Source organism: Macaca fascicularis, chromosome Y (assembly GCF_037993035.2).
Source record: "Macaca fascicularis isolate 582-1 chromosome Y, T2T-MFA8v1.1".
NCBI lineage: Eukaryota > Metazoa > Chordata > Mammalia > Primates > Cercopithecidae > Macaca > Macaca fascicularis.
Window position 1 is genome coordinate 7,482,428 of NC_132903.1, and position 144,179 is coordinate 7,626,606.

Consider the following 144,179-nt stretch of genomic DNA (forward strand, 5'->3'; position numbering starts at 1 on the left):
CTTAAATATGTATGAGCTATGAATTTTTCCCATTGATATCCTTATCTCCTTCATTTCAGCAAGAGTGTTAACATGCACTCAAAATCTCTGCTGAGGGAAACAGAAAGTGCCACCACAGATCACACATCCCTTACTCCTCTGTTTCAGAAGGTTCACTTTCTCTGCCTAAGTAATGACTGACTTTTCCATAGTGTCCTCTTTATCCTCTCAGCATGGGTACATTCGGTGCAACTTGTCCTGTACACAGTTTAATTAGGCAATGTACCCAAAGGCAAAGTCAAAGACTCCTCCTCTCCGGTTGGGCAGTGAGGCCTAAGCCGAATGCAGGAGCCTGCAGCCAGCCTCCCACAGCTGGTTAAGTGCTGGGCTGCTAGCAGGTAGAGATGCCTATTCCTAGCTAATGACTGCCTGAAGCAGGAAGTAATAGAAAATACATGTGGGCTGAGGACCTGCAGGGCACAACCAGAGACAAATGTATGGACCAGTGTAATAACGTTGTGGGAGAAATGGCAGAAGGAATGATGTGTGTGTGCATGTGTGGGTGTACACATGTTCATTGGTCTCCTTCTCTTCCCTCTCCATTCTTTCCTTTTTTTTTTCCATTTTCTCTTGCTCTCTTCTGTTATTAGACCACCAAAGTTGAAATTAGTATTTTAATTAATTTATTTGTTTTAATGAATAAAGAATTTCAAAACAACATAATTACAAGAACTGAGTATTAAACTAAACACCAACCTAATTAAATGCATTAGGAATATATAATTCAGTTTATTAGATATATAATTAGCATACTTTTTAAGTCTGGAGTATGCTGGAGATAAGACAGAGGAATCATAACCAACTTTAATGAAAGAGGATGTAAAGGCAAAAGTGATAAAACTATTTGGTGAAGATACAAAGTTCAAAGAGAGTCTTCTTCTTCTAAAACTAATGTGACAAAATATATTCAATGTAAGATTTATTATGCTAGTCATTTTCCATTGTACGAGTTAAGTACATTCTTGTGCATAACAAGTCTCCAGAATTCTTTTCCTTCCAAAGTTGAAGCTGTGTATGCATTAAACAACATTAAACTCTGTATGCATTCCTATTGACAGGAAGGTGATGCTTGAGTTTTACAAATACATTTATTGTTAAAAACATACCATTTTCTACAATTTATTTCAGAAAATAGAAGCAGAGAGAATATTTCCTGACTCATTGTATGAAGTCAGCATCACTCTAATACCAAATTCAAATAGACATTATGAGAAAATAAAACAATAGACCAATGTACATGGATGCAAAAATCTTCAAAAAAATATTAGCAAATTGATTCCAACAGTGTATAAAAAGTATTGCACCATATCAAAGTGGGATGGATTCTAGGCATGCAAAGCCTATTCCACATTAAAAAATCAGTAATATATCACAGCAACATATTTTTTATAAAACCATATGATGATTTCTATAGAAATAGAAAAAGCATTTGATAAAATTTAACATCCATTCATAAAAATAAAATTAAAACTCTTAGCAAACTGAGAATAGAAGGGTAAAATCCTCAAGTTGAAAAATAACATCTAGAAAAACATACAGCTAATATCATACTTAACGGTATGAAACTAGAAGCTTCCCCTCTAAGATCAGGAGGAAGAAAATAACACTGTCTCACATCACTCCTACTAAACACCATAGTAGAATTCCTAGCTGATGTAGTAAGACAAGGAAGGAAAATAAAAGGCACACAGACTGGGAAGGAAGAAATAAAATTGTCTGTGTTCAAAAATAAAATGAAAATCTAAAAAAAAAAAAGTCAACAATGACACTAAACTACCTAAGTAATAATAGCAACAATTACAGGGTACAAAGATATAGAAAAGTTAATCATTTTGCTATATACAGGTGAAACATCACTAAGCTAAAAATATGAAATCCAAAATGCTCCAAAATCTGACTTTTTGAGTACCAATATAAAACACAAAGGAAATGCTCATTGGTGCATTTTGGATTCATATTTGAATTATGGGTACTCAGCTGGTTAAATATAAGCAAATATTCCAATAAAAAAAGCCATTGAAATCTGATACACTTTTGGTCCCAAACATTTTACATAAGGAATACTCAATTTTTATCAGCAGTGAATAATTAGAACTTATAACAAAAAACCATTTAATTAACAACTATCCTAGCTCATTTTCGTTTGCTATAACTTAATACCAGAGACAGGAAAATTTATTTTTAATAAATTTATTTCTTATATTTTTGGAGGCTGGGAAGTCCAAGATTGACAGTCTGCATCTGAAGAGGGTCCTCTTGCTGGTGCAGACTCTGCATAGTCCTAAGGCGTCACAGGACGTTACATGGCAAGGAAGCTAACTGTCCTGGGTTTTGTCTCTCCTTCTCTTATAAAGCCACTAAGACCTCATTGTCATAATTCATTTAATGCTAGGGAAATTAGACCTTTTTCACGCATGTTGGAAGAGAGAATTGTTCAAACCATCAAAACACATACAGAGAGCGAGAGAGGGAAAGACTTCTTGATTGAAATTCTAACAAAGTGTGTACAAGAATACTTGAGGAGGGAAGGGGCTTCAAAATGGCTAATTAGAGGCACTAAGAATTATCTTTCTCTACGAAGAAGGACCAAACAGCCAGCAGATACACACATAGAATAAAAGATTTAAGAAAGAACACTGGAATTCAGTAGGAAAGTGACAGGGAACCTCTGAAGCACAAAAGGATAAAGCAGTAAAGCAGCCAGACTGACCAGGATTGGGTTGCAGTTAGGAGAAACTGCAATGCGGATAAAAGGTAAGCAAGAGATTCCCAGGAGTCCACGTTTCCACTGGTGTACTCCTGCAATTCCAAACATACAAGATCCCCTCAGCCTTTGAGGGCCTCAGACTGGAATAGGGAGCTGCCTGGGAACTGAGAACAGCTCCAGAGAGGGAGTTCACACAAGATTATCCACACCCACTGAGACCCAGGGCAACATTTTGAGAGCCCATTCCCCACCACACTGCATTGTACCAAGGTTCCAACAGTCCTTGAACCTCCACATCCCTGGAACCCACTGACATTCCTTCCACACTCACCCACAGGGATAGACATTAGTAGGGTCCAGTGGTACAGAGAAGTCACCAGCGCTGTAGCGCACATGTGTCCTAAACTTAGAGAACAGGCAGTACAGTGTACCAGGGAGGTTTCCTCCAGAGACAAACTGAGCCAAATCACACATTCCAGGAAACTGAGTCATGTTCCTGAGGCTGCTAATTCTGACAGCAACCCCACTCATTCCAGCAAGTACTGCCATGCACCTGTACACATCATAAGACGGACTGGAGACTGCCCACTTGGGTGTCATCCTGGGGACACCTTCCTGGAGGCATGAAGTGACAGTAAGCCCACTGCCTCCAGCAAGAGTTACTATGCACCTTACATACCTTAAGAAGGACTGGGAACTGGCCCACCTAGGGACTGGGGATTGGCCCATCTTAGAGTCTCAGAATAGACACATCATAAAAACTGTTACTACCTGAATGTGCTGTCCCGTGACCTGATAATAACCTGCCCAGTCACTACAGCCAGCACTAATGTGCACCGCTGGGCAGGTTAGACTCACTGCCCACTGCTGTCACCAGTGCCCATGCATTGTTCGAGAGTCTGGAGATCAAACTATGCCACCTGCTGCAAGTAGCCCCATCGCTAACTGTAGGCACCAACAGTAGGTTGAAAAAGAGGATTAGCCTCCCACAATCACCAGTGCCTGTTTATGCTTTCTGAGGGCCTAACAATAAGTGCACTTAGCATGCTGGTACCAGCAAACAGCATGCTGGGTGTCTAGGGATTGAACCCTCTCATCTGCATTTTGAGGGCCTGAGGATAAGTCTGTCCAGACTGCCATCACTACCACCAACTATGTCCACTAACTTTTTCCACCCATATATGCTATATGGAGGCCTTAGAACTGACCTACCCTGACTACCAACACCATTGCAAGACACTTGAGAACCCAAGGGTTGGGCCACTGCCATTACTGCCATTGGTGATGTCATCTATGCTGCACTGAAAGCCTGATGTCAAGTTACCAGTCTAACCAACTGCTGCCACTGCTGGCATCCAAGTAAGTCCCCTGAAGACCTATGGATTGACTTTGTTGATCCCACTAAAATTGATGCCCATGTACAACCCCCAGAGGTTCCAGGACAGGCATGCCTATATCACTGCTGCCACAACTGAGGCCCAAGGATGAACTAACTTGGTGTTCCTTCTCCAGGAAAGTTTCACCACAGGCTTCACAAACAACCATAGCCTAAGCCAATGAGAAACTCACAGACACCACTGATACTGATTACAGATAAATCATATGGAGACTCTACTACTGTATGCACTTAGAATGAAAGCCAAAGCACCTGAATCAACAAACACCATACATATATCTACAGCAAAAGTTTTTTTCTATAAAAGACAGCCATAAATTTGGAAGATGTGATTGTTACACCAGGTATATAGATACCAATGTAAGGACACAAGAAAAAATTTTAAAAATCAAGGAAACTTGATACTCCAAAAGAACACAATGATTCTTCATGAACAGATTCTAATGAGAAAAAAATCTATAAAATGCTAAAAATGAATTGAGAATAATAATATCAAGAACATTCAGTGAGATACAGAAGAACACTCATAATAAAAAAAAAACAAGAAAATAATTAATGATCTGAATCAGAAATTCAACAAAGAGGTAGCTTTAAAAGAACTAAATAGAAATTCTACAACTGAAAATTTTGAATGAAAATTCAAAATACTATCAGGCGCTTCAAAAATAGACTAGATCAAGGAGAATCTTAAAAGTTGAACTTGAAGACACATCTTTTAAACTCATCTAGTCAGGAAAAAATAAAAATGAAAGAATAAACAAAAAATATGTGATCTGTGTGACACTATAAAATGAACACATTTCTGAATTTCAAGAGTTCTGATAAGAGAGGGACACAGATATACAACAACTATCTAACAAAATAATAGCTGTAAATTCAAAAGTATTGTAAGAGATAGGTATATACAGATACAGAAAACAAAAAATTTCCCCAAATAGGTTTAAGCCATAATGGTCTTTCTGATGACATATTAGAGCCAAACTGTTAAGCGTCAAAGACAAAGGGAAAATTCTAAAAACAACAAGAGAAAAGTGTCAAGTCACATATAAGGAGATCCCCATCAGACTCACAGCACATTATTCAACAGAATAATGCCATTACAGGCAAGGAGAGAATGGGGTGATATATACTAAGATGCTGAAAGAGAAAAAAACCTCCCACCCTAAAATACTACAATCAGAAAAACTATCTTTCAAAAATGAAAGAGAAATGAAGTTCTTACCACACAAGCGAAAACAACAAATGATACAGAATATCCTGTACAACACTAAAAAAGAATGAAGTCAGAAGACTGACAATGTCAGACTTCAAGGTTTACTATAAAGCTACAGTATTCAAGACCATGTGACATTGGTAAAATAATAAATAGATCAAAGAAACAAAACAGAATGTCAGAAATGGACATATATAAATAAAGTCAACTTGTCTTTGAGAAACAAGCAAAGGCAATAGAAGTAATAGAGAAAGAATAGTGTTTTTAACAAATGGTCCTAGAACCGTACAAGCACTTAAAAATAAATTTTTTTCACAAAATATTTTTTCACAAAAATTAACACAATGAATTATACGCCTAAATATAAAACAGAACCATAAAATTCTAGGATTTTTCAAAAATGTGTGTATATATGTAGAGTATATATATAGACAAAGTATATATATAGAATATATAGTATATATAGTATATATAAACACACATAGACTTTTAATGTAAGTTATTATGTATACAACTTAAAATTTTTTATATAAACATACCTATAATATATATTTTTACTTTATATATAAACATATAAGTTTTAAAAATAAACTTATACAGTACATAAAGTTTTAAGAAGATAACACAGGAGTAAATGTAGATGACCTGGGGTACCTTGGGTATGACAACGGACTTTTTTCTTTTTTTTTTTTTGGAGATGGAGCCTCACTTTGTTGCCAGGCTGGAGTGCAGTGGCGTGATCTCGACTCACTGAAACCTCTGCTTCCTGGGTTGAAGCGATTCTCCCGGCTCAGCTCCCCAGTATCTGGGACTGCCTGCCTCAGCATCCCGAGTAGCTGGGACTACAAGCGCAGACAACTGCACCCAGAGAATTTTTGTATTTTTAGTAGAGATGGGGTTTCACCATGTTAGCTATGAGATCTCAATCTCTTGACATCATGATCCACTCACTTTGGCCTTCCAAAGTGCTGGGATTACAGGAGTGACCCACCACACCCAGCCAACAATTGACTTTTTAGGTACAACACCTAAGACATTTTAGATATAACACCTAAGACACGCTACAATTAAAATTAGTAATAATAAGTTGGACTTAGTTATAATTTTAAAACTTCTGTTATGCACTGTTAACAGAATTTAAAGATAAACTACATTCTGCAAAAAATACTTGCAAACACATGAGTGATAAAGGATTAGTATTTAAAATATACAGAGAATCCTTAAAACTTAGCATAAGGAAACAAACAATCATATTAAAAATAGCTAAAATCCTCACATGGAGCACTAAACAACAGCAACAGCAAAGTAAAAGAACTGAAGAATTGAAGAGATACCTCACCAAAAAAGATATACCGATTACAAATGGGCATATAAAAAATACTTTATGTCACATGTCATCAGAAAATTACACATTTAAAAAATGAGATATAGCTACATGTATGTTGGAATGTAGATAAACAATGGCAATACCAAACGTCAGTAAGGATGCTCCAAATGGAGCAACAGAAACATTCATTCATTTCTGGTGGGAATGCTTTTATAAAGAGACTTTGGAAGAAAGTTTGACAGTTTCTTAGAAAACTAAATATAATATCACCATCTAATTCAACAAGCACATTTTTTGGTATATACCAAAGAAGCTGAAAACTCATGTTTATATAAAATCCTGCATTTGAATACCTACTGCAGCTATATTCATAATTGCCAAAACTTGGAAGCACCCAAGACATTTTTCAATAGGTGAATTATTAATAAACAGTGATCCACCCATACATTGAATATTTTTTAGCAATAAAAATAAATGAGCTACCAAGCCACGAAAAACACATTGCTAAATGAAAGAAGCCAATCTGAAAAGGCTGCATACTGTTTGATTACAACTATATAACATTTTGGAAAAGACAAAACTATAGAGAAAGTAAATATATCAGAAGTTGTCACGTGAGGGAAGAAGGAATGAATAGTCAGAGCACAGAATATTTTTAGGCCAGTGAAAGTATTCTGTATAATATAGTACTAATGAATACATATCATTACACATGTGTGAACAAATGTAGAACGTATGATGCAAAGAGTGAATCCTGGCCTGGCGCAGTGGCTCATGCCGGTAATCCCAGCACTTTGGGAGGCCAAGGTGGGCAGATCACAAGGTCAGGAGATCGAGAGCATCCTGGCCAACACAGTGAAACACTGTCTCTACTAAATATACAAAAAATTAGCTGGGCACGGTGGTGGGCACCTGTAGTCCCAGCTACTCGGGAGGCTGAGGCAGGAGAATGATGTGAACCTGGGAGGTGGAGCTAATGGTGTGAACCTGGGGGGCGGAGCTTGCAGTGAACTGAGATCACACCACTGCACTCCATCCTGGGTGACACAGTGAGACTCCATCTCCAAAAAAAAAATAAATGAAAAAAAAAAAATGAAACCTTACATACATATGGACTTGCATTTATAGTAATGTATCAATATTGGTTCATCAATTGGAACAAATGTACTATACTAAAGCAAGATGACAAATATGAAAACATAGGGAGAGAAGATACGTAGAACTTTCTATAATTTCAGACTAATTTTTTAGATGTAAAATGTCAAAAAATCTATTAACTTAAAAATAAATATTTTTGGCCAGGTGCAGTGGCTCATACTACATAATCCCAGCACTTTGGGAGGCCAAGGCAGGTGGATCACGAGGTCAGGAGATCGAGACTATCCTGGCTAACATGGTGAAACCCCATCTCTACTAAAAATACAAAAAAATTAGCCAGGTGTGGTGGTGGGCACCTGTAGTCCCAGCTACTAGGGAGGTTGAGGCAGGAGAATGGTGTGATCCTGGGAGGTGGATCTTGCAGTGAGCTGAGATTGGCCACTGCACTCCAGACTGGACGGCAGAGTGAGACTCCGTCTCAAAAAAAAAAAAAAAAAAAAAAATTAATTAATTAAAATAAAAATAAATATTTTCATTTCTTGTTCTTAATTTCCTACCAGTTATAAAGTGTCTAGAAATGTCCTGTTTGTATGATATCTGTTACCAAAAACTGGAGAAGAAAAGTGGTACAAAGAATCAGCAGAACTCCGCTGCAGTTGCACCAGTTTGATATATTCAAGCTAATGCACATTACTATTGCACAACACAAGAGCCTTCACTTGACCTGACTTCCAGTAAACAGTTTCCTTCCTCACACTTCAGAGAAAATGATGTAAGTTGTTAATATATTCAGTAATTTCATATGGTGATGATAAACAAAAACCCAGAGGAGATGGTCAATTTATATAAATTGTGTCTGCTTCACTGGGCAGCTGGAATCCAGCAGCTGTAAAGAACATCCCTTCTTTGATTTGTGAAGTTTCCTAAATTGGCTAACTACACTGCCTATACACATGGGGTGTTTTCAAAGGGAGAAGGTGCTCAAGAAAGGCCTGTGTTAGGCAATCACTGTAGGAACCTGAGCCCTTTTTTTTTTTTTTTTTTTTTTTTTTTTGAGACAGAGTCTTGCTCTGTCGCCCAGGCTAGAGTGTAGTGCTGAAACTCAGCTCACTGCAAGCTCCGCCTTCCGGGTGTAGGCCATTCTTCTGCCTCAGCCTCCCGAGTAGCTGGGACTACCGGTGCCCGCCACCTCGCCAGCTAGTTCCGGCTACTTTTTTTGTATTTTTTTAGTAGAGACGGGGTTTCACCATGTTCGCCAGGATGGTCTCGATCTCCTGACCTCATAATCCGCCTGTCTCCGCCTCCCAAAGTGCTGGGATTACAGGCTTGAGCCACGGCGCCTGGTCCTAAGCACTTTTTAAGCCAGTCTCCAACATCATTTAGTTTTTAACTGAAATCATAAAGATAAGGGAAAAAAAGATAATTTATTTTTGACTTGGCAATTTTAAGTTGAAATTATCATCTTTCTTATTTTGTCATGTATTTAGACAATTAAATTTGAATAGACCTTCTACTTTGTTCTTCATAGTTGCCTTGTAGGACTTGAGCCTCTTTTGACATTATGACCAGTCCTCACCCTCTAATCCAGCAGGTACAGGGCTCAGTTTCTGTGACTTCTTTGGCTAGGGATATCTTTTCTCTCTGCTACTCACCTCCTTTTGATCATAGCCAAGTATTCAGGTTGAAGATAAGACATTTTGACCATTTTGACTAGCTCTGTCCCTGAATCTGAAACTATCAACAAAGAAGAAACAACTTTGTGGCTGATTAGGGTCCATTGTTAAAATATGCTGAACTTAAGCCCATCCCTCTTCCCATCTTATGTTGTTATTTACAAATTAAGCATTTATTTGGGGTAATAAATGAATAGGTTTATGAGAAGGTTCACAGGAGACAACCAAAATGGAAGAAAATCCTTTTCCAGAAATTTTCATTAAAAAGTTGAGTGAAGCCAGGTGTGGTGACTCAGGCCTGTAATCCCAGCACTTTGGGAGGCCAACGTGGGTGGATGACGAGGTCAGGAGTTTGAGACCAGCCTGGCTAAAATAGTGAAACCCTATCTTTACTAAAAACACACACACAAAATTAGCTGGGCATGGTGGCACCAGTACTTGGGAGGCTGAGGAAGAAGAATCACTTGTATCCAGGAGATGGAAGTTGCAGTGAGTCAAGATCGCACCCCTGCACTCCAACCTGGGCAACAGAACCAGACTCCATCTGAAAAAACAAACAAACAAGCAGAAAAACAAAAACCTGAGTGAACAGAACTGGGGTGTCTCTGGAGTTCCATTGGCTGGAGCACCTCTGTCTCAGCCACACTTTGTTCAGTCCTGGAACAGGCAAGATCTTCTGGTGGTGGAAAGATGCACCCCTAACCTGGTTCCTACCGTCTTGCCAGCTCTCAACTGCCTGACCCGGCCCATCTCACATCATTTTGCCCACAACTGTGCTCCTGGGAAAGATCTTGGACAAAGACAGCAAGTTCATCCCGCCTACACCCAGTGCTGGCCCACAATTGGCTGAGCTCGCAGTAAGGACCCTAGCCAGAGAAGCAAAGGATATTTCCACTTAATGTGTGATTCCTGGATTCGTGAGCTACCCTAACTCTCTACATCCTCCCCTCAGTTTGCACTTGTCTACAATAGGCTTTCATATTCAACTAAGGGTTAAAAAGCACTTTGTTTTCAGGTAGATTAAAACTGGGGCCGGCAGTCTGGGCCAGTCCTATACCAGGACCTTGGAAGACCTCGAAGGAAAGGATAGCTTCGGAATCATCTCGTTTGGACCCTCTTCACCCTACCACTTGCCAAGTCTCTATCGACTGATGGTCTCCGTGTATGGTAAGGCCCAGCGGAGTACAGGAGAGCGAGAAATAGAAAAATCTTCACTCCTTGGGACACAGGGAAGACATAGGAACGTCTACCCTTTATCTTCAATACCGAACCCAAGCCACTCTTGCACTTTATTGACAGCACACATTCTGACTGTAAAAGCCTTTACTGCCGCCACGCGAGAGAGTTAGAAATATTTTTTAAATATTTCTGCATTTTAGACAAACCCATGTTATCAATACAGAAGCTGGACTCTATACCTCACTCTGCCGAGGCTTGCAACCTGGATCAACGACATCTACACCTTTTTTGGAGATCCCATCGTTTTCTGGGGGACGGAGTCTCGCTCTGTCGCCCAGGCTGGACTGCAGTGGCACGATCTCGGCTCTCTGAATATTCTTCCTCCCGAGTTCAAGCGATTCTCCTGCCTCAGCCTCCCGAGTAGCTGGAACTGCAGACACCCTCCACTAGGCCGGACTAATTTTTGTATTTTTAGTAGAGAAGGAGTTTCACCATATTGACCAGACTGGTGTGGAACTCCTGACCTTGTGATCCCCCCACCTCGGCCTTCTAAAGTGCTGGGATTACAGCTGTGAGCCGCTGCGCCCTGGAGTTCCCATCTTTTACCCCGCTAGCTCCTAAAAGGGTGCGAAGCTGCTCAATGTACACGCGTGGCAAGTCCGGAAATTAGCAGTAGGTGCACAGAATAGAGGAGGGAGGGAAGGCCACAATATTTATTTAAAGATGTTCAACGAGAAGGGAGAGAGACACAGACCTGAAACCTCTGAGCAGTGAAATCTCAGGAGTCCCATTTTAACTCGCGAACGAGTAGTTTCCGGCTCCTACCTAGCAGTGAGTCTCTCTAATAGCAGATCAGCAGCTCTGTAAGTCCTTCAGTGCCTAAATGGATTTCGAACCTTGCTTGCATTCTGCTCTGCTCCAAAGGCTCTCCTAATTCCCCACCTCTAACTTGTCCCCAGTCTGCATGCTGCCTCCCTGGGTAGGAGCCAGAGCCTTGCATCTGGGCCTTCGCTAGCGAAGCCTAGGGAGCGGTCGTTTACATCCATCTCGGCGATTGCAATTCCCAAAGCCTTTGCAATTTGGCAGTCTGTCACAGATGACTGAAACTTCACACTAGTCTTCCTCACCTTCATGATACTCTCCCAAACCCACTTACTTTGCTTTCCTTGCCACTTGCAGTGAGTTTTCTTTCAGAGTGGAACCCAGATTCCGCCTCAAAGTTTTGAAATTTGCAACATCATGAAGGAAACTACAGAACTTTATGTTAAGTAAAATACCTCAGACAGGGAAAGACAGACTTTTGAGTCAGCAGTCGAACTTTGTGCCTAAATTCTTCTCTGCCAAAGATGCCAAGATAAGCCCAAGCTATGGGACATCAGGCCGAGAAGTGCTCACAGGCAAGACAGACACAAAGTGGGAGAAGCAACGAAAAGCACGTCAGATCAACCAAAAAGATGAGGAAGCATAGTCGAAAGGCTGGAACCAATACTGGAGATCAGAAAGTGTGTGCACAAGTCGCTGACGCTATAGGAGTAGCCAAGCCTTGAATCTCATACCACATTTAGCCCACCCAGGCACCAGCACTGGGATCTGCAGCCTCTACTTGTCTATCTGTTTAAGCCCCACCGGTGACTAGCAGAGCCCACAGCATGGTCTTCACTGATCTATACCCGTTGGTGCCAGCCATTCCCTGCACCGAGGACACAAGGAGTGGCACTTTCTCAGGGCATGAGCACAGCAGTTGCTTAGCTTCTATCTCAGTCCTCGTGGCTAAAGTCAAAAATAATCTTTAACTCCATAATGCAATAGGGACTGCCGACTTCTCTGTATGCATTTTCCACTCCTAGTCATCAATAGAAAGAAACTTATAGTACAACCTACAGAACAAGAAACAAATGTAAGAACAAATCCCCAACCTGAGGTTCCCTGGTACTTTTCGGGCTCGATCACAGTCACTCCCTTTCTCACTATTTCTTTTTCAGCAGGCTGCCCAAACTTTACATTAAGCAAGCTGTTTTTCCTACAGGGTGCTCAGTGCCCATACTCTATCCACTCGCCTCCACTCACCCATTCCCTTCTGTGACCACCACCACCCCCACACATACTGTGTCACTCTAACTCTTCTTTTTTCCCTACCAGGCTTCTGGGAGAACAAGTACTCTGGCTTATTCTAGTTTACAGAGGTGAGGACAAGAGGATATTCAGGTGTCCAGACACTCTTGCAAGAACCAGAATTCAGAGGAAGAGGGAGTTCCCAAGGTAATGGTTGCTTTTTCACATAATGATATATCCAGGAAAAAAATACTTTCTTCTTTATCAAGACATAAAAACACAATTTGTACTATCCTTACAGTTTTCCTTTTCTTTCTTTCTTTTTTTTTTCCCCAGTACGAAAACATGAGAGAAAATGAGTTGAAGGATTTTGGATCCTAATCAAGTTAAATTAGGTTTAGTTGACATATTGAAGTGCCTTTTTACCCATTATGCTGAGTTATTATTATCTATTTTACATCATATTTTTATTATATCTTAAAATCAGTATGAACTAAGTTGGAGATCTTGCTGTCATTATGACCTATTGAGTAATCATTTCAGAAAAAACATCATATAATAGTGTTTCTAGTAAGAGATATACTGGAAAGGAAGAACTGTTGGAAGATGACAGTTAATAATATCTGGGCCTCAGTTCTTTGTAAACCTAACAGCTGTTAGAGAGCCATTAGAGAGAAAAAAAATATTCCACTCTTCTCAGAACTAACATATATAAATAAAGTTGATAACTAAGCCTGCTACAGATTCAACCCTGGCTTACTATTAGTCTTGCAGTCTGAAAGTGTGTAATGTAGGCTTTTTAAGACCAGCATTTACCTATTTTTATGAAGTTTAGCTCTAGGGTTCATAGGAAACTCTAAAAAAACAAAAAGGAGCCCTCAAAGGAAATGACATTCTACCAGCAGATATTGCTATACAGTGGCTGCACTTTTATCACTAGCACTCTTGAGCAGGTGTCACTACCAGATTCCTTGAACACTTCCTACAGGTTTTGTCCTCCCCCATACGCCACCATTTGCAGCAAAGGCAATAGTTGCACCAAGAGAGACGCACCCTCCAATATCTGCCCTAAAGTATTAGTTTGTCTAAAATATAAAGTACTTGATATAAAAAGAAAAAAACTCTAAAAAACAAATTGTTCGCCTGTAGTCCCAGCTACTCGGGAGGCTGAGGCAGGAGAATGGCGTGAACCCGGGAGGCGGAGCTTGCAGTGAGCCGAGATCGCGCCACTGCACTCCAGCCTGGGCTGGGCGACAGAGCGAGACTCCGTCTCAAAAAAAAAAAAAAAAAAAAAAAAAAAAAAATTGTTTTCACATTTGAGTCTGAAAAGCTATGAAATGTATTTTAAGATACTACATTGGCAAAATTTGATCAGTTTTGATGGACACATTTCCTTGGTTTCTTATTCGCCTTCCCCTGCAAGATGAAGGATTATTCTTTTTTTCTTATTGCCTAGATAAACAAGAGTCCGTGCCTTACTAGAATGATTTTCTCCTCATTATTTGTCTTCATTTTTTGAAGGAAAAAAATACAAACAAATTTTCCACTTATGAATGTAATATTCTTCAAAATCATGTATTAACTTCTTAACTTCTGTATTTATTTTTACATGTTTTATTGTCTGCTTTAAGTGGGTAACCAAATATTGTTTCTCAAACACCAATGATCCTGTCTTAATGAAATGTTCACATAGCCTTTGACCATTTTTTCCCCTTTCCAACTCAGATTAAATATAAAATGGAATAAAATAAAACTTTCAGGGTATATTTTTTACCTAAAATGATTTTTGAAATTTTGACTCTTAGAAAAATCACAAATATGTGTTATTTCATATTAAGAAGAAAACTGATGATAATAAAATTTATTTGATATGATACTATTAAAGTGTTTTATTTAAAAAAGCTATCAAATCAGAAGGCACACACAGACTACCCTGTGTTAAATTTGAATAAACAAAACCTTATTTACACACATAATTCAGAAATTGTATGCTATACCTGAAGTTCCTACAGATTTATCAATATACTTGCTCTCTAATTTTTTTTTTTTTTTTTTTTTTTTTGGTAAATCAGAATACTATGGTTACTTAGCCTGATATTAATCCAAAACAATATGGCATTATCAGTAATAATTTTTTAAGATATTAACTTTATCACAACTTTACTTCTATAGTTTAATACACCATCTTCTGGCCCACCGGTTTCTATTGGGAAACCTATTAAGTTTTATTAAAATATAGATGGTGTGTTAAATTACTGACTGACCATGGTTGGCTCATAACTGTAATCCCAGCACTTTAGGAGGCCAAGGCAGGAGCACTCCTTGAGCCCAGAAGTTGGAGACCAGCCTGGGCAACGTAGTGAGATCCTGTCTTTCCAACAACAAAAACAAAATACATACATGGTTAGGATATTCTCCAGATTCACTAAATTTCTTCACTTAATATTCTTGGTATATTCTTAGTATATTCTTTCTATGTTCTTAACACATTTCACTATATTCATTACAAGTATGCATATTCTCCTAAAACAGCAGAAAATTTCAAGATAGTTTCTCCTCTGGGAGAAATTTATCTATTTTTGTATCAGGTATATTATTCAGTACATTATTTGAAAATAGTCATTCTTATCTCTGTAGACATTGTTTTTAAACTTTTTTGAATTGCTTTGTTTTGCAAACCACAAATGCAATGAAATTTCCCTGTCAGTTCCAATATTTTTTATTAACTTATCAAATATGTGTAAAAGTGATTAGTAATAAGTTAACTATGGCCATTTTAAGCATTGTTTATCTAAAGATAGCTTCTTATTTGTTTCCATGAAAGCTCAAGCTCTTGCAGTCAGCTACAGGCCAGAGTACTTCATCTTCAACAAGGGAGTTCTGTTTCAGAGCCCCATAGTTCTTTACATTATTGACACTTCAAATAAAGCTTTGGGTACATTCTTCTGATGACATAGCTTAGACAATTTTGAGACAGAGTCATGATTTCCTGTCTCTTCTTTGGTTTTCATTCTTTAGAGATGGGGTCTCACAATATGGCACAGGCTGGTTCAAACCCCTATTTCAGGGCATCTGCTCTCCTCAGTCTCCTGAAACTGCAGGTATGTGTCTCACTGAACACCTGGCTCAAAACTATTTTTAGCAGAAAAGTAATTGGGTTCATGACACTATTAATTCAAGATATAGCAATATAAGAGTTAGTTACAAATACCTGAATGAACAAATAAGGAAACATTCTTTGAAATATTCTTGACATTATTTTAAGTCTTTATTTCCTGGACACATAGGAAGCCTTTACTCTTTCTTTTTAAGCTATCTGTAATTATAACAATCTAGTAGATTCATTCTGCCTTTTAAAATGGAAATTAAGCATTTATAAATAAAATCTTACCCTCCTTGCCTGATGGCTTCAGAAATTGAAAACTCTTTTTTTTCTTAATTATACTTTAGGTTCTAGGGTACATGTGCACAACAAGCAGGTTTGTTACATAGGTATACACGTGCCATGTTGGTTTGCTGCACCCGTCAACTCATCATTTATATTAGATATTTCTTCTAACGGTATCCCTCCCCCAGCCCGCCACTCCTCGACAGGCCCCAGTGTGTGATGTTCCCCACCCTGTGTCCAAGTGTTCTCATTGTTCAATTCCCACCTATGAGTGAGAACATATGGTGTTTGGTTTTCTGTCCTTGTGATAGTTTGCTGAGAATGATGGTTTCCAGCCTCATCCATATCTTTGCAAAGGACATGAATTCATCCTTTTTTATGACTGCATAGTATTGCATGGTATATATGTGCCACGTTTTCTTAATCCAGTCTATCATTGATGGACATTTGGGTTGGTTCAAGTCTTTGCTATTGTGAATAGTGCCGCAATAAATATATATGTGCATGTGTCTTTATAGTAGCATGATTTATAATACTTTGGGTATATATCCAGTAATGAGATCACTGGTCAAATGGTATTTCTAGTTCTAAATGCTTAAGGACTGCCACACTAACTTCCACAAAGGTTGAACTAATTTACACTCTTATTAAGAGTTTCTTGGCTGGGCATAGTGGCTTATGCCTGTAATTCCAGCATTTTGGGAGGCAGAGGCATGTGGATCACATCAGGTCAAGTTCAAGACCTGCCTGGCCAACCTGGCAAAACCCTGTCTCTACCAAAAATGCAAAAATTAGCCTGCATGGTCACACACGTTTGCAATTCCAGCTATTTGGGAGGCTGAGGCACGAGAATCACTTGAACCCAAGAGGCAGAGGTTGAAGTGAGCCAAGATCATGCCACTGCACTTCAGCCTGGGGACAGAGTGAGGCACTGTCTCAAAAAATTTTTTAAAAAAAGTATTATTTTACTCTTGTCTATACAGTGTTTCCTCAGGTTTAACAATAACCCATTATTCTTGTTAAGAGAACATAACTGGAAACATTGATAACACAACAATTTCTTTTTTTAATACTGTGGGATTTTTTCTTTGTTGTTGTTGTTGTTTTTTGAGATGATGTCTTTCTCTGTCACCCAAGATGAAGTGCAATGGTGCAATCTTGGCTCACCGTAACCTCCACCTCTGGAGTTCAAGCGATTCTCCTGCTTCAGCCTTTCAAGTGGCTGGGATTACGTGACCACACCTGGCTAATTTTTGTATTTTTAGTATAGATGGGGTTTCACCATGTTGGCCAGGGCTGTTGAATACTGTGTTTTAAAATCATGTTCATTTACTTAGATATGACCAGATACTTTCAAGGTGTGAAGGCTGACAGCAGGGATCCAATGATTACAGAACTCTCTTGGAAAAACTGATACGGTATCAGGCTTAAGGATCTAGCAACACAGTTAGTAAGAAGGGTCGCTTCCTGGGAGACATGGTATTTTAAGAACTTCAAAAATAGAAGGATTCCCCTGATACAGTTTGGAAGTTTGTCCCCTCCAAATCTCATGTTGAAATGTTATCCCAATGTTGAAGGTGGGACTCAGTGGCAGTGTTTTGCAAGGCAGGGCAGATCTCTTATCTATTAGTTACAGAAAGATCTAGTTATTAAAATAGTCTGGCACTTCCCCTCTCCTATTATTTCTCTTGTTCCCTCTCTCACCACATGTCATGCCTTCTGCCATGAGTGAAAGCTTCCCAAGTCTTCACCAGAAACAGATGTTGGCACTATGCTTCTGGTATAGTATGTAGAACTACAAGGCAAAATAAACCAATTTTGTGTATAAATTACCTAGCTTTATGTATTTCTTCATCGTCAAAATGAACTAATATATCACCCCAATATAGAGATGCTGCAAGTAAAATCTGATGCAGAGGTCTTGGCCTTGTCTTCCTAGGCTTAGAAGCTTTAAAAAGTCCAGTATGAGAGTCTTTATAAAACCTCCAGGAATATCAACTTTGACACATCTGTATCATAAATTGCCATTAATGTTAAACCTAGGAATATAGTCATATTGAAGCTAATGAAACTACCCTTGTTTTATGATCAGGAATTATTTTTCTCTGAAAAGTTAAAAAACTCAATAGGAAAGACTATATGAAAACTGCATGTTTACGTACAACATACACTTCTTATGATCTGCAGTTCTGAGCTTCTTTTCTTCCTTCCTTCCTTCCTTCCTTACTTCCTCCCTCCCTCCCTTCCTTCCTTCCTTCTTTCCTTCCTTCCTTCCTTCCTCCCTTCCTTCCTTCTGTCCTTTCTCTCTTCCTTCCTTCCTCCCTTCCTCCCTTCCTCCCTTCCTTTTTTCCTTCCTCTCTTCCTTCCTCCCTTCCTTCCCCTTCTTTCCTTCCTCCCTTCCTCCCTTCCTTCCTCCCTTCCTTCTTTCCTCTCTTCCTTCCTTCCTCTCTTTCTTCTTTCCTCCCTCTCTTCTTCCCTCCCTCCCTCCCTCCCTCCCTCCCTCCCTCCCTCCCTCCCTCCCTCCCTTCCTTCCTTCCTTCCTTCCTTCCTTCCTTCCTTCCTTCCTTCCTTCCTTCCTTCCTTCCTTCCTTCTTTCTCTATCTTTCCTTTTTCAGACAGGATCTCACTCTGTTATGTGATCATGGTTCAATGCAGCTTCAATCTCATGGACTAAAGTGATCCTCCCCCCTCAGCCTTCTGAGTAGCTAGGACTACAGTGCATGCCACCATGCCCACAAATTTTTTTGTATTTTTTATGCAGACATGGTTTTGCCATTTTGTCCATGCTGGTTTCAAACTCCTGGGCTGAAGCAATCTGCCCACCTCAGCTTCCCAAAATGCTCGGACTACAGTTGTGCACTACTGCACCCAGCTAGAAGGTATTTCACATTTGAGTTTGTATTATTTCATTGTCTTCCTCCACATAATTTATTATTCCAGGAAACTTGCCTGAAAAGATAAATCTGGCAAATTAACTTGATTATAGATAGTCACTGAAAGATGCTTCCATTGAAAGCATCAGATCAGTTTATTTGTGCATTTGCCTCTTACGCGACTATAACAAAACACATAGAGTGAATGATCTATAAACAATGGGCATTTATTTCTCAAAGTTCTGGAAGGTGAAAGTACAAGATGAAGGGTCCTGCTAATTTGGTTTCTGGTGAGGGTAGCTTTCTGGCTTGCAACTGGCCCCACAATCTTCTTCCTGTGTGTTCATTTGGCCTTTCTTTAGGGCTTCAGGTGGAGATAGATCTTCCTTCTCCTTCTTACATGAGACTAATACCATGAGGTCCCCTCTTCATGACCTAATCTAAACCTAACCACCTATCAAAAACCTCATCTCTAGTGGGTAGTGGGGTCAGGGGACTTCACCATATGAATTTGGAGAAAGAGGCTAGGCTGATCTAGCCTTGTGGCCGACAGCAGGGAAGCTAGTGAGCTGGAGCAAAATACCCTGTGGTCAGCCTTCCCTCCTCCAGCTGGTCTTCCAACTGCAGATGTACTCTTCCATCTTTCTTAATTTTCTAAACCAGAAAAGATCATGAACATTGAAGTCCACTGCACTGTTAGTGTTTTTGGGCCTTTCAAGCTTTCCTAGTACAGTCCCTGTGTCTGTGTCCGTCTGTGCATGAGGAGAAAAGTAGCTCAGGTATCAAGGAAAGGATCCAGGGCTCTGGCAGAACAGTCGGGAGTAGGGATCACCAGGCCCCACCCCACCCTCTGCCTCAAACCCCACTCCCTGCCCACCACCAACACACATCAGCCACCTTCAACCCCAGGGCAGCGTCATTGAAGTACTCTGGTCAAGCTGTCAGTTTACCTGTTAAGGAACGTTAACCCTTTTATTCCAGTTTTGAACCCTGCAGATTAAACCAGCAGCTTCAGGCCTTGAAATGGCTGATGGGTGTGTAAAGGGTTGACGTGCCTCAGGTATTACGTCACTCAAATCTCCAGACTGCATGTGGAGTAGTAGGTGGGGAAGGAGGTGGGCCAAGGGTAGGAGAAGTGGGAAGAAAAGGTAAAGCATCTCTGGTTTCTTTTCAGCTTTCTAGATTTTGCAGAGTTATAAAATATTTCAACCACAATGAGGGGTGGAAACTCAGATGATTAAAACTAGAGTGGGAACCCACTAATTTTACATGTTTTCCTTACAGACTTCAAGCTGTGGGGACAATGTCTTCAAACATATTAACAGCCCCTTGTTTTAATGGGTACAGAAATTATCTATTTGCCCAAGTCTTCACCTGAAAGTCACTGTTATAGCCTTTTAAAAACAATCTTTTCTCAATTTTGGAGGTTCCTAACAGAGATTTGATGGGTTCAAACCTGACAGAACAAGGTAAATTTCTACTTGGAAGGGTGAGACAGGAGGGTAGCTACAGCACATGAGTTCAAGGCTGCAGTGAGCTATGATTCAACTACTGCCCTCAGGCCTAGGTGACAGTAAAACAACAAAACAAAACAAAACAAAACAAAAGGTAGTCTGGTAGCGGTGGCTCACGCCTGTAATTGCAGCACTATGGGAGGCCCAGGTAGGCCTATCATGAGGTCAGGAGATGGAGACCATCCTGGCTAACACGGTGAAAACCCATCTCTACTAAAAATACAAAAAAAAAAAAAATTTCTGGGCATGCTGGCAGATGCCTGTAGTCCCAGCTATTCTGGAGGCTGAGGCAGGAGAATGGCGTGAACCCGGAAGCTGTGAGCTAAGATTGCGCCACTGCACTCCAGCCTGGTCGACAGAGAGAGACTCCATCTGAAAAAAATAAATAAATATATACATAGGTACATTTTGTTGCCAAGAATGGACAGCTTCACCCCTGGGGCCATTCTTGGTTTCCCCAGATGCATCTCCAGCCGCACAAGAGATTCAACTTTATTGTCCCAAAGTTTGTCTATTGTTCATTTTTCCTCCTTACTAATTTTATATTTTGTTTTAGATTAGTTTTTGTTTGTTTATGGCTCCTGGAATTATTTTCCATTAGCCATGGCAATGATGGGGAATCTAGTTTATAACCTCACTGTCTCATGACAATGATTTCTTACAAATTGAATTAAAGTTTTTTGGAGATCTTATCAGATGAAAAATAGTCTCATTTGTTAATCTGTGTTCTTTTGTCTATTTTGAGCTTAAATTAGTTGAGTTTTCTGCACAGTAAACAAAGAGAATAACTATCTGAAATGTCATATAGTCGGGGGTGGTGTGTTTCTGTATTTGACTGGTAGCTGCAATGCTTTAACTAAAGGTAAGAAATTTTGCTCTCTGTGTTTCTACCTGTGTCTGCAATTCAGAATTTACTTCTCATTTTGTGTGTCTGGTTTTTTTTTAATATTTCAGAAATATATAATAAATTTGATTTACTATAAAGCTGTACATTTAATATTTCTAAAATATCCAGAAAATAATAAAATTAAATTTTTACATTTATTTATTTACATAAAATTTAAATTAAATTTTAAATACAATTTAAAAACAATTTTTTCAGAAACTAACTCAATGTTGGAATTTTTGAAATAAAAGTTAATATTTGGGTTTAATGAAAATAACTTTATCTCTCATTAATTACTGCAAAGTATAATACAAACATACTTTTTATTCTACAAGTGTACATTTTCTCAGATTTACTCATAAGCTAAAATCACTTCTACCTAATGTATAAGATTATTTAAAAAGTCAATTTGTGTTTAACCAAATTGAATTATTATTATTATAGCAAATGTTTATTTCAATAATAATCACATTTTATCTTACTAATGCCTTTTCCTATCATTTAAAAGGTTATTCTTCACTTTCTATGTAATTTGCCTGAACAGGAAACATTTGTAATTTAAAAGAATAGTTTCTGTGCTGTAAATTGACCTTCATTATGTTTTTAAAATTATTGTAAACACACACACACACAAACAAAGAGACAGGCAGTGAGATTATAATATAAAATATGGACTCTGAATGCAGGATGGTGTAACTATCAGAGAGGTGCTTTTGAATATCTTCATCACCATTTTCCTTATATTTAGGCTATTTTCTTAGCCTCCTCTCTGGTTTATTTTTCAGTTTGCTATTCTTGTCTTTCCACAGGCACTGTATGCTGGCCTTCCTCCTGAGCTTGTATGTGTGTTTTTGGGGAGGGAGGGGTTGTTTTTGTGTTTGTTTGTTTGTAAGTCAGTCAGGACTAAGCCCACATACTTGACAAGAATCCTGGCATCCTACTTGCCTTGAAAAGTTGGCTTGACTGGATAAGCATGAACTCTGGAGTCTCAGGGAGGAGGTAGGCCCTGACTGTGGTCCAAGGAGCAGTTATCAAGCTTTTAAGCTTGTTATCATTATTTCCCAAAAAACGGACATTGTTAAGAACACTCCACATCAGTAGTACTAAAACTATGTTAAATAAGAATAAAATTAATATTAAAATAATGTGGCTGTCCCCAAAACATCATCAGCCAACCCAAGACTGCATTTATCTCTGCATAAGACTCCATGTCTCATGGAAACAAAATCTGGAAGAATCAGATGGGCAAAATACAATTCTGAATTTTAGAAATAATTGTATGTTACTTTAACTTAATCCTATTGCATATCTTCATCTATTTTTGTCAATACTGCTGTTTCTGAAACAAATGTAAGTTTGTGGAGTCTTCCTCTACTTACTGGCTTTTATTGTGTGTGTAACCTACACATTCTTCCAGTATTTCTGGAAGCTTTGGAAGGAAGTGTCTTGAGATGGGCATTTCAAGAGCTGGGTGCTTAGTCTCAGCAGGGTACTACAACTACCACTAATAATAATGATAATGATAACAAAGGATACAAAACTCAAGTCCTCTTTTCTAAGTCAAACCAAATTTCCTTCAAACCCTTTTCTAGAAATAATCTTTACAAAGGCCATTAAATATGGCAATGTGAGAGAAAAATAGCGCTTTATTGGAAAACCTTGGTTGGTTAGGGAATATATCTTTCCAGGTTATATGATTCTGATTGTGTGGGAGTTATTTTATAACAGTATCAGTTGTAGATAGTGATACAAGTGCAAAATAATTCATGTGTATAGATACACAAACAAATTATGTACCACATAGGACATATCCTATTAAGAGTCAGTTTTGCCATATTCCTTTAAATATTTCTTTGCAGCATATAAATTTCCCTTCTTTGGCTTCTCTTTGAATATATATATATAATATAATGATTCAAAAATAGAATATTATATATATATATTCAAAGATATATATGGTTTTTTTTAAAGCAGATGTTTGCTTCACAAAGCGCCAACTTGCCTTCCAAGAGGGATAGGCAGTCTTATGTATTTTGAACTTCGAGGAAACTGAGTTCCTTGATTTCCATTTCAAAGAAACTGAGTTTCTTGATTTCTTTTTATCACTCCTCCCTCTCTCTCTATGTGCAGGTAGCTGAGAAAGCTCTGGTGGCCCCAATGCTCTGCCATTGGAGCATAGCACACAGACACACACAGGTACAAAAGTACATGACTGTTTGAGACCCTGATGTAAAATGGTATAGTGTTTGTATATAACCTATGTACATCCTCCCATATATCACTATCCTTGATTATTTAAATCATTCCTAGATTATCTAAATAAATCATTCCTAGATTATTTATAACTCCTAAAACAGTGTAAATGCTATGTAAATAGTGTCATACTGTATTATTTAAGTAACAATGACAAGAAAATGTTGGAACATGTTCAGTACAGAGGCACCCTTCCATTTTTCCCAAAGTATTTTCAATCTAAACTTGGTTGAATACGTAAAGACAGAACTCCCAGATAGGCAGGGCTTATTGTGTCTTTTCCTCAGTGATCACAAGGTTCATGACTGACACAACTATGAATAAAGACAAATTAACAAGAGAAAAACATAAATTGATTCAACAAAGGTTCAGATGACATAACAGCCTTAAGAAATAAAGACCCGGCCAGGCGCAGTGGCTCATGCTAGTAATCGCAGCACTTTGGGAGGCTGAGGTGGGCGGATCACGAAGTCAGGAAACATTGAGACCATCGTGGCGAATACAGTGAAATCTCATCTCTACTAAAAATACAAAAAAATTAGCTGGGCGTGGTGGCGGGCACCTATAGTCCCAGCTACTAGAGAGGCTGAGGCAGGAGAATGGCATGGACCTGGAAGGCAGAGCTTGCAGTGAGCCAAAATTGCACCACTGCACTCCAGCCTGGGTAACAAAGCAAGACTGCGTCTCAAAAAAAATTAAAGACCCAGAGAACCAGTAAAAATTGTGTATTTTAGTGTTTCAGTGCTGTCAAACAAAAATCATGGGGCAATGGTTTTGTATTGAGCTCCAAAACTAGGCTGCAACAGACCAGGTCAAACTAAAATGGAGTCACTCATGCTAAGTTTCACATAATTTTACATTAACTAATCTGAAAGACGAGGGAAGCAGACAGATCCTGAAAACCATCAGTTCTTTTTTTCCCCCTGAAAACAACAGATTACCCAACTCAGTGTAATAAGGAACTATCCTCTGCTTTATCCCTTTCAATAAGTAACCTCATGTCAACTAGTCATTTTTATGTTGTTTCATATCTTTGCTCTCACCATGCAAAATCCACTGTTCTACGACTTGCCAGTGGGAGCTATCACTCCATTTTGTAGAATGGAGGCTGTTCCTTCATGAATTGCAAATAAAAACCAATTACATATAGAAGTAAGTGTGTTGTAATTTTGTCTTTTGACAGTTTTGGTGGTTCACACCTGTATCTTTGCCTCAATATGTAGGGGAAGGATGGGAGGCCGAGGCAGAAGGATTGCCTGAGGCCAGGAGTTTGAGATCATCTTGAGCAACATGGCAAAATCCTGTTTCTACAAAAAATTAAAAGTTAGCTTGGCACGGTGGCACATACCTGTAATCCCACATACCTGGGAGGCTGCAGTAGGATGATGACCAGAGCCAGCGTGGTCGAAGCTACAGTGAGCTGTGATTGCACCACTGCAGTCCATTGTGGGTGACAGCGTGAGACCTTATATCAAAAAAAAAAAAAGAAAGAAAGAAAAGACAGAAGAAAGAAAAAATTAGAATGTACAGCTATCGTAGAAGTATTATAGGACAAATTAATTTGTGATATAATGATAATAAATTGAGTAAACTTTAAGATCTGTGAGTTCAGATTCTTTTCAGCCTCTCTCTATTGTATTCTTTCCCTTTGCGTATAGTGCAGGATATATGCACTATGAGAGTCTTGTGAACTACTTTCAGGGAAGGTATGTTAGACAATAATTTTATGGACAGCTCTCACACAGAAAGGTTAGAAAAAGTCAGTGATGGCTCATGCCTGTACTCGCAGCACTTTGGGAGGCTGAGGCAGGGAGATCATCTGAGGTCAGGAGTTAAAGACCAGCCTGAACAATATGGTGAAATCCCATCTCTACTAAAAACACAAAATTAGTTGGGGGTTGTGGTGCCTGCCTGACTCTAATCTCAGGTACTCAGGAGGCTGAGGCAGGAGAATCGCTTGAACCCGGGAGGTGGAGGTTGCAGTGAGTCAAGATTGTGCCATTGTACTCCAGCCTGGACAACAAGAGCAAACTTCATCGAAAGGAGAAAGAAAGAGAAAGAAGGAAAAAAAGAAGAAAAGGAAGAAAGGAAGGAAGGAAGGGAAGGAGGGAGGGAGGGAGGGAGAGAAGGAAGGAAGGGAGAAAAAAAAATGTCCAATGTCAATGAGTGACCTCCATGATGCCATATTTTGGCATAGTATGTCCTAAGCCCCAACACCAGTGACAGCAGTGATTCTATCCCTGGGCAGAGAATTCCCAAGGTCAGGGATAGGAGACAAAGGCCAGTACCCAGTTCTAACATATGCTGGTCTCAAAATCTTGCACCCCTGTATCCCAGTTTTAACATCTGTCTATCTTCAGGGAGAGAAGCAAGCATAGATCTTTTTTCTAAAGTTCATTTAAGACAAAGTATTGGCCGGGTGCTGTGGCTCACACTTGTAATCCTAGCACTTTGAGAGGCCGACGTGGGTGGATCGCCTGAGGTCAGGTGTTTGAGACCAGCCTGGCCAACAAGATGAAACCCTGTCTCTACTAAAAATACAAAACGTAGCCGGGCGTGGTGGTGGGCACCTGTAATCCCAGCTATTTGGGAGACTGAGGCAGGAGAATTGCTTGAACCCAGGAGGTGGAGTTAGCAGTCAGCCAAGACCATGCCACTGCCCTCCAGATTGGGCAGCACAGTGAAACTCCGTCTCAAGAAAAAGAAGACAAAATATTACCCTTTTTCACCATCCTTGCCCTACATGCCAATGTTACTTCATACTTAGCTGATCAAGAATGAATCAGGGATACTTCAGGGATCCAGAGAAGGAAACAGTGGACACATATACACATACACACACACACTAGCATCTGATCTCCAGAATAACAGTACATAATCAGAAAGTTACATTGCATTAATATTCTTCATAAGGGTTTCTTTCAAAAATGAGTTTTGACAACATTGAGATGCCGTTTTTTCTTTCTTTTAACCTCCACCTCTTGATGTAGCCAACCAGGGGGTTCATCTTGCCCACAGCCCAGACAGAGCTGATTTATCAATACAGGTGAATTGCAATAGAGGAAGAGATTAAATACACATAGAGCTGGCTAAATAGGAGCCTGGAGTTTTATTATTACTCAGCCTTCCTAACAACATGGAGGCCAGGGTTTATCAAAGATAGTTTAGCAGGTGGGGGCTAGGGAATGGGTGCTTTCTGATAGGTTGGCTATGGAATCACAGGGATGTGGAAAGTGGTCCCCTTCTGCCATTTACGGGAGGCAGAAACAGGACTGGCTGAGCTTAGAGTCGCCTGTCTAGTTGGGCCATCTGGTAGTTAAAAATGACAAAACTTGAAAAAAAACATCAAAAGTCCAATCTTAAGTTCTACAAAAGTGATGTTAATTACAGGAGTAATTGGGGAATTTGCAACTCTAGAATAATGACTAGTAATCATTTAACTATGCCTACATCTTAGCAGGATCAGGCTCCTTTCATCATCCTAACCTGGTGGTCTGTTCTTTGTTTTACAAAGGAGATTTAGTTTTGGGGAGGGCTATTATCCTTTAAACTATAGACTCAATTTTTCTCAAAGTTAGGTTAGGTTAGGTTATGCCCAGCAATGAACAAGGGCAGCAGGTAGGTTAAAGGCAACATGTTTAGATCAGCTCTCTTTTACTGTTATAATTTTCTCATTGTTATATTTCCTGCAAATGTGGTTGGATAAAATCCTGGCTCATAAAAATATACAAAAAATACATATTAAAATTTTGTTTTACATAAAACACATATTAAACATTTATTTAATGAATTATAAAAGAAAAAAATCAGTTACATGTTATAAGCAGTTTAAAAAAGTTAATGAGGCTAATTTTAACATGAAGTACAGGAATGCTGAAATGATATGAATGAAATTTGTTAATGATGTCAATATGCTTTTATCTAGAGCTGCTATAGGAAATTACCATAAACTGGGTGGCTTAATATAATAAAACTCTCTTGTCTCATAGTCCTAGAGGTTAGAATTCTGAAGTCAAGGTGTTGCCAAGTTGTTTCCTCTGGGAGTTCTGAGAAAAATCTGCTTCATATCTCCCCAAATTTCTGATGTTTGCAGGTAGTCTTTAGTATTTTTGTTTAAACTTGAAGCTGCATCACTACAATGTCTGCTCTGATTTTTACATAACCTTCGTATTTAGAACAACAGTCTTTGGACTTAGGGACCTCCTTACTCCAGGATGACCTCATTTTCACTAATTACATTTGCCATCACTTTATTTCTAAATAAGAGCACATTCTGAGATTCTGGGTAGATATTAAGTTTTCAGAAACATGATTAAACAAAACGCAGTGGGGGAGGAGTCCCAGGAAATGCCACCACATATAATTCATTTGTATATCAATAAACAAGAATGATTTTGCATTGCTATAATTTACCTGCAATTTATAGAGTTGTGAAATAGTTCAAAACAATGAACAGAGAGACTCTGGTAACTTCGAAGAGTATGAGCTCATCATTGCTTAGTTTCTACCAGAGGCATCCCTGAAATTTTTTTATTCACAATGATCTTATAGCACTTGTAAAGTTTTTGCATTAGTTAAAAAATACAATTTGAAGTGAAACAGAAATAGAAAATATTAGTTTCTCTTTTAATCCTACGTTACTATATGGATTTGTAGAAAAGCTGAGCTTTACTTATAAAATAAATCAGCAAATGAGTGTTTTTTCCAGAATAAGGGTGACACAGTATTTATTAGAGTGAAGTGCAGAGATTAGGACACATATACACAGCACTTGAACATGTTCTATCTTCTGAAACTCATGTAAGGTACACAAGCTGGTGTTATTGTTCCCACATTTCAGATTAGGAGATTTCTCATATAAATTTCAGTTTGCTAATAAATATTTCTTACTGAATTGGGGATATCAGCCAGGTGAACCTGCCTCCTTTTGCTCCCACCTATGCTAGGTCAGTGTCATTTATCAAATGCTAAATGAGATCTTCTGAAATCTTCCTACTGAGGTTGAAGTAACACTACTACCTCAAGAAGATCACATTTTAGGCAGCTCCTTTGCACAGCACAATATTTCATCTGAAGGAATTGACTCTCAAAACCTTCTGTTCTCTCACTTTACATGATTAATTCATTTACAAACCTTAAGAACAATTTTAAAGCATTTCTGCAGGTGACCTCTGCTTAGGCTGGAAGAATTTTAGGAATCTGTGAGCCTAGTTAAACCTGGGAGGGTTAGTAAGAGTAGTCACCAAGCAGGAAGGGTCCTATGTTTAGATATTATTCCTGTGGAGAATAACATGAGGACCATTGGTCATTTAGGTGACAATACTTTTTACCTAAAAAAAAAAAAAAAAAATTGTTTCTCTACTATTTTATTTTGTATTTTTTTTTTCTCATTTTTTTGAGATTTTTGCTTGGACTGGGTAAACTCAGCTGTATGGTGCTCGATGTCAGTCTACCATCAGAGTGGAAGCACCATACTGCGAGACAGAGGACATCCCCACTGCACAGTCCTGAGATATCAAATTCTTAAGGATAACACAGTTTTTCTGCATTTGTGGAATGAAGAACTATAACTATGGATAGACATCATAAAAACAAAAACTTTATGTAGTCACTAGTTAAGATTATAGTGCCAGCCATGGGCTTTCAGGTTGTAGAAAACTGGTAGGTTGTATGTTATGGGAACCCAGAGCATCTCTCAACATAGGCAATCATGGCTCTGCTGTCCTTTCTCTTCAGCAGCTTTCCTCTATAGGTCCCAGTAGAAATCCATCCTTTCAAGTTCTGGGATTTTAGAAGTGAACTGCAGAGATGGTATGTGAGTCTATCTTCCCTGAAACCAATGCAAATTAGTAAGTATTTGGGAACCAATTTACTTTTGGAGAGTTTAAGGGTGAAAGGCCATCTCCTATACTGACTACGAAGCATCTAGAGGCTAAGGAAAGGATTAGGTAATGCTCACAGGGTCAGCTCAGGAACTGAAGAGCAAAGACTGCCATATTGTTAAAAAGAGGTTGAAGTGGTATTCTCAGAAGAAGAAATTTATGGTCATATCCATCCCCATCCATCTGCAGACTCCAATGCACACCTCTTTCATCTGTTCTCAGTAGTACGATGAAACACCAAGCACAGAGCATAAAACCTGAACAATTGCCATCACCTCTTTGGTGTACCCATAGGCCCGGTTTCTGATCTGGTTGCATGTCCAAAGGGTCTGCTGACCCACTGCACCTAGGGAGATAGGAATTATACCACTCTTTCTCTACTCTTCCCAGACTCAACACATTTGATTGTATATATGCATGGGATAGAAATACAAGGTGAAGCAGGGCCAGAGTCAACAAGTCAGAACCAGATGCTTCTACCTGGACAGAAGACCTAGAATTCTTTTTTGGATCCTGAATTCATCAGGAAATTTTAACCACATGCATTCAGAGATGCTGTGTAGGTATGGTCAACATCAAGTGGCAGTGTACCCAGTGTACCATTGTCCCCTTCCTTTTGGTTACTAGCAATTGGAATTCCTCAGTAATCTGGCTGGTAAACTGACCTTTGGAAGCCTTTCCCTTACTTCCCCTTCACCCAGCAAAGGGCTATGCAAATATCCTTTTACAAATTAAGGACTGAATATCCAGCCCTGAGGTTTCTTCAGTTAGTAGATTACTTTTATTTTGGAAAGTTGGGCCCAAGTTTTTTGACTCAAAACATCCTCCCAACACTGAGGACATAGCAGTTGAGAAACAGGACAACTGTTGGTATCCAGATTGCAAAGGAAGATGTAATAGTATTCATGTGTCACTTAACAAGAGAGATACATTCTGAGAATGTCATGTGTAGATGATTTTGTCACTGTGCAAATATCATAGACTGTACCTACAGAAACCTAGATAGTTTAGCTTACCACACACCTAGGCTATATGATATGGCCTATTGCTCTCAGGCTACAAACTTGTGCAGCTTGTTGCCAAACCAAATACTGTAGGCAATTAGGACACAATGATAAATATTTGTTTACTTAAACACACTTACACATAAAAAGGTGCAGTAAAATTATCACATTATAATATGATGAAGCCATCATTGTCTACGTAGTCCTGTTGTTTACTGAAGTGTTATGTGGAAGATGGCTGTATTTGCAAGACATGATCTTGCATATAGCAAATACTAGGAAACACATACACCACATATCTATCAAAGGTAATAAGTCAATTCTGAAATGTTGAGGTAAATAATATCAACATACAAAACCCAGCTGTATTTCCACACATTAGTAATGAATAATTCAAAAGTGAAAGGAAGACAACAATTTATATCATTAAAATAATAAAATACATATAACAAATCTAACAAAAGAAATACAGGATTTGTACAAGAAAACTACAAAATAATGTTAAAAGAAATTAAAGAACCTAAGGAAAAGTGGAAAGGTGTATGTATTTGTGGCCTGGAAAACTCAATAACATTAGAATGCCAATTCTCCCCAAACTAATCTAGAACTTCAGAGAGAGCTCTGTCAACATCGCAACCAGCTTTTTGTTTCTCTTATTTTCCTATAAATGAACAGATAACCTGAAAATTCGGGGTTTTTTGTTGTTTTTTGTTTGTTTGTTTGTTTGTTTTTTGAGATGGCATCTCATTCTGTCACCAAACTGGAGTGCAGTGGCACGATCTCAACTCACTGCAACCTCCGCCTTCTGGGTTCAAGTGATTCTCCTGCCTCAGACTTCTGAGTAGCTGGGATTACCACCATGCCCAGCTAATTTTTGTATTTTTAGTAGTGACGGGGTTTCACTATGTTGGTCCGACTGGTCTCAAACTCCTGACCTTGTGATCCCCCCTCCTCAGCCTCCCAATATAAGAAGTTTTAAAAAACCAGAAAGCAAAATCAACCTTGAAAATATAGTTGTACAGGGGGCAGGCCCAACATGGCCGAATAGGAACAGCTCCAGCCTCCAGATCCCAGGGTGAGTGACACAGAAGATGAGTGATTTCTGCATTTTCAACTGAGGTACCAGGTTCATCTCACTAGGGAGTGCAGGACAATTGGATCTGGTCAGCTGCCTCAGTCCGACCAGGGAGAGCTGAAGCAGGGTGAGGGGCATCGTCTCACCTGGGAAGCGCAAGGGGGAAGGGAATCCCTTTTCCTAGCCAAGGGAAACTGAGACCGATAACACCTGGAAAATCGGGTAACTCCCACCCCAATACTGCACTTTACCAAGGGTCTTAGCAAAGGGCACACCAGGATATTATATCCCACACCTGGCCCAGAGGGTCCCATGCCCATGGAGCCTCCCTCATTGCTAGCACAGCAGTCTGAGATCTATCTAATTGCAAGGCAGCAGAGAGGCTGGGGGAGGGGCGCCCGCCATTGCTGAGGCTTAAGTGGGTTAACAAACCCATCGGGAAGCTGGAATTGGGTGGAGCCCACCACAGCTCAAGGAGGCCGGCCTGCCTCTGTAGACTGCTCCTCTGGGTACAGATCAAAGCTAAAAAAAAAGCAGCAGAAATCTCGGCAGAGGTAAATGCCCCTGTCTGATAGCTTTGAAGAGAGCAGTGGATCTCACAGCATGGAGGTTGAGATCTGAGAACAGACAGACTGCTTGTTCAAATGGGTCCCTGACCCCTGAGTAGCCTAACTGGGAGACAACCCCCACTAGGTACAGACCGACACCTCACACCTCACTCAGCAGGTACACCCCTGAGATGAAGCTTCCAGAGGGAGAATCAGACAGCAACACTCGCTGTTCAGCAATATTCTATCTTCTGCAGCCTCCACTGCTGAAACCCAAGCAAACAGGGTCTGGAGTGGACCTCGAGCAAACTCAAACAGACCTACAGCTGAGGGTATTGACTATTAGAAGGAAAACTAACAAACAGAAAGGACACCTACACCAAAACCCCATGAGTACGTCACCATCACCAAGACCAAAGGCAGATAAAACCACAAAGATGGGGAAAAAGCAGTGCAGAAAACCTGGAAATTAAAAAAAAATCAGAACACATCTCCCCCTCCGAAGGAACACAGCTCATCATGAGCAACGGAACAAAGCTTCACAGAGAATGATTTTGACGAGTTGAGAGAAGGCTTCAGTCCATCAAACTTCTCAGAGCTAAAGGAGGAAATATGTAACCAGCGCAAAGAAACTAAAAACCTTGAAAAAAGAATGGAGGAATGAATAACTAGAATAATCAATGCAGAGAAGACCTTAAAAGAACGGATAGAGATGAAAACCATAACATGAGAAATATGTGACAAATGCACAAGCTTCAGTGACCGACTCGATCAACTGGAAGAAAGAGTATCAGCAATTGAAGATCAAATGAATGAAATGAAGCGAGAAGAGAAGTGTGGAGAAAAAAGAGTAAAAAGAAATGAACAAAGCCTCCAAGAAGTATGGGATTATGTGAAAAGACTGAATCTACGTCTGATTGATGTGCCTGAAAGTGATGAGGAAAATGGAACCAAGATGGAAAACACTCTGCAGGATATCATCCAGGAGAATTTCTGCAACCTGGTAAGGCAGGCCAACATTCAAATTCAGGAAATACAGATAATGCCACAAAGATACTCCTTGAGAAGAGCAACTCCAAGGCACGTAATTGTCAGATTCACCCAAGTTGAAATGAAGGAAAAAATGTTAAGGGCAGTCAGAGAGAAAGGTTGGGTTACACACAAAGGAAAGCCCATCAGACTAACAGCAGATCTCTCAGGAGAAACTCTCCAAGCTAGAAGACAGTGGGCGCCAATATTCAACATTCTTAAAGAAAATAATTTTCTACCTAGAATTTCATATCCAGCCAAACTACGTTTCATAAGTGAAGGAGACATAACATCCTTTACAGACAAACAAATGCTGAGAGATTTTGTCACCACCAGGCCTCCCTTACAAGAGATCCTGAAGGAAGCACTAAACAAGGAAAGGAACAACTGGTACCAGCCATTGCAAAAACATGCCAAAATGTAAAGTCCATCGATGCTAGGAAGAAACTGCATCAACTAGCAAGCAAAATAACCAGCTAATATCATAATGATAGGATCAAGTTCACACATGCAATATTAATCTTAAATTTAAAAGGACAAACTGGTCCAACTAAAAGACACAGACTGGTAAGTTGGATAAAGAGTCAAGACCCATCAGTTTGCTATATTCAAGAGATACATCTCACATGCAGTGACACACATAGGCTCAAAATAAAGGGATGGAGGAAGATCTACCAAGCAAATGGAAAACAAAAAAAGGCAGGGGTTACAATCCTAGTCTGATTGTAATAGGATAAAACAGACTTTAAAGATCAAAAGAGTCAAAGAAGGCCATTACATAATGGTAAAGGGCTCAATTCATCAGGAAGAGCTAACTATCCTAAATATATATGCACCCAATACAGGGGCACACTGATTCATAAAGCAAGTCCTAGTGACTTACAAGACACTTTGACTCCCATACAATAATAATGGGAGACTTTAATACCCCACTGTTAACATTAGACAGATCAATGAGACAGAAAGTTAACAAGGATATCCAGGAATTGAGCTCAACTCTGCACCAAGCAGACCTAATAGACATCTATAGAACTCTCCACCCCAAATCAACAGAATATGCATTCTTCTCAGCACCACATAGCACTTATTCCAAAAATGACTAGATAGTTGGAAGTAAAGCACTCCTCAGCAAATGGAAAAGAACAGAAATTATAACAAACTGTCTCTCAGACCACAGTGCAATTAAACTAGAACTCAGGACTAAGAAACTCAATCAAAATTGCTCAACCACATGGAAACTGAACAACCTGCTCCTAATGACTACTGGGTACACAACAAAATGAAGGCAGAAATAAAGAGGTTCTTTGAAACCAATGAGAATAAAGATACAACATACCAGAATCTTTGGGACACAATTAAACCAGTGTGTAGAAGGAAATTTATAGCACTAAATGCCCACAAGAGAAAGCAGGAAAGATCTAAAATTGACACCCTAACATCACAATTAAAAGAACTAGAGAAGCAAGAGCAAACACATTCAAAAGCTAGAAGAAGGCAAGAAATGACTAAGATCACAGCAGAACTGAAGAAGATAAAGACACAAAAAACTCTCCAAAAAATCAATGAATCCAGAAGCTGGTTTTTTGAAAAGATTGACAAAATCAATAGACCTCTAGCAAGACTAATAAAGAAGAAAAGAGAGAAGAATCAAATAGACGCAATAAAAAATGATAAAGGCGATATCACTACCAACCCCACAGAAATAAAAACTACCATCAGAGAATACTATAAATACCTCTATGCAAATAAACTAGAAAACCTAGAAGAAATGGATAATTTCCTGGACACTTACATTCTCCCAAGACTAAACCAGGAAGAAGTTGAATCTCTGAATAGACCAATAGCAGGCTCTGAAATTGAGTCAATAATTAATAGCCTACCAACCAAAAAAAGTCCAGGACCAGATGGATTCAAAGCCGAATTCTACCACAGCTACAAGGAGGAGTCGGTACCGTTCCTTCTGAAACTATTCCGATTAATAGAAAAAGAGGGAATCCTTCCTAACTCATTTTATGAGGCCAACATCATCCTGATACCAAAGCCTGACAGAGATACAACCAAAAAAGAATATTTTAGACCAATATCCCTGAAGAACATCAATGCAAAAATCCTCAAGAAAATACTGGCAAACTGAATCCAGCAGCACATCAAAAAGCTTATCCACCATGATCAAGTGGGCTTCATCCCTGGGATGCTAGGCGGGTTCAACATACACAAATCAATAAATATAATCCAGCATATAAACAGAACCAAAGACAAAAACCACGTGATTATCTCAATAGATGCAGAAAAGGCCTCTGAAAAAATTCATCAGCCGTTCATGTTAAAAACTCTCAATAAATTCGGTATTGATGGAACTTATATCAAAATAATAAGAGCTATTCATGACAAACCCACAGCCAATATCATACTGACTGGACAAAAACTGGAAGCATTCACTTTGAAAACTGGCACAAGACAGGGATGCCCTCTCTCACCACTCCTATTCAACATAGTGTTGGAAGTTCTGACGAGGAAAATCAGGCAAGAGAAAGAAATCAAGGGTATTCAGTTAGGAAAAGAAGAAGTCAAATTGTCCCTATTTGCAGATGACATGATTGTATATTTAGAAATCCCCATTGTCTCAGCCCAAAATATCCTTAAGCTGATAAGCAACTTCAGCAAAATCTCAGGATACAAAATCAATGTGCAAAAATCACAAGCATTCTTATACGTCAGTAACAGACAAACAGAGAGCCAAATCATGAATGAACTCCCATTCACAACACCTTCAAAGAGAATAAAATACCTAGGAATCCAACTTACAAGGGATGTGAAGGACCTCTTCGAGAACTAGAAACCACTGCTCAGTGAAATAAAAGAGGACACAAACAAATGGAAGAACATACAATGGATAGGAAGAATCAATATTGTGAAAATGGCCACACTGCCCAAGGTAATTTATAGACTCAATGTCATCCTCATTAAGCTAACAATGACATTCTTCACATAATTGGAAAAAACTGCTTTAAAGTTCATATGGAACCAAAAAAGAGCCCGCATTGCCAAGACAATCCTCAGCCAAAAGAACAAAGCTGGAGGCATCACGATACCTGACTTCAAACTATATACTACAAGGCTACAGTAACCAAAACAGCATGGTACTGGTACCAAAACAGAGATATAGACCAATGGAACCGAACAGAGCCCTCAGAAATAATACCACACATCTACAGCCATCGGATCTTTGACAAACCTGACACAAACAAGAAATGGGGAAAGGATTCCCTATTTAATAAATGGTGCTGGGAAAATTGGCTAGCCATAAGTAGAAAGCTGCAACTGGATCCTCCCCTTATTCCTTATATGAAAATTAATTCAAGATGGATTAGAGACTTAAATGTTAGACCTAAAACCATAAAAACCCTAGAAGAAAACCTAGGTAATATCATTCAGGACATAGGCATGGGCAAGGACTTCATGTCTAAAACACCATAAGCAATGGCAACAAAAGCCAAAATTGACAAATGGGATCTCATTAAACTAAAGAGCTTCTGCACAGCAAAAGAAACTACCATCAGCGTGAACAGGCAACCTACAGAATGGGAGAAAATTTTTGTAATCTACTCATCTGACAAAGGGCTAATATCCAGAGCCTATAAAGAACTCAATCAAATTTACAAGAAAAAAACAAACAACCCCATCAAAAAGTGGGAAAGGATATGAATAGACACTTCTCAAAAGAATACATTCATACAGCCAACAGACACATGAAAAAATGCTCATCATCACTCACCATCAGAGAAATGTAAATCAAAACCACAATGAGATACTATCTCACACCAGTTAGAATGGTGATCATTAAATAGTCAGGAAACAACAGGTGCTGGAAAGGCTGTAGAGAACTAGGAACATTTTTACACTGTTGGTGGGACTGTAAACAAGTTCAACCATTGTGGAAGTCAGTTTGGCGATTCCTCAAGGATCTAGAACTAGAAATACCATTTGACCCAGCCATCCCATTACTGGGCATATACTCAGAGGATTATAAACCATGCGGCTATAAAGACACATGCACACCTATGTTTATTGCAGAACTATTCACAATAGCAAAGATTTGGAATCAACCCAAATGTCCATCAGTGACAGACTGGATTAAGAAAATGTGGCACATATACACCATAGAATACTATGCAGCCATAAAAAAGGATGAGGTCGTGTCCTTTATAGGGACATGGACGCAGCTGGAAACCATCATTCTCAGCAAACTATCACAAGAACGGAAAACCAAATACCACATGTTCTCACTCATAGGTGGGAATTGAATAATGAGATCACCTGGACACAGGAAGGGAAGCATCACACACTGGGTCCTATTATGGGGAGCGGGTGTGGGTAGGGATAGCATTAGGAGATATACCTAATGTAAATGATGAGTTAATGGATGCAGCACACCAACATGGCACATGTATATATTTGTTACAAACCTGCACGTTGTGCACATGTACCCTAGAACTTAAAGTATAAATAAATAAATAAATAAATATATATATATATGAAAAGAAAAGAAAATATAGTTGTACGACTTACGCTTCCTAATTTCCAAACTGGCTACAAAATGACAATAATAAAAACAGTGTGATACTGGTGTAAGGACAGGGTTATAGGTGAATACAGTAAAAATCAGAGTCTAGAAATGAGCTCTGACATCTGTGATGAGCTGATTTTCACAAAGATGAGAAAACCATTTGATGCAGGAAAGAGTAGCCTTAAACAAAACAAAGCAAAGAGTATCCAGAAACAAACAAATATCAACAATCAAAGTATAAAGTTGGATCCTACCAAATTAATTTAAGATGGTTCAAAGTTATAAATGCAAGAACTAAAATTATGGAATTTTTAGAGAAATAAATCATCGTAAATCATCATGTACTAGGATTAGCCAGTGGCTTCTAACATATGACATCAAAACGTACAAATGCAAAATAAAAACTGGGTATGTTGAATTAAAAACTTTTACAGAGCAATGGATACCATGAAGAAAATAAAAATGAAAGTCAGAGAATAAGAGAAAGTATTTGCAAACTATGTCTACCAAGGGATTTATATCAGTATGTATAAGGAAACCTTAAGTGTCAATAGAAAAAGACCAACTCAAATATTAAAAAGGTAAAAGATTTGAATAGGCATTTTCCCAAAGAAGATATGTAAATGACCAATAATCACCTAAAATGATACTTGATGTCATTAACGTACAAGGAAATGTACATCAAAACTACAATATACATACAATTATGATTTTGTCAATTAAAATAACGATTATTAAATGTAAAGCTACAATAAGATACACTCAGTGAAATGGTTAATCCAACAGAGTGGTAAAAACAAGTATGGTGAAGATGTTGAGAAATTAGAATCGTTATATGTTGCTAGTAGGCATATAATGTTGTGCCGCTGCTGTGGAAAACGTCTGTCAGTGCTTCAAACAAATTAAACATCAAATTACTACATGATCCAGCAATTCCAAACAATTCAAAATAGATACTCAAATACTTGCACATGAATGTTCAAAGCACCACTATATAAAATAGCCAACAAGTGGAAACAACTCAATTGTTGATGGAAAAGTAAACAAAATGTAAATCCAATCAATGGAATATTAGAGCTGCAAAGTAAATGAAGTCCAGTTGTTCCGTGGTATGCAGGGAGATTGGTTCCAGGAACCCCTGTGCACGAGATACCAAAATATATGTTTGCTCATGTCCCTGATACAAATGTGTGGACTGGGTAACATGGCGAAAACCTGTGTCTACCAAAAAGGTACAAAAATTAGCCTGCCATTATCGTGAGCTTGTAGTCCAAGCCACACGGTGAGGCGGAAGGATTGCTTGAGCATCAGAAACAGAGGTGGCAGTGAGCCAAGAATGTATCATCGCACTCATCATAGGTGACAGGGTCAGGCCCTGTCCTTCCCATCCCCCGACAAAAACGTGTAGTATTTGCACATAACCTATGCGCCTCCTCCTGTGTGTGTGTGTATATATATAAATACAATTTTTTTTTCTTATGACGGAGTCTCGCTCTGTCGCCCAGGCTGGAGTGCAGTGACGGGATCTAGGTTCACCGCAAGCTCCGCCTCCCCTCACTGCAAGCTCCGCCTCGCCGGTTCACGCAGTTCTCCTGCCTCAGCCTCCCGAGTAGCTGGGACTACAGGTGCCTCCCGCCACGCCCGGCTAATTTTTTTTTTTTTTTTTTTTTTTTTTTTTTTTTTTTTTTGTATTTTTAGAAGAGACGGGGTTTCACCGTGTTAGCGAGGATGGTCTGGATCTCCTGACCTCGTGATCCGCCCGCCTCGGCCTCCGAAAGTGCTGGGATTACAGGCGTAAGCCACCGCGTCCGGCCCCTCCTGTACATTTTAAATCACTTATATATTACTTATAATATCTAATACAAAGCACATGCTATGTAAGTAGTTGCTATATTGCTTAGGGGATAAGGACAAGAAAAAAGTCTGTACATATTTGGCGCAGATACAACCATTCATTTATTTTTCCCGAATATTTTTGATCTGTGGTTGGTTGAATCTACAGATGTCTAGGGATTCAGAACCCACTAATAAGAAGGGCTAACTGTATTGATGTTATACTACGACCTTGGAAACAAAACTGTTATTTTAAGCAAAAGAAGCTAGCCACTAGCCACAAATACCACTCACATCAGGATTACATATATATATATATGAAAAATTAGTAAGTTGTACATTTAAAAACAAGGCAATGCATAGTATATGAATTACCTGATCTCCCAAGTTTTGGTGACTGGGAGTAATTGCATCTAAAAGAAGCAGGTGATATTTTTCAGGGAATTCCCCCTCGTCTCCACTGCCAACCGTTCATATCAAGGAAAATAAGTGGACTTAACAAACGTAAAAATGAAAGGAAGAAATGGATAGCGGAGAAAGTGGAGTCCATTTAACATGTACTAGGTGAAAACTGTTGCGGAGAGTTGTTCCAGGCCCGTGTGGGTCAGCGGGGAACAGTACCTGGTCCCCATTGCACTGGACAGGCTGGAGTCTGGGTGGGCATCGCAGCTTAAAAACTGATATTCTGAAAGCCAATGCACCCACACTTTAAAGTCATATACTTTTTATCCCTACATCATTGATGACTAGGAACAGCAGGTGACGTCCTTATAAGATTAAGCAATAAGAAAATAGACTTCATGTGTACTATCACTTGTCCTTAATTTCGTACATTCTGTAACAGAAGAATACGGTTGGAATAAAAATCGAAACCTTTCCAGCACGGTAATGAGTACCTTACCACACGGGAAACACCAGCCTGGGAACTACAAATCCCAGTTGGCCACACACAGAAGACATACTCTCTTTCCTAGAATGCTGCATTACACTCCAATCCCGAGCAGTTCCAGAGAGCCGCGCAGCCTGCTGGGACTTGTAGTTCTTTAACAGGCGTAGGTTCTCGCGGCCACTTTGCGCTCTTTCCGCCAGAAGCCGAGACCAGGATTTAATGTTCCCCACCCTCTGGCACTCCCCAAGATAGGTTGGTAGTGTTAGGATGAGTGGATGTCGGAGGTCAACCTCCTCCGGTCACGTGGGGTACTTGGCATGTAGAGATTGGTCACCAGAGTTATAGGGCCAGGCTTTAAGCCCAAGAGCTTCCGTGATGCTACTCTGCCAGTTTTGCCGCTGAAGTCACCTCGTGCGAAGTAGGGAAAGAGGTAATACCCAGAAGAGGCAACGGCGGCGGCGCCAAGACGATTGGTGCCAAACAGGGCTGAAAGCAACTCAGCTTTGGGGTGGGTTCCGGTCCAGAGGGGTGGAGAAGAATGGCTGAGGGCTCACCCTGGTCTCAGCGGGAAGGGATGCAACCCCGAGAGCGAGCTAGGTATGAAAGCCACGAGTGACCGGCACCACGGGGACCCACGCACCAGGTGTTCCCTTTCCTGTCCCTGCCGTCACCCTACTCCTGGTACCGGTCACCACCGTCTAGGGCTTACTTGGTTCACAGGCTAGTTCTCTTCTCAAGCTGGTGACAGAAAGTATTGAGGTGCGCTACGCCAGTTGAGGTGAAACTGTTACGCAGTATGAAAGCCAGGCTTTGTAGCTGGATCTGCGCTTTGCACCCCTAGCTACGCTGTCTCCTTTCCCTCTCAGCCACAGGACCGGATGGCAAGTGGTCGCAGCCAGTAGGTGAGACCGATTGGGCTCTGGGGCTTCAGTACTTGGCGCTACCTGCACAGCTACATCTCCAGCCAAGGATGAGAAGTGATGCCAGAGGACCTCGATCTAAATTGGGCACCATTATTGTATGACAACTTCTCTTGCAAAACCTCTCTCTCTCTCTCTCTCTCTCTCTCCCCCCCCCCCCTTTCCTCTCTCTCCGCTCTCTTTTCGTTTCTCCCTTCTTTGTTTCATTGCTGTTTCTCTGTGCTGTGCACGCCAGAGAAGAAACTTAAGTGCGGCGTCTTTGATCTCTCAATCCTGGAGACACAAGAACATTTTCCTTCCTTTACTCAAATCGTTTCCATTAAATACCGCAAAATTAAGACGGCGTTTAAAACAGTTGAAATCCCTTTTCTTCTGGGGTTTGGTGCCTAAAGATTAGGAAAGTTTGCACAAGGAGGGCGCTGTAGCATATACAGCTTTCAGGACCCTGAAATATAGAACTGCAAAGAAATGGACTAAAATGGTTCAACCCCCTTTATTTTTCTTTCATTTTAGACATGTTCAAATGTTCAACGTCCTACCTTACCACTTACTTCATTATGCATTTCAGTACTCAAAAAATCATTCCTTTGTGAAATGTTGAAATAATTTCTAATCTGTTTCATGAGCTTCAAAAAGGAGGAAAAAAGATTCAGTTTACATTTCGGCAAAATGTCTCTTTTTAAAGCGGATTTACAGTACATTTACACTTGAGCAAAGTTAGGTTTTGAAGACTTGCTTAGGGTCAGATGTATTTATTTATTTATTTTTGGTCTGCGCAGGAAGATGTTACTGCTCAATTATCTTTCTCTCTCTGTCTCTCCCCTCTTCTCTCCTTGTATTCTAACAGAAAGGTTCAGAACGTGCATAATTAAGAAAGAAACTGTTGCCTGAACTTACTGGGGGAGTCAACATTGTCACTTTGGACATGACACTTATTTTCAGTATTTGCTTCTCCCACGAGAGAACTGTAATAATAAAACATTGCAATTTAATACATAAGCTCAGTAAGTTCTTGTTTATGCTCCTTGGGATGAAACAAAAAGTCCTTCAATTAGAAACAAAGGTTTAATCAACTAGCATTTTTAATGACCATGTTAAAACTAAAGTTAATGTCCTTTGAAGAGCGGAGCTCTAGTTAACAGCTAGCTGTGAATATGCAGAATTTACTTCTATCTCTGTCTTACTTTTCTGTACTTACCTCATACTCTTTTCTTCTTTGCTCATGTTTTTGGCCATCTTTTTGCGTTGGGTTACTTTCTTTCGTTATTCAACTGAGATGGGATTGAAATACATAGCTAATTTTTTTTTATTATTTTTAAAAATTGTTGAATATTTTGTATATACAAATTCACTTTTTGGTTACTTGCTTATCACCTTTATTTTTTATTTCCTCTATGTCACTGACTGGGAAATAAAAATTACTTAATTTTAGCTAAACATCTGCCCCTCTTTTCCAGGATGCAGAAATAATATTTGTCTTGTTTTAAAAAAATCTTAAGTGAATTAAAAAGAAAAGTGACTCTGTCATTCTTTGGTAAGTTACAATACAAGTCAGAAACTAGAGAAGATGGGTTTTTTTTAAGTTTTGTTATTCTCGTGCTGCCTTTCTGTCCCTTAAGTTTTGTCTGTTTTTGCTTAATATGTTTTGGGCTTAAGTGAATATAAATTAATATTTGTTAAATCTACTTGGTGGATTACCCTTTTATTAATGGATAGCATCCTTTGTCTCTTTAAAAATATTATGTCTTAAGGTTTATTTTGTTTACGTAATATTAGCGTAATTGTCTTAGTTCTCTTTTGCTTATTATTTTGATGAAATATCTTTTTCTCTTACGACTTATGGTCAAGTGTATAATAAAGTAGTTTGAATTGGTTTATTGTTTATGATAAACTAGTTTGAATCTTAGATTCAGTGGTGTACAGAAACTTTGCTCCTTTATAGTTTTGCACTCTGCCTTCTGATTGTCACATGTTACATCTTTATACCGTGTGTGTCAATATCATTTTGTTTTATAAATTTCTTTTTTAAATCATATACAAAAAAACTTACAATCCCCAAGTTTAATAATGCTGACTTTTATATTTACCTACATATTTATCTCTACCACTGTTCTTTATTTCTCTATATATGTTTGAATTATTGCCTATTGTCCTTTTATTTCTGACTACAGGGCCCTCTTTTGCATTGTTTTTGTAGGGCAGATTTATTAGTAGTATATTCTTTCAGCTTTTGTGTATCTGGGAATATTTCAGTTTCTCTTTTATTTTGAAGGATAGTGTTTGAGTTTTTCCTACTTGACAGATCCTGGAGCTTCTTGGATGTGCAAATTAATGATTTTCATCAAATGTGAATTTGGTTTTGGCTATTCTGCAGATATCCTTTCCCACCCCTTTCTTTGCCTCCTCTTCCTGTTGTGTGTAGTAGGCATGTCTCTGTATGTTGGAGAGTATCAAAGGTCTTTTAAGCTCTGTTGATTTTTATTTATCCTTTGTTTTCTGTTCCTCAGACTGTATAATTTCAGTTGACTTAGCTTCCAGTTTGTTGATTCTTCTGCCTGCTCAAATCTGGTGTTGAGCCCATCTAGTAAAATGTTCATTTTGTTGTACTTTTCAGCTTGGGAATTTAATTTGGTTGCTTATGTATTATTTTGTTCACTTACTGTTTTCCTGATTTTCTTTAGCTCTTTGTTCATGGTTTCCCACTTAGCTCTTTGAATATATTTATGACCATTGGTTTATAAACCATTAATAAGTCTAAAACCTGGGCTGCCTCCAGTATGTTTTCTTTTAATTTTTTTTTTTTTTATTTCTGTACGTTGCCCATACTTTCCTGTTTTTTTTTTGTTGTTGTTGTTGTTGTTGTTGTTGTTGTTTTGTTTTTTTTGCATGACTTATAATTTTTTTTTGAAACCAAAGGCTTTGAGTATTACCATATGGTAACTGTCAAATAAATTCAGATTTAGACATTAAAGAAATTGTTCTACTAAAGAGAACACTGAATTCAGGAAGCTTAAACATCTTAAAATCAACCAAATATTTTTCTTTCATAGGGAGGGATAAGCAGGATTAGTAGAAATTTAAGGACAAATTCAACAAGCAAATAGGGAGAACAGAGAGCAGGAAATGTATCTCACATGATAAACCAGTTCTTCAGATGAACTGTTAAAGAGAGTCTGTGCTCTACTTTAGTGCATGACCAATGGTAAGACAAAATTTGAGGTCTGTAGATGAGAGAAAAGCCTGAATATTCTTAGGTCAAAAGAAAGCATAGATACCCTTTGGCCCTGTCTTGAAGTGGCATTGGAGAATACTTGGTCATAACACTGGAAATCAGATTCTGTCTACTCACCAGGGTTTGTGGTTCCTGGGTTTTTTTTTTTTTTTTTTTTTTTTTAGTGAATTTTGGGGTTTGTTTAGTGACCAGACTACTTTTGTGAAGACTGTTTGTTATGTGTGTGTTTCAGAAGTCTCTACATTAGTTTGTGGTCAGCTAGTGAGTTAAATTTTATGAAAAGCCTGGAACAAACAAAAACAGCAGTAAAAACTTCCAGTCTTTGTAGATTGGCTGCCTTCAGCCAGTTGATTGGCTGGGCAATTTAAAACTTATCTTAAGTACCACAGTTGGCCCTTTGTGTCTGTGAGTTTCACTTTTGTAGATTCAACCAACTGTGGATTGAAAATATTTGCAAAATTAAAAATAGATGGTTTCATTTGTACTGAACACGTACACTTTTACACTTTTTTCTTGTAATTTCTCTTAAACCATACAGCATAACAGCTCTTTACATAGCATTTACATGGTATTAGGTATTCTGAGTACTCGAGAGTTAAAGTATATGGGAGGCTGTGGGTAGTTAATCCTGAGTACTCGAGAGTTAAAGTATATGGGAGGCTGTGGGTAAAGTATATGGGAGGCTGTGGAAATACTATAACATTTTATATAAGGGAATTGAGTGTTCTTAGATTTTGATATTTGCAGGTGGTGTGGGATGGGGGTCTGCCTGGAACCAAGGAATTCCTCAAAGGAGGATGGTGCCTTGTGTGCATCCTGACGGTCAGCCAGAGGAGAAAACATAGGGTTTTCTAAGTGTGCATCCTGCTTTGGACATACATGTATCCTTGTAGGTCCCATGGTATTTTTCAATCCTTTATAAAACCTTAACTTTTTTTGTGTATTTATTTTCCAGCCTCTTAATTGAAGGGGTGGCCTGCCCCTCCACACCTGTGGGTGTTTCTTGTTAGGTGGAACGAGAGACTTGAGAAAAGAAATGAGACACAGAGACAAAGTATAGAGAAAGAAAAAGTGGGCCCAGGGGACTGGTGCTTAGCATACAGAGGACCCACGCCGGCACCGGTCTCTGAGTTCCCTTAGTATTTATTGATAATTATCTTTACCATCTTAGAAAAAGGGAAGTGACAGGATAATAGGATCATCGTAGGGAGAAGGTCAGCAGTAAGACATATGAATAAAGATCTCTGTGACATGAATAAGTTTAAGGAAAGGTGCTGTGCCCTGATATCAAACATCTTCATAAACCTTTTTAGTGCATAAAGAGCAGCATTGCGCTAGCAACTCCCACCTTTCGCCCTAAGGCGGTTTTCTCCTTTCTCAGTAAACAGAACATACAATTGGGTTTTATACCGAGATGTTCCATTGCCCAGGGACGAGCAGGAGACAGATGCTTTTCTCTATCTCAACTGCCAAGAGGCCTTCTTTCCTCTATACTAGACCTCCTTAGCACAGACCCTTCACGGGTGTCAGGCTGGGGGACGATCAGGTCTTTCTCTTCCCACGAGGCCATATTTCAGACCATCACATGGGGAGAAACCTTGGACAATACCTAGCTTTTCTAGGCAGAGGTCCCTGCAAACTTTGGCAGTGTACGTGTCCCTGGGTACTTGAAATTAAGAGAATGGTGATGACTTTTAACCAGCAAGCTGCCTTCAGGCACTTGTTTAACAAAGCACATCCTGCACAGCTCAAAATCCATTAAACCTTGAGTCACCACAGCACATGTCTCTTGCAAGGACAAGGTTGGGGATAGGGTCACAGATTAACAGCATCTCAAATACAGAACAAAATGGAGTCTCTTATGTCTACTTCTTTCTATATAGACACAGTAACAGTCTGATCTCTCTCTCTTTTCCCCACACTTACTTTCCCTTCAGGCTTTTTAGCCTACGTACTACTTTTTTCCTCTGTTTACTCCTTACTTCTAGTGACTGTCTTCAATAAATCTCACCAGCAGGCCACAACAGCCCTGAGAAGTTTCTGTGGCCTTCCCCTGGGGAACCACTAGACAAGTCAACCCCACCACCGTAGCTCGGTTTTTAAGAGCAATGTTTATATTCCCTACTGTGGCACCAGCAGTTCACACCAGGAATACTAGCTGCTTTCCTAATAGTTGCCCTCAAGGTAGAGATTAGGGATGGTAGGCAGGTAAATTAAAATGCTACAGATCTCTTTCTGAAATGTATCTTCTTTTTTTAAATCAAGTATTCCCCTGGTTATTGTAAGTTCTGATTAGATTCTGGAGTTTCAAAGTACTTTATTTAGACAATTTTTGCTTATATAAAGTTAAGTTTTAACCTGATGTCTAAATTAAATCCCTTTGTCTCTTTTCTCTGTCTCTTCCCAGTTCTTTTTTCCTTTATCTTAATGTGATGTACAAAGTAACTTTTAGATGCTATAGTATCTGTGACCGCATTTAGACATATAAAGTATTATATAAATTTAATATACTGTTCAAAGCAGTGCATGTGAACTGTGTTAAAATTTTACCAGGTAGTATATTCAAAAGAAAAAAAAGATGTTAGTTGACCTCAGTATCCACTCAGACCCTGAGATTATGTTTTTATGATTCAGCCCATTTCCTAGTTGAATTTATGTTGGTACTTAAAACTGTGAGTTTTATGAGTTGATGATGAGTTGATGGGACAGATTTATAAAATATCCCGTGTTGTCTCTCTGTGCCACCAAGATAATTTTGTTAATCTTCATTGCCTTGGATTTTTTTTAGAATGTAACAATTCCAAAATGGCCTTCAATGATCCTCACTCCAGTACACAACTCCCCCTTTAATATGTCATGATAATATTTGCTAGAGAAGATGATACATTTTGTGTTCTCACACAAGGCAGTATTGTTTGGTGGAGAGCTGATTCTAGAAGTTGTGCTATTAGTTTGGAAGAGAGTTTCTCTTTTAAGAATTGAAGTGTGAACCACATTAAAGGCAATAACATATATGTGGTGGATAGAATAATATGTCCCAACTGGTCAAATAATATTTATGTCCTGATCTCTGGTACCTGTGAATATGTTGCCCTGCTTGGCAAAGCTTGATTTGCACATGTCACAAAGTAGGATCCTGAGATAGGAAGATTATCTTGGATTATATTGGACGAGTGTAATCAATCACAGTTCTTTTACGAGGAGGGCAGGAAGATCAGTCAGAAAAAGAGGTGTCCCAGGAATATATGTTTTATTTGTTTTTAAAATATTTTAAAATAAGAAAGAAGATTAAAAGGAGAATTTATAGCTCCCACTGCCCCCACCAAAAAAAGTAAGGAGATGTCAGAGAGACACAGAAAAAGAGAGAAAAGAGAGAGAGTGAGAGAGAGGTCTGAGGATGTTTTGCTGTTGATTTTAAAGATGGAGGCAGGAATATAAACCAAATAATGGAGACAACCTCTGTAAACTGAAAAAGACAAAACAGATTATCCTCTGTGAAATAATAAATATATTTGGTCCTTGCCCCCTTTTCCTAACATACAGCTCCTAAAACCCTTGTTGTTGGGACGCTAAGATAATTTTTTCTTCTAATATGTAGTCTTTGACCTCCAGTTCCTGACACAAGCTCTTATGACCTTCCTAATTTCATGAGTAATAGGAGCATTTGACAAATAGCTCCTAAATCCCTTGGAATTTCCTGGTGATAGGAGAATCTTTTTCTAATGAAGTGACTGTTGGTGTGTTCTTAGCCCCAGAATGGGAGCCAGTTGCCAGAGAAACTAACCTTGTGATTAGAAGATTGGGACTTTCAGTCTTATCCCAAACTCTTCAGGGATGGCACCAGGGGCTGAAGGTTTAGTTGATCACCAGCCACCAGTAATGTAGTCAGTTATGCCTATGCACTGAAGCCTCGTAAAAACCTAGTGAATGAGGTAACTTCCAGATAGCTTGATGTGTGAAGGGTCCAAGAGGTTCCTGGAACAGGGAAGCCTCATGCTCCTTCCCACATACTTCACTATTTGCATCTCTTCTGTCTAGCTCTTCATTTGTATCCTTTGTAATATTCATTATAATAACCCTGTAAGTGTAAGCGTTTCTCTAACTTCTGTGAGCAACTCTAGCAAATTAATTGAACCTAAGGCGGAGGTTGAGGGCAGCATAGTTTACAAAATGAGCCCTGTGGCTGACATCTGAAATGGGGGCAGTCTAGTGGGACTGACGTCTTAAATTGTAGAGATTTTCATTCTTTCTAGGTTACTAGTGACCAGAATTAAATTGAATCCTAGGCTGCCCATTTGTTGTCTGCTGAAGAATTGCTAAGAATGGAGAGAAATCCTCACATATTGGTGACCAGAGATGAAATATTCTGTATTGAGAGTTTAGAAGAGCACACTTAGAAGAGATTTAGTGTTTTGTTTTTCCTATCAGTCTTGCAATAGTGTCAACATATGTTAAAATGATCTGTGTAAAAATAAAAGGCTTGATGTCTCTTAACTTATTATTATTGGTTTAATTGGAGCTGGGGAAGTGTAGCTTCATAAAATTGTGACCAAGTAGTTCCATTTAGGTGATCTATAAAAGTAGAGAACCATTGGAAATCTAGAAATGTATGACTTGACGATGCTAATTGAGTGACCCAGTTGTTGGCCTTTTCCAAAACAGGTAAAGCAAAAGCATATTTCACCATCTTTGGGCATTACAGTCTTTGGTTTTGGATTTCCTGATTCTTTTGCTGCCAAGGTTAGCATTTAGATTCATAGAGATATCTCCACTTGCAAATAATCACAGTGTTAGAGTTTTAGAACTAGTTGTAACCCCTTTCAGTTTTGTAGATAAAATAGTCATAAGTATTAAGTGTAAATACAATGCAGTTGTGCATGCTTTAAAAGACAAACAATATACGTGATCTAAGATAGAGGATTACTTTATGAGAACCTACTAGTATTATAGAAATTATGAAACTAAACATAACTATAATAATTTACCCTTTCTGAAACTCTTTTACGAATTCTAGACTTCTTTTGGTTTCCTCATTCCTAAATTTAGTAATGACTATTTCTCTTCTAATTTACCTGTGAGTAGTTCTGTGTATTCGTTTGTGTACCACAGCAATCACTGCAGGTACTTTCGCTGTTAGAGGTGGTACTTGTACTAACTCCTAGGATGTTACTTTGTTGGAGTTTTATATTCTCCATCAGAACTCCATGTTTACTCTGCTCTTGAAAGACCATACTCTTTGGAATGTTGTAGTTATTGATAATCATTTATTCTTATGTTTCCATGTCTTTGATTCATATCCCTGGACAAACTGTAATTGGCTCATCCTGAGATTATCTGTTTATCATACCTGCCTATAAGTTATTTCTCTAGATTAAATGAAAAAGTAGATTAAATGCTGTTACAACTGGCTTCATGACAGTGAGCCAAACAATGAAGGACAAGGGAAAATGCTTTATATGAATTCTCTGTCACCACTCATTTGCATTAATTGATATACCAAGCACTTAGCAATTTGAGACCTATATCTTACGTATAGTTGGCTAAGAAGAAAGTGAAACTTTTCACATTTCCCTGGATTTGCCTAACAATAGGTGCCAACATCTGGACTTCACTAGACGATGTCTTTCCTTTGATTCTTTATATATCCCTGCTGTACTTAGGTAGCACTTCTCAAACTTTTTGGCCTAGGATACTTTTAGTTAAAAATTACTGTCTGAGTGCAGTGGCTCATGCCTGTAATCTGGGCACTTTGGGAGACTGAGGCAGGTGGATCATTAGGTCAGGAGATTGAGACCATCCCATCTAACGTGGTGAAACCCCGTCTCTACTAAAAAATACAAAAAATTAGCCAGGAGTGGTGGCGGGCACCTGTAGTCCCAGCTACTTGGGAGGCTGAGACAGGAGAATGGCGTGAACCTGGGAAGTGGAGCTTGCAGTGAGCCAAGATTGCCCCACTGCACTGCAGCCTGGGTGACAAAGTGAGACTCCATCTCAGAAAAAAAAAAAAAAAAAAAAATTTAAGACCGTAATGTGGATTCAGTGAACTCTTTTCTGTGTTATATTAAACTTCAGTAATCTTTTTTTATGTTTTAAGTGAATTTTATGCCTTTCAGTAATTTTGTAATGTTTGTCATTTGGAAACACTGGTTCACTGAGTTGTATAGATCTTTCAGATGGTTTACAATACTAGAAAATGAGATTTGTCAATATTAGTTACTACCCTTATCGGAAAAGTCTTCAAAGAGTGGGAAACTGCCAGACTAATGCAGATTGGAACTTTCCAAAATTCTAATTTTCACTAGAAAGCTTGATTTTTATCATTGCAATGAATAACTATATTGTTTATCCTCCCATACTTATTTGGTTCATTTTCTGTAAAATGTCTGACCTTAGGATAACCATAGTAATAAGAACTATTACACTATCATATATTATGTACTATTATTATTATAAAAACCTGTATGTTTATTGAGACACTATTCACAATAGCAAAGACGTGGACCTAACCCACATGCCCATCAATGACAGACTGGATAAAGAAAACGTAACACATAGCCACTATGGAATACTATGCAGCCATAAAAAAGGGATGACTTCATGTCCTTTGCAGGGACATGGATGAAGTTGGAAAGCATCATTCTCAGCAAACTAACACAAGAACAGAAAACCGAACACTGCATGTTCTCACTCATAGGTGAAAGTTGAAGAATGAGAACACATGGATACAGAGAGGGAAACATCACACACCAGGGCCTGTCAGGGGTGTGATCCTAGGGGAGGGATAACATTAGGAGAAATACCTAATGTAGATGATGGGTTGATGGGTGCAGCAAACTACCATGGCATGTGTATACCTATGTGTACACATGTATAAACCTGCACGTTCTGCACAAGTACCCCAGAACATAAACTATAATAATAAAAAAAGAAGTATGAAGGATCAGAAATTGTATTTGCAAATTAATAAGATTGCCATAGTTTGTGGATATTGACAGAGCTATTGAAACAATACTTTCTTTTTTTTTTTTTTTTTCTTGTGATGGAGTCTCGCTCTGTCGCTGGCAAATACAGGTGCAGAATGGGGATGGGGACCCAGCTACCTGTTTTCCCCTGTGACTGACCTAGTTCTGGATCACAAGGATACTGACCAAAAAGTCTCCCTATGATGGGCCACCCTTTGATGGCCCACACAAGCAAGAGAGGAGAACATAATGGAACTCTGAAAGGTTTATAGATAATCTCATCCCATTAGCATCTCACATTTCTGAACAAACCATGTACTGTGAGTAGGGGATGACTGAATGGAAGTCAAAGTTATAGTTACTAGAAATCCAGACTGTGGCCGTAGAAAAACCTATGCACAAGGGAAGTACAATATTAACCCCTCCAGGCTGGAGGGCAGTGGCGCGATCTCGGCTCACTGCAAGCTCTGCGTCTGGGGTTCATGCTATTTTCCTGCCTCAGACTACTGAGTAGCTCGGAGTACAGGCACCCACCACCAGGCCTAGATAATATTTTTTGGTATTTTTTAATAGAATTGGAGTTTTACTCTGTTAGCCAGGATGGTCTCCATCTCCTGACCTCGTGATCCGCCCACCTCAGCCTCCTAAGTACTGAGATTACAGGTGTGAGCCACTTCGTCCAGCTGAAACAATAGTTTTTCACAATGGCATCTACCACTGTGTCCACATTTGCACCTCTGTCCTGAACCTCAATTTCCTATAAGTTGATGTGTTGCGAACCAAACAATATTTACAAAATAGAAGACAAATCATGAGCTTACAGAACCTGAAACTTTTTATACTGTGCAGTGTGGTAGACAGAATACTGACTGCCCAAAGACGACCATGTTTTAAGTCCTGAAAGCTGTGAATTATCATATTGGGAAAAGGTGCTATTGTAGACGTTGTTTAAAGTTAGGATTTTGAGAGAGGAAAATTATGTAGGGCTATCTGGCTGCGCCCAATGAAATCACAAGAATCTTTTTAAATGAAAAAAGAAGGCAGAAGAGTCAACCAGAGGGATGGCGTTATGCATAGCACTGGACTTGTCATTACTAGTTTTGAAGATAGAGGAATCAGAGATCTAAGAAATGCAGGCAGCCTCTAACTAATATTTAAAAATCTAATTTTCTAATATTGTTAGTCTGTGGGAGAGGCTAGGGCACATATGCTCCCGTAGAGTCTCCAGAAGAAATGTAAGGTAATGAGATAAGCTGCTAAACTTATTGTAATCTTTTTTTAAATTAATTTATTATTATGATTATACTTTAAGTTCTAGGGTACATGTGCATAACGTGCAGGTTTGTTACATATGTATACTTGTGCCATGTTGGTGTGCTGCACCCATCAAATCGTCAGCACCCATCAGCTCGTCATTTACATCAGGTATAACTCCCAATGCATCCCTCCCCCTTCCCCCCTCCCCATGATAGGCCCCGATGTGTGGTGTCCCCCTTCCCGAGTCCAAGTGATCTCATTGTTCAGTTCCCACCAATGAGTGAGATAATGCGGTGTTTGGTTTTCTGTACTTGTGATAGTTTGCTAAGAATGATGGTTTCCAGTTGCATCCATGTCCCTACAAAGGACACAAACTCATCCTTTTTGATGGCTGCATAGTATTCCATGGTGTATATGTGCCACATTTTCTTAATCCAGTCTGTCACTGATGGACATTTGGGTTGATTCCAAGTCTTTGCTATTGTGAATAGTGCCGCAATAAACATACGTGTGCATGTGTCTTTATAACAGCATGATTTATAATCCTTTGGGTATATACCCAGTAATGGGATGGCTGGGTCATATGGTACATCTAGTTCTAGATCCTTGAGGAATCGCCATACTGTTTTCCATAATGGTTGAACTAGTTTACAATCCCACCAACAGTGTAAAAGTGTTCCTATTTCTCCGCATCCTCTCCAGCCCCTGTTGTTTCCGGACTTTTTAATGATCGCCATTCTAACTGGTGTGAGATGGTATCTCATTGTGGTTTTGATTTACATTTCTCTGATGGCCAGTGATTATGAGCATTTTTTTCATGTGTCTGTTGGCTGTATGAATGTCTTCTTTTGAGAAATGTCCGTTCATATCCTTTGCCCACTTTTTGATGGGGTTGTTTTTTTCTTCTAAATTTGTTTGAGTTCTTTGTAGGTTCTGGATATTAGCCCTTTGTCAGATGAGTAGATTACAAAAATTTTCTCCCATTCTGTAGGTTGCCGGTTCACGCTGATGGTAGTTTCTTTTGCTGTGCAGAAGCTCTTTAGTTTAATGAGATCCCATTTGTCAATTTTGGCTTTTGCTGCCATTGCTATTGGTGTCTTAGACATGAAGTCTTTGCCCATGCCTATGTCCTGAATGGTACTACCTAGGTTTTCTTCTAGGGTTTTTATGGTATTAGGTCTAACATTTAAGTCTCTAATCCATCTTGAATTAATTTTCGTATAAGGAGTAAGGAAAGGATCCAGTTTCAGCTTTCTACTTATGGCTAGCCAATTTTCCCAGCACCATTTATTAAATAGGGAATCCTTTCCCTATTTCTTGTTTCTCTCAGGTTTGTCAAAGATCAGATGGCTGTAGATGTGTGGTATTATTTCTGAGGGCTCTGTTCGGTTCCATTGGTCTATATCTCTGTTTTGGTACCACTACCATGCTGTTTTGGTTACTGTAGCCTTATAGTATAGTTTGAAGTCAGGTAGCGTGATGCCTCCAGCTTTGTTCTTTTGACTTAGGATTGTCTTGGCAATGTGGTCTCTTTTTTGGTTCCATATGAACTTTAAAGCAGTTTTTTTCCAATTCTGTGAAGAAACTCATTGGTAGCTTGATGGGGATGGCATTGAATCTATAGATAACCTTGGGCAGTATGGCCATTTTCACGATACTGATTCTTCCTCTCCATGAGCATGGTATGTTCTTCCATTTGTTTGTGTCCTCTTTTATTTCACTGAGCAGTGGTTTGTAGTTCTCCTTGAAGAGGTCCTTTACATCCCTTGTCAGTTGGATTCCTAGGTATTTTATTCTCTTTGAAGCCATTGTGAATGAAAATTCATTCATGATTTGGCTCTCTGTTTGTCTGTTACTGGTGTATAAGAATGCTTGTGATTTTTGCACATTAATTTTGTATCCTGAGACTTTGCTGAAGTTGCTTATCAGCTTAAGGAGATTTTGGGCTGAGACAATGGGGTTTTCTAAATATACAATCATGTCATCTGCAAAGAGGGACAATTTGACTTCTTCTTTTCCTAACTGAATACCCTTGATTTCTTTCTCTTACCTGATTGTCCTAGCCAGAACTTCCAACACTATGTTGAATAGGAGTGGTGAGAGAGGGCATCCCTGTCTTGTGCCAGTTTTCAAAGGGAATTTTTCCAGTTTTTGCCCATTCAGTATGATATTGGCCGTGGGTTTGTCATAAATAGCTCTTATTATTTTGAGGTACGTTCCATCAATACTGAATTTATTGAGCGTTTTTAGCATGAAGAGCTGTTGAATTTTGTCAAAAGCCTTTTCTGCATCTATTGAGATAATCATGTGGTTCTTGTCTTTGGTTCTGTTTATATGCTGGATTATGTTTATTGATTTGCATACGTTGAACCAGCCTTGCATCCCAGCGATGAAGCCCAGTTGATCATGGTGGATAAGCTTTTTGATGTGCTGCTGAATCTGGTTTGCCAGTATTTTCTTGAGGATTTTTGCATCGATGTTCATCAGGGATATTGGTCTAAAATTCTCTTTTTTTGTTGTGTCTCTGCCAGGCTTTGGTATCAGGATGATGTTGGCCTCATAAAATGAGTTAGGGAGGATTCCCTCTTTTTCTATTGATTGAAATAGTTTCAGAAGGAATGGTACCAGCTCCTCCTCGTACCTCTGGTAGAATTCAGCTGTGAATCCGTCTGGTCCTGGACTTTTTTTCGTTGGTAGGCTATTAATTATTGCCTCAATTTCAGAGCCTGCTCTTGGTCTCTTCAGGGATTCAACTTCTTCCTGGTTTAGTCTTGGAAGAGTGTAAGTGTCCAGGAAATTATCCATTTCTTCTCGATTTTCTAGTTTATTTGCATAGAGGTATTTATAGTATTCTCTGATGGTAGTTTTTATTTCTGTGGGGTCGGTGGTGATATCCCCTTTATCATTTTTTATTGCGTCTATTTGATTCTTCTCTCTTTTCTTCTTTATTAGTCTTGCTAGCGGTCTGTCAATTTTGTTGATCTTTTCAAAAAACCAACTCCTGGATTCATTGATTTGTTGGAGGGTTTTTTGTGTCTCTATCTCCTTCAGTTCTGCTCTGATCTTAGTTATTTCTTGCCTTCTGCTAGCTTTCGAATGTGTTTGCTCTTGTTTCTCCAGTTCTTTTTAATTGTGATGTTGGAGTGTCAATTTTAGATCTTTCCTGCTTTCTCTTGTGGGCATTTAGTGCTATAAATTTCCCTCTACACACTGCTTTAAATGTGTCCCAGAGATTCTGGTTTGTTGTATCTTTGTTCTCATTAGTTTCAAAGAACATCTTTATTTCTGCCTTCATTTCGTTATGTACCCATAGTCATTCAGGAGCAGGTTGTTCAGTTTCCATGTAGTTGAGTGGTTTTGATTGAGTTTCTTAGTCCTGAGTTCTAGTTTGATTGCACTGTGGTCTGAGAGACATTTTGTTATAATTTCTGTTCTTGTACATTTGCTGAGGAGTGCTTTACTTCCAATTATGTGTCAATTTTGGAATAAGTGCGATGTGGTGCTGAGAAGAATGTATATTCTGTTGATTTGGGGTGGAGAGTTCTGTAGATGTCTATTAGGTCTGCTTGGTGCAGAGTTGAGTTCAATTCCTGGATATCCTTGTTAACTTTCTGTCTCGTTGATCTGTCTAATGTTGACAGTGGAGTGTTGAAGTCTCCCATTATTATTGTATGGGAGTCTAAGTCTCTTTGTAAGTCTCTAAGGACTTGCTTTATGAATCTGGGTGCTCCTGTATTGGGTGCATATATATTTAGGATAGTTAGCTCTTCCTGTTGAATTGATCCCTTTACCATCAGGTAATGGTCCTCTTTGTCTCTTTTGATCTTTGATGGTTTAAAGTCTGTTTTATCAGAGACTAGTATTGCAACCCCTGCTTTTTTTTGTTCTCCATTTGCTTGGTAGATCTTCCTCCATCCCTTTATTTTGAGCCTATGTATGTCTCTGCATGTGAGATGGGTCTCCTGAATACAGCAGACTGATGGATCTTGACTCTTTATCCAGTTTGCCAGTCTGTGTCTTTTAATTGGAGCATTTAGTCCATTTACATTTAAGGTTAATATTGTTATGTGTGAACTTGATCCTGCCGTCATGATATTAACTGGTAATTTTGCTCGTTAGTTGATGCAGTTTCTTCCTAGCCCCGATGGTCTTTACATTTTGACATGTTTTTGCAATGGCTGGTACTGGTTGTTCCTTTCCATGTTTAATGCTTCCTTGAGGGTCTCTTGTAAGGCAGGCCTGGTGGTGACAAAATCTCTAAGCATTTGCTTATCTGTAAAGCATTTTATTTCTCCTTCACTTATGAAGCTTATTTTGGCTGGATATGAAATTCTGGGTTGAAAATTCTTTTCTTAAAGAATGTTGAATATTGGCCCCCTCTCTCTTCTGGCTTGTAGAGTTTCTGCCGAGAGATCTTCTGTTAGTCTGATGGGCATCCCTTTGTGTGTAACCCGACCTTTCTCTCTGGCTGCCCTTAAGATTTTTTCCTTCATTTCAACTTTGGTGAATCTGGCAGTTATGTGTCTTGGAGTTGCTCTTCTCGAGGAGTATCTTTGTGGCGTTCTCTGTATTTCCTGGATTTGAATGTTGGCCTGCCGTACTAGGTTGGGGAAGTTCTCCTGGATGATATCCTGAAGAGTGTTTTCCAACTTGGTTCCATTTTCCCCCTCACTTTCAGGCACCCCAATCAGACGTAGATTTGGTCTTTTTACATAATCCCATACTTCTTGCAGGCTTTGTTCATTTCTTTTTCTTTTTTCTCTTGGTTTCTCTTCTCGCTTCATTTCGTTCATTTGATCCTCAATCGCTGATACTCTTTCTTCCAGTTGATCGCGTCAGTTACTGAAGCTTGTGTATTTGTCACGTATTTCTCGTGTCATGGTTTTCATCTCTGTCATTTCGTTTATGACCTTCTCTGCATTAAGTACTCTAGCTATCAATTCTTCCACTCTTTTTTCAAAATTTTTAGTTTCTTTGCGCTGGGTACGTAATTCCTCCTTTAGCTGTGAGAAGTTTGATGGACTGAAGCCTTCTTCTCTCATCTCGTCAAAGTCATTCTCCGTCAAGCTTTGATCCGTTGCTAGCGATGATCTGCACTCCTTTGCACTTTAGCTCTGAGAAGTTTGATGGACTGAAGCTTTCTTCTCTCATCTCGTCAAAGTCATTCTCCGTCAAGCTTTGATCCGTTGCTAGCGATGAGCTGCACTCCTTTGCCGAGGGAGATGCGCTCTTATTTTTTGAATTTCCAGCTTTTCTACCCTGCTTTTTTCCCATCTCTTTTGGTTTTATCTGCCTCTGGTCTTTGATGATGGTGACGTACTGATGGGGTTTTGGTGTAGGTGTCCTTCCTGTTTGATAGTTTTCCTTCTAACAGTCAGGACCCTCAGCTGTAGGTCTGTTGGAGATTGCTTGAGGTCCACTCCAGACCCTGTTTGCCTGGGTGTCAGCAGCAGAGGCTGCAGAAGATAGAATATTGCTGAACAGCAAGTGTACCTGTCTGATTCTTGCTTTGCAGGCTTCCTCTCAGGGGTGTACTCCACCCTGTGAGGTGTGGGGTGTCAGACTGCCCCTAGTGGGGGATGTCTCCCAGTTAGGCTACTCAGGGGTCAGGGACCCACTTGAGCAGGCAGTCTGTCCCTTCTCAGATCTCAACCTCCGTGTTGGGAGATCTACTGCTCTCTTCAAAGCTGTCAGACAGAGTCGTTTGCGTCTGCAGAGGTTTCTGCTGCTTTTTGTTGTTGTTGTTGTTTAGCTGTGCCCTATCTCCAGAGGTGGAGTCTATAGAGACAGGCAGGTTTCCCTGAGTTGCTGTGAGCTCCACCCAGTTCGAGCTTCCCAGAGGCTTTGTTTACCTACTTAAGCCTCAGCAATGGTGGGCGTCCCTCCCCCAGCCTTGCTGCTGCCTTGCGGTTAGATCGCAGACTGCTGTGCTAGCAATGAGGGAGGCCCCGTGGGCGTGGGACCCTCCCGGCCATGTGTGGCATATAATCTCCTGGTGTGCCCGTTTACTTAAAGCGAAGTATTGGGGTGGGAGTTACCCGATTTTCCAGGTGTTTTGTATCTCAGTCCCCTGGCTAAGAAAAGGGATTCCCTTCCCCCTTGGGCTTCTCAGGTGAGGCGATGCCTCGCCCTGCTTCAGCTCTTGCTGGTCGGGCTGCAGCAGCTGACCAGCAGCGGTTGTCCGGCACTCCCTAGTGAGATGAACCCAGTACCTCAGTTGAAACTGCAGAAATCACCGGTCTTCAATTTCGCTCGCGCTGGAAATTGGAGACTGGAGCTGTTTCTATTCGGCCATCTTGCTCCGCGGAGATTTATTCCTGAGGTTCGTTGTCTCACACCAAGGAAATCCAGGGCTCAGACACACCAGAAATGAGGTTAAGAGTGGAGGTTTGATGGGCAAAAAAAAGAGAAAATTTTCTCTTGAAGAGCGAGGAATCCCAGAGAAAATGGGTAACCAGTTCCCTGGTGAAATGCCACTTATTGTAATCTTACACAGGTAGTAAGCAAACCTACTCTTTGCTTATAGATGTAATAGCATTTTTATTTTTTTCTAAGGCTGCTTGGTATACAGGAATCCTTGAAAAAATAGTATGGAACAAAAGTGCTCTGTATCTCTGCGCCTAAAATAGCAGAAACACCATACTGACTTCTGTTCAATTTTCCTTTGATTATATAACTTCATTGGCAATGGTATTTAATCTGACCATCATAGGCTAAGACCAGATCTGTTCAGTTTATCTCATAAGTTTAGTAGTTAAATCTCAGACATATTATACTTTTGTGACTGAGTGACTCCCATTGTAGGGATAAGTACTTCAGTGTGCATGTAAATGAGTCAATTGTCCCTTTTGGGGGCTTCAACAAATAAGCAACGATAACCTCATTGTGGAGAGCACTTCACAGTTGTTTTTAGGGTTACATAATCTACTTTGTATCCTTAAACACTTGAAGATCTGTTATAACTACATATGACGTAGTAGTCATAGTGTTTTCTAATATTAATACCTGTCTTCCACCTGGGAGGCATGTGTGGTGTGTCTGCAAATAACATGTTTATGATTATTGAGGTCCCCTATGCTGGACCTATGTCTGTGTTCAAGTGACCACAGGGTTACTGTGCTTTAGCATGGCTCCTTGGCTGGCTAAGTGAATAATTATTAAGTGAATAATTAAAGTGAGTCTTTTTTGCAGGAGCTAACTTAGACCAATCAGTCACTTTCCCTTTCTCTATGTAACACAAGCTGGATGGCATTTGTCTCTCCGTAGAATGACTAAATAATGATTGCAGGAGTCGGGGAAGACATCCAGCGATAATTAATTGGGAAGGTTTGGGAGCTGGGACATCCATTGAATGGCAATCAAATCATCTGAGTTGACTAGCTAGGAAAGCAAATTTAGCAGGCTTACTGTCTTTGGGAGAGACACACAAGAGTGTTAGTTTTCCTTCTAACAGTCAGCACCCTCAGCTGCATGTCTGTTGGAGTTTGCCAGAGGTCCACTCCAGACCTTGTTTGCCTGGGTATCACCCGCGGAGGCTGCAGAACAGCAAATGTGTAAGGGCTGATGTTGCTGCCTGATCTTCCTTGGGAAGCTTTGTCTCAGGGACACATGGCTGTATGAGGTGTCAGTCAGCCCCTACTGGAGGTGTCTACCAGTTAGTCTGCTCTGGGGTCAGGGACCCACTTGAGGATGCAGTCTGTTTTTTCTCTGATCTCAAACTTGTGCTGGGAGAACCATTACTCTCTTCGAGGCTGTCAGACAGGGATGTTTAAATCTGCAGAAGTTTCTTCTGCCTTTTGTTTAGCTATGCCCTGCCCGCAGAAGTGGAGTCAATAGAGGCAGGCAGGCCTCCTTGAGCTATGGTGAGCTCCACCCAGTTTGAACTTCCCAGCCACTTTGTTTACCTACTCAAGCCTCAGCAATGGCAGACCCTCCTCCTGCCTCGCTGCTGCCTTGCAGTTCGAACTCAGACTGCTGTGCTAGCAGTGAGCGAAGTTTCATGGGTGTGGGACCCTCCGAGCCAGGCATGGGATATAATCTCCTGGTGTACAAGTTTGCTAAGGCCGTTGGAAAAGCACAGTATTAGGGTGAGAGTGTCCCAATTTTTTAGGTACCTTCTGTCACAGCTTCCCTTTGCTAGGAAAGGGAATTATCCGACCCCTTGCCCTTCCCGGATGAGGCGATGTCCCGCCCTGCCCGGTGGGCTGCACCCACTCTCTGACAAGCCCCAGTGAGATGAATCTGCTATCTCAGTTGGAAATGCGGAAATCACCTGTCTTTTGTGTCGCTCATGCTGGGCGTGTCAGACTGGATCTGTTCCTATTCGTCCATCTTCAACCTCCTAATTTTAATATCTTTATACTTTGCAGTTAGGTCACCTCTTTGTGAAATTAGAAACTACCATATTTACTTTAGATTGTTAGGAAGTAGTGTTACTTGGCTGGGCATGGTGGCTCACGCCTGTAATCCCAGCACTTTGGGAGGCTAGGCAGGCGGATCACGAGGTTAGGAGATTGAGAGCATCCTGGCTAATATGGTGAAACCCCGTCTCTACTAAAAATACAAAAAATTAGCCAGGCTTGATGGCAGGCACTTGTAGTCCCAGCTAGAGGGGAGGCTGAGGTAGGAGAATGGTGTGAACCTGGGAGGCAGAGCTTTCATTGAGCCAAGATCAGGCCACTGTACTCCAGCTTGGGTGACAGAGTGAGACTCCATCTCAAAAAAAAAAAAAAAAAAAAAAAAAAAGTAGTAGTGTTACTTTACAAACCTCTATGAAAAGCAAAAAAAAACCTGTTAATCTTTATGACCTGCTTGTTGATTGTCAGATATACAAAATGTACAAAAGCATAGAGGTATGGAAAATTGAACTTTTTAGCACTGTTTGGTTTTCTTTGCTTGATAACATTTAACTCTTTCTTCAACTTTTTTGCTTACTCTCCTTCCCTCTAGTTTGTGAATAGCATAATGGAAGAAGCTGGAATTTGTGGGCTAAGAGAGAAAGCAGATATGTTGTGTAACTCTGAATCAAATGATATTCTTCAACATCAAGACTCAAATTACAGTGCCACAAGTAATAAGCATTTGTTGGAAGACAGAGAAGGCAGTGACTTTATAACAAAGAACAGGAGTTGGGTGAGCCCAGTGCACTGCACTCAAGAGTCAAGAAAGGAGCTTCCTGAGCAAGAAGTAGCCCCTCCCCGTGGTCAACAAGATTTACAATGCAGCAGGAACAAAGAAAAAGTCTTAGGTAACGATCTCTGGTCTATGATTGGATGTTGTCACATACTAGTCTTTTTGTTTTACATTTTCTGCAGCATGAGTGATTATGAACTTGGCCTGTTTGGAGGTAAATGTTGCCTAGTAAACTTGTTTCTTCAGTTGGTTTAGTCCACCTATCATCTCCAGTTGTCCGTAGGGAACAAAAATAGCAAAATAAGCCCATTTATAAAAAACTTAGTTATTTCTCTGTATAACAGGAACTTATGTTTTAAGAAACTTTGAGGCCAATTTGATGTCAATGCAATTGATGTCATTGCAATTTTTATTCTTAATCCATTTTCTGTTACCCGGGAAAACTTTAATATATAAAGTAATTGTAATTACTTTATATATATATAAAATTACTTTAATATATAAAGTAATTGTAATTCCTTGAAAATAAGACAGATATCTTCAAAACTGATAGTCCCAAATATATGTGTAAAATATATAGCTTGATTTACCTTGCTTTTTGTATCTTTGAAAATGACCTAATAATTAGTGTGAAAACAATATGTATGCATATTTTGCTTAAAAGATTATTCACTGAAATTTAGAGAGGACATAATGCTATCTGTAGTTTAGAAACAGTTAAATAAGACTGATTTTTAGAATTTATTTTATATCTTTCACTCTGTTAGCTTGATGATTAGGATTAAGAATATGATATGTCAAATTTCATGACAGAAATCTGAAATACCTTAATAGTTGTCATCAGTATTTCATCCTTATTATACTAACATATACACTGATAAGTGTCTTATATATATGACTGAAACTTGCAATTTTTATTCTTAATCCATTTTCTGTTACCCGGGAAAACTAAAAAATGTATAGTAATATATAAAGTAATTGTAATTCCTTGAAAATAAGACAGATATCTTCAAAACTGATAGCCCCAAATATATGTGTAAAATATATAGCTTGAAGTTAAAATTGTTTAAAAAGCTTTAAATGAAAATCTTTATGAAAATGCCAGTTATGTTATAGTTGTTTTTTACGCATACACAATCAATAACAATGTTTATTTATTCTTTTTTCTAGAGAGACAGGGTCTTTCTCTATCACCCAGGCTGGAGTACAGCGGTACGATCATGGCTCATGGCAGCCTTAAACTCCTGGGCTCGTGATCCTCTCACTTCAGACTAGAGTAGCTGGAACAACAGGCATACAACACCACTCATGGCTAAATTTTTATTTTTATTTTGTTGTAGAGATGGGCTGTCATTCTGTTGCTCAGGCTGGTCTTGGTATACTGTCCTGTAGCAGTGTATGTTGGCTACGTATACTGGCCTTGGCTTGTTCAAGTGTCAGGATTACAAGTGTGAGCTACTATACCCTGCCCAGCATTTCTTTCTTAGTTGACTTTGCTGTGAATGAGAAAATAATTTAGTACTAAAATTTTATGTGCATACAAAAGTATTATTTGAAGTCAGCCTGTTTTCCCTCAACCTACAGTACTCTGTAAAGCATACTAAAAGTCAAGGTTTTCTGAAGATTATTTTTTTAAAGAACTGTGTTATATATGAGAGAGAACAAATCAAAAGGTACCTATCTCCATCTTTACCAGTAGAACCTTATTATGTATTTTGAAGCACCATTTGACTGAATTTCAGCTACTTGCTTGTCCCTTCCAAAATTATTATAGTACTCTTTTAAGACGTTTCCTCAAGGGAAGAGCCATTTTGACTTCCTTTTCTTTGATCTAAACCTAACACCCAGAATATGCTTAGTAGATCATCCCAAAACTATCATAACTTGTTTAAGTTGTTTATAGCAAAAGTTACATATTACAAAGAGTTATGAGCATCTTAGGCAGTGAATAGTAACTGAATATCCTTCTATAGTTGCCCTTCCCTAGCAGGAAGCCTTATTCCTTGCCCTTTTACATATCTTAACCTAAATACTGGTTAGGCAAGAGTAGTTCTTAAACTTGCAGTAATTACCTTTCACTACGTTTAAGGGCTAAATGGCTAGTAGTGGTACTTGGTAAATTAAGAAATTGTTAAGGCTAGAGGAAGTACCTGCTAAATTTTCAGAAGTTCCCTGAATTTAATAGGTCAGTCTGTTTTTAATTAGAACTATAACATTTTACTTTGAATGTCTTAACATAGAAGTTTACATAAAATTTACAGATTGGATTGATTTCAACCTTCTTCTGGTACTTTTTAAAATCTTATTAATCATCAGGAAAAGAAGTGTTATTACTGATGCAAGCCCTAAACACTCTTTCGACTCCAGAGGAGAAGTTGGCAGCTCTTTGTAAGAAATATGCTGATCTTGTGAGTATTTATTCAATGGAGAAAGGACCACAGAAAATAAAATATATGTGTGCTTGATAAGATTTTTAAATATTATTTTGATGTAACTTTAAATGTAAAATGATATTTTATCACAAAATTGAAGAAAACAATCTCCTTTCTTTAGTATTTATGATTGGCGTGTGTGACTTCATCTTATGAAACGATATATAGAACATTATAATACTTTTTAAAATGTGAAACAAATTTCCTAAAAGTCAGCCTTAGTATTCTAGATCAGCAGTTGTTTTTTTGTTGTTGTTGTTTTTTGTATGCTTAAGATTCCTGACAATTGGGAGGAAGTGGTTTCTGTATTTAACGTTTCCCAAGGGAATTCTGCAGATTCAAGCTCTAAACCATTCTTGATTAAAATTGTGAGTGAGATAAAATTGTTTAGTAAAATTGTACTGTGGCTCAGGAAATATTTATTTAATATCTACTATATGCCAAGCATTGTTCTGTTTTCCATTTTCCAGGAAAATTCACCTCTTCTATAGAAGAGTTATTTTGACCTATATGATTTGAAACAAAATTCTTTTTTCAAAGACTGTAGAAACATTCTCAACAGGGAAACCCTACCAGCCTTTGTAAAGCAAATAATGAAAAAGATACAGAACTTTTTGAAGAATCATGGGAAATTTTTTATAATTAATGTAAATGCTAAAATTCTGTTTTGTGAAACATTTATGGAAATTATCACTGTCAGTTTTTGTACATTTTCAAATGATGTTAAAGCAGCAACTCCATATCGTAAATGCACAAAACAAATATTTAGTTAATCAACTCCAAGAATAAAGCTGTAACAATAACAATAATAGTTACTATTCTCTCATGTGGTTCATAGTTACTTCCACTTAGCTGGCATCTTCAAGTGCCACCTACTTAGCAGCCTGGCACTTTCTGATATATAGAGAAGCAGGAATCCCTGAAAATAAACGTGAATAGCTTAGAACTGTCCAAAAGCAAAGAGAGTAGAAAATAAAATTGTTGATTGCTCTGTTCAGGAAGGGAATGCTTCCATTGGATATGGAAGCCAGTCTCAGTTGTTACATCAGCCTGAGGTAAATCATGTGAGAAATGCCAGAAAAAGAAGACAGCAACAAAGAAAATAAAAGAAAGACTGACAAAAGAATTGAATTTCTGGTAGAAAAAGCACTGCACTAGAAGGTTAGATTTCCTAGCAGTCAACCATGAAAGGGTTAGGGAAGAAAGAGCAAATTGACTGCATAGTGTAGCTTGGTCATCTAAGGTGGTTCTCAAACACATAGAAATCACACAAGGATTGTCAAATTGAAGATTCTGATTTAGTAGATCTGAAAATGCACTTTGTAAAATTGGCCACGGTAGGGGTGAAAGTGACTAAAATACTGCATTATTTATTTATTTATTTATTTATTTTATTTGTTTTATTTTAGTCAGAGTCTTGCACTGTCACTCAGGCTAGTATGCCATGGTTCAGTCACAGTTCCCTACAGCCTTGAACACCTAGGCTCAAGCAATTCTCCGGCATTAGCTTGCTGAGTACCTGGCACTACAGGCATGCACCAGCATGCATGGCTAATTTTGAGAAATTTTTTGTAGAGATGGAGTTTTGGTATTTTGCCCAGGCTGGTCGTGAACTCCTGGGCTCAAGTGATCCTCCCACCTCTACTTCCCAAAGTGTTGAGTGAGATTACAGTCTTGAGCCAGCATCCCTGGCCAAGAAAGATGTTTATAATAGCTATAAGAATATTGCCTGCAAGGATGTTTGATAGGTTTCTTGATATGTCATTCTCTTTTGAAATGTTTGCCTTGTCAATGTTTTATTTTTCATAAAAACTTTACTCAAGAATCAGGATGACCACTATGTTACCTAGTAATGTAATTTGGAATCATTTATTATAAATCTGAAACTGACTGGACTGATGAATCTTGAGCACTGCTTATTGTGTTTTAATTTTAGTAGCTGTTTCAATAAAATAGCTCTTGTAGAATAGGAAAACTATATCATTTTTCATCTGAAATAAGCTTTTGATTAAAAGATTAGTTTTTCCTATTAAAAAATGGAGATTAAGATTGCTTTTCTTGCTACACAAAATTATTTACATACTTTCCTGTCACTAGAAAAGAGGGGAGTATAAAGTGTTCCATGGCTGTAATTGCAGTGCATAGAACTAAAACTCAGATTACTATACTTCCTAAATGTAAAGTGGTTATTAATTTTAGCTGGAGGAAAGCAGGAATGTTCAGAGGCAAATGAAGATTCTGCAGAATAAGCAAGCTCAGATTGTGAAAGAGAAAGTTCACTTGCAGAGTGAACACAGCAAGACCATCTTGGCAAGAAGCAAGCTAGAGTCTCTTTGCAGGGAACTTCAGCGTCAAAATAAGACATTAAAGGTTAGTTGGTTTATTTTACTGTGTTTCAGGAAGTATATAGGCTGCTTATATAATCACCTTGTATCTACTTAAAATAAATTCTTGCTCTATATCTTTTAATGGGAATTAGTTGCTATAATGGCTACTCGTTAACTGGCTCAGGTACACTTGTGCTGGCAGATCAGATTCCTAAGCAGAGGACTTTGTAAACATCTTAACACAGAGATACCTTGCTTTTTGCTTTGCTTGAGCTGATGCTGCTTGTGAGATAACTCTAAATTTAAGACTCACTCTATGTGAATTTTGGTTTCAGATTCAAGGGTAAGCTCTACCTTAATCTAGTGTATACTTGATCACAGGGAATCTAGATGGCATTGGTTTTTATGTTCACAGCTCTTCTGCTTAAAAAGCTCAGAGTTGCCAGACTTTTTTTGTTGGTCTCTGGTGTAGTTGGTTACCATGTCCTCTTTTGGTAATGAGTGAAAAACTTAGCTGAAATGAGAAACCAGTAGCCATAGTCAGTGTGAGTTTGAGAAAGAAAAACACATTGTAGAGCTCTACTATAAAAGTTAATAGGATACATTTCTAAACTACATTCTGCCATCCTTGGCTATTTGGTTGCTAAATACTTTTAGAATATTACTTACAACTAGGCTGATTATAACAGAATAAAGATTAAGTATGACACCTTGTCTCAATAACAAGTAAAAAGCAGAGATCCTGGAAAGAAGCTGCCATCCATCAGAGGAATTTGTCTGACTTTGTGGTATTGCCAGGGGGTGTATAGTTGGAGTATTATTTTGATGGTGTGGGATCACCCTCATCACAGTAAACTCTCAAGAACATAGGACAGCTTGTGAAATCGGTTCTTACTTGTAAGGTTTGTGTTTATTTTTCTTGCTTTTGAAATATTGGATTTAAATATAATAAAAGTAGATAGCACTGTTAATATTTAGACTGTATTGATAACTGTGTAGGTAGAGGTCTTTTGACACTTGTATCCTAGTAAGATTTTGAAAGTAAACTTTGTAAAATAATGATTTAGTTTGTCCCTTCCCTGTTATAAAGTGGAAAGTGTGACTCAGAATGTAGGCTGCAAGATCTTCAGGCTGATGTAGGATGATATACTGCCTAACCAGTGAGGATGACATTTGGGAAAATAATGTGGCAAAAACTGTGTGGAGCAGCACCTCATTTATGTGTAATTATAATATAGTGAATATCTGGATCAACAGAGAATACTTATTTTATAGTAGGGCATTTACTATTCTCTAATTATCTACTTAGAAAAAGCTGCTTGCTTTTAAAGGAGAGATTTCTGGTCATAAATAAAGGGGAGGAATTATAGTTTGAAAGCAACACATCATGGGAACAATAAATGAATACACATAGCAATTACTTCTTTTTTAAGAGTTTTACCTATAGATTTACACCTTTAACTTACATTATTTTGGATAATAAGGAAGAATATATGCAGCAGAAAAAAGAGGAGGAAGAAGGTCTTAAAGAAATAACTGCACATTTCCAAATTACTTTAACTGAAATTCAAGCCCAGCTGGAACAGCACGAAATACACAATGCCAAAGTGCAGCAGGAGAATGTGGAAATGGAAGAGAAACTAAAGAAGCTCACTGACCAATATGCACTGAGGGAAGAGGTAAACGGCATTTGGTTTGTTTCTAGACAGCTGCTCACCAGTAGCAAAAGCTACACCCTACCCAAAAGTAAAAACTCTTTCACAGGACAGTATTTTAGAACTTCTGTGTATGCACAGTGGAAATTACATGTTTCTTTGGAAAAGAGTAGACACCTGTAAACAGAATGACTAAATTGGAGCATCACTTGGCCCAAGTGTCAGTGGAGTTGGATAAGTGAAGTGATTTCTAGGAGATGTGTACCACTTGTCTCCCATATGATGCCACTGGATTGTCATTATAGCATACAGATATTTTTCTCTTATGCCGTCATAATATAGATTTGGTCCCCAGATACTCTGTATCAAATTTCTGTGACAATCTGAACAATATAGATAGGAGAATTGTGCTATTTGTGAGAATAAGGAACCTACTAATAACCCATCACCTAGTCATATTGTTTATGTAATCAATGAAGTAAAAAGTTTGTGGAGGACTCATAATTGTTGAACCTGGTCATTGGAGTTATTTTATACATTGATGTGGAAGTTGTATGATGTCTAAATCAAAAGCAAAAGGTGATTCCCTGCTTATTTGTTTTAATTTTTTCTTTACTTTTAGAGGTCAAATATATAGGGTAAGATTTCCATTTTCAAAGGATTAATCCCCTTTATTATGCTTTAAGCTAGCAAGATATATATTGAAATCCTTACTTAGTAAATTAAAATTGAAAATAGAAAGTGACAATTTAAAATTAATAAACAATAAATATTATTTTATGCATATCAAAATGTTAATTTACACCTTTTCATGCTACTTTTGAAAACATTTTTCTCAAAGATTTTGAATATCTTTTAAAACCATTTTCCTCTGTTTCAGGAACGTTTCAAACTTATTATGGAAGTTGCAGACTTACAGTAGAATATATCACTTAGCTTTAGCAGTTATTTACTTTTGTTTCTAGCAACTCTTGTTTCCATCTATTTTTAAACAAATCCAAGATGTTATATCATTTTATTTATTACTGTTCGAATGTGCATCATGAAATAAGATTCTTTTTAAGCCATAACCACTGCACTATTTTTAGACCAAAAGGTTAAACAATTACTATGTAATCGCATACCTTGTCACTCTACTGCTTAAATATCTGTTACTTCTCTTTTTCTTCGGATTGTTTACATCAAGATCAAAATAAGGTTTATACATTTTATTGTTTTAATATGTCTCAACTCTTTTTAGGATGTAAGCTTCCCCCCCTTTTTTTTTTCCTTGGAGTGTATTTATTAAATAAATTTTTTAGGCCTGTATAGTGAACTTTTAAAAATTTGGTTTATTTTATAAAGCATGTTGTGAATGTCATCAGTTTTTTTTAAAAGGACCCTTTAAATTCCATTGTTTTAAATAATGGTATTAAAAATGATTAATTTTATTTTATTTTTTATTAGTTTACTATTTAGGATTTATATTATTTTAACTGTATTAAACTCTCCAAATTTGCTATAGAAGTAGCAGATTGAGAGGGTACATATGTTCAAATTGTACTACTTGTAAGTCTTGTTTAGATATTATAGTCTTTTTCTTTTATTAGAAAATAATTGAATAATGATAAAATCAGTTGCAGATTAAGACAGATTATCTGTTGCAGTGTCCTCAAAACTTAATTTAAGTACATTGTTTTCACCTAGCATTTCTTCCTTCACAGAATCCCATGTGTGAAGGGAATTCCTAACGAGTTTATTGCATATATGTAAGCACTTAACAATGTAGCTTTTAATTAATAACATGATTTTACCAAATGTTTAATATGTGCCAGACATCAAGCACCTTATACAGTTTAATTATTGCATAGATTTGGACAGCAACTCTGCAAGTTAGGTATGGTCATCCACCTTTGAAGATAAGGAAACTGTTTCACAAGGAGAAGAGCTTGTCCTGGATCATACAATAAGCTAGGATTTGCTCCAGACCATTTTTTTCATTTTATCAGGCTACCTACAATTAAGGAATTTCAGAAGGTTTTGTGAACAAAAAAATGTCCAGAAATTATGTGTGTAATGAATGATTTTGATCTCCTCATCCATCTTTTTCTTGATAAAGTATCAGCTTTTTTTTTCAGTGTAGGGCAGAAGCAGGAAGCACAAATATTGTGATGGAAACAGTCTACCTCTGATAGGGTGGGGCATGGGGCAGCAGTTAGAGGGTTGTGCTCTTTCCAGTGTGGGATAGTTTGCAAGATATCTTGTAGCCACTTCTGCAGTGACAGGGACAGAGGGAGTCAGTATTCTTAGCTACAGTGGTAGCAACAGAAAAGAAGAGTAAGCAGGGTTCTAGAAATTTGTGTTATGTTTTCTCCCCACTGTTTTTCTTTCTTTGGTTAGTGATGGAAGAAATTCTGTTTTCCTGTAGCAAATTAATAAAGCGTTCAAACATAAGGAATTACAACAACAGCTTGTAGATGCCAGACTTCAACAAACAGCACAGCTGATAAAAGAAGCTGATGAAAGACATCAGAGAGAGAGAGTGTTTGTAAGTTCTACTTCTTGAAAAAAAAAAAAAAGATTGCCAAAATTGTAACCAAAGCCATTTAAAACAAACCCCTCACTTAACATAGTACCAGCAATGCAATTTTGTTTCTTACTGTCTGGATTTGGGATATGTGAGAGAGAGAGAGAGAGAGAGAGAGAGAGAGTGACTGTGTGTGTGTGTGTGTGTGTGTGTGTGTGAATATATTAAGCTTTCTGTTTCTGATGAAATTTTCATATGAAATTTACTGGAGATAAGATTAAATTAGTGGAAAAACAAAATAATATTGCTTTCTATGTGGTGGTCACCAAGTTAAAGAATTGTGCCAGTTATTAGGCAAGTTAGGCCTTGAGAGTTAGGTACAGTTAACTTAGTGAACTTAGCGAATATGAGACTTCTACCTAGTATTACATTTCATTTTTAAATAAGCAACTTAAAAATTGGTAAATGATTTGTTTACTTTGATTGATTATATTCTGGTATAATTTTCTGACAAAATTATCTGTGTCTTAGTCATCATTGTTGCTAGAATATATATTCAGATTTTGTCTGTCCATAATTGAGAACACAGAAAAAATCTCATTTGAGTATATGCATTTACCCCATGGAAATGAAACTATATTCTATGAATGAAAAATTTGACAAATGATTTTCATAATGTGGTGTATTACATTTTCTTCATTCAAGTAATGTAAGCCCTGAGTAGCCCTGTAAGCATATTGTGAATATTTAGTTCCTTCATGTTTTTCTCATTCAAACCTCTCATATTGAATGAGTCTAGGGTTCGGAGAGATGTTTCACACAGCATGTCTCTTCAGTGCAAGCTGACAGGTATCAGTGCACAACTAAACTTAATTGCACCTTTCAATTTGGAATATACATTTTGTATATATCTATGTATATCTATGTGTACATTTTAAGATATGTTTAAGGCTTATTTACATAATATGTGACATTTTACCTCAGAAATTCAGTGACTGAATTTCATAGCTGCTTACTATGCGTCTTTATTATCTGTTTCTGAAAAACTCAAATATTAATTAATCTCTTTTCTTCCTTTAGCTGTTCCTTGCCTGTGGTTTTAAAAAAGTGACCAGAAACTAGGTCTCTATTTTCATTGCTTTGCTGCATATTCTTTTAACCTGCTCTTGTCTTTTACAGAGTTGAGGGGCTTTCTAAATAACCTAGATAACGTCAAGATTCTTAGCTGCATTTTCTGTCTGTATGTGTAGATGTCCAGTTATTTTCATGTAAAACATAATATTTCAACCCTAAGTATTACAAACTTTATTATGCTTCTAGGCTACTTTTTCTCCTTAATTATTTTCTCCAATTATTCCTTCATTCCTAAGTGTTCACCAGTGGGGCAGATAAGAGATACAAGTAGTTGGAAATTGAGATAATTGGGTTGACCTGTCATTATTGCTAGGATAATTACTGGAAGATTAAACCTATCTGTTTGATATTTTGACCGTGTTTATAATTGTTGTTAGTATTCTGTCAGAATGTTTCTGTTTTCTAGTTGTTAAAAGAAGCAACAGAATCGAGGCACAAATACGAAGAAATGAAGCAAGAAGAAGCACAACTGAAAGAGCAGGTAACTTAACAACAGAGAATAGCAGAATTTATGTTTCTTTCTTCCCAGCTACAGACTAGAACAGAGGATTTGATCTCTTGTCCTCTTGGAAACTTTCTCTTCTTTTAGGGTGACCAATTCATTCTGATTTGCCTTGATTCTTTTTTTTGTTTGTTTGGCACCATAAATGAGTTTTATTCATTTTGGCACCCCTACTTCCAGGTTGATTGTGATGGCTGATTGTGATGGCTGATTGTGATGGCTATTTTGAAGGTCAGCTTTCCTCTGTTCCAGATACTTTTCTAAAACCTTTAGAATTTTGTCTTATGGGTAGCTACATGTAATCTTAAAATATTACAAATGGCCAGACAGTCCTGCTTCACCAAAATATTTTGTGTGTGTATGTACGCTTTCTAAAAAAATATTGGGGCTGTCTCCAGTTTTCAGTCTAGACACCCATAGTGTCCCATTCTAGTCTTTGCGTGCTTTTATTGTTTGAGGTAAAGGAAACAGATACTTTCTAAGGAAAAGTATCAGAAATGTTGTGCAGAAAAAGCGTAGATATGTGTGATTTTCCAGAATATTGCAATGGAACATCTGCATTTTGTGTACTTGATGTGAAAGCTCTTGATTTAGGATACTGCAATAATAAGACTATTGTTAGTCTTAAATTGAATAAAATGAAGAGATTTTGGAGCAAAGTTGGAACAGTAAGCACCAGATCTATCTCAGAAGACAGCAGTATTAACAACCAGTCACAGAGTTAAAGTAACCAAGTGAAGAAATCAAAGCCATAGGATAAAAAAAGGATATTATCAAGAAACTTACCATTAACTGGCCTGATCTAAAAGTGAAAAAAAAAAAGAAAAAAAAACTTTTCTCTCATTTTGTTATGGCTTAAAGCTTTCAATTTCATAAAACAAAATAAATTCCATAAAAAAAAATGTTGTGGTTCTCACCTCTGAAAGTTTACTAATACCAACCTAGTCTTCATAGACAAGAGTAGTTAGGTGTTTCTTTGTATAATCATCCTTGTAATGCTAAAATACACTAACATTGAGACTGACATACATCTTCATATGTACCCCTTGGAACGATGTTTATCTTTGGGAACAGTTTATCATGTAGCCATATTATGTGAAGCAGCCAGTTGATAGTGAAAATTTAGGAGACGTTGAATATCAGAAGTCTGTTGAACTTTCTATTATGTAGAAATTTTAAGCCCTTTTTATATCCCTACAGTTGTCCATATAAATAGAGATGAAAATTAATGTGGAGAACTTATAAATTCCCCAGCTGGCTTTGGAAGATGTTCCTGAATGTAAGAGTCATTGATAATGCTGTAAAAGAAGTCACCAGAGGACTCTTACTAAATTCCCTGCCAGCTCTGTTTCTCTCATTAATAAAGCTTCTATTTTTTCTATTTCTGTTAGTCAAGAGGATTCTGTGATTTGTACCTTGAAATCACAGAATGTTCTTGTTTAGCTACAATTTTTTTCCTTTGCTGAACCTCTTTTTGTGGTACCTAAACGGGGCTGTCTTTCCCAAGAGTGTCTTATTTTCTGCTGTTAAAACATGTCTTTTCCCAGGATTTGCTAGTGATAGTCAGTCTTTGTATTGCCTTGATGCACTGTTTAATAATCTAGCCATGGAGGCAGCCAGATATGATGGTAGTTGCCACTTACTGGCTATCCACTCTGGGCTACCCACTTGAACTTTCAGATGCGACAACCTTTACCTGGATGTTTCATCTTTATAAAATGGACCATAACCAAACTGCTAATTTCTAATGGCCAACCACCACAAGAACAGCTCCCTCACTCTGCCTGAACCACTACTATTGCCGCCACCTCTAGGCAGATAGACTCAGAGGCTCTGTCAGTGTCTGCTAACAAATTATGGGTATTCTCCAGTTTGCTCTACATTTCTTATTTTTATTTGATAAATATTAGATGTACATATTTTGGGGGTACCTATGATATTTTGTACCTGAATACAACATGGGTGAAAATGGGCAGACATTAAGTGAAATAAAGCAGACACAAGATGACAAATATCATACATTCTTATAAGTAGGAGCTTAAAAATGATCACAGGAAGGTAGAGTACAGAATGAAACTGAAGATTGGAATGGTAATAGAGAAAGGGAATGAAGAGAGGTTGGCTAATGGATGCAGCTATACGAATAGATAGGAGGAATAAGTTCTAATGTTCACTAGCAGAGTAGAGTGATTGTGTTTAACAACAATGTAATATTTGTTTCAACATAACAAGAAGAAAGAACTTGAAATGCTGCCAACATGTAGAAATGATAATATTCAAGATGATGGACATACTGTTAATGGTTATTTGATCATTAAACATTGTATACAAGTTCCCCTACATTTCTGTGCCTGCTGTTTCTTTTTATCCTGGTCTATGCCCTTATCTTTCTATAAGCATGGTTTGGCTGCCATATAGCTCTCTCTTCTAGTTTAATATCATTGGTAACTTTGTTTGCTATCTTCAGCACCCCTTAATCGCCGCCCCCCTTACCCTTTCACACGCACACACACAGCATGCTTCTAAGTACCTTCTTTATGGTTATTCCCTCTGACTGTGAGTGGGCTAGGTGCTGTCATTCTCTCCTTTATCTTATTTAGGTGGCTCTGTTTAATATCCTTAATACAGCATTGGTGAAAGTTGAAAGGCAATGTTTGTGAATATTCTTTTATTCTATTTTACTTTTCTTGGGCAAAATACTTTATTCTTCTGGGCCTGTTTCCTGAAGATAATGTAATTACATTAAGGTCTCTAAAGGATTTCTTTCTGGTCTAAAATGAAATCATTCAGCTCACTTTTGAAGCCTAAGTCAGACATTATGTATATGAAGCTTTCCCTAAAATGTGGATTTCTTTGAAGTCCACTGTATTGACTTCTAATATGCTTTCACCCCTACTTTGCTGAACCTTCTATTTTAAGTATGAAAAAAGGTAACTAAATGTAACATTCTGCTTGGTTTTCTGCCGTTATTCTCCGACTTAAAATGTCTATGATGATGGGTTTAAAAGAAAATTGCTTTTTCAACCTCTTTTAGGTTTTTTTCTTAACTGTACTCCTACTAATTTTCTCCCCCATCGAACTGTTCAGCTTTTGGTTTATTTTTCTGCATACATAAAGGAAAGAGTTAGCCTTAATATTAAAGTAAGAACTAGTTGCCTTCAAGTAAGCTAAATACTCTAAAGGGATGCTCTTTTTATAAGAAAAGTTTTTCAAATGTAAGGAGACTTGGTAATACCCAAAGCATTATGGTTATATGAAATTCACAGCTATAGCACTATACTTCAGTTTGTATTACATTTGATGGAGTAGAGCTAATAAGTGATTTTACCTTTTGTTTGCTTGTTTGTTTTGTTTTGTTTTTGTGAGACAGAGACTGCTCTGTTGCCCAGGCTGGAGTGCAGTCGTGCAATCTCGGCTCACTGCAACCTCCACCTTCCGGGTTCAGGCGATTCCCCTACCTTAACCTCCCAAATAGCTGGAACTATAGGCAATTGGCACCATACCTGGCTAATTTTTGTGTTTTTTAGTAGAGATGTGGTTTCACCATATTGGCCAGGCTGGTCTGTAACTCCTGACATCTTGATCCACCCGACTTGGGCTCCCAAAGTGCTGGGATTACAGGTGTGAGCCTCCGCACCTAACCGTACATTTTAACATTTACAGTTAATATGATTAAGACAGTGAAGTTTCAGTGCATTCCAGTGGGTTATAAAAATTTCAGGGATATATTCTGCAGTCCAGGGATTGAGTGCGTGCTTCTGTTGTTTTTCAGTCATTTATCAAACCTAATGTTTATTTATATTAAATTTTTTGAAAGTTATTATGTTATTTTAAAATATTTTGGGGTTTTAAATTGCTTTTCTGAAACTCTGAATATTTGATCATTTTTTTTCTATAGCTTTTCCTTTATATGGATAAGTTTGAAGAATTCCAGACTACCATGGCAAAAACCAATGAACTTTTTACAGCCTTCAAGCAGGAAACGGAAAAGGTATCTACATATTTTTAATAGAATATTATGTAAAAAGTAATTGATATTAGAGGCTATTTTAAACATAACTGTGGCCAAGCATGGTGACTCACACCTATAATCCCAGCGTTTTCGGAGGCCAAGATAGGAGGATTGCTTGAGGAGAGGAGTTCGAGACCAGCCTGGGTACCATATTGCTACAAAAGTAGAAAAAAAAAAAGGTCGGCAGACGTGGTGGTGTGCAGTGGCAGTCCCAGCTACTCGGGAGTCCCAGGAAGAAGGATTATTTAAGGCCAGGAGGTTGAGACTAGAGTGAGCCATGATCATGTCACCTTTCAGCCAGGGTGACAGAGGGAGACCCTGACTCTGAAAGAAAAACCAAAAAAAGCATAATTGCTACTTATGTGAGTTTATATTAATCTTTTTTTTTTTTCTTTCACCAGCTTATTCAGGCATTTTGCCCTCAAGTTGCCCCAGAATATTAATTATCATGACATTCTGAGACTTCTATTATAATTAAAGAGAATTCTTCCATTAAGGACAGTTTATTTGTAGATCATTTTTGTTTAGTCACCTCTCTTAATTACTCAGTTCTTTCACATACCCTTATGTAAACTATAAATTTTATATAAAATTATTTTAAAAATCCAGGCCACGGAAAGTAGTGATACATCTTGGTAGGAATAGCTTTATTTCTCAGGACCTAGCTAAACCTGAAATGTCTTTACTCTGAAATTTAAACTCTCTCTCTCTCTATATATATATATTCACACAGTATACAAGATGTATTCTTAATACAAAATTTAAACTGGTTTTTAAAATTAGGTGTAGAAAAATGTTCTGGATTATTCCAGTTCAGAATACAGGCTAAAATAGCAATTTTAAAGAGCAGAATTATCTGTCGCCCTAAATAAACAGATAGCACTATGGTTTGGAACATGAACTCTGAAACTGATATCTCTAACTTGCACTTTATGACTTCCTTAGGGTGAGTCATTTACCTTGGCATTTCCCTATTTAAGTTGAGATTTTTAAAAAATGTGCTGATTGGGAATAGTACAGTAGTTATGTCTGGGAAATTCATAGGCATTCAATATATGTTAGTCTTGATTATTATTAGATCTTATGTAGTTGAGTTTAGTCAGATTTGAGCTAATACTTTCAGTGCTATAGATGATCCTATAACAAGTTATTTCCATAACACATCTTTCCATGTCTTTCTTTTCTCATGGTTAAAAATAAAAAGAGCAAAAACATCTAATATACTTCAGTCAATGCTTGGTTGTATAAAATACTCAAATTACTATCTTCATTACTTTTTAGACTTACTAATTTGGAGAATTCATTGAGTTACAGATTAGTTCTACCTGCCTATCCTTTCAGTTGTGACTCCAGTGGAAGTGGAACTGTTAGGCACAGTGAAAATGTTAGATGGACTATAGCATATGCTCACTGTTGAAGCAGAATAGAGTTTAAGTCCTTTCCTTAATGGTTGTAAAGATCAGTGTAGTTCAGCACCTAAAGCTCTTCCCATGGGTTTTGTACGAGTTTGACTTGTGATAAAGTTTTGTGTGTTAACCAAAGCGCAGGACATTTGTTCTATCTTAACCTTATTCTTCTTAACATTACCTGTATTTCGAATAAAGCTGGTTGAAGGATATACCTAAAGTTTATCCTGAGTTTTTGGGGATTTGGTTCTTATAGTATAGGTTCTTCCTCCCCTTATTTTTGGACCATTTTGGTCTTTAGCAAAATGTGAAATAAAGCAATCTTGTGAATTGAAAGGATAAATGAAACTAAGGATTCAGAAATGTTAATATCTCTTTCCTGATTACTTACCTGAATTATGCTACCTCTAGTTCTTACCCTGATTTGCTTTCAGATTCTTGAGCTACTTTGGGGCTGAGAGTATATAAAATAGTCTGATAGATAGTTTATCATTTCTCCAGAAAACTCATGGACATTTTTTCGTATATGTTGGGAGTAGGAGGTCTCAACTCTACTGTTCACAGCTGAGCTAAACTATACACTATTGTTAACTGAGAGAGTTCAGCTACCATGTGCTCATTCCTGTGAAATTAAGGACAACAAATTTGTTTTATTTTAATGTGAAACTTCTGCTTTGGTTACTGCTGCTTTTACCATAGGAGCCTCTGAGATAAGCTTTACTAACAAAAGACAAATACCACTTAAACTCTTATAAAGACAACACAGATGTCAGCTGGTTGAGAAGAGTATAGTGATGGAGGAAGGGAAGAACATTGTAAAGTTATTTCTGTGGTGGATCAGGAAATGAAACTTGGAATTTAAATTTATGATTATGTTGATTCACAGCTGACAAAGAAAATTAAAAAACTGGAAAGAGAAATGGTAATATGGTGTACCAAATGGGAAAATAATAATAAAATACTTCTGCAAATGGCTGAAGAGGTAAGAAGGTGTTACATGACAAAATAATGGGTACTTACTTACTTCAGTATGAAGACTAAGTCATTATTTAGCCTTAACTAAATAACCTCTGAAAGTATGTCTTTACCTTCAGAATTGTACCTAACAACTACAAGTTTTATTTATATACTTTCATGCAGCGAGTTAGATTTTCTTGCATATGATTAACTTCTTTGCCTCAACAAAGTTATTATCTCAGAGTTTTGTTGTAGAAAACTTTATTGTATCAAGATTTTGCTTTCCTATATAGCAAAGTTGAGGTTACACAAACTCAGCCTTATCAAACTGACTTCCCTGTAATGAAATTTTTTGCTTCATTAGTTTCTAGTGTTGCCCAGGAATTTGCATTTCTAGATATTCAAGCAATGCTGATATTCTTAGTTCAGATTCTATGACTTTGACAGTCACTTGCTCTACATTTAGAAAAGATAGCTTTATTCAGATTTTCCCCTGAGAGCATTAATTAGTACCTCATTTGCTTTTCTACCTTGATTTATTCATTTCCAAAAGGCAACTAAGTACATTTTTCCAAGTTTGCTTTAAATATATCTGAGATGCATACCATTTGCAGTCACTTAAGTTTTATTTTGTAAACTTAATTGGACTAATTATAACATTTCATAAAAAAATGTTGGAACATGCTTTTCTCAAAAATGGTAGAAAGGAAGAAAAACCCATGTAAAAATAACTTTAATGAACTCTTACTGCTGGCATTTTTTAAACATTTTCCCAAGTTATTTTTATTATACCAGTGATAATATTTATAGCAATAATTATCATTTAATGGTAGGTATTATAATGTATAATGAGTTGATTCAGTTAGATTTCACAATTTACAGTCTACTCAGTCATCCTATTAGACTTCAGTAATGACATAAAATGGCTAAAACTATTTATATTTGGGTAGAAAAACTGCAAGCAGATAAAAATAGCATCTTCCCTTAATAGTTGGATATGATTTTGTTTTATGGTCTTTATATATATATATATTTTAGCTCTTTACTAAATAGCTTATTAGATGATAGAAAAAGTATAATATAGCTTATTTTAATATCCTAGTTAAAATTGACAGTTATCACTTTGAAATTTTTTTTCAGAAAGCAGCTGTGCATTCCCTTGGTGAGTTATTTTATATAAAAAGGAAATTAACAATTATAACATTATCTTTGCTTCTATAGGAAAACTTATGCTCGCATTTTTGATGAATAGCTTTAATTTTCTTCATACTTCACTAAGTCAACTTAATACTTAAAGTCAAAAGGTCCATTCTGGTTACTTCACAGAAAATAACAGAGATAATTTTTATTGCATTGCATAAGGATAATTTTAAATATTTAACATAGCACTATATAGTGAGGTTTAAGATGTGAATACAAAGCAACTTTTTTTATTATGGCTCAATTTACTGAATTTTGGATACAGTAACCTAATGATATTTAGTGAGGCTACATCTTTTTTTCTTACAGAAAACTATTCGTGATAGAAATTATAAAGTTTTTCAAATAAAATTGGAGCGATTAGAGAAGCTGTACAAGGCTCTTCAAATAGAAAGAAATGAGCTCAGTGAGAAAGTGCAAGTTCTGAAAGGGCAGGCCTCTGTGAAAGTAGCAGATGCAGATTTAGCAGTGCCTGTGATGCATTCCTGTGCTGACCTGGATTCTTCCAATATGCTGACCACTTCCTCTAAAAGAGCGCCAGGAGTCCGCTTGGAGGCTGACCCCAAAGGAATGAATGAGGCGAAATGCTATTCAAAAGGCCCTCTCCACGGGATCTCTAGGCATTGATTAAGATGAAGTATGATCATTGTATTGATGGATATATTTTGTGTACATATTTCTCTTTTAGTTGTAACTATTGGTTTTGTATGAAAATTTCCTCTACTTTTTCTATCATATCTGTATTTTTTTAGAACTACTGGACTGTATGGTACAGAAAGCTTCTTACCAATTTCCCCAACTATGTTGCACATCAGCCTTATTTTCCCCCTTTATTGGAACGCATGTTTTCATTGCCTTGTACTTTCAAAATGTATGTTTGTGTATTCATTACCTTAATTTGAGACTTTTTTATAATGGTTTCCTAATGTGAAATCAAATACTAATTTAAACTCTGGAGCCCATAATATATATATAAAAGAAAATATGAACTGATTAATATTGTCACATCATTTAAATGACAAGTAAAACTCCAATGGATTAAGAAACAAGCATGGCATATTTGATTCAGATCAGGTTTTTAACAATATTTATATGAATTGCCAAATTGATGTGACTGTAAACCTTGAATTCCTCAAAATTGGCAGAATATATTTTATATATATATATATATATATATATATATCATTTAAATGTACATGATGTTAAGAAAAACCAAAACAGTAGCATATGCAGAAGTTACTGGACCAATAGGCTTAATGTTTATGAAACTGAAAATTGTTCTGCTTTATTTCAGGTTATCAATATCTAGATCTCTGCACTTGGCATGGAAAATTCTGAACTATTTATTCCTTAATTTTTCTTTTATTTCAGTTGCTCATGTAGCTAAATAGTTTTACGTATATTCTCTCATCAGATTTGTGGTCTAATAGAGGTAGAAAATGGAAATTTTCCCAGTACTTAGAAATATGGCACTTAGGAAGAAGTCTGGCATGTGAGTTACATATACAATTACCCTAGTGACTATGATAATCAAGGGGGCAGATAGCAGAGGAAAATAAGTTAACATTAAATTTGACAGATTTTATTATTTTGCCACAATTAGCAAAACAAAAATACCTTCCCCCGCTTATCCCCCAGCTTTTTATAAATATTCCATTCAGGTACAAAACAAAATACTGGACCCACTTCTTTCAGGAGATGAAGATACCTTATATACTCTAAGGTTAATACCAGCAGTCATAGTTTATCAGAACTCTGCTTGATGTAAGCTCTTAATGTTATACTAAGGCAATTTCTTAGGCTGTGAAACTTCTTTGTGGTACTTGTTTTGTGTGAAAGGTAAATTTTGGGGAGAAAGCAGTGTAATTGACAGAACTTGGTCTGTTGTTTTTGGCATACTGTTTCTGTTAGATATCCTGTGTTATAACACAATATTAAGAAGATCTGGATTGTATTTTGGAATTTGGTTTCCTTTCAGAATTATTCCTCTGGCTAGCAGTGGAAACAACAACAACAAAACCCAAAGGAACCCTTTGCAGAAGATTCCTTTGTAAATGGCCCTGTGGCATGCCCAGTATCTGCAGTGTTCTAGAATAGGAGTTGTCAAAACTCTCTGTTTGCTTAGGCTGCAGAGTTGAACATGTCCATAAATGTATAGAATCTGACCCTGTTTTTCAGCCTTGTTTCTGGACACTGTAGCTGACCAAGAAAATGTTTAAATGTTGAGATAACTTAAATTGTTTTGTTATATCATTCTGGAGTTGTAATATGTATAGTGGCAGGGAATTCCAAGCTATAGAAAAAACATGAGTATAGAATAACAGAGTGTGTCATCTTCAGATGTGTTTTAATATATTTCTTGATAATGAGACTAGTATTTCTAAGTTAATGGAACTGTTTTATTACACCTGATAATCACAGTTCACTTGTCTATTGCAGAATTATCTACCTCTTTCAAACTGTAAATGAAAATAACTGTGAAAAAAAGGATACAGTACTGATAAACACACTGCTTTGTTTTTATCTCACCTCTTTTTTAAGGATATGATTTTATAAGAGGCAGTTAGTTCTCTTTTGCTTTTCAGGACTTCTGTAGAGTATTTTTTTTTAACCTAGTATGAATTTTATTTTACCTACTCAACTTCGTTCAGCTTAACTAAAGATATAATGGTTAATAATAGTCTCTGTGTATTCTTTATTATGAATGTCACCTTGACTGTTTAACAGTCAAGGTCAAAAAGAACTGTTGGAAAAAGTTGCTATTTCTCACACCTTAAAATGTAGTTAATAGCACAATTTAAATATGCATTACCATGTGGTTAGTTGGCAAAAATAATTTCATTCAGTCAAATCTCTGTTAGCATGGCCACTCCCAAACTGCCCTTTATAGTAGGTAACTTTAAGATTTCTATAGTTTAACTTCTGGCAAGACTTTTAAGAATCACAATACCCAAGAATTTTTCTACTATCAGTAAACCTTAGTCTATCCAAATTTACTTGGAACTGAATAGATATAAGCAGCAGGTGATACTTGTACAAAGAATTTCAGTGTCTTATTATTAAATTAGTCATGAGTGAGTAAAAGTTAATATAACATTATGTAAACAATTAAATAGCTTTTACTTTCTAGACCAGGGATTCCAAACCCCCAACTGGTAGTGATGCACAGCAGGAGGTGAGCAGCAAGTGAGCAAGTGAAGCTTCATCCCTGCTGCCAGAAAAGTTGGGGACTGCTGTTCTAGACAACCCTGAAGGAAAGCAAGTTGAGGCACTTTTAAAAGAGATCAAGAAGTAATGTCATGGAAAATAGAAATAGGGAGAGCTAAGAATCAGTTTCATTGAAACAGCCATTAAATAGGCAAAAACTTCAACTCTTTTGAACTCTGGAATCTAATACAAACAGAGACCCCAGGGTACCACTTAGTTTAGAATGGAGAGACTGCTAAAGCCCTCTAAGGATTGTGGCATTTGACTATCTGCCTACTATCCCACGTCGTCCACCTTGGCAATAGTTGTGGAGACAGCAGCGCCACATTACTGGTGTAGCTTACTGGCTTTAACAACATGAATGAAATATGAACATAACTTGAGGTTAATTTAAAAAAGAACAAGACAACAAAATTTGCTAGTGTAGTAAAAGGAAAGAGCAATAAATATTTGTAAATACATTATGAGATGAGAAAGATCTTCAATTAATAACATGTTCACACCTTAAGAAAAAAGGAAAAAGCAAACTACTAGCTACTAGAGGAAGGAAATAAATATTAGGGTATAGATACATAAAGCAGATAATATAAAAATAAAAGCATCTATGAAATCAATGGTTCCTTCTTGGAAAAACATCGAAGTTGTCAAACCTTTAACTGAACTTCCCTGAAATGAAAGAAGATGTAAATAAGTAAAATTAGAAATGAACGTGGGGACATTACTACTCCACAATAAAAATGGCTTTAAGAAAATACTATCGAGCCAGGTGTGGTGGCTCACACCTGTAATCCTAGCACTTTGGAATGCTGAGGCTAGTGGATCACTTGAGTTCAGGAGTTCAAGACCAGCCTGGGTAAAATGGCAAATCCCTGTCTCTACAAAAAATAAAAAATTAGCCATTGGTGATGGATGCCTGTAGTCCCTGGGTGGCTGAGGCAGGATCCCCTGAGCCCAGGATTTGGAGGCTACAGTGAATTGTGATCCTGATAGTGCACTTCAGCGGGGGGCAAGAGGGAGATACTGTCTCAAAACAGAAAATACTTTGAACAATCGTATGCCAACAAATTAGATAACTTACATGAAATGTATACATTCTTTTTTTATATATTTTAAGTTGTAGGGTACATGTGCAGAATGTGCAGGTTTGTTACGTAGGTATACACGTGGCATAGTGGTTTCTTGCACCCATCAACCTACATCAACATTAGGTATTTCTCATAATACTATCCCTCCCCTAGCCCCCCATACCCCGACAGGCTCTGGAGTGTGATGTTCCTCTCCCTGTCCATGTGTTCTCATTTTTCAACTCCCACTTATGAGTGAGAACCCCTTCCCTTTCCTCTTCCTTTTTCCCTTCCCCTTCCCTTCCCTCCCTTTTTATCTGAGGTGGGAGTCTCACTGTGTCACTAGGCATTCAGCGGCACGATCTCAGCTCACTGCAGACTCTGCTGAAGTTCAAACAATTACTCTTGTCTCAGCCTCCCTAGTGGCTGGGACTAGAGGGTCCGCATCACGATGCACAGCTAATTTCTGTATTTTTAGTAGAGACAGGGCTTCACCATGTTGATTAGGATGGTCTCGATCTCTTGACCACAGGTGATGCACCTGCCTCAGCCTCCCCAAGTGCTGGAATTACAGGCATGAGCCACTGTGCCTGGCCTTGGTTTTCTGTTGTTGTGCTGGTTTGCTGAGGATAATGGTTTCCAGCTTCATCCATGTCCCTACAAAGGACATGAACTCATTCTTTTTCATGGCTGCATAGTATTCCAGGTTATATATGTGCCACATTTTCTTTATCCAGTCTATCACTGATGGGCATTTGGGTTGGTTCCAAGGCTTTGCTATTGTAAATAGGGCTGCAGTAAATGTAAGTGTGCATGTGTCTTTATAGCAGAATGATTTATGATCCTTTGGATACCACCCAGTAATAGGGATTGCTGGGTCAAATAGTATTTCTGCATCTAGATCCTTGAGAAATTGCCACACTGTCTTCCACAATGGTTGAACTAATTTACACTCGCACCAACGGCATAAAAGTATTTCTATTTTTCCGCAGCCTTGCCAGCATCTGCTGTTTCCTGACTTTTTAATATTTACCATTCTAAACGTGAGATGGTATCTCATTGTGTTTTTGATTTTCCTTTCTTTAATCACCAGTGATGATGAACTTTTTTTTCATGTTTTTTGGCTGAATAAATGTCTTCTTTTGAGAAATGTCTGTTTATATCATTTGCCTACTTTTTGATGGGGTTGTTTGGGTATTCTTTACCTGTAAATTTGTTTAAGTTTCTTGTAGGTTCTAGATATTAGACTTTTGTCAGATGGGTAGCTTGCAAAAATTTTCTCCCATTCTGTACATTGCTTGTTCACTCTTATGATAGTTTCTTTCACTGTGCAGAAGTTCTGTAGTTGAATTAGATTCCATTTGACAATTTTGGCTTTTGTTGCCATTGCTTTTGGTGTTTTAGACATGAAGTCTTTGCCCATACCTATGTCCAAATTTTCTTTATCCAGTCTATAATTGATGGGCACTTGGGTTGGTTCCAAGTATTTGCTATTGTGAACAGTGCCACAATAAACATGTGTGCATGGGTCTTTATTGTAGCATAATTTATAATCTTTTGGTTATATACCCAGTAATGGGGATTGCTGGATCAAATGGTACTTCTAGTTCTAGATCCTTGAGGAATCACCACACAGTCTAGCACAGAAAATCTGGAACAGAGCTATAGGAGACAGACTGAATCAGTAATCAAAATACTGACACTTCTGGGCCCCATGGCTCATGTTTATAATCCCTGCCCTTTGTGAGGCTGAGGCAGGTGGATCTCTTCAGCGTGGGAGAATGAGGCTGCAGTGTGCTGAGATGACACCACTGCACTCCAGCCTGGGTGGAGTGAGACCCTTTCTCACAAAAACACACACAAAGAAACAAAAAATACACCTTACACAAACTAAGACCAGGTAGCTTCAATGTCCAAAAAATGGAAAAGGAGTGAACACTTCCAACCTCATTCTATAAAACATTACTATAAAAACAAATAAACTTCATGATCATATAGATTGATACAGAAAAATCATTTTAAAGTGCTATCCTTCCATGACTAAAAACACTCAAAAACTAGCAGTAAAGGGAACATAGGAACTTTCTTAACATGATAAAGGACTTCCTCAACATGCCTCACTGCAGCCTTGATCTCCTGGGCTCAAAGAATCCTCCTGCCCAGCCTCTCATGTAACTGGGAATCCATTCATGCACCACCATGACTGGCTCTCATTTTTGTTGCCCAGGTTTGTCTCAAAACTACTGTAATCAAGTGATAATCCTACCTCAGCCTCCCCAAATCCTGGGATTGTAGACCTGAGCCATCATGCTTGGCCAAGAGCATTTATAAAACACAGTTAACATTTAAGTTATAATGAACTATAGACACCCTGTGAATTGCATGCCTATATGAACACATCTCATGTACCCCATAAATATACACACCTACTGTGTAGTAACAATTTTTTAAAAATGTAAAAACCACAATTAACATATTGAACAACAGTCTTCCCCTGAGGTTAAGAACAAGAAAAATCTATTTTTTGAGTATTTTACTGATTTTCAAGTTTTTAAAAATTACACAAACACTACATTCTTTTTATAAGAATTACCATTAGTGCAATAAATGAAAATTTAACTAGCAAAATTGTTATCATTCTCCTGCCCTCTCCCTCTCAGTCTCCAGAGGAGCCTCTTGTAAAGGACACCCATTTTTACTTTTTACAAGACATACAAGTATTTTACAAGACACACAAGCCTTAGGGGTTAGGCCAGAAAAAGATATGACATTACCATATAACAGGTATTTCTGTCTTTATATACTAGCAATGAAATTTGTGAAAATTTTCAAAATTGAAAATTTAGAAAATAATCCTAATTACAATGTGGTTTTTTTTATTTTTATTTTTTATTATTATTATTATACTTTAAGTTCTAGGATACATGCGCATAACATGCAGGTTTGTTACATATGTATACATGTGCCATGTTGCTGTGCTGCACCCATCAACTCGTCAGCACCCATCAACTCGTCATTTACATCAGGTATAACTTCCAATGCAATCCCTCCCCCATCCCCTCGCCATGATAGGCCCCGGTGTGTGATGTCCCCCTTCCCGAGTCCATGTGATCTCATTGTTCAGTTCCCACCTATGAGTGAGAACATGCGGTGTTTGGTTTTCTGTTCTTGTGATAGTTTGCTAAGAATGATAGTTTCCAGCTGCATCCATGTCCCTGCAAAGGACACAAACTCATCCTTTTTGATGGCTGCATAGTATTCCATGGTGTATATGTGCCACATTTTCTTAATCCAGTCTGTCACTGATGGGCATTTGGGTTGATTCCAAGTCTTTGCTCTTGTGAATAGTGCCGCAGTAAACATACGTGTGCATGTGTCTTTATAGCAGCATGATTTATAATCCTTTGGGTATATACCCAGTAATGGAATGGCTGGGTCATATGGTACTTCTAGTTCTAGATCCTTGAGGAATCGCCGTACTGTTTTCCATAATGGTTGAACTAGTTTACAATACCACCAACAGTGAAAAAGTGTTCCTATTTCTCCACATGCTCTCCAGCACTTGTTGATTACTGACTTTTTAATGATCGCCATTCTAACTGGTGTGAGATGGTATCTCATTGTGGTTTTGATTTGCATTTCTCTGATGGCCAGTGATGATGAGCATTTTTTCATGTGTCTGTTGGCTGTATGAACGTCTTCTTTTGAGAAATGTCTGTTCATATCCTTTGCCCACTTTTTGATGGGGTTGTTTTTTTCTTGTAAATTTGTTTGAGTTCTTTGTAGGTTCTGGATATTAGCCCTTTGTCAGATGAGTAGATTGCAAAAATTTTCTCCCATTCTGTAGGTTGCCTGTTCACTCTGATGGCAGTTTCTTTTGCTGTGCAGAACCTCTTTAGTTTAATGAGATCCCATTTGTCAATTTTGGCTTTTGCTGCCATTGCTTTTGGTGTTTTAGTCATGAAGTATTTGCCCATGCCTATGTCCTGAATGGTACTACCTAGGTTTTTCTCTAGGATTTTTATGGTATTAGGTCTAACGTTTAAGTCTCTAATCCATCTTGAATTAATTTTCGTATAAGGAGTAAGGAAAGGATCCAGTTTCAGCTTTCTACTTATGGCTAGCCAATTTTCCCAGCACCATTTATTAAATAGGGAATCCTTTCCCCATTTCTTGTTTCTCTCAGGTTTGTCAAAGATCAGATGGCTGTAGATGTGTGGTATTATTTCTGAGGATTCTGTTCGGTTCCATTGGTCTATATCTCTGTTTTGGTACCACTACCATGCTGTTTTGGTTACTGTAGCCTTGTAGTATAGTTTGAAGTCAGGTAGCGTGATGCCTCCAGCTTTGTCCTTTTGACTTAGGATTGTCTTGGAGATGCGGGCTCTTTTTTGGTTCCATATGAACTTTAAAGCAGTTTTTTTCCAATTCTGTGAAGAAACTCATTGGTAGCTTGATGGGGATGGCATTGAATCTATAAATAACCTTGGGCAGTTTGGCCATTTTCACGATATTGATTCTTCCTGTCCATGAGCATGGTATGTTCTTCCATTTGCTTGTGTCCTCTTTTATTTCACTGAGCAGTGGTTTGTAGTTCTCCTTGAAGAGGTCCTTTACATCCCTTGTCAGTTGGATACCTAGGTATTTTATTCTCTTTGAAGCAATTGTGAATGGAAGTTCATTCCTGATTTGGCTCTCTGTTTGTCTGTTACTGGTGTATAAGAATGCTTGTGATTTTTGCACATTAATTTTGTATCCTGAGACTTTGCTGAAGTTGCTTATCAGCTTAAGGAGATTTTGGGCTGAGACAATGGGGTTTTCTAAATATACAATCATGTCATCTGCAAAGAGGGACAATTTAACTTCTTCTTTTCCTAACTGAATACCCTTGATTTCTTTCTCTTACCTGATTGCCCTAGCCAGAACTTCTAACACTATGTTGTAAAGGAGTGGTGAGAGAGGGCATCCCTGTCTTGTGCCAGTTTTCAAAGGGAATGAGTCCAGTTTTTGCCCATTCAGTATGATATTGGCTGTGGGTTTGTCATAAATAGCTCTTATTATTTTGAGGTACGTTCCATCAATACCGAATTTATTGAGCGTTTTTAGCATGAAGGGCTGTTGAATTTTGTCAAAAGCCTTTTCTGCATCTATTGAGATAATCATGTGGTTCTTGTCTTTGGTTCTGTTTATATGCTGGATTATGTTTATTGATTTGCATATGTTGAACCAGCCTTGCATCCCAGCGATGAAGCCCAGTTGATCATGGTGGATAAGCTTTTTGATGTGCTGCTGAATCTGGTTTGCCAGTATTTTCTTGAGGATTTTTGCATCGATGTTCATCAGGGATATTGGTCTAAAATTCTCTTTTTTTGTTGTGTCTCTGCCAGGCTTTGGTATCAGGATGATGTTGGCCTCATAAAATGAGTTACAGAGGATTCCCTCTTTTTCTATTGATTGGAATAGTTTCAGAAGGAATGCTAACAGCTCCTCCTTGTACCTCTGGTAGAATTCAGCTGTGAATCCGTCTGGTCCTGGACTTTTTTTTCGTTGGCAGGCTATTAATTATTGCCTCAATTTCAGAGCCTGCTATTGGTCTATTCAGGGATTCAACTTCTTCCTGGTTTAGTCTTGGAAGAGTGTAAGTGTCCAGGAAATTATCCATTTCTTCTCGATTTTCTAGTTTATTTGCATAGAGGTGTTTATAGTATTCTCTGATGGTAGTTTTTATTTCTGTGGGGTCGGTGGTGATATCCCCTTTATCATTTTTTATTGCGTCTATTTGATTCTTCTCTCTTTTCTTCTTTATTAGTCTTGCTAGCGGTCTGTCAATTTTGTTGATCTTTTCAAAAAACCAACTCCTGGATTCATTGATTTGTTGGAGGGTTTTTTGTGTCTCTATCTCCTTCAGTTCTGCTCTGATCTTAGTTATTTCTTGCCTTCTGCTAGCTTTCGAATGTGTTTGCTCTTGCTTCTCTAGTTCTTTTAATTGTGATGTTAAAGTTCAATTTTAGATCTTTCCTGCTTTCTCTTGTGGGCATTTAGTGCTATAAATTTCCCTCTACACACTGCTTTAAATGTGTCCCAGAGATTCTGGTATGTAGTATCTTTGTTCTCATTAGTTTCAAAGAACATCTTTATTTCTGCCTTCATTTCGTTATGTACCCATAGTCATTCAGGAGCAGGTTGTTCAGTTTCCATGTAGTTGAGCGGTTTTGATTGAGTTTCTTAGTCCTGAGTTCTAGTTTGATTGCACTGTGGTCTGAGAAACAGTTTGTTATAATTTCTGTTCTTTTCCATTTGCTGAGGAGTGCTTTACTTCCAATTATGTGTCAATTTTGGAATAAGTGCGATGTGGTGCTGAGAAGAATGTATATTCTGTTGATTTGGGGTGGAGAGTTCTATAGATGTCTATTAGGTCTGCTTGCTGCAGAGACGAGTTCAATTCCTGGATACCCTTGTTAACTTTCTGTCTCGTTGATCTGTCTAATGTTGACAGTGGAGTGTTGAAGTCTCCCATTATTATTGTATGGGAGTCTAAGTCTCTTTGTAAGTCTCTAAGGACTTGCTTTATGAATCTGGGTGCTCCTGTATTGGGTGCATATATATTTAGAATAGTTAGCTCTTCCTGTTGAATTGATCCCATTACCATTAGGTAATGGCCTTCTTTGTCTCTTTTGATCTTTGATGGTTTAAAGTCTGTTTTATCAGAGACTAGTATTGCAACCCCTGCTTTTTTTTGTTCTCCATTTGCTTGGTAGATCTTCCTCCATCCCTTTATTTTGAGCCTATGTATGTCTCTGCATGTGAGATGGGTCTCCTGAATACAGCAGACTGATGGGTCTTGACTCTTTATCCAGTTTGCCAGTCTGTGTCTTTTAATTGGAGCATTTAGTCCATTTACATTTAAGGTTAAGATTGTTATGTGTGAACTTGATCCTACCATTATGATATTAACTGGTTATTTTGCTCATTAGTTGATGCAGTTTCTTCCTAGCCCCAATGGTCTTTACATTTTGGCATGTTTTTGCAATGGCTGGTACCGGTTGTTCCTTTCCATGTTTAGTGCTTCCTTGAGGGTCTCATGTAAGGCAGGCCTGGTGGTGACAAAATCTCTAAGCATTTGCTTATCTGTAAAGGATTTTATTTCTCCTTCACTTATGAAGCTTAGTTTGGCTGGATATGAAATTCTTGGTTGAAAATTCTTTTCTTTAAGAATGTTGAATATTGGCCCCCACTCTCTTCTGGCTTGTAGAGTTTCTGCCGAGAGATCTTCTGTTAGTCTGATGGGCGTCCCTTTGTGTGTAACCCGACCTTTCTCTCTGGCTGCCCTTAAGATTTTTTCCTTCATTTCAACTTTGGTGAATCTGGCAATTACGTGTCTTGGAGTTGCTCTTCTTGTGGAGTATCTTTGTGGCGTTCTCTGTATTTCCTGGATTTGAATGTTGGCCTGCCCTACTAGGTTGGGGAAGTTCTCCTGGATGATAACCTGAAGAGTGTTTTCCAACTTGGTTCCATTTTCCCCCTCACTTTCAGGCACCCCAACCAGACGTAGATTTGGTCTCTTTACATAATCCCATACTTCTTGCAGGCTTTGTTCATTTCTTTTTCTTCTTTTTTCTTTTGGTTTCTCTTCTCGCTTCATTTCGTTCATTTGATCCTCAATCGCTGATACTCTTTCTTCCAGTTGATCGAGTTGGTTACTGAAGCATGTGCTTTTGTCATGTATTTCTCGTGTCATGGTTTTCATCTCTGTCATTTCGTTTATGACCTTCTCTGCATTAATTACTCTAGCCCTCAATTCTTCCACTGTTTTTTCAGAATTTTTAGTTTCTTTGCACTGGGTATGTAATTCCTCCTTTAGCTGTGAGAAGTTTGATGGACTGAAGCCTTCTTCTCTCATCTCGTCAAAGTCATTCTCCGTCAAGCTTTGATCTATTGCTGGTTATGAGCTGCAATCCTTTGCCAGGGGAGATGCGCTCTTATTTTTTGCATTTCCAGCTTTTCTACCCTGCTTTTTCCCCATCTTTGTGGTTTTATCTGCCTCTGGTCTTTGATGATGATGGTGACGTACTGATGGGGTTTTGGTGTAGGTGTCCTTCCTGTTTGATAGTTTTCCTTCTAACAGTCAGGACCCTCAGCTGTAGGTCTGTTGGAGATTGCTTGAGGTCCACTCCAGACCCTGTTTGCCTGGGTATCAGCAGCAGAGGCTGCAGAAGATAGAATATTACTGAACAGCAAGTGTACCTGTCTGATTCTTGCTTTGGAAGCTTCCTCTCAGGGGTGTACTCCACCCTGTGAGGTGTGGGGTGTCAGACTGCCCCTAGTGGGGGATGTCTCCCAGTTAGGCTACTCAGGGGTCAGGGACCCACTTGAGCAGGCAGTCTGTCCCTTCTCAGATCTCAACCTCCGTGTTGGGAGATCCACTGCTCTCTTCAAAGCTGTCAGACAGAGTCATTTGCGTCTGCAGAGGTTTCTGCTGCTTTTTGTTGTTGTTGTTGTTTATCTGTGCCCTGTCCCCAGAGGTGGAGTCTACAGAGACAGGCAGGTTTCCTTGAGTTGCTGTGAGCTCCACCCAGTTCCAGCTTCCCAGCGGCTTTGTTTAGCTACTTAAGCCTCAGCAATGGTGGGCGCCCCTCCCCCAGCCTCGCTGCTGCATTGGGGTTAGATCGCAGACTGCTGTGCTAGCAATGAGGGAGGCTCCGTGGGCGTGGGACCCTCCCGGCCAGGTGTGGGATATAATCTCCTGTTGTGCCTGTTTGCTTAAAGCACAGTATTGGGGTGGGAGTTACCCGATTTTCCAGGTGTTATGTGTCTCAGTTCCCCTGGCTAGGAAAAGGGATTCCCTTTCCCCTTGTGCTTCCCAGGTGAGGGGATGCCTCACACTGCTTTGGGGATGCCTCACCCTGCTTCAGCTCTCACTGGTCAGGCTGCAGCAGCTGACCAGCACCGATTGTCCGGCACTCCCTAGTGAGATGAACACAGTACCTCAGTTGAAAATGCAGAAATCACCGGTCTTCTGTGTCGCTCGCGCTGGGAGTTGGAGACTGGAGATGAATGGCCATCTTGCTCTGCCCCCCTCACAATGTTTTGAGAATAACATATACTCAAATAAATTTCACAGAGGTTAATGACTTGTACACTGAAAACCACAAACAGTGCTGATAAAAAGAAGTCCTTAAGTAAATAGAAAGGTCTCCCATATTCATAAAATATGTTATTAAAAATCTAAAGGGTTTTAATGTAGAAATGGAAAAGCCCATCCTCAGAATTATATAGAATTTCAAGGAATCCCAAATAATCAAGTTGAAAGCCTCACACTGCTTGATTTCAACACCTACTACAAGCCAGTAATTGAAATAGTGCAATAGAATAAAAATAGTCATATAAATCAATTTAATAGAATTGATAATGCAGGACAAACTTGTCTCTCTATGCCTAATTGATTTTCAACAAAGGTGCCTAAGATAATTTGATTGAACATTGGCACTTCTAGAAATGGTGCTGGAAGAAAATAACTTTATGTAAAAGAATGACATCATACCTGTTTCTTATATAATTAAGGTGGCTCAAAAACCTAGATGTAACAGCTAAAACTTTACTATTTAGAATTAAACATAGGATAATATATGAAGAATAAAATCTTTATGTCATTGAGTTTGGCATTAAATTATTAGTTATGACAGCAAAAGCATGAGCAAATAATAATAAAATTAAACCTCAAAATTAAAAACTACTGCATCAAAAAAATTACAAAGTAAGTAGATAAATATTTGGAAATATTTTGTCTCACTTGATAGATTTATGTCTCATAAAATATTTATGTCTCCTCTATAAAATGAGACAAAATATTTCCATGTTGTGTCTCTAATAATATGGTATACAGACTATATAAAAAACACAAAATAATAAACTTAAATTGGGAAAAATAACTTGAAAGAATTCTGCAAAGATGACATGCAATAGGTTAGCAAACACGTGAAAAGATGTTCAACATTAGTAATCGTTAGGAAAATGCAAATGAAAATAGCTACTTTTATTAATACTTTGTTTCTCGCAAAGACAGTCAACAACTGCTCAAGAGAACAAACAAAGTTATTCTTGAATATTTGCAAACAAGAATTTTAAGAAAATAAGGACATTAATGGTTAATTTAATGGGAATTGCCTGCTACTTGCATTTTTAAGATAGATATATTTCTTAAGCAACATTTGTTCCTTAATAACTAAAATATTATATAATAAAGTAGCTCATTTAAAAGTGCTGGAATTAGGGGATAATAAATGGTATGCCTTAATTCTCACTTGCATTTTGCACTTGATAAATCAAGCTTTCATGTTGAATAACATTCAATGGAAGATATTTTAAAAGTAGTCCCCAACTCTGCAATAATATTTTCAAGGAATTCAAGCCATTCCAAGCACTGAGAAATAATTCCTTGTACTTTTAGGTTTAAGATAGTTGATATCCTGGTTCCAATCCTCCGATGTCGGGCTCTTCATCTTTGTAAATATTTTCAACCTAGAGAAAATAAAATGAATTCAAGAGTAATACTTGTGGTTTGAGTGTCCAGATGAAATACAGCATATAACAATTGTGTATAATCATATTTTTGATTAATTGTTCCAAAATTATTTGGTTCATTATTCACTAAAATTGATTCAAAAATGATGCTAGCATTGGAAATTTGATTTGGACTTGTGGACTTGTTTGGAGGGCAATATATTTACTTATTTCACTCTTCTGTTTTTCTCCCAGCACTTTAATAACTTAATGAGAAAAAGGCAAGACAGGCATCTTCAAAAGTTATTTGCAAGTGTATACTAAAATATGTAACAGCAACCTATGCACTACTTTCATTTATTATTCATACAACATTTTGAAAAACATTTTGAAGCATCATTGAGAAGAAGGTTTAGCTCTGATGTAAATGAATGTGTAGGTTGTCAACTAAACCCCTTAGACTGTAAAATATTTAGTGCTCATTATTAGAGATGCAGCATCATTTGAATGTCCTCTTCTGTTATCTGTGGCACAGTACAGATACTGGACAAGTGCAGCCATGCCAAGACATCAGTTGAAAAATACTATCACAATATTAAAAACTGAAGCAGAAACTACATATTTATCTATGTCTTTATATAGATGTGCATAAAGATTTATCACAATCTTCTATGTGATAAAAATAATGAATACAATTCTAGTATTGAAGTAAGAATTGTCTTAAAAATGGAAAAAATTCTTTCAAACTGTTTTCTTTCTGTAAATATTGTCATCTGAATATTTGAAATATTTCCATTCCTACGACCATCAAAACTTTTCTTTTAAAGACAGTCATTCAGAAAACACAAATGCACACAAACACACACATATTTTTTAAAAGCTCACCTCTGGCCATATATATATGAAGTTATCCTCAGACACTTAGCAAATAACTCAAGATACATTATGACTCCAACTAAAAACTATTATCTTGGCATTAAATTCTCCATGAATAGACTGTTAATGAAAATGATCAAAAAAAGATCAGATTAGTACTCTGTCATATTAATGTTGACATACGTATTTAAAAACTTAAAAATTAGTTTTTGAGCATCAGTCTTTTATTTTGGGAATGTTGTTCTGCAGTTTGAAGACAGGAAAGTACAGGCTCATGTATTTGTCAAACACCATGAAAACTTAAACTTCATTATAGGTGATAGACAAGTACAATGAATGAGCACTTCTACACTCTTCATTTATATTCCCTAAATGTTAATATTTTGCTACATATTTTTTCTTATTTCTATATGTATAGTCACACAATCACATAAACACACATGTGAGGCCGGGTGCTGTGACTCACACTTGTAGTCTCAGCACTTTGGAAGGCCAAGGTGGGTGGATTACCTGAGGTCAGGAGTTCAACACTAGCCTTACCAACCTGGAGAAACCCTCTCTTTACTAAAAACACAAAAATTAGCTGGGCATGGTGGTGGGATACCTGTAATCCCACTGGGAGGCTGAGGGAGGAAAATCGTTTGAATGTGGGAGGCAGAGGTTGCAGAGAGCCTAGATCACACCCTTGCACTCCAGCCTGGGTGGCAGAGCGAGACTCCATCACAAAGAACAACAAAACAACAACACCACACATGTAAACCACTGGAAAATTGGCTATTGATACTTCAATCTTAAGTACTTCAGCCTGCATTCCCTAAGAAAAAGGGGATATTTTTCTAAACAACTTCATTTATATAAGGAATAAAATTGTTATTAATTCAGTACTGCTATATAATATATATTAATTCTGATTTTTATTTGCATAGTTGGTGAGGAGACACACTCTGCATTATATAGTGGCTGAACACAAGACACACAACATTTAACTAATGAGATTAACAGAAGTTTATTTGTCACATACAGTCATATCCATGGGAGGAGGACATCACATGATATCCAGGCTCACTTGAGGTGGCACCTAGAAGCAGAATGAACCAGCAAGGACTTTAAAGGAAAGCTGTGTTATAACAAGCAGGTGCAGTGACCTGAATAGTAAGGTGAAACCTTTTAGGTTGAACAACTGTTGGGATGCAGCTGGTCTAGCTGATGAAGAAGCTATCAAGTGAGGGACCTTTCATGTCGGTTAGGGGTTCCTGGCAAAACCAAGAGCTCATGCTAAGCTTTGGATCCCTGTGAGGTGACAGATATTAAAGCAGCACTTGAAATTTAAGTTCTTAAAATACAAATATGTGGAAATACTTAATGTAATAAATCTTAATTATAATATGTTATACACACCTTCCTAGAATTTGCCTACTTCAGAAGTTTCCTAATTCCTTTATAAGTCCATTACAAGTTCTTCTTTTCCTTCGTTCCTAAAAGAAACACATATCTTTTGTGATCTGAGAGATGAAGCTGGATTCCTTTTATAACTCAGAGATCAAACTAGATTCCCTAACTCAGGCTGTGGTGAAATAGGAAGTGAGACTTGACTCTTGAGGCAAGGCTCAGAAACTGGACCAAATTGAGCACTAGCTAAAACAGGAGTAGGGTGAATACAGATTTTCATAAAGATATGCTCACCAATGTGCCATGTCAGTTTACCATTGCTATGGCAACACCTGGGGGTCACTGTCCCTTTCCATGGCAATTACCTGATGACACAAAAGTTATGACACTTTTCCTAGAAATTTCTGCATAAACCACTGCTTAATCTGCATGTAAGTAAAAGCAGGTATAAACATGACTTCAGAATTGCTTCTGGGATCCTATTCAGCACACTGTGTTTGGGGTAACCCTGCTTTTTGGGACGTATCATGTGCTGTAACACTGCTGCTTCATTAAAGCTGTTTTTCCCTACCATTGGTTCACTCTTGAATTCCTTTCTGGGCAAAGCAAAGAACACTCCCAGACTAAGCCCCGATTTGGGGCTTACCTGCCTTGTATCAGTTTGGTGTCCAACATGTGACAAAAAGAGAGGATGACAGTATGAGAGATGGTGACAAAAGTGGTAATCGGCAGTCAGTGAGGTGACGGCAAGAGAAAGCAAATTGGTGAGACTAAGGCAATCAGTGAGACTATGAGTAGAAAGACAGTGAGATAGGTGGAAGTAGTTGGTGATTGAGTCTCCAAAAGCTTTAACACCCAAGAGCTGATAACACTTAAAACCTGTAACACCAACCAAAGGCTCTTTTTAGAACAATCATTTTCCCTGGCAGGCAGCAGAACCAAGTGGACAGGCATAGTGCTGCTGCCTCTTGTGAGACAGGAAATATGCTGCTACCTCATGTGGGACCCACTGCTCTGACTGGCAGGCTGCTGGGTTACCAGTCCCCATACTGGACCCTCCCTCAGTGGCACCTGTTCCCATTCAGTTTTTTATTTAGAAAACTCCCAGACTTCATTATTGGTGACCTATAATGAAGCTGAAGGAGAGACCTTAACCCAGGTTCCACATGGATCAGTCAGTACCATCTTGGCTTCTACATGCCACCCCCTCCATAGTATCAAAAGAACTACAGAATAAAAGCTTTTGGTTAAGTGGTCAGTTAGAAGTTCCTCATCATTAGAGTGCCCCAGAGTATACCCTTGTCACCTCTTCCCCATGATCCTTTCTTCTCTGACTCCATTTTATTGTTTCCTTAGACATTTTATTTTCAGTTCTAAAATGGATATTTTCTTTGCAATGTTAAATTTGCTTTTGACATTCCGTTAACTGTTTGTGCAAGTGTCCAAGGCAGGACACTTGATTGTATGAGATCCCCTATTGTTTTGACTCTGGGATGCCAGAGTCATGTTGTTCAGTGACCGCAACTTGGTCTTGGGTTCACTGTTTGCTACCACACTGGTGCCTGAGAGTTCTTGGCATTTGGGGACCCTCCTTGACAGAAACTCAGGCTCTGTGTTTTCAGTTTTGATATTGGTTGCCCCCTCAGATGCCCTGGGGTTTTCAGCATTGACATTCCATGTAGGATTGTGAGTTACATAGACATTATTTGGGGGAATATTGATCTTGCCTTTTTCTTTCTGAAATTAGAAGTTATTTTTATAAAAGCCAGTTGCAGGCCCCTTTTTGTTTGCTTACTTACTGCTGTCTTTCTCAAACCCCTCTTGTTCAAAGGCATTGGGAGTTTCCAGGTCCCTTGCCTGATGGATGGTTACCTACAGTGGTATACAAGTGGCCATCTGAATATTTTTATGGTGTCTCTGCTACGGGTAGATTCACTGGCAAGTATGGGCCTTTGAGGTCTTCCCTTGGGCAACACTATTTACTCTTTCACTTCCTCCCTTCTTCAGTCACATTTGTTTAGCCAAGCTCTCTGCCCAACTCTTGCTCTTTGTGGAATTTAGGTTCAGCATCCAATTGCCCATTAGTAGCTCATAATCCCCTTTCATAATGCCTTGCTGTGTATATTTTATTGAAAGTGGAAATGTAAAAGGAAAAAGGAATGAAATATTTGCTAAAGCGAGGCTGACTAAAACCCCCTGTAGTTCCTTACAGATGATCTGTAAGAGACTTACTACACATAGGGTCAACAGTAACCATCCTGAAGAACTTGGCACTAGAGTGTTTTTTAGACAAATGGAGTACATACAAATTATTAGATAAGTTGAAGAAGAAAAATCCCATTTACTATTGCAACAATGTTTGGGTTCAATACAAAATGGCAATCCAACAAATTTGGCCTAGGCATGGTTCTTTATATTATAACGATATTGTACAATCAGATTTGCTTTGTAGAAAGGAGGAAAAATGGAAAGAACTTTCTTATGTGCAGGCTTTTTGGCCCTCTATCGGGATCTAAACCTAAGAGCTAACTATAGAATGTATCTGGCTTGTGATACTCTTCGACATTCAGAAGGTGCATCCGATGTGCTATAGGACCTCCTACTAGCTGCTCCCCTGGTATGCCTGTGATCTTGTCTTCAGAGTTTCCTCAGTCCCCTAGTTCTGAGGGAGCACACTAGTTATTACGTGCAGGATTTCACCACAAGGTCATAGGTCACCCCTTCGCCTTATCCAACAAGCCCTGGCTTATATCCTCTACTGTCTAAGGAAGTAAGTCCAACCAGTACTGCCAGGATTGAGGTCCCATGTTAGTCCCCAAACCCAAACTTGTGTCTATTGTGGGAGGTATCTCATAGAGATGGAGGAACAACTGAAGTATATGTACTATTTTTCATTTCTGGTTTTGCTGTATACAAGGAAGAAATTTCTGTTTTCAGAGCATTTAGGGAAGTTCATAGAGGAGTTTGTGAAGTTGACAATATCCTCTGATTTAACTTGGCTCAGCATGCAAATATTATTATTATTATTGTCATTATTTTATTATTATACTTCAAATTCTAGGGTACATGTGCACAACATGCAGGTTTGTTACATATGTATGCATGTGCCATGTTGGTGTGCTACACCCATTAACTTGTCATTTACATTAGATATATCTCCTAATGCTATCCCTCCCCCTCACCCCTCCCCACAATAGGACCCGGTGTGTGATATTCCCCTTCCTGTGTCCAAGTGATCTCATTGTTCAATTCCCACCTATGAGTGAGAACATGTGGTGTTTTGTTGTCGGTTCTTGCAATAGTTTACTGAGAATGATGGTTTCCAGCTGCATCCATGTCCCTACAAAGGACACGAACCCATCCTTTTTTATGGCTGGCATGCAAATACTGTTATCTACTTGTACTATAGATGAATAATAAAGAATTCCAGGTACTACTTACAAGCACACATACAGAATGGCTGTGTGTAACCCAGACCATGCAATTTATCGTGTGGGAGGAGATGCAGTTCCAGATCTAGACCTCAGTGGGATTACCAGAAAAGGTCTCAAGATCTCAAATGTGGAAATCACATACTAACTTGTTTAGTTGTAAGACAATGTGTGTGATTACGTCAGTTAATTACGATAAAGTCAGAAAAATAACTCAAGGAAAAGAGGAAAATCCCACTCTAATTCAGGGCTTTTTGGTTGAGGCAATCAGGAAATACACTAATATATACCCTGACTCCCAGGAAGTGTGAGCTCTTCTGGGGGAGTATTTTATTACTCAGTCTTTCCCCTGACTTGGATAAAGCAAGAAATAGCAATTTTACCCTAACATCCCGGAGACACTCTTAGATATTGCCTTTGGGGTTTACAATAATAAGGACAGGGCAGAGGAAGAGGCAAAAATCAAAAGAACTGTCTAGAAAGCACAATTGTTAGTGGCAACTTTAGGCCCACTCCTGCTTCTGAGTTACCCTCCTCAAAGAAATGTGTGACATTGGCATCTAGGGTGCTCAGATGAGCATCCCTCACTTACCAGCCGCCTCAGTCAAAATCAGCACTTGTCTTCTGTATGCAAGAAGGTCACTGGAATGATTGCACCAGGATTAAAAGAGAGTTTGAGATATTCGGACTTACAATGGCCAAAAAAGTAAGAGGATGGATAAGGCCTAAGATTCTCTATATCTCCCACTGGACACCTTACCACCTCCACAGAGGAGCCTCAAGTAACCCTTGATATAGCAGACACAAATATTGAGTTCTTATTGGACACAGAAGATGCCTACTCAGTTTTAACCCATTTCCCAGGGCTCAGTTTTCCCTCTCTTGTACAGTAACAGGAATTGATGGTCAGTCAAAAATGAGGAGATTCACCTACCTACTTGGTTGCATTGTAAAACACCATATATTTTGCCAGAGGTTTTTAATATTATACCTGAGAGTTTTATCCTATTACAAGAGACTTGTTTTCCAAACTACACATCACAGCTCACTTTAAAGTGCCCTATGAGAGGGAAACAGGCCAGAAGGAACGCTTCTCCTATCTTCAAATACTTGCCTTTACACAGATAAGGAGAAGAACTGCCTTCCATGACATATTGCTTCTCTAGTAGACCCCTCTGTTTGAAATATGGAACTTTCTAGTAGAGCTGTTAATGTACCCCCAGTCCAGACTGTTCTAAAACCCAGTGTTAATTACCTGTGTGGGAAAAAAAGCCACAGTATCCTGTGAATCCTGAGGCTCAAAGAGACATTCATCCCTTAATAATGAGGGCCTAAAGGTATGACTATAATAGCTGTGTCACTGTCCATGTACACCCCATTCCACCTGTAAGGAAATCAATTGAGGAATATAAATTTATTTTGACTCTAAGGGGATTTAAATGGGACAGTAGTCTCAGTTCACCCATTAGTTCCTAATACTTGTACAATACTGACTGAAGTATCTGAAGATGCTCATTGATTCACATGGTTAGATTTAAAGGATGTTTTCTTTTATTTATCTTTACACCCATACTCCCAATATATTTTTGCTGTTGAATGGACTGATCCAGACCCTCATGCTGCATCTCAACTTACCTGAACAGTTCTTCTCCAGAATTTTAGATACATTCCCCGTCCCTTTGGCAATGCATTGGCCTAGGAGTTAAGGAAACTGTAGTTAACTAATGGGTCTCTCTTGCAATATGTAGATAACTTATAAATATCTAGATCTACCAGGGAATACTTTCCCAGGACCACAATTCATCTCCTTAATTTTCTAGAAAAGCAAGAATATAATGTACCCCCCACAAGGCCCAGATCTCTGTGAAAAGATTAAATATTTGGGGTATGTATTCACACTTGGGACAAGGACTTTGACCCCCAAAGTGAAAACATCAGGGGTCACAGTGACCCAAGTGAGACCCTCTTGGTCCTCCAACCCCCTCTGACTAAGAAACAGTTGAGAGCCCTTTTGGGAATGGCAAGTTTCTGTGAGATCTGGATTCCCTGGTTTGGTCTTACAGCAAAGTCACTCCATAAGCTCTAAAAGGGAGAGGTAATGAGCTTTTGAATTGGGATGGAACCTGCCAAAAGGCGTTCTTGACCCTAAAAGAAAACCTAAAACATCTCCTGCTTTTGGACTGTCTAACTTCAAAAAATCTTTACCCTCTATGTGCCCAAAAAACAAGGAATGGTTTGAATGTTCTACCTCAAAGGCCCAGGAAGAGCCCTAGACTTAGTGGCTTACCATTCTAAACAGCAAAATCAGATAACAGCTAGGTGGCCAGGATCCTTGGGTTCTGTGGAAGCCACTGCTCTATTAGTAGAAGAAGCCAGTAAGTTTACCTTGGGATAATAATTAGATGTCATAACCCCCACCAAGTACAGGGGGTTTTAGAAGCAAAAGGATATGAATGGTTAACAGGGGGTCACTTATTTAATAACAGGTTTTTCTTCTTGACACCCCAGATGTAACCCTTATAATGTGTTGAGTTTTAAATTCTGATATCCTGTTGCTACACTTCACATCGCAGTAAACAGACACCCAACTCACTTCCCTCCTGTGTGGAAACTATAGCAGGTCTGATCTGAAAGATTAGCCTCTGTCTATTCCTGATGAGTGGTTAACAGATAGGAGTAGCTTTATACATGAGAGAGTAAGAAAGGCAGGTTTTGTGGTATTTAGTCAACAAGAAGTCACTGAGGCAAAACTTTACTTCCCCAGGTTTCTGTTGAAGAAGCAGAATGAGTTGTTCTAATCAGGGCTCTCCAATTAGGAAAGACTTGAGAGTCAATATATTTCATGATTCCAAATACAGGTTTCTTATTCTCTGTGCTCATGCTGTTACATGAAAAGAAAGAGGAGTACTAAGACCTAAAGTATCCCCAATACAACATAACTGCGATTTGATGCTGTCCAGCTCCAAAAGAAAGTAGCAATTATTCACTGTAGGGGACATCAAAAAGGAATTGCCTCTATTATTAAATAAAATGCTCTGGCAGAAACAGCAGCTAAGACTATGGCTAAAGAGACGCCAGTTTTATAGGTCACTGTCTAATGCCAGGTGCTGCACCCATGTTACGATCACCGCACTATATACCCCTGAGGAATTTAAATGGGCAGAATGGAAAGGTTTATACAGGGATTCATCAGGACGGTTACTAAAAAGCAACTAACTCTTGTACCCTGAGCCTGACCAATGCAAAATAATTAAGCATTTTCATGACTCCTCACATTTGGAGTGGTGTCAATTGAATTTTCACTATTCAATTGAATTTTCCAAATCTTCTCTGGAAACAAACTAGTCTAGACTGTAAAGAGGGTCACCAGGGCCTGTGAATTTTGTGACTGTCATGATCCAGGAAGCCACCTCATACCTCCACGTCTACTCAAATTTTAGAAACATTGAGGGACATAACCTGGGACAACTGGCAAATAGATTTTTCTCAGATACTACCTTATAGAGGATGAAAATATTTGCTAGCATTTATAGACACTTTCACCAAGCGGTTGAGATTTACCATACAAGGCATTAGAAGTGTCTAATTTTCACTTAAAGAGATGACTATAAGGTTTGGATTATCTAAGTGTCTGCAGAGTGATGATGGACCTTTCTTCACACCTAAAGTGACCCAGCAGCTTTTCTTCATCCTTAAGCATTGCCTATCACCTTTACTCCTCCTGGAGTTCTCAATTCTCAGGTAAGATAGAAAAGCTAAACATGTTTTAAAAGGACATTAGAAAAGCCATGAAAGGAGACCTCAGAGGCCTGGGTTTCTCTCCTAGCCATAGCCCTTTTACACCTAAGATTGGGCCCAAAAGGAAATTCATTCATTTATGTGATGAATTATATTTATTGATTTGTATATAACTAGCCTTGCATCATGGGGATGAAGCTGACTCATCATGATGGATAAGCTTTTGGATGTGCTGCTGAATTTGGTTTGCAGTATTTTGTTTGAGAATTTCTGCATTGATGATCATCAGATATGTTGTCCTAAAGTTTTCTTTTTCATTTTATCTCTGCCAGATTTTTGTTGAGGTATTATCAACGATACTTGCCTTATAAAATGAGTTAGAGTGAAGTTCCTCCTTTTTAATTGTTTGAAATAATTTCAGAGAAAATGATTCCAGCTCCTCTTTATACCTCTGCCAGAATTCAAATGTAAATCTACCTGGTTCTGGGCTTTTTTAAGTTGGTAGGGTATTTATTAGTGCCTCAATTTCAGAACTTTTTGTTGATCTGCTCAGAGATTCAACTACTTTCTGGCACCCCTCATGATTATATGACTAATGTTCATGGTCATGATACTATGAAATGACTTAAGCTCTGGAATGAAATTAGCAAAAATGACCCTAAATATTGCTGGCCATAATGGTGATCTTATGATATCACTAGATGAATTTGTCTGCATGCTCAAATGTAATGGAAGCTATTGAACCTTACAAGTATAATCAGTCATTTTACAATTTGTACTTTGAGCTGTCTAAAAGAAATGAAGAATTGTTTATAGCTTCTCTGAAAGAGAATAAATAAAAATGTAACAAAAGTCTTTATAAAATAGAAAAAAACAGAAAATGGAACAAGCAAAAAATGTATGGAGTTGACTCTTCATTTTTTTTTGGACCTACTTCTTCTACCTTTCTCTTTCTTACTCCTTCTTCCATCACAGCTCTTCTTTCTTCTACAATACTTCCATTCCCTCTCTCAACTTCCATATACTCAGTTCTGTTTCAAATACTCCTTTCCCGCACTCTGACTTAGCATTATGGACCTCCTAGTTTCCTTTATGATTATAGGAGACAATGGTAATCCTGCCAGGTCAGTTTGTTCCCCAGGTAAAATTGGCGTTCTGTCTGTCACTAATCCCTTTCTCAATTCCTTATTAAATTCTTTAGTAGTTTGCCACTTGTCAGTTTGATTTGTTAATTACCAACTATCAGCCTGACTATTCAGATCGCTATTCTCCAAAACTACATAGAGAGGGTGGAGAAAGATGACATTATGGAAGCCTATACCATTTGTCTCCCCCCAGGAACACTGAATTTTCACAACAATCTGTATGTCACAAGAATAGAGCACTTTCACAGAAACCAAAAAATTAGGTAAGCAAACACAGTACCTGGTTTTAACCTCATATTACTGAAAAATACATTGAATAGGGTAAGAAAGACAGTCTTATATCACTGACACCACTCCTCCCCATGACCCAGTAGCAGTACAGAAAGAGTCTGAACACTTGGGAAAGGAAAAGAACAGTGACTGGGGGACTTTATATAGAACTCAGTGCTACCCTGTCACAGTGGAGAGCAAAGCTATGCTGGGCTCCACCAGCACCTATAAAAGAAGAGAGCATTTGAACCAGACAGAGGAGTATTTTTCATTCTAGCAGTTGGAACTTCAGTCTCTGAGAATGGCTTGCCAGTGTGCAAAGGGTTCTGAGATCCTGGGTAAATCTGAAAGGCAGTCTAGGACACAATGACTTCAATTCTTGGGCAGTACATAAAACTCTGAGTTGAGCTCAGAGGCAGCAGAATAGCTACACAAGCTAGAGAGACACTAGCTGAGGTAACTAAGGAAGTGCTTATGCCACCCCTTCCCCAACCTCAGGCAGTGCAGATTGCAGCAAGGAAAGTGACTGCTTTCTTCTGCCTAAGAAAAGGAGAGCAAAGAGTAGAGGACTTTGTCTTGCACCTTGTATACCAGCTTAACCACAGTAGGATAGTACATGAGGCAGAGCCATGAATCACCCATTGCAGGGGCAGGATTCATCACCTGCTTACTAAAGAGCTCTTGGGCCCTAAATAAACAGCAGTGATACCCAAATAGTACACCATAAACCTTGGGCTCTGAAATGTACTAACTTAAGGTGTGACTCAACACATTCCCAGCTCTAATGGATATGGTGAAATATTTCTTTATCCGAGAAAAGCAGAAACAAAAATAAAGGGGACATTGTCTTTTATCTTAGGTACCAGGTTAGTCTCAGTGGAATGGAGCAACAAGTAGGCTCTTCGGGTCCCTAAGTGCAAGTGTAGACTTCCAGACAGCATTTCTGGACCTGCCTTGAGCCAGGGAGGAATTCACTGCTCTGAAGAATGAGTCCCAGTTCTGGAAGCGTACTCCGCAAGCTGACTGAAGAGCCCTTTGTCTGTAACTGAACACCTTCAGTCGCCTGGCAAAGCACCACCATGGGCCCGTGGTGTTGGTGGTCTAAGAGAGAGGCTTCTGTGCTTATAGAAAGGAAATAAAAGGGGAGCGAGAACTTGGTTTTTTGGTTTCCGTGCCAGGTTAGTTGCCAGGTAATAAAATTTCTGAGGTTTTACACTCCAATCCCTGGATCACAGAAAGCATTACTGGACCAGCCTGAGGAACTTATTACCTTAAAGGGAAGGACACAAACCAGGTTGGCATAAGCACCTGCTGATCATAGAGCCCAAGGCCTTGAGAAAACATGGGTGGTAGCCTGGGAGTTGTTACAGCAGACCTTGGGTGACAGTGCTGTACTGGCTTCAAGTCTAACCTAGTACTGTCACAGCGGTGGTGGCAACAGGAGTGCTTGCATCATTATATCCACAATTCTACGGTGCTCAACAGTGAGAGAAAGCTATCAGTTGTTTGGGAGAAAGTAACAGAAAAGAACAACCTCTGTCAGGTAATATAAAGACTTATTCCCGATTTTATTTAAAACTATTAAGATAGTACCTGTATGAATCTGCAAAAAAACACAACATTATTGGGCTTGGGGCACAAGTCCCTATGAATAATTGAAAACTCTTCTCAAGAAGGAGGCACACAAATAAGCCCATACTGTGAAGACCACAATAAGTATCTAATTATTTAATGTCCAGAGACCAATGAATATCTACAAGCATCAAGACAAAGCATGAAAACATGACATTACCAAAGGAGTTAAAAGTTACCAGGGACAATCCTGGAGAAACATGTGACCTTTCAGACAGAATTTGATAGCTAGTTGAAGGAAAGTAAAAAAAAAATCAAAATAACATAAAGAAAAGATTCAGAATTCTATTTCAACAATTTAACAAAGAGATTAAAATAATTAAAAAGAAACAAAAATAAAAATAGTACAGTTGAAAGATGCAGTTGACACACTGATGAATTCCTCAGCCTCTTATAGCAGAGCTGGTCAAGCGGAAGAATTAGTGAGCTTAAATATAGACTATTTAGAAATACACAGTCAGAAGAGATTTAAAAAAATAAAGAAGAATAAACTGTGTTGACAGTATTTAGAAAATAGTATTAAAAGGGCAAATATGTGAGTTATTGGCCTTAAAGAGGAGGTAGAGCAAGAATAGAAAGTTTATTCAAAGGAATAATAGAGAATGGTCCACATCTAGAGAAAGATATCAATATTAAAGGAAAATAAGATTATAGAACACCAAGAAATCTTTACTCAAAACTACGACAAGATATTTAAAAGGCAAAATCTCAAGGGTCTGGATAAAGAAGATAAAGTATCCTAAAAGAAGCAAGATTAAAAACAAACAAACAAAAACACCAAATAACACACAATGGAACTTTAACATGTCTGACAGCAGGTTTTGAGTGGAAACCTTACAGGACAGCAGGAAAGCCATTACACATTTAACTTGTAACATTCTTAGTTCTGAAGGGAAAAAACCCCATAAAATAGAGTATCTGCTTAAAATAATATTTCAAGCATGAAAGAAAAATGAAGTCTTCCAGACAAAAGAAAGCTGAAGGATTTCATACACAGCAGACATATCCTAAAAGAAATATTAAAAGTAATTTTGTAATCTGAAAAACAGAATGTTAACGAGCAAGAAACCAACAGAAAGTACAAAATTCACTGGTAGTGGCAACACACATAGAATAAAATAGAAAGATGCAGAACATTACAATACTGAATTGTGCCATATAAGCTACTCTTACCTTGAATAAAAACAGTAAATAATGAACTAATCGAAAATAGTAACTACAAATTTCCAAAATATAAACATTGCAATAAGACATAAAGAAAAACAAACAAAAAAAGAAGTGAGGAGATAAAGTGTACAGCTATTGTTAGATTATTTTTGCATGTTTGTTTGTTTATGCAATCAATATTATGTGGTCAGCTTAAAATAATTTTGTTAATAATTTTAAGTTAATAATTTTAATTAAATAATCTTAAATTGGAATTTTATTAATTTAATCTAATTATTTTGATTTTTATAAAGAGTTCTTTTAAATTGTACTTTAACTTCTAGGGTACATGTGCACAACATGCAGGTTTGTTATATATGTATACAGGTGCCTGCCATGTTGGTGTGCTTCAGCCATTAACTCGTCATTTACATAAGGTGTATCTCCTAATGCTATTCCTCCCCTACTACTCCCACCCCACGATAGGCCCTGGTGTGTGTGTTCCCCACCGTGTCCAAGTATTCGCATTGTTCAGTTACCAACTATGAGTGAGAACATGTGGTGTTTGGTTTTCTGTCCTTGCGAGAGTTTGCTCAGAATGATGGTTTCCAGCTTCATCCATGTTCCAAACAAAGGACATGAACTCATCTTTTTTTATGGCCGCATAGTATTCCATGGTGTATATGTGCCACATTTTCTTAATTCAGTCTATCATTGATGGACATTTGGGTTGATTCCAAGTCTTTGTTATTGTGAATAGTGCTGCAATAAACATAGGTGTGCATGTGTCTTTATAGCAGCATGATTTAAAATCCTTTGGGTATATACCCAGTAATGGAATGGCTGGGTCAAATGGTATTTCTAGTTCTAGGTCCTTGAGGAATTGCCACACTGTCTTCCACAATGGTTGAAATAGTTTACAGTTCCACCAAGAGTGTAAACGTGTTCCTATCTCTCCACATCCTCTCCAGGACCTGTGGTTTCCTGAATTTTTAATGATTGTTATTCTAACTGGTGTGAGATTGTATCTCATTTTTGTTTTGATTGGCATTTATCTGATGGCCAGTGATGAAGAGCATTTTTTCATGTATCTGTTGGCTGCATACATGTCTTCTTTTGAGAAGTGTCTATTCATATCCTTTGCCCACTTTTTGATGTAAATTTTTTTGAGGTCTTTGTAGATTCTGGATATTAGCCCTTTGTCAGATGAGTAGATTGCAAACATTTCCTCACATTCTGTAGGTTTCCAGTTCACTCTGATGATAGTTTCTTCTGCTGTGCAGATGCTCATTAGTTTAATTAGATCCCATGTGTCAATTTTGGCTTTTGTTGCCACTGTTTTTGTTGTTTTAGACATGAAGTTCTTGCCCATGCCTATGTCCTGAATGGTATTGCCTAGGTTTTCTTCTAGGATTTTTATGGTTTTAGGTCTAACATTTAAGTCTTTAATCAATCTTGAATTAATTTTTGTATAAGATATACAGAAGGGATCCAGTTACAGCTTTCTACATATGGCTAGCCAGTTTTCCTAGCACTATTTATTAAATAGGGAATCCTTTTCTCATTTGTTGTTTTTGTCAGGTTTGTCAAAGGTTGTAGATGTGTGGTATTATTTCTGAGGGCTCTGTTCTGTTCCATTGGTCTATATCACTGTTTTGGTACCAGACCATGCTGTTTTGGTTACTGTAGCCTTGTAGCATAGTTTGAAGTCAGGTAGCATGATGCCTCCAGCTTTGTTCTTTTCGCATAGGATTGTCTTGGCAAGGCAAGACAAGCTTTTTGTTCCATATGAACTTTAAAGTAGTTTTGCCAATTCTGTGAAGAGAGTCACTGGTAGCTTGATGGGGATGGCATTGAGTCTATAAATTTGGTTCCTCCTATCCATGTGCATGGAATATTCTTCCATTTGTTTGTATCCTCTTTTATTTCATTGAGCAGTTGTTTGTAGTTCTCCTTGAAGGGGTCCTTCACATCCCTTTTAAGCTGGATTCCTACATACTTTATTCTCTTTGAAGCAACTGTGAATGGGAGTTCACTCATGATTTGGCTCTGTCTGCTGTTGGTGTATAGGAAAGCTTGTGATTTTTTTCACATTGATTTTGTATCCTGTGACTTTGCTGAATTTCCTTATCAGTTTAAGGAGATTTTGGGCTGAGACAATGGGGTTTTCTAAATATGCAATTATGTCATCTGTAAACAGGGACAATTTGACTTCCCTTTTCCTAATTGAATACCGTTTATTTCTTTCTCCTGCCTGATGGCCCTGGCCAGAACTTCCAACACTATGTTGAATAGGAGTGGTGAGAGAGGGCATCCCTGTCTTGTGCCAGTTTTCAGAGGGAATGCTTACAGTTTTTGCCCATTTACTATGATACAAAAATGCTTACAATTTTATTGTGGGTTTGTCATAAATAGCTCTGTTATTTTGAGATATGTCCCATGAATACCGAATTCATTGTCAGTTTTTAACATGAAGGCTGTTGAATTTTGTCAAAGGCCTTTTCTACATTTATTGAAATAATCATGTGGTTTTTGTCTTTGGTTCTGTTTATATGCTGGATTATGTTTATTGATTTCCATATGGTGAACCATCCTTGCCTCCCAGGGATGAAGCCCACTTAATCATGGTGGATAAACTTTTTGATGTGCTGCTGGATTTGGTTTGCCAGTATTTTATTGAGGATTTTTGCATAGATGTTCATCTGGGATATTAATCTAAAATTCTCTTTTTTTGTTGTATCTCTGACAGGCTTTGGTATCAGGATGATGCTGGCATCATAAAATGAGTTAGTGAGGATTCCCTCTTTTTCTATTGATTAGAATAGTTTCAAAAGGAATGGTACCAACTCCTCCTTGTACCTCTAGTAGAATTCGGCTGTGAATCCATCTGGTCCTGGACTTTTTTGGTTGGTAGGCTATTAATTATTGCCTCAATTTCAGAGCTTGTTATTGGTCTATTCAGGGATTCAACTTCTTCCTGGTTTAGTCTTGGGAGGGTGTATGTGTCCAGGAATTTATACATTTCTTCTAGATATTCTAGTTCATTTGCATAGAAATGTTTATAGTATTCTCTGGTGGTAGTTTGTATTTCTGTGGGATCAGTGGTGATATTCTCTTTATCATTTTTTATTGCATCTATTGTATTCTTCCCTCTTTTCTTCCTTATTAGTCTTGCTAATGGTCTATCAATTTTGTTGATCTTTTCAAAAAAACCAGCTTCGCTGATTTTTTGAAGGGCTTTTTATGTCACTATCTCCTTCAGTTCTCTTCTCATCTTATTTATTTCTTGTCTTCTGCTAGCTTTTGAATGTGTTTGCTCTTGCTTCTCCAGTTCTTTTAATTGTGATGTTAGAGTGTTGATTTTAGATCTTTCCTGCTTTCTCTTGTGGGCATTTAGTGCAACAAATTTCTGTCTACACACTCCTTTAAACATGTCCCAGAGAATCTGGTGTGTTGTGTCATTGTTCTGTTTGGTTTCCAAGAGCATGTTTATTTCTGCCTTCATTTTGTTATGTACCGTTGTCATTCAGGAGTAGGTTATTCAGTTTCCATGTAGTTGAGTGGTTTTGAGTGAGTTTCTTAATCCTGAGTTCTATTTTGATTGCACTGTGTTCCTAAAGACAGTTTGTTACAATTTCTGTTCTTTTACGTTTCCTGAGGAGCACTTTACTTCCAACTATGTGGTCAATTTTGGAATAAGTGTGATGTGGTACTGAGAAGAATGTATATTCTGTTGATTTGGGGTGGAGAGTTCTGTAGAAGTCTATTAGTTCCGCTTGGTGCAGAGCTGCGTTCAATTTCTGGATATCTTTGTTAACTTTCTGTCTCGTTGATCTATCTAATCTTGACAGTGGGGTGTTATTATAGACTCCCATTATTATAGTGTGGGAGTCTAAGTCCCTTTGTAAGTCTCTAAGGACTTGCTTTATGAATCTTGGTGCTCCTGTTGGGTGATTATATATTTAGGATCGTTAGGTCTTCTTGTTGAATTGATCCCTTTACCATTATGTAATGGCTTTCTTTGTCTCTTTTGATCTTTGTTGGTTTAAAGTCTGTTTCATCAGAGACTAGGATTGCAACCCCTCCTTTTTTTTTTTTTTTCCATGTGCTTGGTAGATCTTCCTCCTTCCCTTTATTTTGAGCCTATTTGCGTTTCTGCACATAAGATGGGTCTCTTGAATACAGCACACTGATGGGTCTTGATGCTATCTAATTTGTCAGTCTGTATTTTTTAATTGGAGCATTTAGCCCATTTACATTTAAGATTAATATTGTTATGTGTGATTTTTATCCTGTCATTATGATATTAGCTGATTATTTTGCTCTTTAGTTGATGCAGTTTCTTTTTAGCATCGATGATGTTTACATTTTGGCATGTTTTTGCAGTGGCTGGTACTGATTGTTCCTTTCCATGTTCAGTGCTTCCTTCATGAGCTCTTGTAAGGCAGGCCTGGTGGTGACAAAATCTCTCAGCATTTGCTTGTCTGTAAAGGATTTTATTTCTCCTTCACTTCTGAAGCTTAGTTTGGCAGGATATGAAATTCTGGGTTGAATATTATTTTCTTTTAGAATATTGAATATTGGTCCCCACTCTATTCTGGCTTGTAGAGTTTCTACTGAGAGACCTGCTGTTAGTTTGATGGGCTTCCCTTTGTGGGTAACCCAACCTTTCTCTCTGGCTGCCCTTAACATTTTTTTCTTCATTTCAACTTTGGTGAATCTGACAATTATGTGTCTTGGAGTTGCCATTCTCAAGGAGTATCTTTGTGGCATTATCTGTATTTCCTGAATTTGAATGTTGGCCTGCCTTCCTAGGTTGGGGAAGTTCTCCTGGATGTTATCCTGAAGAGTGTTTTACAACTTGGTTTCATTCTCCCCACCACTTTCAGGTACACCAATCAGACCTCGATTTGGTCCTTTCACATAGTCCCATATTTCTTGGAGGCTTTGTTTTTTTTTTTTTTTTTTTTTACTCTTTTTTTCTCAAAACTTCTCTTCTTGCTTCATTTCATTCATTTGATCTTCAATCACTGATACCCTTTCTTCCAGTTGATTAAGTCAGTTACTGAAGCTTGTGCATTCTTCACCTTGTTCTCATGCCATCGTTTTCAGCTCCATGTGGTCATTTAAGGACTTCTGTACACTGGTTATTCTAGTTAGCCATTCGTCTAATCTTTTTTCAAGGTTTTTAGCTTCTTTGCAATGGGTTCAAACTTCCTCCTTTAGCTCGGAGATGATTGATTGTCTGAAGCCTTCTTCTCTCAACTCGTCAAAGTCATTCTGCATCCAGCTTTGTTCCATTGCTGGCAAGGAGCTGTGTTCCTTTGGAGGGAGAGAGGTGCTCTGATTTTTAGAATTTTCAGCTATTCTGCTCTGTTTTTTCTCCACCTTTGTGGTTTTTATCTACCTTTAGTCTTTGATGATGGTGATGTACAAATGGGGTTTTGGTGAGAATATCCTTTCTGTTTGTTAGTTTTCCTTCTAACAGACAGGACCTTCAGCTTCAGGTCTGTTGGAGTTTGCTGGAGGTCCACTCCAGACCCTGTTTGCCTGCATATCAGCAGTGGAGGCTGCAGAACAGCAAATATTGCTGAACAACAGATGTTGTTGCCTCATCGTTCCTCTGGAAGCTTCATCTTAGAGAGGTACCTGGCCTTGTGAGGTGTCAGTCTGCCCCTACTGAGGGATGCCTCCCAGTTAGGCTACTTGGGGGTCAGGGACCCACTTGAAGAAACAGTCTATTCTCAGATGTCAAACTCGGTTCTGGGAGAACCACTACTCTCCTCAAAGCTGTCAGACAGGGACATTTAAATCTGCAAAGCTGTCAGACAGGGACATTTAAATCTGCCTTTTGTTCAGCTATGCCCTGCCCCTAGAGGTGGAGTCTACAGAGGCAGGCAGGCCTCCTTGAGCTGTGGTGGGCTCCACCCTGTTCGGGCTTCCAGGCCACTTCGTTTACTTACTCAAGCCTCAGCAATGGTTGGCGCTCCTCTCCCAGTCTTGCTGCTGCCTTGCAGTTTGATCTCAGATTGCTATGCTAGCAATGAGGGAGGCTCTGTGGGTATGGGACCCTCTGAGTCAGGCACAGGATATAATCTCCTGGTGTATTGTTTGCTAAGACCCTTGGAAAAGCACAGTATTAGGGTAGGAGTGACCCTATTTTCCGGGTTTGTCTGTCAGGGCTTCCCTTGGCTAGGAAAGGGAATTCCCTTACCCCTCATGCTTCCTAGGTGAGGCGATGCTTCGCCCTGCTTTGACTGTCACTCAGTGGGCTGCACCCACTGTCCTGTACCCACTGTCTGACATGCCCCAGTGAGATGAACTGGGTATCTCAGTTGGAAATGCAGAAATCATCCATCTTCTGCATCGATCATGCTGGGAGCTGCAGACTAGAGCTGTTCCTATTCATCCATCTTTGAATGGACCCCCATTCTTGTCAATTGTGATTGACCATAGCTATTCTAAAATCTTTGTCATCCACAGAAAAATTATTGTTTTATATTGATTGTTCTAAAAAGTAGTTTATAATCACCTAGATTCTAAAATTTACTTATTTAAGAAAATTCGTAGAATAAACTCTGACAAATACTCCTATATGCAGGTTTCAGATAACTTTACAGATCAGACCTTTAGACTAGAAAAAAGCCCTTCTGTGACTTAAACTAAAACACTAATGCATTTATCAAGATTGTTGACTAAATGTCAAGCAGTACAAAAGTTAATTACATGCAATTAAACTAAAGAGTAAGATAATTTTTGGTGAACTTTTTGTTTGAAACAATTCTTTGTTTCATTTTTTAGGTAAAAAACCTTTTTTTTCTTTATTTGAGCTATTTATAGCTTATAACAATTGGGTTAAGTAACAGAATTTACCTTTCTTTCTACCTGATATCTTTAGAATTTAGAAACTATTCATGAATCTTGTTACATTAGGGCAATATAGTCATTTGTACAAGTTCAATGAAATATGATTTTTTTTTTTTTTTTTTTTTTGGTAACCAAACACATTGGGGACCTAATTATTTTAACAAGACTTTGAGTAGAATACATATTTTTAGATAAAATTCCAGCAAAGCTAGCTTTTAAAGAACCTATATGACCAATTACTGTTTTTGCTACACTTTATACAATACTTTATACAAATAATCAGGCCAAATTTAATAAGGCTAAAACTTATCTTACACAGGGAACTGGAGAAATAAAAATTATGTTTAAAAAGAGAACTATAATAAACTATTATTAGATTCCAGCTCTGACAACTGTTTTTTAGTCTTTATTGTTTTCCTAAATTTCAGACTAAATCCTGAATTATTTCCTGACTACAAGTCTTCATAAGACAATTGTGTTGTAATTTACTTTATGATGTTTTTATTTAGTTCTATAATAAAATAAGTTCATTTCTTTCTATTCTAACACACACATTGTCTTTTGATTGTACATTATGTTTCTACTATTAAAATGATTATTATTTGTCATTTATTGTTTTACTTCTGCAAAGTACTTTTACTTTTTCTTCTAAGAAAATCAGAATCATGACATTCCAAAGATTAGAAATGATTTAACAAGCCTGCAAATCTCTTTCAATTAGAATCCCACTAGGCGGAATCTGTTTTCCATTTTTGCACACTGTTATTAAAGTTTTATACCTGCAACCACTCTCCCTCTAGGCCCGGGAAATATCATAGAAGATGTTGGCTTGCAAAATTATAAGGGCCAGTTTTGAGTTATAGAGTTTCACATCCCACAAACATATAATTGATGACATTTTCCCCATTCTAAAAAAATTCTTGCCAATGAAATCACAGAGGCCATAACAACTCAACAAACAATATTAAATCCCCTGCTAACATCGTATGAAATTTAAGTTTTGATGCATGAGCCTTACCATCTCTTGTCCTTTTTGGCTACATTTTTTTACCCATGGGTTCCCTTTTGTTGTAATTTCACCAAGGCACCAAAAAGTAACTTTTCTGTTGTTTGAGATAATACCCAGAGTTCTTTGTTTTACTTTCAAAAAGATTAAGGAACATGGACAAGGATAATCTTGGAGTGAAAGTTTAATAAGCAAAATAGGAAAGCACTCTGCTAGCAGAGAGAGAGGACTGAATGGAATGCCCATTATAAGGATAATTCTAGGTTTTTTGTGAGCTGGAATTGGTGAAGCAATGTTCTTAGTCTGTGGACTGTCTTGGAGAATGTGTGCAATGGAATGCTGGCTGTTTTGGAGAATGTGTGGATTAATATTTGGAGGTGGATAACCTCTAGTTGAGAGAAAACAATTTGGGTTAAAGCATTAAATAATCAAGCCCCAAACATTAATACAAGAAATAAAAGGAGACACTGTCCTATTAGGGGAGCTAACCAGGCTCAAACAAGGCCAATTTGTAAAGAAATAGAATTGTAGGGCCAAGTGTTGTGGCTCATGCCTCCAATCCCACCACTTTGGGAGACTGAAGTAGACCAACCACTGGAGGCCAAGAGCCTGAGACCAGCCTGTCCACTGGCCAGTGAAATCCTGTCTCTACTAAATGTGTGTGTGTTTGTATGTGTATATATAAATATGTATTTTATAATATATAATGATACATTTATTTTTACATTTATATATTATATAATTTGATAATATTTATAAATATAAATTAGACAGGGATAGTGGCATGCACCTGTAGTCCCAGCTACTTTTGAGTCTGAGGCACAAGAATTGCTTGAACCCAGGAGGTGAAATTTGCAGTGAGCCAAGGTCATGTCACTGTATTCCATCCTGGGTGACAGAGTGAGATTCTGTATTTTTAAAAAAAAAAAGAAAAAAAAGAAAAGAAAAGAAAAGAGACTGCAGCTAACTGGGACCAGAATTTGCATTTTCCCTTAATTTGTCAACGATTCTAATTTGGTTTTTAAGCACTTATAGATTCTCATCTACCTGACTGGAATTGTTGATCCAGAGACAGCATGTCTCATTTAAGAGTGTACAGACGCCCCCTTCTTCAGCCATAAGGACATTGAGAGTTTGTCTATTTTGCATTATCACTAAGGCTAGAGAGTTTATGGACTGCTGTTGTGCTTCTATCATTGCCCCAGGTGCCTTCTACCCTTGTTGCATTATGATGGAAATATTAAACACCAGTCTTTCAAGAAGGGGAATACCACCAAGCCAAAATAGGCCTCTGACTACTGCATGTCCTATTCCTGATTTTTCTAATATAGGATTGTCTTGTGCGTGTACTCTCTATTCTCATTCTAGTTACATTTCCATATAATCACATACATTTACATAATCTCCCACTTTTATGTGCATGAGAATATACTTTTCAAAAAAGGGCAAATTAGGGATATCACTTGATGATATCACCATCTCAGTGGGGTTTTAAAATAGCAGATTAGGTCCACTGCTACTATAATGAAAGTTTCTCTCCAGTGCCTGTGGAATATTAAGTGTAGCCAGGAACCATGAAGAAAGTAAGGCCCCATCTCCTGAAGGGATGGTTCTAAGTTGTAGTTTGTAAGAGTTCCAGCTAGATTTAGTCCAGGTCTTATAAAATTGCCTTCCCTACATCTAATGGGAATATCTTTAGGATAATGACATTCACACTTATTGTAGTCATCCTCAGTACCATTTAGAACTTTACATGCTGGATAGGAACAGTGTTTTTGACAAGTAGAGTTTCAAAAACTAGGGACACAGTGGGTCCTGGTAGATATCTTAGACAACCCTCCTTAAAGGGGCTATTGGTCCAGAAATCCCCTGTTTGTCTACAAATTTGAATTTGCGGAGAGCTGCCATTATTAAACATTATACAGGGACCTGGAGTTCCATGTGTGGGCATATTTGGAAAGCACGATGTGTTATTTATTACCTGATAGTAAAGTTCTCAAAGGGCAACATTTTTGCCCAGGGGTAGCCATTCCCATTGGGAATTCCACCCAGGAGGTCTGGTTGGATTGTTAAATTTTTTCCATCATCTTTCCCAATGTTTGATGTTAATCTTGTTCAGTTTTAGTCTCCCGATTTCAGTGCCTTTGCCAATTATGAGCATAGTGTTGTAATATTTAGGGTTTCCCAAGTATAGTCCTTTTCCTCTGCTTTTAAAGCAGATTAAAGCATTTGGTATCGTTTCATTAACCTTACCTAGTTTAAGGATGTGAGTTTTACCCTCAAGGAGTGTGTTTCTCTGGGTGACGTTAAAAATGCTCCCATACCATGTTTCATTTTTACCTATTAAATCCTCAATGGTTAAAAGTAAAACGAGCAAAGGGAACACTAAATTAGTGAGTTCTGTGTCATCAAAGTGCCCTTGGGTGTTATTAAACTGAGCAAATTATTTAGGGAAAACCCAGCTGTCCATCAAGGCAATGGCTAATTTGTAAGGGACAAATGATATGAGACATTGCTACATTTAACAGTGAATGTTAGTAAACTTGATAGTAACAAAATCATCATGTTTATTTTTTATCTGTGACTACTATGCCTGCTATAAGAATAACTAAGCAAAAAATTATGAAAGTTGAGATGCTTTGCCTGATGTTTTACTCAGAAGGTGCCACAAAATGTAGTCCTACTGCAAAGCGCAAAATACCACAATTCCTACAAGAATGGTATAATCAAGTTTCATTTAAAATGTTACTGAAAGTATTTAGTAAGATAAGTATGGGGTACAGCTGAACAGATAGTTCTCATTCACTTACTTACCTTCTGTAATTTTCAGTTTGAAATCCCCTGAATCTTCATACTGATATCTGGGAAGCTCCTCCGAGCTGTCAGGTGTTCATCCTACTCCATTTCAGGCCTTAACATGAGTGTGATGAATTCAAGAGTGGAGTCCTGCAATTTTCACTGCCAAGGGGTAGGAGAGAAGGATGGTATAAGGTCTCTAACACTTGCGACTTCGAGACGGAGAAAGAAAGGGAAGAGCCTTCACCAGTTCCAAGTCTCCTGGATTAAATGGAGGTGATCCTAGTTATTGGGGTTGGATTTTAATAGCTGTTTTAATTCCTGCTGGAAGTGGGCCAGGGAAGTTACATGTTTAACCAATTCAGAAGTTTCCCAATCTAATATAAAATCATGACTAAGGAAAGGCCATTCATATACCATTTCAAAAGGGCTTAACCTCAAATTTAAAGGGATCTTCCTCACCCCCACTAAGGCTGTAAAGAGGAGAGTAGTCTAGTGGACTGTTTCTTGAGACAATTTCTTGAAGTGCTTTTTAATGATATCATTTGTTTTCTCCACCTTGCCTGAAGATTGTGGTCTCCAAGCACAATAAGATGGTATTGTATGTCCAGGCTTTTGAGACCTTCTGGGTAACAGCCACCTTAAACGAAAGGCCATTGTCACTTGGAAGGTATTTAGGGAGTTCAAAGTGAGGAATTGTTTCATTGACTCATGCTTTCATCACTTTAGAGGCCTTTTCTATTCAACATGCAGATTCCTCTATTCAATTAGTGAAGGTATCCACCCCCCACACCAGGATGTACTAAATCTTTTTTCTGTTTGGCATATGGGTAAAACTAATTTGCCAGTCCTCCCCTGGGAAACTTCCCATTTTTTGACTTGCGTGGGGAAAAGCTGTATGTTGAGGGGATTGTTTTTGAGGCACATCTCACAAGCATTAACAACCCATTTGTTTTTGGTAAATTGTTACCCAAAAACAATTTCCGACTAGTTGGTTAGTTTTATCCTTTTCTAAGTGAAAAGATTGGTGAAAGATTTTATAACTCTCCACTCACTAGAGGCTGACAAGTAAAATTTGCCATTCTCTGATTGTAACAATCCCAAGAGTTGAAAAGTGTATCCTCAACACGCAGCCCGATCTATCTCTACTGAGGAATACTGAGGCTTTATTTCCCCTATAGAGACCTCCCAAATTAGAGGGACCTCAAATGCACTGGAACTTTGGGGTCATCTTATTAATGACTTAGCTGTTTGGTCTGCTAACCTATATCCCTTCAACTATTTCATCCATCCTTTTCTGGTGTCCTTAGCAATGTATTACTGCCACTTCCTATGGAAGGAAAACTAAGACAACAATCTATTTCCTGGTGATATTTAATGGGAGACCTCTTAGCAGTCAGGAAACGTCTTTCTTTCCAAATAACAGCATGATTATGAAGAACCAGGAAAGCAAATGTAGAATCAGTATGTATGTTAACTGCCTTTCCTTTGCTTAAGTCAAGAGCCCTTGTAAGGATGATTATTTCAGCTAATTGAACATTTGCATCTGGTGAGAGAGGTGTGTTTTTAATGATGTCATCCAAAGTGATTATTGTATAACCTACCCTATGAGTTTCTTCTTTTACTAAAGAGTTCATTTGTAAAGAGAATCCAGTCTGGGTTTCCTAGGTTAGTTTTCTTGAGGTCTTCTCTGGCTGTATAGGTTTGCACCACAATTTGTTAAAATTCATGTTTAAGTTTCCTCTTAGAGGAAAGTGACTGGGTTCAGGCAAGAACACGTCTTTTAGTAAACTGCAGATTCCTCCATCAGCAATGCTTGATATTGTGGAGGTGATTATCTGTTAGCCAAATACTTCCATTAGAGGATAACAGTCCTGCTACATTATGGGCGGTGTAAACAGTCAAGTTATTCCCCATGGTTTACTTAGTGGCTTCTGGCACCAGTAAAGCCACCACTGCAACTGCTTGGAGGCAAGCTGGCTATCCTGTAGCCACCAAATAAAGTTCTTCTTTAGGTAATTGACTGATTGTTGGGCTGAATCTTGGGCCTAAGTTAAAACTTCCAGGGTTCTTCCCTTCCTTTCAGAGACAAAGATTTAATGCCTTTTCTATGGGAAAACCGGGGGCAGGTCTTTTAAGTAAGGCTTGCTTTAGCTGATTAAAGACCGTCTGAGGCTCAGGTTCCCATGTGAAGAGATGAGTTTTATCTTTTAATTTATAAGGTGATAAAAATGATGAACTATTTCACTGTGCCCAGGAATCCACAATCTGCAAAACTGTAATACTGTTATACCCAGGCCGTTTGTTCCCCAAAGAAGACCACCAGAGTCCAAAGTCAAAGCCAAGCGGCAAGGATCTTTACTACAAGTTCGAACCTGGTTCCTCCATTCCACAGCATACAAGAGGGCCCCGAACAATGCAAGTGCTTGCTTTTTTTTATAGCCCGAAAGTTACAGGGGAACAAAGGAATTCTTTAGGTTCCCGCGCTTTCAGTAAAACTTTGAACGGCTGTCTCCTTATCGGAGACTTTCCAGGTGGTGTTTGTACTGGGCTCAGGAAGTTTGAGAGATATATGGTGATATGTGGTGGGATGGGAGGATGGGATGTGTTTGTACTGGGCTCAGGAAGTTTGAGAGATATATGGCGATATGTGGTGGGATGGGAGGATGGGATGTGTTTGTACTGGGCTCAGGAAGTTTGAGAGATATGTGGCGATATGTGGTGGGATGGGAGGATGGGATGTGTTTGTACTGGGCTTGTTTGTTTTGAGGCCAGGGCTGAGGAATGTGCCCGGCTCCTTTCATTCCCCCCTTCTTTTCAGGTATCTCTAGAGCCAATCTTGGGTCTTATAAGTCTGATTCTGTTTCAGCGTTTACAGGTTTGTATTGGGTTCTGAGGACCATGAGTTGTACAGTGTCAAACCTTTCTCTAATGAACCGCAAAATTCTGTTAACAACACAAGGTCCTACGGTAAGCAGAAATAGTAGACTCAGCAGGGGTCCAAGGAAGGGGGCTAACAGAGAAAACATAGATGAGTTCCACCATTGGTCTGCAGCTGAAGCAAACTGCCATGTTCTTACTTCTGTGCTTAACTTGCATAACTGTTGGACCCGGTCCTCCACAAGTCCTGATTCATTTATGTAGAAACAACAGTCTTCCTTTAGAAACATACAAGTACCCCCTTTTTCAGCAGTGAGTAGGTCTAAGGCCCTCTGGTTCTGCAAGGTTACCTGTGCTAGGGATGTGAGCTGCCGCTGGAGGGAGGCAAGGGACTCAGCTGACTCCTACATAGCAATGGCAAATTGTTGGTACAGCTTGTTACTTTCTATGAGGGTGTGACCTAGGGCTACCCCCGCCAGTCCAGCCGCCATGAAGGATGCTGGGAGGGAGATATCTGCAATGAGGGGGAGAAATATGGCTCGTGCAGGTCTCGGTCTAGGGACTGGGTGAATAACAGCACTAGTCCAGTTACCGGTATACCCTAGGAACTCGCCGGCAGTAAGTAGAGTCAACTGGGGAACTAATGTGACAGGAAGACACAGTAGGTTGGTAACAGAGGGGCTTGATAGGTTTTTAGATAATGTCCCATTACACCAGAAGAATATGCCTGACGGAGCCCTTAAGGTGATATTAGGGGGTGTTGCAGTGATGCTGCAGAGGCTGGAATTAGTTCCTGAGAAACAGTAGGGAAACTTTTCTTGACTGGGGTTTAGGTATAGTGGCACGTTAGGGATAGGGGCATATGAGAGGTTTCGGTGGTTGTTAGCTTGGGCAGAGGTAGAGGATCCCCATGGCAGGGGGACAGCGGTTAGCGGTGGACGCCCTAGAGTGGCACACAGAAAGCAGCCAGACAGGCTGTGAAGTCCTGTAAGGTTAGCAAGTTCTAATCCTTCTTGCAATAATTTTAACCAGGAAAAAGGATGTAAATCTTGTGTCAGGCGGTTTTCTTGTCACTGGATATTTCCATGGAACAGGGGCCGTACCTGCACTAGACCCCGCCACAGATAGAGGTGACTGCTAGGCCATGTGGAGGCGGAGGAGTAGTATACAGCCCCGTGTTGAGGCATGGTCCAGCAGGAGTTCCAGGGGTCTCTAACTATCCATGCATATGAAAAATCTCCATCTCATCTACGATGGAAGGACCATCTGGGATCTATCTGTTGTTTCCCGCCCCACCATTGGAATTTATGGATGTTACAATAGTTATAAGGGCAGCCAGCACTTTGGTGCCACCAATAGTGCTTACAATTGTATTTAGTCTGATCATACTCGAAGCATATCATTGGTGACACTGGTTTGGCTATTGGGAAGTCGGTAAAATTTAGTAAAATTGGGCTATTGCACCCTGAGGAGGGGCAATCTGCACTGGCCACTAATTTCCCGGGCTTATGAGGTTGCCCAGGGTGGGTTTGTTTTTCATAAATCCAGAATCTCCAGACAAAGGGATTAGGAGCTGGCTTTATGTTTTCCCCAGCGGCCACTAGGGCGACTAACGTTAGAGTCAGACTACCTAACTGCATGTTTGCAATGAGCTATGCTGTCGGCACAGGGTGAGTTTTAAGGGGTTGTTCTTGGCTCTGTCCACAGTCCACGTGGCCGGTGCTTCAGCCGCCGTCGTGATTGGCCCCAGAAGGTCAGAGGTTGGGTCCACTGGCTTGACGTGGGTGTAGTGGATCCATGACGCAATGCCTTCTACCTTCAGGCCGGTGGGTGTGGTCAGGAGTACTTGGAGTGGTCCTTTCCGCCTTGGCTCAAGGTTCTCTTGTCGGTGTCCCTTAACCAGGACCCAGTCTCCCAGCTGGTACGGATGGGGTGTCAGTGGGGGACTGGTCTCATATAGCTCCTTCAGCTTGGGCCAGATTTCTTGGTGAATTTTCTGTAAGGCTTGTAGGGAAAATAAGAATTCAGAGACATTTTCTGTTTCAGACTTAAGCAGATCATCTTTTAAGCTAGGAACCAGGGGTGGAGGTCTGCCATACATGATTTCGTAAGGGGTAAGGCCCAGTCTGTAAGGGGTATTACGGGCCGGAACAGAGCATAGGGGAGAAGGACCACCCAATTAGTGCCAGTCTCCATAGTCAATTTAGTTAAGGTCTCTTTTAAGGTCCGATTCATCCTTTCTACCTGTCCTGAACTCTGGGGCCTGTAAGCGCAATGTAGTTTCCAATTTGCCCCAAGGATGGAAGCCAAATCCTGACTTACCTTAGCGACGAAAGCGGGCCCATTATCTGACCCTATCTGGATGGGGAAGCCATAACTGGGAAGGATATCTTCCAGAATTTTCTTTGCTATGACCTGAGCAGTTTCTCTTTTGGTTGGGAATGCTTCAGTCCACCCTGAAAAAGTATCTACAAAGACAAGTAAGTACCGGTACCCGTACTTTCCTGGCTTTATTTCAGTAAAATCTACTTCCCAGTAGATACCGGGCCTGGTTCCCCTGAGCTTTGTTCCTGTTGCAGCTTGAGATTGGGGGTATGCGTTGTTAAGCTGGCAGACTTTGCAACTTGTCACGATACTGCTGACCATCTCAGCTATATGTCTGATTTTGAGCTTGGAGCGTCTGATCAGGTCTATCATCCGCCGGGCACCAAGGTGGGTGGTTCGGTGGATGTGTTCTAACACCTGTTGTCCTAATTTTTCTGGTCGGATGGTTTGGTCATTAGTATCAGTCCACCACCCATTCTGGATTTGTTTCAGGGGAAGCTTGTCAATCCACTGGAGATCTTGTTCTGAATATTCAGGGAAATATGGCAAGTCCTGGGGGCCCAGGTCAGGGAGCTGGAGTGCAAGGAGTTGGCTGGGAGCCTTCGCCACATTCCTTGCAGTTTGGTCTGCCAGAAAGTTGCCTTGAGCAGTTGGAGTAGTTGGTTTCTGATGCCCTGGGCAATGCACAATGGCTAACTTTTCTGGCCTCCATAGGGCTGTTAGCAGGGCTAGGATCTCTTGCTTGTTTTTTATCTCTTTTCCTTCAGCCGTCAGTAACCCTCGCTCCCTGTAAATGGCCCCATGTATATGCGCCATTGCAAAAGCATATTGGCTGTCTGTATATACTGTCAGCTTCTTCCCCGCCCCTAAGGTAAGAGCTTGGGTGAGCACTATCAGTTCGGCCTTCTGGGCCGATGTCCCCGGGGGCAGGGGTTCCGCCCAGATTACCTCAGTCTCTGAAGTCACTGCTGCTCCAGCGTACCTCTGGCCTTGATGCATGAAGCTGCTCCCATCAGTGAACCAGACGAGGTAGGCGTCAGGAAGTGGGTGGTCCTGCAGGTCTTCTCAAACTCCGTGCACCTGAGCTAGTATCTCGGTGCAGTCATGGAGTGGGGCGTCCAGGTCCGGGTTGGGCAGCAGCGAGGCAGGGTTTAAGGTCGTTGGGGGCAGGAAAGTTATCCTGAGAGGATTTAGTAGTAGTCCTTGGTAGTGGGTGAGCTGGGCGTTACTCATCCATCGATTAGTTGGCTGTTTGAGTACACCTTCAATGGCATGTGGAGTAATGACCCGCAATTCTTGTCCCATGACAAGTTTATCAGCATCTTGCACCATCAGAGCCGTGGCCGCAATCATTCGGAGACAAGGGGGCCACCCGGCCACCACTGGGTCTAACTTCTTTGACAGGTAGGCAACTGGCCTCCGCCAGGGGCCTAAGTTCTGAATTATTACTGCCTTGGCGACACCCTTATTCTCGTCCACGTATAAGTGGAAGGGCTTGGTAACATCAGATAGTCCCAGTGCAGGCACAGAGAGTAGGGTGGTTTTAATCTGTTGGAAAGCTGACTCGGCTTCGTCTGTCCAATTAAATGGCTGCTGCCCCTGGGTTGCCTGATACAAGGGTTTAGCCAGTTCTGTGAACCCAGGTATCCATAGTCTGCAAAATCCCGCCGACCCCAGGAATTCCCTCACTTGTCGGGTGGACTGTGGCCTGGGGATCTGCAGAACAGTTCGTTTCCGGGCGTCTGTTAACCAGCGCTGCCCTTCTTTAAGCAGGTACCCTAGATATGTTACCTCTGGCTTACTCATTTGAGCTTTCTTCACTGAGGCTCAGTAGCCTAGATTTCCCAGAGCTTGTAAGAGACCCTTGGTCCCTTGGATGCAAGCTTCTTGGGTCTCAGCAGCAATTAGGAGGTCATCAACATACTGTAGTAAAGTTATTTCAGGGTGTTTACGTCAGCACTCACCCAGGTCTTCATGGAGGGCCTCATCGAACAGGGTAGGAGAGTTTTTAAATCCCTGCGGCAACCTGGTCCATGTCATTTGGCCACTTATGACCCTATCAGGGTCATTCCATTCGAAGGTGAAGAGCTTTTGGCTCTGAGGGGCTAAAGGCAAACTGAAGAAAGCATCTTTCAAATCTAAAACAGTGTACCATTGATGTTTAGGGTTTAAGGTACTCAGGAGGGTATACGGGTTAGGCACAGTTGGATGTATGTCCACAACCCTCTTATTGATTTCTCTTAAGTCTTGTACAGGTCTGTATTCTCTACTATTAGGTTTTCGTACCGGCAACAATGGAGTATTCCAGGGCGAGTGACATGGGCGAAGGACCCCTTGTTCAAGGAGCCGGCGGATATGCGGGGCAATTCCTTTCTTGGCCTCTAGGGGCATCGGGTATTGGCGTACCCGCACGGGGTCTGTCTCAGGCTTAAGTTCAACAAACAAGGCAGGACGGTGTTTTGCTAGCCCTAAGCCCCCCGTTTCCGCCCAAGCTTCTGGATATTGCTGGAGCCAGGTTGCTATGTCCTGGTCAGGGGCCGCTGGCTCCTGGTGGAGCTGGTACTCATCTTCTAGGGTTATAGTCAGGATGGACATGGGCCGATTGTGGGAGCTGGTCACGACTGGCCCCTCAGGGAGGAAATGGATCTGTGCTCCCATTTTAGTTAGCAGGTCTCTCCCTAATAGGGGACAGGGGCTCTCAGGGATGACCAGGAAAGAATGGGTTACATTCTTGGCTCCGAGGTTTACTGTTCTTTGTGTTGTCCATGGGTAATTTCTTAACTCCTGTGGCCCCTTGTACCCACGAGGACTTGGAGGATAATTTCCCATTAGTTTTAACTAAGACTGAGTGCTGTGCTCCCGTATCGACCAAGAACTGGACTGGGGACCCCTCCACTTGCAAAGTTACCCTAGGTTCAGGGAGGGGGCCCGAACCCCATCTTCCCTAGTCTTCGTCTTGAGTGACTAGTACGGGTGTAGACCTAGGGGGTCCCTGTCCTCGTTGTTTCTTTTTGGGGCAGTCTCTTACCCAGTGGCCAGCCTCCTTACAGTAGGCACATTGGTCTTTGCTCAGAGCATCATGCCTGGGGGGCCGCCTAGGTTGGGTGTACTCTGGCTGTAGATGCTCTTTCTATACCACTGCTGCCAGGACCTTGGTCATTTTTTCAGTGGCCTTAATTGCCTTTCTTCTGGAGTATCTCTGTTATTGTAAACCCACTGGGCTATCTGAAGGAGGTCCTGAATCCGCTTTCCCTCCAAGTCTTCTAATTTCTGGAGTTTCCTTTTAATATCTGGGGCTGCCTGATTTACGAAAGACATTACAACAGCTGCCTGACTTCCTGGAGCCTCTGGATCTATGGAGGTGTACTGTCTAAAAGCTTCCACTAATCTTTCTAAGTAGGTGGCTGGGCTCTCTGTCTTTCCCGGCAGAATAGAATATACTTTAGCCAAATTAGTGGGCTTGCCAGCAGCTGCCCGGAGACCCACCATTAGAGTCTGGCGATAAAACTGTGGCCGTCCCCTACCTTCTGCCGTGTTGTAGTCCTACACCAGCCTGGTCAGAGGAAAGGTCGCGTTTATGAGGTCGGGGTTGGCAGTCGGTTGACCGTCGTCCCCCGGGACCAGCTTTCTAGCTTCTACCTGTATTCTCTCTCGCTCCTCCGTGGTGAACAAGATTCGGAGGAGCTGCTGACAATCATCCCAAGTGGGCTGGTGGGTGAACATGACACTATCCAGTAAAGCCAGTAAATCTTTAGGGTTGTCTGAAAACCAAGCACTCTGAGTCTTTCAGTTATACAGATCACTGGTGGAGAATGGCCAGTACTGGAGCCTGGGGATTCCTGTGTCATCTGGGGGTCCTATTCCCTGAAGGGGTAAGGCCACTGTAGAGTCAGGCGGCTGGGGAGGGCTAGCCCATGAAGTGCGCCCTCGCCTCGGCCCCGCGGGCCCTTCAAAGTTACTTTCCCTTTCAGGGGGCCGTGTGTGCTGGCCGCCTCCCCTCCGCCTGCTCCCTCCCTGCTCAGCCCGGGGGGTGGGTCCAGGTGCCTCGGCCCCCTCCCGTCGGCCTGCTCCCTCCCGCGGCTCAGCCCGGGGGGCTAGGGTCTGGGGCCTGGAGGGGCAGGGAGGGGGTTCTGTGAACAGTGGGTCCCCGCTATCAGGTAGAACAGGATGGGGGGGGCAGTTGGTTGCTTGGATTTTAGTGGTCGAGCAACCAGTGCCTTACAGGGTTCAGGGGCTATTCGGAAAGGGGACAGCCAAGGAGGCGGGTTTTCAACAAGGTCCTACCATATGAGGATATATGGGATTTGATCTAAGTGGCCTGCATGTCCAGGTAGGAAAATCTTGGACTTTACCCTAGTGATGACAGCAGGTCGGAACGTCCCTTCGGGTGGCCACCCTACATCACAGGCAGGCCATTTGGAGCGACACAGAGTAATTAGCTTTCCTTTCCTGATTTCTATACCAAGATCATGGCCCCTTGCTCTAACTTGTTTGAAATTACTTGTAAGGAGAGATAGAGGAGTGCTCTGGGTATTACCCATCCTATAATAATTTGTAGTCTCTTCCTGTAAAGGAATGTGGGTTAGAATCCCTGTAAAGGAAATCTGATCTGACTTATTAATGATATCTAGTCTCAGGCGCGCTTTGGCAGCCCAGATCAGAGACAGCTGCTGCCCAAACCGCAAACGCGCTCGGGGCAGTTCAGATCACAGGCGCGCACCGGAAGCTCGGGTCAGAGTTAGTTGCTCGGGTTGCGATCGTGCTGGGGCAGCCCAGATCAGAGACAGCTGCTGCCCACACCGCAAATGTGCTCAGGGCAGTTCAGATTGCAATTTAGATCAGAGGAGAGCCAGGGGACGTCTCCCACCGGTCTCCGCTGGCCGTCCTATAGCGCCTCCACCAGGACTGTGCCAGCTCCAGTTTCAGACCTCGCGAGTCACAGATTCAGATTCAGAACAGGCACAGACAGACAAACGGAGATGAGCCAGCTCACCTATCAGTAGATCGATCCTAGCAGATCCGGTTGACCAGGGGTCTGGTGGGCTTGGGGAATCCCGGACGGGCCCCCAGATGTTATACCCAGACCATTTGTTCCCCAAAGAAGACCACCAGAGTCCAAAGTCAAAGCCAAGCAGCAAGGATCTTTACTACAAGTTCGAACCTGGTTCCTCCATTCCACAGCATACAAGAGGGCCCCGAACAATGCAAGTGCTTGCTTTTTTTTATAGCCCGAAAGTTACAGGGGAACAAAGGAATTCTTTTGGTTCCCGTGCTTTCAGTAAAACTTTGAACGGCTGTCTCCTTATTGGAGACTTTCCAGGTGGTGTTTGTACTGGGCTCAGGAAGTTTGAGAGATATATGGCGATATGTGGTGGGATGGGAGGATGGGATGTGTTTGTACTGGGCTCAGGAAGTTTGAGAGATATATGGCGATATGTGGTGGGATGGGAGGATGGGATGTGTTTGTACTGGGCTCAGGAAGTTTGAGAGATATGTGGCGATATGTGGTGGGATGGGAGGATGGGATGTGTTTGTACTGGGCTTGTTTGTTTTGAGCCCGGGGCTGAGGAATGTGCCCGGCTCCTTTCAATACACCAAAATTCTCTTAGCTGTTTGAGGGTTTTGAGAAGGGGAAAGGAGGAAATAGGCTTATTTTTCTCATCTTCTAATGTTCCCTTCCCTTCTAACAAGGCTAGACATATGTGCTTTACTGAAGTTTTACAAAGCTTTGCTTTAGATTTGGAAATTTTATATCCTCTACCTACTAGTAAGTTAAGAAGTGCCTCAGAGCCTTTTTGAGAAACCCCCTCAGTTGGGAACAGAAGAGAGTATCATTTACATATGGTAAAACTTTTACCTGAGGATGAGAAAATTCATAGAGGTCATTTGATGATGTTTGCCCAAACAACTGGGGGCTGTCTCAGAATCCCTGAGGCAGTACTGCCCAAATCAACTGGGTAGCCTTGTTGGAGAGATCCTTAAGTTTTGGGAGTCAAAGTGCAATGGTATGCAAAAAAAGCATTCTTTAGGCCCACAAGTGAACTATTTAGTTGCCTCAGGTATTTGAGTTAGCAAAGAATAAGAATTAGAAATGACCAGATGGATTGGAACTACAGCTTCATTAACGAGATAGAGATCCTTAACTAGTCTCCTCCATTCTATTAACAGGTTTCTGTAACCTTAATATTGGAATGTTGAAGGGCTGTTGCAAGGTTTGTGAAAGTCCTGTGCTATAAAGTGATTAATAATGGCTTCTAATTCTTTTCTAGCTTTGGCTTTAGGGGGTACTTCTTCTGGTTACGGAAGAAAGTGGGATCTTTAAGGTAAATCTGGACCAGTATAGGAGTTGCAGATTGGCCAATTTTCCCTCGACTTGCACCTCTGGGTTAATACCAGTTTCTATTAAGGGCATACAAAAAGTCTGTCCTGGAGCCATAAGGATGATGGCTAGAATATCCCATATAGGTTAGCTGGAATACTAACTAGAATATCTCTACCTAGTAAAGGGGTGAGACTTTCAGGCATAATTTAAAAGTATGAGTGTGAGTAAATAGTAGGTTTCCCCAACTATAAGTAAAATCTTAAGGAATTTCCCAAGTCATCCATCATGGTCATGCTATGGGAGAAGAGAAAATCTGGATTGGAGAGGAGAAGAGAGGCTAGTGCCAGAGAAGTGGGGCATTGCTATAAAGGTACTTGAAAATGTTGAATGCAACGTGGAATTAGGGACTGCTTTAAAAACCATCTTGGCCACATTTTCACAGAACAGCTGTCTTTGCTGAGAAATCACTTCTACCCCAGATAAACTTGGACTCTCCAAAGCACAAAAGCTGGAATGACTAAGTTGCCCAAACAACAAAGATGGCAGAAAGCCCATCTCTCTGAGAGCTGGTTCCCAGAGAAGTTTCAAATGTCTGTATGGTGAAGAACACTGGCAGGCATGACTAGAGGCCTGAATTGGGACGTCCTGCCCAGTGAGGAGAAATGAAAGTTGAGACCCACTTAAAGAAGAAGTCTGGCTATATTTTTGTAGAGCAGCCATGCTGAGCTGCTCTACAAAATGAGTACCACTTCTGCTCCTGGCTGACTTGGACTCTAATGCTTAATGGCTGATATGGTTAAGTCACCACAACAATGAGGCAGGCCACACCTCCTTCTGGAAGCTCTGTCCCAGGGAGGCTTCACATTTTTATCAACTGCAGAACACCAGTGGAGGTGACTGAATGAGCCAGTTGGGAGATCCCAACCAATGAGAAGGAACAGGAATGGGGGCCAACATTAAAAAGCAGTCTTGCAGTTTTTGTAGCGTAGTTTTGCTGTGCTGGGGGATCCCTTCTGCCTTTGGTTGGTCTGACTCTCCAAAGCCTGAAGGTTGGAATGGCTGAGTCACCCCAAAAGTAAAGATGGTGGCCTGCCCCTCCCTCTAGGAGCTCCATCCCAGGGAAGTTTCTAATCTCTGTCAGTTAGAGAAGACTGGTAGGTGTGGCTGGAGGCCCCATTTATAGGTCCCACCCAGTGAGGAGGAATGAGATTGGCTACCTACTTTAAAAATCAGTCTTGCCATGTTTTCATAGGGAAACCCTGCTGTGCTGGGCAATCCCTTCCAGCATCAGTTGGCTTGAACTCTCCAAAATCTGAAGGCTGGAATGGCTGAGTTTCCCAAAAAGTAAAGATAGTGGCCTGCTTTTCTTGATGGGCGCTCCCTCTTATGCAGCTACTGATGGCAGTCTAGAATTCCAAGCCAGAGTGTACTTTCCTTTGAGGTGACATGGCACTGCTCAGACCCCTGGATTCAGCCTCTTTGCTAGGAGTATGTATCAGTGTCTAACCTCCCACTGTGCCAGAGTTGGAGGTACTTTGGCTGGGAAGGCATGAGGGCCTGAGTATCTAAGGCTCCTGGGTCTCCACGTTTGCATGAGCGGCTACTCTACCAAGACTCGATGTAGCTGTGAACGACCTGGTAAAGTGGGCTCAAGGGGATCCCCTGACCTGAGGTTGCAAAGAACTTTGACAGATGTGTGAGTTTGTTCATTGCTACTCTGGATCGGGGAAGTACCTTTGGCCCCGAGTGGCTCCCAAGTGTGTCATCATCCTGTCTTGCTTTTCTTTGTTCTCCATGAATCAAGTTGTTTCCTTGATAAGTCACAATGTGAGTACCTGAATGTTTCAGTTCAAGGTACACAATAGGTGCTTCTAGTCAGCCATCTTCTTTGCTTCTTAACCTCTTAAAAAGTGGTATTTGTATGAATACGTTATTAATAATAATAATTATTAATACAGATAATGTGTTCAAAAGTTATTTGAGATTCTTCTAATTCTCATGTCTTGGACTATGTTATCAGTTATAATTGTGGTTCTTAATTATAATCCACAAAACCAAAACTTTTGGACAATTTTATTCTTAATAATGACCATTATAATAAAGTATTTTTTCTTTACATTTGTAATTTTTGTGAGTACATAGTAGGAATATACACTTACCAGGTACATGACATATTTTGATACAGACATGCAGTGCCTAATAATCACATCAAGGCAAATGTGATATGCATCCTTTCAAAAACTTAGCCTTTGTGTTAAAAAAAAAACATTCAATTATAGCTTTTAGTTATTTTTACATGTACGAGCTAAGTTATTATTGACTATAGTCTCCCCACTGTGCTATCAAACACTAGATCTTATTCATTCTTTCTAGCTATTTTTTAATGGTACCCATTAACCATCCCTACTTCCCCCATTCCTCCACTGCCTTTCCCAGTCTGTGGTAACCACACTTTTATTTCCAAGAATTCAATTGTTTTCATTTTTAGCTCCCACAAATGAGTGAGGGCATACAAAATTTGCCTTTCTTTGCCTGACTTATTTCATTTGACTGGCAGTTTCATTCACATCATTGTAAATGACAGGACCTCATTCTTTTTATGGCTGAATAGGAATCCATTGTGTATATGTACCACATTTTCTTCATTCATTCCTCTCTTGATAGACCTTTAGATTGTTCCCAAATCTTGACTATTGTGAATAGTACTGCAACAAATGCAAGTGTAGACATCTCTCCAGTAGTCTGATTGACATTCTTTGGAGCATATACCTGGCAGTGTGATTGCTGGATAGTATGGTAACTCAATCTTGAGTTTTTTTTGAGGAATTTCCAGACTGTTATCCATAGTGATTGTCTGAATGTACATAACCCTCAACAGCATTCACATGTTTGCTTTTCTCCACATCTTCTCTGACATTTGTTATTGCTTATCTTTTGGATATAAGCCATTTTAACTGGAGCAAGATAACATCTCATTATACTTTTGATTTCCATTTAGCTGAAGATCAATGATGTTGAGCACATTTGCATATGCCTGCTTGTCATTTTTATGTCTTCCTTTGATGAATGTTTATTTAAATATTTTGTCAATTTTTAAATACAATTATTAGATATTTTCTACAGATTTGTTTGGGTTCCTTACATATTCTGGTTGTTAATCCCTTGTCACATAGGTAGGTCACAAATATTTTCTTTCTTTCTGTGAGTTGTCTCTTCACTACACTGTTTTCTTTGCTGTGCAGTAGCTTTATAACTTGATGTAATGCCACTTGTCCATTTTTGTTTTGGTTGCCTATACCTGTGGGGCATTATTCAGAAAATTTTTTAAACCCCAGCAAGTCCTGGAGATTCCTCCAAATTTTTTTCTCAATACCTTCATAGTTTGAGGTCTTACAGTCTTTAATCTATTTTGATTTAATTATTGTATACGGCGAGAGAGGGTTTCATTCTTCTGCATGTGAAAATCCAGTTTTCCCAGAAGCATTAGTAGAATAGACTGTCATTTCTCCAATGTATGGATGTACATATGCTGTATAGATTTGCTGCTAGTTTTAAAATTCTGTTCCACTAGTCTGTGCATCTGTTTGCAAATCAGTGTCATGCTGTTTGATTACTACAGCGATGTACTATAATTTTAAGTCAGGTAATGTAATTCTTCCAATTTGTTCTTTTTGCTCAGGGTAGCTTTGGCTATTCTGGGTCTCTTGTAGTTCTATATAAATTTTACAAATCTGTTTCTTTTTCCAAGAAGAATGTCATTAGTGTTTTGGTAGGTGTTGCAATTAATGTGTGGATTTCTTTGGGTAGTGTGAACATTTTGATATTTTTTTCAGTCCATGAATATGGAAGATTTTCCCATTTTTTTTTGGTATCCTCCTCACTTTTTTAACTTTTAGGTTCAGAAGTAAACATGAAGATTTTTTATTTAGGTGTTCTTATGTTTTGGGTGTTTGTTCTACAGATTATTTCCTCACCTAGGTATTAAGGCTACTATCCATTAGTAGTGTTTCCTGATCCTCTCTCTCCTCTCATATTCCACCATCTCATAGGCCTCGGGGTCTCTTGGTTTTTTCTGTATGTCCATGCATTCTCATTGGTTAGCTCCCACTTAAAAATGAAAACATGCAGTATTTTGTTTTCTGTTTCTCCATTAATTTGCTCAGGATAATGTCCTTCAGCTTCATTCATGTTCATACAAAGAACATAATCTCATTTCTTTTTTATGTCTGCATAGTATTCCATGACAAATATGTACATTTTCTTTAGCCAGTCTGCCCTTGATGGGTATTTCAGTCATTCCATGTCTTTGGTATTGTAAATAATGCTGCAATGAACATATGCATTTATAAGATGGATGTATACTCCTTAGGTTATATACCAACTAATGAGCTTGCTGGGTTGAATGGTAGTTCTATCTTTAGGTCTTTAAGAAATTGCCACATTGTTTTTTCACAATTTTTGAACTAACTTATACTCCCACCAAAAGTACAAAATCATTTCTTTTTCTCCAAAACATTACTAGCACCAGTTATTTTTTGACTTTTTTAATGGCCATTCTGACTAGTATGAGATATCATCAAATTGTGGCTTTGATTTGCATTTCTGTGATGATCAGTGAGATTGAGCTTCTTTTTTTTTTTTTTTTTTTTTTTTTGAGACAGAGTCTCGCTCTGTCGCCCAGGCTGGAGTGCTGTGGCCAGATCTCAGCTCACTGCAAGCTCCGCCTCCCGTGTTCCCGCCATTCTCCTGCCTCAGCCTCCCGAGTAGCTGGGACTACAGGCGCCCGCCATCTTGCCCGGCTAGTTTTTTTTGTATTTTTTTTTTTAGTAGAGACGGGGTTTCACCGTGTTAGCCATGATGGTCTCGATCTCCTGACCTTGTGATCCGCCCGTCTCGGCCTCCCAAAGTGCTGGGATTACAGGCTTGAGCCACCGCGCCTGGCCTGAGCTTCTTTTTATATGCTTTTTGACTACATCCACATCCTATTTTGAAATATGTCTGTTTTCCCATTTTAATGGGGTTGTTTGTGTTTTGCTTGTTAATTTGCATAAGTTCCTTACAGATGTTGGATATTAGACTTTTGTGAGATGCATAGTTTGCAAATATTTTCTTTTATTCTATAGGCTTTTTGCTCTATTGATAGTTTCTTTTATTATACAAAAGTTATTTACTTTAATAACATCTCATAGATCAACTTTTGGTTGTGTTGCTCTGGCTTTTATTTTCTTCATCATAAAATCTTTGCCTATTTCTATGCCAGAGGGTATTGTCTAGGTGATCTTCCAGAGTTTCTACAGTTTTAAGTTTTCCATTCTAATCTTCTATCCATATTGAATTATCTTTTTTGTGTGTACAGAGTGAGAAAAGAGTGAAGTTTTAATCTTCTGCATATAGCTAGAGAGTTATCTCTTCACTTATTGATGAGGGAGTTCTTTTCCCTTTGTACATCTTTGACAACTTTGTTTAAGACCTGATGGTTGTATATGTGCAGCTTTGTTTGTATTATCTAACCTCTCCTGTTGGTCTATATGTCTGTTTTCATACCAGTGTTACACTGTTACGATAGTCTTGTAGTATATTTTGTGTATACACTGTAGTGTAGTATATTTTGAAACCAGGTAGTGTGATGCCTCTTGCTTTTGCTTTATTTTTGCATAGAATTTTTTTTCTATTTGGGCTCTTTTTGGTTGCACGTAAATTTTAGAATAGGTTTCTTCCCCAATTCTATAAAGAATGTCATTTGTAGTTTAACACAAATAGCATTCAATCTGTAATTGCCTTGGACAGTTTGCCATATTAATAATATTGATTCATCCTATTTGTGACCATAGCAAAATTTTCATTTGTTTATGTCATCTGTGAATTGTGTTTTGTGTATCTTGCTGCAGAGATAATTTATCTACCTGATTTAGTTGCTTCCCTAGGTAGTTTACTCTTTTCATAATTATTGTGCATGATATTATATTTTTGATTTTGCTTTCAGCTTGGACAATGTTGATTTTTATAAATGACACTAATTTTGTACATTAATTTTATCCCTGAAACTTTGCTAAAATTGGTTTTCAAGTCTAGAGAGTCTCTTTCAAGTCTCTTTCCACCAGAGAGTATAGGGTTTTCTAAGTGTAGACACATCATCCGCAGAGAGAGATGGTTTGACTTTCTTTACCCTTATTTGAATGTTTTTATTTCTTTCTTTTGCCTAATTAATCTGGTTAGAACTTTCAGTATACGTTGAATAGGAGTGCTGTGTAGGAAAATCCTTGTCTTCCCTACTTCACAAGGGGAATTCTTCCTGTTTGTGTTTTGTTTTGTTTTGTTTTGTTTACCGCTTAGTGTAATGCTGAATGTGGGTTTGTCATAGATGGCTCCTATTATGATGAGGTGTCCTTTTACAATGCCTAGTTTATGGAGGTTTTAACAGAAAGAAATGCCAAATTTCTTCAAGAGCCTTTTTTGAATCTACCAAAATACCTTTTTTAAAAAGTTTGGTTTATGTGGCTAATCACATTTACTAAATTGAAAGTTTTGAACCATCCTTGCGCTACAGACATAAATCTTTCTTGATCATGTCAGCCTAGTTTTCTCATGTGCTGCTAGATTCAGTTTGCTAGTTTTTTAAAAATTATTTTTGCAACTATTTTTTATCAAAACCATACATTTTCTTCATGTCTGTCTCTGCCAGTGTGGAGTATAAGGATGATGCTGGCCTCATTCTTAGGAGGACTCAGGGGAGGCCAGCATTGTCCTTATACCAAAAATGGTCAGAGACACACATGAGAAAAGAGGAGTCCTTTTTTTTTTTTTTCAATTTTTTGTAATACTTTCAGCAGAAATGGCACGAAGTATTATTCATACATCTGGTAAAATTTGGCTAGGAGTTTTCTACCAGAGACTATAGGGTTTTCTAAGTGTAGACATATAATCCGCAGAGAGAGATGGTTTGACTTTCTTTATTCTTATTTGAATGTTTTTATTTCTTTCTTTCACCTGATCAATCTGGTTAGAACTTTCAGTACATGTTGAATAGGAGTGGTGTGTAGGAACATCCTTGTCTACCCTGCTTCACAAGGGGAATTCTTCCTGGTCCTGGATCTTTTCTGGTTTGTAGGTTTTTTATTACTGATTCAATTCTGGAACTCTTTACTGGTCTCTTCAGGGGTTCAATTCTTCTTTTAATTCAATCCTGGGAGATCATATGTTCTCAGGAATTTACCCTTCTGCTCTACATTTTCTAGTTTATTTATATAAAGATATTAGTAGTAGTCACTGGAGTTTGTTTTTGTTTTTTGTATTGTTGTGGCATTGGTAGTAATGTTCTGTTTGACCCAAGATTTGACCAAAAGGGCCTAACAGACAACTATAGAACTCTTACCCAAAAACATCATAATATAAATTCTTCTCATCTGCACATGGCACATCCTCTAAAATCAACCACACAATCTGTCATAAAACAATTCTCAAAAAAACTAAAAAACAAACAAAGAAAAAAACAAACAAATCAAACACCCTTTTAGACCACTGTGCAATAAAAATAGGTATCAATACTCTGAAAATGCAGCTTTATTGTGTTTGTTTGGATCCTTTTTGCCCTTATACATCTAACTACTGAGCTATTATTTATTTCTTCAAAGAACCAACTTTTGGATGTATCTATCTTATTTACAGTGATTTGTGTCTCAAATTCTTTCAGTTCAGCTCTCATTTCAGTTATTTCTTTTGCTCTGCTTGCTTTGGTGTAGGTTTTGTTTTGTTTCCATAATTCCTCTAGGTGTGATGTTAAATTGTTAATTTGAGATCATTCAGAGTTTCTGATAAAAGTATTTAGTACTATAAACTTGCTTGCTAACAGTTCTTTAGCCCAATGGCAGATATTCTGGTATGTTTTATCTTTGTTCTTAATAGTTTCAATTAATTTCTTAATTGAGGCCTTCATTTTATTGCTTACCCAGGAGTAATTTAGGAGCAGTTTGTTTAATTTCCATATAAATGTATGGGTTTTCTTTCTTTTTTAGATTTTCTGAGTACTGATATCTATTTTTATTGTACAGTTGTGTGAAAGAGCATTTGATGTGTTTGTTTTTTTATTTTTTGAGAATTGTTTTATGGCAGATTGTGTGTTTGATTTTAAAGGATGCGCCATGTGAAGATAAGAACAATGTATATTCTGATTTATTTGGGTAAAGGGTTCTGTAGTTGTCTGTTAGGCACATTTAGTCAAATGTTGGGTTCAAGTCCTGAATATTTTTGTTAACTTTCTCTACAGATGATCTGTCTAACAGTGTCAGAAGGTGTTGAACACTTCCACTATTATTATTTGGTTAACTAATTATCTTTATAAGTCCCTAAAAACTTGCTTTATGTATCTGACTGTTACTGTGTTGGTACACACATATTTATGATAGTTAGATCTTCTTAATGTATTAGACTCTTTGCCATTAAGTAATACTCTTCTCTGTCTTTTTTGGTCAACTGGCTTTGATTCTTGTCCTCTCCTTGGTCTTGGAGAAACCCCCTCTGATTATTGTCTCTGGGCCTGCATTTTTGTTATTGAGTGTTCAAATCCATGGGTTTCCCTTAACCAGGGACTGCAGCTAGCAGACAGGGCATATCCTTGCCAGGTCTGCCTTAATTTGCTGTCTGGGGAACATGAGGTTTTACCTGCCCACAAAGTTCAGTCAGAAGTGGATTACTTGGCTAGAAGCTCTCCTGAATGTAGCCCATCTGGCTGTGGGAGGCAAAGATAAGAGGAGTTGCCTGTCCTACCTCCCTGAGCCTCGCCAGCCATGCTGAACTGTGAATCAATTAAACCTCTTTCCTTTATAAATTACCCAGTCTCTGGTATTTTTTCACACCAGCATAAGAATAAGCTAATACATGGGATTACCTGCCCTGCCATCTGGGTGCTTTCTGGGACAACAAGAGGTTGCTGTGGTTGTCTCACTGGCTAAGGTGAGACACAAGTGAGACCGGTGGACTGGATGACAGTACCACGTCTTGCCCAATGAGGGAAAGTGGAGCAATCTTACTCTTTCCATGCACCACAAATGTAACCTCTGTTGAGTCTACATGCCAGTGCTGGTCTGCTCTGGGGCCCAAGGCTTGTTTAAGTTCCTTGGGATCAAAAATGTTGCCCCACAAAGTGCTTGAGTGACTCTGCCTCAATCTATAAGTATGGTGGAGTTGGGGTGGAGAAGCCAGTGTGAGTTTTCCATTCCTAGTCTTGCAGGGGTCCCTCTGGAGTGTAAATCTTTCAGGGAGATTTCATTCACCCTTTCTTGTATCAAAGAGGTTATCCTGGATCCATGCTAAGCTCAGATAGCCTAGTGCCCAGCTTTGCTCCTGTCTGCTGTCTGTACCACCCTGCCACCTTGATGGATCCCAACATGGTTTCTAAGATGACCAGCCTTTATGGTCAGTGTTCACTAGACATTTTTTCCCTCTCCGTGATAGTGGTACCCATGGGCTGCTTCTGTTCTGCCATATTATTGTTTTAAGCCTTAAATGGCAGGTAGGCAGAGTTGCAGTACAGATGTGTCCCAATATCATTGAGAATTAGGCCCTGCTTTTTCACTGGCAGTTAGATGTCTCTGGGCCTCTGAGAGGGAGATTTTAAGTCTTTCATTCTATGGTTAATTACTTAATCCTTATGCCTTTTCAAAAAGTTCTCTACAAGCAACTGTAATACAAAAGTATTGTGTCTTTAAGAAGAGTCACAGAGAATGGAAAAAAACTCCTACCAAACACGGAATACAGGTTTTAAAAATAACTTTAAGATTATATTATTTGAAGTGTGTAAGAACTCCCAAAATACTGATAAAAGACAATGGTTTATAAAACTGCTAATGCAATCAGTACAAACATAATTGAATATAAAAAAAATACAGTTTGGGCAAGATGGCTGACTAGATGTGGCCAGGTGGAACAACTGCCACCATGGGATTGAGATGACTAGAATACGTCTAACAGATTATCACAGGAACAGCATTGAGAGTGTATGGAGGAAGACACAGAAGCTGGGAAGAAGAGGAAAGCAGCTAGGAAATCCACTATGTTACCTGAATGTTACCCTTTGCTCCCAGCTTCCAGTGGCACTTGTGGAAGGGTTGAATAGAGGGACTGGTAAATTGCTCAGTCTTACCATGAGTCCTCAGAAATCCTAGGCACTTCAGGGGACTCCACACTCCCACAGACATGTGAGCTGATAGGATTTTTTTCTCCAGAAACTAGAAAAGGATATAACTTCAGCTGCCACAGAGCCAGAGCCCTTGAGGTATGGGTCAGGTCTAGCAAAGCCTGGTTATAAGCACCCATGCTCAAGGGCTGTCCATTTTCCTCTAAAAGCCCTAAATCTACCTAACTCCCAGTGAAAAAGCAGAACCTACTTTCCCATGGTGTTAGGGTACATCTATATTGCAAGCGTGACAGCCCCTTCCAGGACTTCTGCCTAATGACCTCACAGAAGGGTATACACAGTGCAGCCTATGCTGTCCAGCCTGGGTGCTTTGCTCCACCTAAACATGTTCCAGCAATCTGAGTGCCCTACGGGTTTCCCACAGCACATGGCACCAAATCCTAAGGGTCTAGAGGAGGGAAACACAAGCAGGTCCTAGCACCTCATGCCTTTGGTCTGTGACTTAGAAGTGCCAAAGTAGAATCTGTGCTTAGCACATGAATGGGGAAGAAGCCCATAATCCCAGAAAACAGCACTGAGTCACACAGGTTCACAGGCTGATGTGGCACATAGTTGTGTCTCTTTCCACAGGGCTGGTCCAGTAAGAGTGTGGCCTATTTTCTCACCTGACCTTTTTGGAAGGGAGTTTTATGCGTGAAAGACCTAACTAGAACAACAACAACAACTACAAAAATACAGGCGCCGTGCTAGCAATTGGAGATGGCTCTCTCAAAGCCTATGAGCAGACCTGGAGAGGGCATACCTTTCTCCCCCTCATCACAGAATACAGCTGCAAATGTGAATACACACAAAGGTTGCCATGAGGTTGAGTAAAGTCTGTCTACTGCCTATTGCTCTCAAGTGCCATCTACTGGATTTTAAACCAAGCTAAAATATCAAAAACACTTTACTAATTCTCCACCACCCGTCGCCCTACAAAATCAATAGCAAGAATTCAACAATAAAGACTCTGTATAGAGTCTTAGTCCTCTGACACTTACAGAAATAAAGACAATGGAATATACTCAATTTGTGCCCAATATAAAGAACCACTGTCCTCCTAGATGGGAAAGAATCAGCACAAAAACTCCGGCAACTGAAAAAGCCACAGAGTCCCCTTACCTTCAAACAAGCCCAGTATCTCCCCAAGGTTGACTATTAACCAGTCTGAATTGTCTGACATGGGAGACATGGAATTTATCATCAGGATGATAAGGAAGCTCCCCAATGTCAAGGAAAAAGTTGAAACAGCACAAGTAAGATAAGCAATGCAGAAAAATAATTCAACAGACAAAAGACAAAACAACAGACAAAAAATAATTCAAAAGACAAAATGGTCATTTTCAAGAAAGACTGAAACAGAACTAATGCAAAAAATTCACAAGAATTTCATAATACATTCAGAAGTATTTACAGCAGAATAGACCAAGCTGTGGAAAGACCCTCAGAATTCAGACTGGTTCTTCAAATCAACACAGTGTGAAAAAGGTTAAGAAAAAAGAATTAACAAACATAAAACCTCTGAGAAATATGGAATTATGTAAAGACACTGACTCTGTGACTCATTGGCACTGCTGAAAAGAGAAAGAATAAGCAATTTGGAAAATATATTTGCTACTACAACTTATAAAAATTATCCTAATCTTGCCAGAGGAGTTGACATACAAATCCAAGAAATACAGAGAATCCAAGCTAGGTATTATACAAGATGACCATATAGAAGGAACAGTCATCAGATTCACCAAAGTCAATGCAGAAAAAAAAAAAAAAAAAAAAAAAAAAAAAATCCTAAAGGCAGCCAGTGATAAAGGGCAGGTCACTTACAGATTGAACTTCACTGGACTATCAACAGAATTCTTAACAGAAACATCACATGTTGGAAGAGATTGAGAGTCTATTTTTAATGCCTTACAAAAATAAATTTTATCCAAGAATTTCATATCTGGCCAAACTAAGTTTCATAATAAAGAAGAAATAAGATGCTTTTCAGAAAAGTAAATGCTAAGATAACACATCACCACCACACATACTCTGATGAGAGGCCTTTTAAGAGTGTTACATATGAAAAAAGAAAGGCCAATTCTCGCCACTACAAAAACCAGCTTAAGTAGATAGACAATGGCACTATAAAGAAATCATACAATAAAGTCAGCAAGTAAGAACATAGTAATGAGATCAAAATCACACATATATTATTAACCTTGAATGTAAATGGATTAAATGCCTGACTAAAATGCATAGAGTGACAATCTGGATAAAACGACAAGACCTAATTACCTGCTTTGTTGAAGACACTTGTATCACATATAACACCCACAGGCTAAAAGTAAAAGGGTGGAGTAAGATCTAGCATGCAAATGGCAAACAAAAAACAACAACAAAAAAGGAAAACAGTCCCTATTCTAAAAGTTGAGAAGGACAATGGAGAAAAAAAAAAGCAGGGATTGCAATCCTAGTCTCTGAAAAAACAGACTTTAAACCATCAAAGATCAAAAGAGACAAAGAAGGCAATTACATAATGGTAAAGGAATCAATTAAACAGGAAGACCTAACTATCCGAAATATAAATGCGCCCAATACAGGAGCACCCAGATTCATAAAGCAAGTCCTTAGAGACTTACAAAGAGACTTATACTCCCATACAATAATAACGGGAGACTTCAATATGCCACTGTCAACATTAGACAGATCAATGAGACAGAAAGTTAACAAGGATATCCAGAAATTGAACTCAACTCTGCATCAAGCGGACCTAATAGACATCAACAGAACTCTCCAACCCAAATCAACAGAATATACATTCTTAGCACCACATTGCGCTTATTCCAAAATTTACCACATAGTGGGAAGTAAAGCACTCTTCAGCAAATGTAAAAGAACAGAAATTATAGCACACTGTCTCTCAGACCACAATGACCACAATGAAATCAAACTAGAACTCAAGACTAAGAAAATCAATCAAAACTGCTCAACTACATGGAAACTGAAAAACCTGCTCCTGAATGACTACTGGGTACATCACGAAATGAAGGCAGAAATAAAGATGATGTTCTTTGAAACCAATGAGAACAAAGATGCAACATACCAGAATCTCTGGGACACATTTAAAGCAGTGTGTAGAGGGAAATTTATAGCACTAAATGCCCACAAGAGAAAGCTGGAAAGATCTAAAATTGCCTCTCTAACATCACAATTAAAACAACTAGAGAAGCAAGAGCAAACACATTGAAAAACTAGCTGAAGGCAAGAAATAACTAAGATCAGAGCAGAACTGAAGGAGATGGAGACACAAAAAAACCTCCAAAAAATCAATGAATCCAGGAGTTGGTTTTGTGAAAAGATCAACAAAATCGAT

The 144,179-nt window shown here is 38.9% G+C and overlaps 1 protein-coding gene across 10 annotated transcripts; it reads left to right on the forward strand.

Annotated features, from left to right (window-relative positions):
• The first annotated feature begins 40,719 nt into the window (after positions 1-40,719).
• LOC141409547 (gamma-taxilin-like) lies at positions 40,720-85,480 on the forward strand. Of its 10 annotated transcripts, XM_074030607.1 has the most exons (12): positions 40,786-40,855; positions 41,292-41,443; positions 61,746-62,043; positions 64,245-64,336; positions 66,560-66,730; positions 68,172-68,366; positions 70,750-70,869; positions 72,389-72,463; positions 76,383-76,475; positions 78,789-78,884; positions 80,000-80,021; positions 80,369-80,523. In XM_074030607.1, the coding sequence occupies exons 2-12, from the start codon at positions 41,396-41,398 to the stop codon at positions 80,380-80,382; spliced, it is 1,224 nt and encodes a 407-aa protein (XP_073886708.1). In that variant the 5' UTR covers positions 40,786-40,855; positions 41,292-41,395; the 3' UTR covers positions 80,383-80,523. The 10 variants fall into 10 exon arrangements, 7 of the variants coding, with proteins under 7 accessions (XP_073886705.1, XP_073886709.1, XP_073886703.1 ...); XM_074030602.1 differs by lacking the exon at positions 80,000-80,021 and having other exon boundaries at positions 40,785-40,855; positions 80,369-85,480; XM_074030604.1 differs by lacking the exons at positions 41,292-41,443; positions 80,000-80,021 and having other exon boundaries at positions 40,720-40,855; positions 80,369-85,480.
• The last annotated feature ends 58,699 nt before the right edge of the window (positions 85,481-144,179 follow it).

What these genes read in the sequence shown, in the direction of transcription:
- LOC141409547 (XM_074030602.1), top strand. Translation starts at nt 41,396, where the DNA reads ATGAGAAGTGATGCCAGAGGACCTCGATCTAAATTGGGCACCATTATT. An exon ending in GAACAAAGAAAAAGTCTTAG is followed by an intron (nt 62,044 to 64,244) that starts GTAACGATCTCT and finishes ATTAATCATCAG; the next exon opens with GAAAAGAAGTGTTATTACTG. An exon ending in ATCAGAGAGAGAGAGTGTTT is followed by an intron (nt 70,870 to 72,388) that starts GTAAGTTCTACT and finishes TCTGTTTTCTAG; the next exon opens with TTGTTAAAAGAAGCAACAGA.